The 144,179-nt window shown below is 39.7% G+C and overlaps 4 protein-coding genes and 1 long non-coding RNA gene across 11 annotated transcripts in view; 3 read left to right on the forward strand and 2 right to left on the reverse strand.

Moving 5' to 3' along the window:
• The window catches only part of LOC121386779 (POU domain, class 2, transcription factor 1-like), a 69,231-nt gene extending 68,009 nt beyond the window's left edge, over window positions 1–1,222 (reverse strand). The window contains exon 1 of one of the 2 annotated variants that reach the window (XM_041517793.1): window positions 1,015–1,222. Coding sequence is in view for 1 of the 2 variants with exons in the window: in XM_041517792.1 (XP_041373726.1) it covers window positions 820–856 (37 nt within the window). In the remaining variant the exon portion in view is untranslated. Of the gene's footprint in view, window positions 1–819 lie in introns of both variants that reach the window. The other variant, XM_041517792.1, reaches the window with a different exon arrangement.
• Window positions 1,223–22,688: 21,466 nt separating this feature from the next.
• LOC121385796 lies at window positions 22,689–27,875 on the forward strand. Its single transcript, XR_005959584.1, has 4 exons — window positions 22,689–22,863; window positions 23,290–23,462; window positions 24,702–24,905; window positions 27,180–27,875. It is a non-coding gene; the product is annotated as an uncharacterized LOC121385796 (long non-coding RNA).
• LOC121385795 lies at window positions 24,923–54,872 on the reverse strand. 3 transcript variants are annotated; one of them, XM_041516582.1, is made up of 7 exons: window positions 54,566–54,872; window positions 53,385–53,561; window positions 51,311–51,418; window positions 47,553–47,657; window positions 43,801–43,853; window positions 42,371–42,449; window positions 24,923–25,314 (listed from the first exon to the last, which is right to left on the reverse strand). In XM_041516582.1, exons 1-7 carry the CDS (start codon window positions 54,587–54,589, stop codon window positions 25,198–25,200), a joined length of 663 nt encoding a protein of 220 aa, XP_041372516.1. In that variant the 5' UTR covers window positions 54,590–54,872; the 3' UTR covers window positions 24,923–25,197. The 3 variants fall into 3 exon arrangements, with proteins under 3 accessions (XP_041372516.1, XP_041372518.1, XP_041372517.1); XM_041516583.1 differs by lacking the exon at window positions 24,923–25,314 and adding an exon at window positions 41,459–41,630; XM_041516584.1 differs by lacking the exon at window positions 53,385–53,561.
• LOC121385794 lies at window positions 45,550–72,985 on the forward strand. 2 transcript variants are annotated; one of them, XM_041516579.1, is made up of 5 exons: window positions 45,550–46,007; window positions 49,425–49,571; window positions 60,752–62,868; window positions 71,566–71,683; window positions 72,871–72,985. In XM_041516579.1, the coding sequence occupies exon 3, from the start codon at window positions 60,839–60,841 to the stop codon at window positions 62,528–62,530; it is 1,692 nt and encodes a 563-aa protein (XP_041372513.1). In that variant the 5' UTR covers window positions 45,550–46,007; window positions 49,425–49,571; window positions 60,752–60,838; the 3' UTR covers window positions 62,531–62,868; window positions 71,566–71,683; window positions 72,871–72,985. The 2 variants fall into 2 exon arrangements, with proteins under 2 accessions (XP_041372513.1, XP_041372514.1); XM_041516580.1 differs by lacking the exon at window positions 45,550–46,007 and having other exon boundaries at window positions 49,032–49,571.
• Window positions 72,986–102,345: 29,360 nt separating this feature from the next.
• Window positions 102,346–144,179, forward strand: part of LOC121386474 (monocarboxylate transporter 4-like) — a 57,603-nt gene continuing 15,769 nt past the window's right edge. The window contains exon 1 of one of the 3 annotated variants that reach the window (XM_041517390.1): window positions 102,346–102,488. The gene's annotated coding sequence lies outside the window, so the exon portion shown is untranslated. Of the gene's footprint in view, window positions 102,489–134,779; window positions 135,038–144,179 lie in introns of those variants that run through there. The other 2 variants (XM_041517389.1, XM_041517391.1) reach the window with 2 other exon arrangements.

Raw genomic sequence — 144,179 nt, forward strand, 5'->3', positions numbered from 1 at the left:
CAACAGGATGGCATGGACATGATGCAGATATAGCAAAAATTGCAACCCAAGAATATTTACCTTCATATTATATATATGTTACTATTGTTAGTGCATTTCTTTATTTCTTCCAAATAGTTAAGTACCGCGATATGGTGGTACCCCAGTATAGTTGTCAACAATTTGGTTCAGACTTTAGTACAAATATTAGAAGGATCAGAAACACATTTAATATTAAATATACAGCCACTAATATTTTATGCAGAAAAATATATTTGATATGTAATTACAATGGTTAAAAAAGTCTTTTAGTTGATAACATCTTAAAAATTGCAGCAAACTCAGGAATGTCCCTTTAATTGCAATGACTTGTGTTCCTCTTCCAAATTTAAATATTTCTTTTAAAACCGACATGGTAGCAACTGTCAATTATATAGGCCCAAATCGACGGGCAATGCGACGAATGCCGAACAGTTCATCGCAAACTGACAGGACTCACGAAAAAGAGACATACGGTAATATTTTTAATTAATACACAGCGAATGTGTACTTAACAACACGTGCTGTTGTATTTGGCTTCTATTATAGCTTGACCTGAATTTGCATGCATACATATCAGCGAGCACGAGCGCGCGTCGTTTGTTCGTAAATAACATCGGTTATCTTCAAAAGACGACGCACCTGCCAAAAGATCTCAATCATAAAGACAGAAAATTAACAACAGACAGTCTCTCTTAGCATAAAACACTAATTAATACAATTAGCGGAGCTGTTAATCAAAGAACAAGGAATATATTATGCTAACATGGAAATATGAATATGTAAAAACCTGATTATTACCTGCTTTTTCATTAGGAGCCGACGTTGAGTCCGCCATTTTGAATAATAAAATCTACCAAATTATTTTTCGGAACACGACGGAAACTAATTAGTCGACCATATGCAGTTTGAAGACTCTCGGCGTTTGGTCCGGAAGGCTCGGACACTCAACTAATTAATTTGAAAACAAGTAAAAACAAGCAAACTGCCTGCTACCTCAAATTCTGAATCATCACACACAGACGATAACCAGATGTGCCCGTTCCAGTAAAAGTTTCCGAAATGACCCGAAGTCTTGACCTTAAAACTGAAAGCTATTTTCCTAACCTTTATAATAGTTTATTCTCAATAGAAGATTTTCCCGCTGGAACGTAATGTATTTACTCCCGTTGAAAAAAAAAGAAAAAAAGCTCAAGACCGTTTACTAACGTCACGCTCCGTTAAAAGTTACCCCCCCCCCCCCCAAAAAAAAAAATCGTGACTGTGCAAGCCTGTAACCAGGATTAATTACGGTTAGGCCTAAATACGGAGTCTACAAAGCACAATGATTATATTATAGTAAAGAATCAACAAACGCACACATCTAAAACTAAACAGCAGGCCCGTAGCCGGGGGGGGGGGGGGGGGGCGGACGATCTCCACCCCCTCCCCCACCCCCGCAGGATTGAGACTTCCGCTCAAATGAAAAAAGAAAGAAAAAGAAGGATTTTACGTAACATATAAAAGTCCTTGTTCCCAAATGACCGGGATAACGTAGCCGGGTTTGCTACCCGTCGGACTCCTCATTCATCAAATCAGTTATGCGGTATGGTTAATAATGTATTATATACGATTCAAAAAGAGAAGGGCATAATTAGATTAAAAGTGCATTTTATTACAAGATAACAGATACATAAAGGTCTTCAGAAAGTCAGTCTAAACTGACAACATATGACGTAACAATATTAGTTAGTTTACAGATTAGAGTGGAAGCATAGATTAACTGCAGTTATTTGTTCTTCTTTTTTTGGTCAGAGAGGTGGGATTTAGCTAAGTCGGTTGAGCGTTCGCTTGAGGTGCTTGCGTCGCAGGATCGAACCACTTCAGTGAATTCGTTCAACTGATTGGGTTTTTTCTCGTTCCAACCAGTGCACCACAATTGAACAAAGGCCGTGGTATGTGTTTTCCTATCTGTGGGAAAGTGCATATAAAAGATCCCTTGCGGCATTAAGAAAATGTCGCAGGTTTCCTCTATTGACTTCGAGTCAGAATTACCAAATGTTTGACATCCAATAGCCGATGATTAATAGCCTAATCACTTTTATTTCATCAACATTTTAAGATATTTCACTAAATGTTATATAATAAAACGATGTTTCCAAATATCTTCATTCTTCTAAAGATCGCATGCACATCACCGGTTACTTCGTGAGAGTGTGAAGGAAGCTTTAGCACACTCCGGAGACTACACGCATACATACGTACGGCTGTGGGACTGGGGCGCCTTTCTAATTTGGCGCTCCTAACTGTTCATTATGACCAAGATATAGATGTGAACACGATTGCAACATTATTCGTCCAACAGCACCCGAGGAAAATGCAACTCGACTCTGTATTTATACAATGAAATGATATGATCTTATGCAAGTTAGGAAGCGGGACGTAACAAGAACGTTTATCTGAGGTTCCATTTGCTGAAGGTTCGATCCTCCTCAGTGGGCCCGTTTGATTATTTCCCGTCCCAACCAGTGATCCATAACTGGTCCATCAAAGGACGTGGTTGTGCTATCCTGTTTGTGGGATGTGGGAAGTGCACATAAAGATTCCTTGCTGCTATTTGGAAAGAAAGAAATGTTTTATTTAACGACGCACTCAACACATTTTACATGGGCTACTCTTTCCGATTAGCAGCAAGGGATCTTTTATTTGCGCTTCCCACAGGCAAAATAGCACAAACCATGGCCTTTGTTAAACCAGTTATGGATCACTGGTCGGTGCAAGTGGTTTACACCTACCTATTGAGCCTTGCGGAGCACTCACTCAAGGTTTGGAGTCGGTATCTTGATTAAAAATCCCATGCCTCGACTGGGATCCGAACCCAGTACCTACCAGCCTGTAGACCGATGGTCTAACCACGACGCCACCGAGGCCGGTCCTATTTGGAAAGAGTAGCCATGTGGCGACAGCAGATTCCATCTGTGACCATGCGTCGATATAACTGCGTTTGCCATCCAATAACTGCAGGGGCGGGACGTAGCCAAGTGGTAAAGCGCGCGGTCGGTGTGGGATCGATCCCCGTCGGTGGGCCCATTGGGCTATTTCTCGTTCCAACCAGTGCACCACATCTGAAGTAATAAAGTCCGTGGCATGTGGGGCGCCGTTTTTCACTTTCCAGTAATATGTATAGCATGGCTAAATGTATTATATATTTGAACCTAATATCGCTCAAATTAAATTCTATATCCGTGAAAAAAATATATAATTATTTTATATACACACACACTCACGCACGCACAGGCTGATTTTTGCCCGAATTAAACGAAAATGCCTTTTTGTTTTCATATTAAAGGGACAGTCCTGAGTTTGCTGTATTGTAAGATATTTCCGACTAATTAATGTTTTCAAAGTTTGCTTGTAGAAATATAGAAATATAGAAGTATAAAAGTACTAAACGAATTCAACAGTTGAAAACCTCACTTTATTTGCTGTCTATATACTACAGTCAATTCAACTTTCTGGGTGAGTACACATGGTCACAAAAGCTTAGTGGGTAAAAATTAACAAAATGATACAAAGGTTGTGAATTCAAAATGGATCAAACAGCACACCAGTCATATGTAACACTATATATCATGAAAAACATCAGCAATTATGGAGAATACAAGAAAACACAACAAGGATTTAACACTGAATGAATTCCACATGTTTTACATTTTATTTCACAACAGAAGCTATGTTTATGTTTGTATAGCTAAGATAGTCAAGTAAACAACATACAGGCAAAACTAACATCTTTGAACTGTCAACATTCCCATTGTTGAAAAAAAACAAAAAAACCTCAGTTTCCCCTCCTTTAAATTTGATACTGTAAGTTTAAGAAATTCGTGAAACAAAATGGTTAGGCAAGCTTAACTATATTTCTTTGGTTTTCTGAATAATACAGTTTAGCTTTAGCTCAGTACCACACGATTATCACCACATTGAACATGTTAAATGGTGGTATATCGTTACACTTCTGGCATATATCAAGTTAGATTTCTTATGCCCATTTGAACATTTTGTGGTTAAATTATGATATGATATGCCTTTATTCAGATAATAGTATGTAAATAGAACCAATGGAAAACTTGTAGTATCAATCTACAAGTAACAATACGGCTATAATTAGGTCGTTTGTGTAACATTTGCAGACATATAAATGGAAAATCCACTCCTAGCATTAAAAGCAATGTTTCATCAGTGCAGTTGTATTTAATTACATCCCAGATCTTCAAATCACGTACAATGTAACAACAATAGCATTCATTGTTCTCTGCCAGGCATGTTATAATATACAGAGAATAATACATGAGTGGCCGTTAGATATCATTTATCTCACAACGAGTTGTTTTAAACTATTTCTAACGAGCGAAAGCGAGTTTGATACCTTTTTAAACGAGTTGCGAGATAAATGTTATCTAACGGACACGAATGTATTATTCTATTTCTTACATATCCTCAAAAACCAGATTTTAAGCAAATTTTAACATCTTGTTCGACTAAAAGTTATTTATAGCCCTTGCACTTGTAGCCAACTTAAGCGTCACAGACAGAAACCCTGTCCAGCTGGATAGATATACAAAAAGTTCAAAACTCACAAAGTATTAATATCTGGAATAACAGCAAAATATGTATAGGTAACAAACCATTTATATACAAACATTATATCAATAATGGTATCACATTTATTAATGATTTATTAAACGAACAAGGTAATGTTTTAACATACGAACAATTTATAACAAAGTATCATATAAATACAAATTTCTCAGAATATGCGTCAATAACAAATGCTGTTAAATCATTTATAAACAAATTAGAAAACATAAACGATGACACTTTCACAAGTCTTAAAAATCTTGTAATCCCGCTTAAGATAAAACGTTTATTAAAAGACAAAAACGGTTGTAAACATGTGTATGATATGTTAAATTCACAAACTGTCATTCCAAAGAAATAGGAAAAGTATTATGTTATTCCTTTTCGATGTGTAAAAGATACAACATTATCATGATTTCAGTATAGAATAGTACACAGAATCTTAACTACTAATACATTTTTGTATATGGTACATTATGTGGATTCTAATGCTTGCGACGTCTGCAAAGCTTCATGTGAAACGATACAACATCTTTTCTTTGACTGTAACAAGGTTAACCATATTTGGGAATCAATACGAGAATGGATATTGACTGAAACAGGAATTGACATTATTTTTAGTCAAGATATTGTTATGACGAAAATAGTAACTTTGTAAATTGGTTGATTATCAACATTAGATATTATATCTATTGTATGAAAGTACAGACAAAATATTAAATATCAATGGAGTTAAAAATATTTTGCGAAACAAGTTTGAAATAAAAATATTAATTTTATACAAGAATTGCAATTACGAAATATTTAATGAACAATGGACACCATTGTTTAATCTGTTTGACTGCAACTATTTCCTAATAATAGCTTGTTTAAAATTCCAGGTCTTTTTTCGTTTCGCGCTAATATAAATAACCCCCCCCCCCCCCCCCCCCCATGTATTTATTAGTTTGTGTTTACTTATTAATTTATTATTATGTGTTTTAACCATTATATTTTCTTTCTTCTTCTATATTTCCCAGTCCTTTCCATTCTGTGCGTCATGACTGACTATATAACATTATTATACCACACATTAGATATATGTACTTGTATATAAATTATATCACTTTGATGTAAGGCCATGAATTCGAATATAGTGTACACAAAATTAAAACGGACAACGTGGGGAATTTTATTTTAATAGATATTACAATTGAAGGTGAAAGAATTACACTAGCAAATATATATGGACCAAATGATGACAACATAATTTTCTTTCAAAACATATTTGAGTATATTGTACAATTTGGAAACGATAAATTCATAGTATGTGGAGACTTTAATCTAGTATTAAATCAAGACTTGGACACAAAAAATAATTACATGTTAACCACCCAAAGGCTCAAAAAGTAGTTGTTGAAAATATGGAAATGTTTGATGTAAAGGATGCATTTAGAGAATTATTTCCAAATTTTAGACGATATACTTGGAGAAAAAAGACACCGCCAAAACAAGCCAGATTAGATTTTTTCCTTATAACAAATAATTTAATGCCAACTGCAGAGAAAATAATAGCTGAAAACAGCTATCGCTCAGACCACTCAGCAGTAGTTTTATTTATGCAGCTAAACCAATTTAAAACAGGTAGAGGTCTGTGGAAATTCAATAATTCATTGCTATTATGTAAAGATTATGTTAATCTAGTAAAGGATACAATCACAAAAATTAAATACCAATATGCAGTACCAGTATATAATTATGAAAAACTAGAATTGATTTCGGATGATGAAATCCATTTTTCTGTAAAGACCAACTTTTCTTAGAAACACTGCTCATGGAAATAAGAGGTAAAACAATATCTTATGCAGCTTTTAAAAAGAAACAAAATAATGAATTAGAAACTAAGTTGTGCGATGATATTAAACGTTTGGAGGAAGAAGAAAATATTGATTCAATTTTTTTTGAAAAAAACCACTTATGTATTAATGGAACTGCGAAGAGAAAAGCTTAAAGGTCATTATATTCGGTCACGCGCAAAGTGGATAGAAGAAGGAGAAAAACCAACAAAATATTTTTGTAACTTAGAATCAAGGAACTATTTTAGCAAACTCGTTTCAAGAATACGTTTAGAAAATGGAAAAGAAATCCGAGATCAAGAAGAAATTCTTAAAGAAATTAGAGCTTTCAATCGAAAACTTTACAGCGCACCAGAAGGACAAGATGACAACGATATAATAGAAAAAATGGGTGGATTAAACTTTAATAAATTAACTGATGAAGAATCAATTAGAAGGTGAATTAAAATACTCAGAAGTACTAGCATTTCTCAAAACTATGAAAAACGATAAAAGTCCTGGATCTGATGGATTTACTGCAGAGTTCTTTAAATTCTTCTGGACTGATCTCAGTCACTTTATAGTCAGGTCTATTAACCATAGTTACTCTAGTAAGGAAATGTCCAGTGTACAAAAATTAGGTATAATTACATGTGTCCCCAAAGCAAATAAACCTAAAGAATTTCTTAAAAACTGGAGGCCGTTAACTTACTGTACTTATAAAATGGCATCCGGCTGTATCGCAAACAGGATAAAACAGGTATTAGATAAAATAATAAATAATGATCAAACCGGCTTTATTAAAGGACGATATATTGGAGAAAACATTAGACTCATATACGACATTATGCAGTACACTGAAACACAGAACATTCCAGGTTTATTGCTACTTGTCGATTTCGAGAAGGCCTTTGATTCGGTATCGTGGTCATTCATAAATAAAGTACTTGATATTTTTAATTTTAAATCTTCGATTAAAAATTGGATCAAAACATTGTATAACAACTCCTTATCAAGAATATTGCAAAATGGTTTTCTGTCTGAACCGTTCATGCTAGAAAGGGGGTGTAGACAAGGGGACTCGTTGTCGCCATATATTTTTATTATTTGTGCTTAAATTTTAGCTATTATTGTTAAAAATAACGAAGCCATTAAAGGTATTGATATAGACGGCCAAGAATACCTTATATCGCAATACGCCGATGACACAAGCTTCATTCTTGACGGATCTCCCGAGTCCTTGTACGGTACATTTAAAGTTTTAGATTATTACGCACGTAAAAATAAATTATTCTAAATCAAAAGCCATATGGATTGGAAGTAAAAAGTTCTCTAACGAGGTTTTTCACCATGCACGATGGAAGTTGGAATGGGGGGCAACAGATTTTTGTATACTTGGTATTAATTTCTGTTACCTTGGAACATATCATGCATCTAAATTATAATATTAAAGTAATGGAAATTCAAAAATTAATAAAAATTATGGTCCATTAGAAAATTAACGGTTTTGGGGAGAATAACTGTTCTTAAAACCTTAATAATACCCAAGCTAATATATTTGCTAATATCATTGCCAGACCCAGGGAAAGGTTTTAACATTTAGTGATTTAAGGGACGATCGTTTCAAAAAAGTGAATAATCCAATTTTTCCTTTTAGGTTAAGACTTATTTTGAAAAGTAAACAGGGATGTACGGACATGTATTGCATACTCAACCATAAACACATAATCCCAAAAGCGCAGATAAAATATAGAAATCAAGGATTTAATTTTGACTCAAGTGATTGGGAACAATACTATGAATTACCTTTCCAAAGCATTAATGATACAACTTTATTATGGTTTCAGTATCGCATCCTACATCGGATTTTAGCAACAAACACTTTTCTATATATGATTCATTATGTAGATTCTAATATGTGTATATTCTGTAATAACTTCCCAGAAACTCTACAACATCTTTTCTATGAATGCACTCAGGTTAATACTTTATGGAAAGCTGTAGAAGACTGGGTTTTGTCCAAAACAGGAATTGTTGTCCACTTTGACAAACATATTGTTATGTTTGGTATTATTAACAAAAAGAACGTTAATATAATTAACTGGCTAATTATTAACATTAAATATTATATATACTGTACGAAAATGCAAGAAAAAAAATTAACTATCGCGTCCGTTCAAAACGTGTTGGAAAACAAATTTGAAATTGAGAAATATATTTATTTCAAAAAATGCAACTATGAAAAGTTTAATAAAGAATGGGCACAATGGCTCAACCTTTTTATATAGTGAAAGAAAGAGGAAAAAACCCATTACACTCAGATAACGATCTACTCAAAGGAAACACTTTTTGTAATTGCATGTTCATATAACATTCCAACACAGGCCCGACTGCTGTTCCTGTTGTTATTATCATCAGTTTAATTCTGCTTCGTTACTCATTATCAACTTTTGTTGTTTTTTCCTCTTCTTCTTCTTTTTTTTATTTTCTTCTTCTTGTTTTTCTTGTTTTCCTTGTTTTTCTTCTTCTTCTTCTCTCGTTGTTACCCTTTTTTTCTTTTTCTTTTTTAAAAGTCCTGGACCATAAGACGTGCATAAAAGGAAGTACTATTTTATTTTGATTTGTACCTGCATATATCAGAATAGAATGTAATGTGAGTGCGTACGTGCGTGCGTGTATGCGTATGTATGTGTGTATGTTTGTATATATGTATGTATGTTTACACATGTATGAATATTAATTTTAAGATAAATTGTAAGGCGGTGTATCAGAGCTCCCCAACCCTGGCACTGTCTAGTGGTCTGGGGACAATAATTTTTTTTTTTTTTAAAAATGAATTCAAGGCTCCCCAACCTTGACATGGTCAGAATGGACTGGGGAAAATAAATATTAAAAAAAAGAAGCAAAAAGAAGCGTCACAGACACATGATTGTCAGGTTAACTATACGTCACAGTGTAATATATTTCCACCGTGTTTTTCATTGGCTGCATGGCACTGATGACCTGGTCATCACCTAGGAGCAGCCATTCGTATGTCTTGAAATTATTAACAAACGTACGTGTGTTAACAACCCACGCAAATTTAGATGGGCTGGTTTAAAATTAATAGTAATTATTAAACAGTATTCATTAAGCCCATGGGAGGTTAAGAGGAAAGGCTATTGAGTTGGCACAAGTATACAAAAAAAATATTAAATTAATTTTGGAAAAGGGGCTGCCAGTCATATTCTAAACATTGGTGTGACCAGGTGAGGGTCGGGAGGGAGGGGAGTCCGGCCCTACACAAAACCTAAGGCCAAACGACTATGGCCCCAAAGAATACCCTAATTCCCGGCATCCCATCCACCCCACCCCCACCGTGTCCAACCGCAGTTCAGTCCAATCCTGGCAGCCTAGTGGTTGTTTAAGAAATTAGTAGAACTTCCTAAACCGGCGTCAGTTAAAAAAACCCCCCAAAAAACAATAAAAAATAAATTAAAAAATGCATGGCGTGTAAGAAAGAACATTACGTAGATTGCGTTACCGTTTTGGGGGCAATTTCACAAAACATCGTAAGTTTACGTCTACGACTAGCAGTTATACCGGTGGCTGGAAAAAAAGTCACAATTTAGTATAGGAAAAAAAATCACAGGAAAAAAAGTCACAATTTTTATATAACAAAATGTATGGGTTTGTAGAGTATTGAATGTGGCATCATATTGTGCATGGGTGGTGACTAATTGTTACACTTATTAATTAGGGTCAATTAGGCAGGATTAAAGAAAGAGTCTTCATATTGTGCAGGGGTGATGCTTGGGTCTAGCTTACTGATTAGGATAGATTTAAACTAAGGGCTTCCTATTGTAAATGATTTATAAAATGCCTAAGGTTAAATGTGTTTCACTATATATAGATATATTCTCCAGCGTGCTAGTATCAGAAGTATATTTAATATGGAAGTTATTCATAGCAATAAGGGTGGTCACAAAATGTATACCAAACATGCAACTCGCAAAACAACGTTGTGGTGGAAATGTGTCAAAAGATCTAGTGGTAATTGTCGAGGTTCTATGATAATAGACTTACAGAGAGAGCACCCAGAAGCAGTTAAACCCCACAACCATGCTGCAGATCAGACCCACGTCCGTCTCGCCAAAATACGCAACTCGATGAAAGATCACCAACATTAAAATCACAGAACATTTAACAAAAATCTCTTAATTGAAAATTGTGACTTTTTTCTGTGACTTTTTTTCCTAGATTCGTTATACCAGGTATATATTTACTCGTGTTTGGCACCTATTTCACGAAGAAATTTACATCATTAAACAAAATGGAGCATTTTAAAGACAAACGAAAATGAAATATGTGTGTTTCAAACTATATTAGTTGTAGTATAATAGCAATAAGAATTGTAGTTTAGTCGTAGATTTACGTTTACGTGCAAAACTAAGCTTACGATGTTTTGTGAAATTTGGCCCAGGGCCACGTTCCAAGAAGCGATCTTAGCGCTAATATCACCTTATGTACATACGGTAGCTATGCACTTAATCAGTTATTGTGATCTTAGCGCTAATATCACCTTATGTACATACGGTTGCTATGCACTTAATCAGTTAATGTGATCTTAGCGCTAATATCACCTTATGTACATACGGTAGCTATGCACTTAATCAGTTAATGTGATCTTAGCACTCAGATAGCTTCGTGGAACGGAGCCCAGGAAGTTCACCAACCAACTCGTATTCAAGCCACAGTACATGAAACTTTATCGAATACCAATCATCATGAATGTTACAGTGTCATTTAACATGAAAACTTGTATTACTTAAAGAGACAGACCCTAGTTTTTAAACACTACAGCATATTTGTTCACTATTAAGAGCCGTTTATGACCACTGAAATCAAACATTACTTATATTATATTCTTTAGCTTATCCATTTCCGTAGAACTGAAGTGTTTCTGGTCATCCTGGTGTTTGTAATAAAAAACAAAATGCATTTTTCATATTTTTAAAAACGCACGTGCGTCTGAGAAGTAGCGCTTATTGCTTTGAATTCAAGTCTATATATTTTTAAGGATATTTCCCGCTTTCAACGTCACAGACTCTTCTTTCACTCTATTGTAACTTTATCCAAATGAGTTACAGGTTTGTAAATTAACCAAACTTAGTGTCTTTTTCTACGGGTTAAAACTAGGGTCTGCACCTTTAAATATTTGTTCAATTTATTAACAAACTTGTAGCTTTACTGCAAAAACAAACAGAAAGATAAATAAAATATTTGTTCAGTTTATTAACAAACTTGTAGCTTTACTGCAAAACCCCCCAGAAAGATAAATAAAATATTGATGACCAAGTGAGCGTTCAACATGTTAACAAAGAAAGCATAATTTATATCTCTTCTAAGCTTACAGAATATTTCTCAGTAAGCTAACATGAACCCACTTGTTCACTACCGCTCCAGATATGATGTAAGTGTTACATATGCCTGGTGTGCTGTTTGATCCATTTTGAATTCACAACCTTTGTATCATTTTGTTAATTTTTACCCACTAAGCTTTTGTGACCATGTGTACTCACCCAGAAAGTTGAATTGACTGTTGTATATAGACCGCAAATAAAGTGAGTTTTTCAACTGTTGCATTCGTTTAGTACTTTTATACTTTCAAAGTTTGCTTGTAGAAATATTTTATTAGTCGGAAACATCTTACAATACAGCAAACTCAGGAATGTCCCTTTATGAAAACAAAAAGGTTTTCCAGATTAGGGCATTTTCGTTTAATTCGGGCAAAAACCAGCCTGTGCGTGCGTGCGTGAGTGCGTGCGCGAGTGTATATAAATGTTGGGTTTTTTTCTGGGGAAGTTTTCACGGATATAGGATTTAATTTGAGCGATATTAGGTTCAAATATATAGTGCATTTAGCTATGCTGTATTACTGAAAGGTTAAGGGTTTATAAACCAGTAAGCTAAATCAGAAAGTAGTAAATGGCGCCCCATATGCCACGGACTTTGTTACTTCAGATGTGGCGTACTGGCTGGAACGAGAAATAGCACAATGGGCCCACCACCGAGGGTCGACTCTAGACCGACTGTGCATCAAGCGCGAGTCGTACTACATGGGTTATCATTCTGCTGCCGGCACATAAGTTACTCTTACTATAAAGCAGCAAGGGGCTATTTATATGCACTTGCTCATAAGCAGGGCAGTACAGACCACGACATTTGATTAACTAGTTTTGGCCGGGCAACTGGCTTGGACGTCGTGGGGGGGGGGGGGGGGGGGGGGGGCGGGGCATGTTCTTGATAGCAGTTGATCCGACAACCAATCTGACTGCAGGCGAGCGTTCTTCAACAAAATATTAACTGCATTTGGTTTGGTGTTGTAACTAATTTCTACACTCACTTTCAGTACAACTCTTTGTACTAATGTTCACTGGGTCTCTTCGCCTGTGGGGCGGAATTTAAAAGAACAGGAAAAGCAACGTGTACTGCACCATGTACTAGCAAATACAAACTCTATTACAGCAAAATGAGGTGAGTTATTTAGGGTTCCAGGCGAACATACAGATAAGAAACGAGAAAACCAGATAGAAATTAAGTAAGTCCAATTTATAAGATATTAACTAGCCATGTAATCTTCATACCAGATAAGTGGGAAACCATAGTCAGGGGGATCTCAGGTGGGAGCGGGTAAATTCCATTAGTCACGATATGTATACAGTTGCTTACGTACATTTTTCTTACCATCAATAATCTACCTTATTTCATAATAGATATTTGTTTTTGCTGCTAATAAGATATGCTAAGCACTAGGCTTTTTAACCAATACTTACATCAGGGCCGTACCCTCCGGGGGGGCGGGGGGGGGGGCAGCTGCCCCCCCCCCCCCTGAGAATCTTGTCCTTTTTTTAATATATATATCTCCAGTAATAGCATAGAAATGTTTAATCTTTATAGTATGTTAAACATTATTTATAAAATTTAGTGCCCCCCCCATGGATTTTGGTCAGGGTACGGCCCTGTACACTACACGGGAATACCCTTCAAAATTGATAGTTAGGCTAGTATACCTCCCTCTCCTTGTATTTCATTATAATCCAAGGATGGGGGGGGGGGGGATGGGTGGCTTTGAACAGCCGTTGGATTACATTAGAACAGGGACCTAGGACATCAGGAACAACCTCAACACCAAACTAGGGTTTACAAACAGACAGCATGCACAACCGCAACAGTACATAGGGTGCAAAAGAAAACGGGCTCCGAGTACACAATTGTAGTGCACCTAGTGGGAGATGGACAAAAGAATACCGTCTTCCCCTACCCCAGTCCCAAATATTTGCTGCTGGTGGACTTTTTGGGCAGTTGGTGATACTGAAGAGGAGGACGCCTTCAAGACGACAGGATCAACACGAACCCCGGAAGAGCAAGAAAGGCGCCCTACTTACCGGCATATATACAATTCCACGAGTCTCCCCTGGGTTGTCATGCCACGACCAGAAGCGGTCAGACCCTTTTTAAGGGCCCTGCGGGCAACCTAGGGAGGCACTCCAGCATCAAATAGGTCTAATTAACGAGCTACTCTCGACTCACTAATTTCAAAATCTATAGGTAGCTCCTGATCTTTCTCTTTCGATCGACCGTGCAGAATTGCGCCAAACTTCCCTAATCCAAAATTGCGCACTTTTTCTCTTTGGTATTATTCTTTGCTCCTTCAAAATTCCATATCACCAGGGCAGCCGGTCCCTCCTCCTACCCACCCCCACCTTTCCTGTCCTGGACGGAAGAGCCGGCTCTTGTGCCCAGGACAGGCGTGCGTTACAACAGCTTGCTCTGAATGTGCACGTAAAGCCCAATGACCTGACCTGACCACAATAAGTATTTCACTGTTTTATACACCACAAGTCACATCCATGGAAGGTAATACAAGTCCAAAGACACAGTTCAAGAAGGGACATACACCTTCGACAAAAGGGTAAAGTCCAGAATCGGAGACTAGAAAGTTGCGATCTGTAGTCCGGATGTATATAGAGGAGTTTGCCTTGGTCACGAAGTCGAGTTCCACTTTAGCCACCATCTCCACTCCAGATTGCGAAGATGCGTCACAGCCAGTCCACCTGCTATTCCCATTAAGAGTACATGTACTGCATCTGAAATGAAAGAACAACAGTGCAAAGACAAAGAAAGAAAGAAAGAAAGAAAGAAATGTTTTATTTAACGACGCACTCAACACATTTTATTTACGGTTATATGGCGTCAAACATATGGTTAAGGACCACACAGATATTGACAGAGGAAACCCGCTGTCGCCACTTCATGGGCTACTCTTTTCGATTAGCAGCAAGGGATCTTTTATATGCACCATCCCAGACAGGGTAGTACATACCACGACCTTTGATATACCAGTCGTGGTGCACTGGCTGGAACGAGAAATAGCGCAATGGGCCTACTGACGGGGATCGATCCCAAACCGACCGCGCATCAAGCGAGCGCTGTACCACTGGGCTACGCCTCGCCCCCAAAGACAAAGAAGACATGGAAATAATAGACAATGACAGAATGGTAGATGCATGGAATGCAGCTTTTAGATACCACTTCACAGCTTCCCCTCAGTGCGACGAGCCTGATATGCAAAACTAATTTAGTAAAGCAGATTTTGTTTTCATTAATAGCATAGCATAGCGACGTACTCGCAGACATTTCTACTTTCTGTTTCACGATACTGCCACGTGATTTAAAGCCAAGGACATTGACCTTGGTAGAGTCGGATTTCTAGTACATGTGATTGGCTGACGGGCACCTGAAAGAAACATACACCGATTTAATTTCAACTCAGTAATTCGAATTTACCGAGCGTAAAGCATGTATATTTTAAAATTAAATAAGCACAAACAAACCAGTTTCAATTCTTTATTCATAAATAGTCAACCAGTTATCATGATTCAGAATTTTAGTGCAACATGATATGCATATAATACATAAGAAATCGATAAATGTTGTGTTCATGGTGTTTCTTTTTCTTGTGTAATACTACATTGGTCCATTCCTTCATCTTTGAGAACAACCATCATGTTAGTTAAATTAGGATATTTATTTTGAAAACACAAAACATTAACTCTTAAGATATTTAATTTAGAAATCATTACTCTTCCAACTTAATCATGTTCATTGGTGCAATTGCCTCTAATTCTGATTATTTTGAGGGGTGCGATTTTTCCCTCTGCATTTTGAGGAGTGTGATTTCCACCTCTCGTAGGCATTTTGAGGAATGCAATTTTTAGCACTCCTGGGCTTTTCAAAAACGAAAGTCTGCATTCGTGACAATCCGTTGTGGTCCGTACTAAACTGTACCGACCCTTAGCGGTCCGTAGCGACCCGTAGTGCTCCCCGTTGTCAACTAACCCCTATCCTTAATAATCCTTGCTTTATCCGTCGAAAACCATAGTTAAACTGTGGTGCATCTGTAGAGAACCGCGGATAGACAACTATCCGGGGTCATCCGTGAGGATTTTATCCGTCGTGGATCCGGCCAGACGATCCTTGACATTGTGAACGGGGCTTTAGTCGGTTCCACGGGGAATGCTTTTTTATATTATGAAATTTACTACATGTTATTTATTTCTCAGCCGATTGTTTTGTAAATTGGACACAAATAATATTTATTTATTTCCAAAACACCTTTACTTATCTTCTTACGTCAAACCAATCTGATTAAAATTAGCTCTACTGGGTCTACCCGTAGATCTAACAGCATTGCGTGTACTCCCATGTCCAGGTGACATTTCATCTATAAATAACAATTTAAATATCGACCAATTACACTTTGCCTTTTATAGCGTTATTCGGGAGCATACAAATTCTATAAATATCGGGCGAGACTATTTATGTATGCAATAGGCGAACTTGTTGGTCTCTTTCAACATTGAAAAAAACAGGGGGGAAAGGGCAGTAATAATTGTATATTGCAATTAGTTTCCGGCATACTTCGTAATTCACCCGAATCATTTCGTATACCCTCGGCATAATCCCGAATGTTTTCCAATTCTTTTCAAATCACTGGCATGATTTTGCAAGTAAGGTCGAATGAAAAGTCAACTGGACATGAGCTCCAACGGGCTGCTGTTAGATCCACATGTAATAGTGGAGCTAATTTTAGTAAGATTAACGTCAAACCACACTGAGTTTATTAACAAAAAAACACTTGTAGAAGGATGGGACGGACTATAGTAAACTTGATGGTTTTAGGGGTTTGTAAATGTTTTGTATTTAGATACTTGTCTGAACTTTATTGTTAATGGAAATCTTCACTAACTGAAAAAACCCCTCACAAATGAACGACAAGCAGACGACAACAAATCGGATGATAATTGCGCGAACCAAGCATAACGCAGTTAGGGACGTTGAAGATATACTCTTTACATTCCAACAACACATTTATTTTACCCAAAGTGCCATTATGAAAGCTGATTACCAGAGAGAAAAAAATGCTGGATGATATTATTAATAAGGTATCGTTAAAGACAACAAATTTAGTTTTGTATATATAAATAAAAAAGAAATTGTGCAGGGACATAAAAGTGACACTTTCTGTAGAATGACCCTTATACCGAAAATGAGCCATGAAAGGTACCATTTTCTGCAGTTAATACTTTGAGGAAGGGGTTGTATTACTGATATTTATAGGTCATAGTTTGGATAATATATTGCATATAGTGTTTTTAAACACAAACGTTAACATAGTCACCTATGGGATTTTATTTGGTATAGTCAAACCTATACTATAGTGGACCGTGATCAATGAACTCTCACTCTCAGACCGGCCTCGGTGGCGTCGTGGTTAGGCCATCGGTCTACAGGCTGGTAGGTACTGGGTTCGGATCCCAGTCGAGGCATGGGATTTTTAATCCAGATACAGACTCCAAACCCTGAGTGAGTGCTTCGCAAGGCTCAATGGGTAGGTGTAAACCACTTGCACCGACCAGTGATCCATAACTGGTTCAACAAAGGCCATGATTTGTACTATCCTGCCTGTGGGAAGTGCAAATAAAAGATCCCTTGCTGCCTGTCGTAAAAAGAGTAGCCTATGTGGCGACAGCGGGTTTCCTCTAAAAACTGTCAGAATGACCATATGTTTGACGTCCAATAGCCGATGATAAGATAAAAAAATCAATGTGCTCTAGTGGCGTCGTTAAATAAAACAAACTTTACTTTTTACTCACTCTCAGTTTATAGTTTAACTTACTTGAATAAAACAAGATCGGTAGGTATATTAATGTCATGAATGTGTCACAGATTACTGGTAGCCAAATATTATTTAGTGAAATGTTGCATGCGAAAACATACGAAAAGAAGAGAATTGTGGATCCGTTTCTTTTGTTTTCGTACGATTGCAAGTGTTCTGATATATATTCAGTTTGTTTACCCACCATGGCAAACGTGCATGCATCGCCATAGAACGGATGTCTGCACTGTAGTAATTACTATATGATATTTGAAATATCTTTAAAGGGACATTTCTGGGTTTTGCTGCAATTTTAAGATGTTATCGACTGTATAACAGAGACTTTTTAACGAATGTAATTACATATCAAATATATTTTTCTGCATAAAATATTAGTGGCTGTATATTAAACGTGTTTCTGAGCGTTCCAATATTTGTAATAGACAAAATCTAGTTTGGGCTTCTTACAGTTTCTGTATATTCAATGTTTCTGGTCGTTTTAATATTTGTAATTAATTACCCACAAGAAAACAACCAGAAAGAGTCATAATAATGTAAGAAAGAAGAAAACGTTATGTTATTATAATGTAATTACTTTATGAACGTATGAAAATCCGTCTCGATCCACAAGTTTCGGTTTGGTCTTCTGCGAACCGCATTCAACAACTGAGTAAAAAGGTAAGTATTCGGTGTCTGACTCCGACTCGATATCCCCTGCGCGTGCTGTAACCTCACCGTGGTGCAGGGGTGTAACATTCTCTTTGAGAACCCCATGCGCGTGCTGTAATCTCACCGTGGTGCAAGGGTGTAACATTCTCTTTGAGAATGGCCAATACAGCACACATGATACACTTGACATTTTGAGTAAAAGTCAGTGTCTATCTGTGGTGTTCGTATTTTTGCACAGTTCTTTACACTGTTTTTATTTAAATTTTGAATTTTTATATTAATGTTGATCATCACTTTATTTATTTGCATTACCATAGTTTGACACCCAATAGTCGTGCTGGGGTGTCATTAAACATTCATTCATTCTGACTCGACATGTTCGCTGGTTTCTTCCTTAATAGACCTAAGACAGAATTGAAAGTGTTGTTGTAAGTTTACATGTATATATATATATATATATATATATACGTAGTACGGAAACGTAGGCTATTAGTGTCATGTAACGCAATAAAATAATTCTATTTGCCTACATTTAATATTGGAAAAATCAACTTTAATTAAAGTTGATTTTTCCAAGTTTAAATGTAGGCAAATAGAATTATTTTATTGTGTGTGATGGCACTAATACGCTTCCGTACCGTTCATAGTGAACACACAGAGGTTTTTTTCAAAAGTGCATTTGAGCTTTTATTTCAAATTTGTACCAGAGACTGTAACTTTAAGATCATTAAAAAAATAATAATAATAACAAACTCGTACATACGGACAAGACATGGATATAAAAGTTGTTAATTTTTCTAATTTGGAATGGTACCAGGACTAATGGGTATGTTATATATATAAAAAAAAATATATTGAGAAAAAACACCAAAAATTTGCTTCTGGTCAAACTATAGGCCTATATACGATAACGTTGCGCTCACATCGACACGGTCTTCTATTTAGTGCTACGAGGTGAGGCATATACCTCGTGTAGCAAATATAATACAAATTTTGTTTCTCCGTCTGGCATGTGCATTGATATTGTTATTATTATTAATTGTTGTTGTGGTTATTGATGTATGTTTTTTTTTTTTATCTGTTTGCTGACACCGTCACCAGCTTGTTTGGTAATATCCAATAAATTGAATTGAATTGAATTGTAGCAATTACCGTTTATTTTTAGAACGACCATCAAAATTGCGCCAAAACTTCCTTCATCAAAATGCGCACTCATTTCCCTTTGGCTTAATCCTATGGGACATTCCAAATTACATAGCACCATACCAACCCCCGCCTGTTACCGACTACGGTTGGACTGCTGGTGCTCCCTTGCACCTGCCAGTGCAGGCGGTCCCTCCTTCACCCACCCCAACCCTTTCCTGTACTGGACGGAGGAACCGGCTGAGGCCGGTACTTTTGCCCAGGACAGGCGTGCGCTACAACAGCTTGCTCTGAATGTGCACGTTAAACCATTTTCCAATTCCAATTTTAGCAATACATACACAATTGCTAGCGAGTCTCCCCTGGGTTGTCATGCCATGAGCTGAACAGTTCATGCCCTTTTAAGGGCCCTATGGGCAACCTAGGGAGACATTTCAACGCCATCTAGGTCCCCTTAACGAGCTACTCTCGGCTTAATAAATTCTAAAACTGTATACGTAGCTCCCTTCTTTACTATACCGGCAGACCGTTCAAAAATGCGCCTAATTTCCTTCTCATAAATGCGCACCATTTCTCTTTGGACTCATACTTCGGGACTCAAAATTCCATAGCACCAAACCACCCCTCCGCCTGTTACCGATCACGGTCGGACTGCAGGTGCTCCCTAGCTTGCACCTGACAGTGCAGGTGGTCCCCCCTTCACCATCCTCACCACTTTCCTGTCCTGGACGGAGGAACCGGCTGAGGCCGACATCTGCGCCCAGGACAGGCGTGCACTACAACAGTGTTCTGAATGTGCACGTTAAACTCTCTGACCTGATTGTAGCAAACAAAAATTCCCCAATATTTTGCTTATACTCTCTTCATACATGACAAATTTATTGCCACTGAACGTGTATTGACATATAGGGCCTACCAAAAATTGCGATCCCTACTATATAAAAGAGTATGAGCAAAATATTGGGGAATTATATCAAATTTACCGATATACAACAAATTTTGAATTTTATTCATGTATACTAATCTGTGTCAAGTGCCTGTGGGAAATATTATTGTTGCATGACAAATTGTAATAATTTTTGGGGTAAGATCGGCAAATTTAACAAAAAAGTTACTTTGCACAAACTGCCAAAAGAAAAAGAATCTAGAAGGGCCTGGATTATAGCTATAAGCCGGAAATACTGGAAACCAACAGCGTATACGCGAGTGTGTTCTGACCATTTGGCATTTCAAAAATGGTGTCGGACCTAACTTTTTTGAGAAAAAGATACCCACTGAAAATTTAGCGCAGATAGCTGACCCACCTAAACGACCAACAGTCAGATCTCGAAGATTGGAGAGGAGCCCCACAACTGATTCTGATGGTGCCACAATTGGGCCAACCAAATGCCAAGTAGAGATAATGCATGGGTAAGCCATTTCTCGTTCCAGCCAGTGCAACACGTCTGGTATATTAAAGGCCGTGGTATGTACTACCCTGTCTGTGGGGTGGTGCATATAAAAAATCCCTTGCTGCTAATTGGAAAGAGCAGCCCATGAAGTGGCGACAGCGGGTTTCCTCTCTCAATATCTGTTTGGTCCTTAACCATATGTCTAATGTCATATAACCGTAAATAAAATGTGTTGAGTGTGTCATTAAATAAAACCTTTCTTTTTTTGTTACATGTTCATGTATTTATGTACTTTTAGAAAGAAAAAGGTTGGGATTGGTTGGGAAATATTTTGTTTTTGGGTGGGGGTGGGGGTGGGGGGGGGCTTAGCTAATTGGCGATTCTCATTATGCACGAGTTTATAATAATGAATAAACACTAGGTAGAAATGTTCACATAATCTTTATGTACATGTATACAGTTGTAGTATTTAAATCAACATCTATGGTACACTTCTAGTGAAGTAATATATTAAAAAATATGGTATGTTATCTGTACTATTTTATTTGTAATAGTACCGGTAATAAGTTTCTTGTATTTTCAGATATGCCAAACCAGCTGGTAATGAATCGAGTCTGGATGAAGATGGCATCCAGTCACAGGTGCCTTCTCAGTCTGTACAGTCATGTACAGTTGAAATACAGAACACTCCAGTAATGTGTGACGTCAGTGTTGGTACTAGCAGGCCAGACATTATTATTGAGGATATACAAGACTCAAATGTTGATATAAACAAAGCAGACGGCACATATCGAGTGCAGATATAGCTGATGCAGTAAAGTGCTATGTTTGTATTTACATGATGGTATGTACCCAAAACTTGGACAGTGATTCATTAACATTATTTTTCAATAAATTAATTGCAAGGAAGTTTTATACGCAACAGTTTTGTAGCGAACCTCTTGTCAATCTGCGATGTTTGTTAACGTCACAACTTCAGTATGCACGTGGAAAATCGCGTGTAAATGAGCTGTTCGAAAACATGATGCTCAAATTTATATGACAGTACGATACTATTAGACATCAATAAAAGGCATAGGCTATATGATGTAAAAAAAGAAGAGAAGAAATGTTTTATTTAACAATGCACTCAACACATTTTATTTACATTATATATGGCATCAAACATATGGTTAAGGACCACACAGATACAGTCATGTCACCTTAGTCTGCGCAGGTTAGTTGCGTTACATTACATCTTGAAAGAAGTGTTGGGGTATGTTTGTAAACAAACAAACAACGTTGATTTTATTCATAAAACAATGGTTAAAACAACACATCTTGATTGTGAATATATGTATAAAACTGATAGATAACAATTTTTAATGTACTAAAAGTATACTTTTGCCAGCCTCGATCAACGTGTTTTTGTTTCACCTGTCAACACTGTCTGTCAATGCTGTAATGATCAACCTTGTATATTAACTTAAACAAGTTTACATAGAAGCTTCAATACATTCCTTTTTGCAATTTATGAATCTATAAATGAAATAAATGTTTTATTTTATCTGTTAACGTAAACATCTAAGCATACTTTGAATTTCCCTCCAAGTGACACAGTACAAGATGGCTGCACATACTTTGAAGTTTGCACTTACAGCATGGCCTATTTTAGCTATAGTCTGTTTCAAAATTATCATTGTTTGTCCTATTGTGAACAACTACAGATTTTCAAATAAAAATACCTTAATTTCTATTATTATTTGTCATCCAAGTTGAACATCTACTATTTAATACTTAATACTGAACTATGGACTATTGCAGTGTGTATTGTTCATTTAATTTGTTACAGGTGTATTCAATTATCTTGGTCTAAGTACAGGCATGGTTGGCAGTAGATCATCTTTAGATCGTATCAGAAGAACATATGATACAACTGTCATGAAATGGAAGTCAACAGTCACAGACAGTCTGGTGTTTTTCGATGCATCATCACAGTCAACTATCCCATATGAAGAATGTCCAATTGGTGGTAATTTCCATTGATTTCTTTATAATTTAAAGCCATCCCATTGTTGCAGCCGTAGCTGTTCCTGATGAATGTAAAATTAGGGAAAATCACATCTTATGTCGTCACTTTATATTGGTAAACAGTCTTTTCTAGTTTTATGTCTGTGATATTATAGCAATGTTGACAGAATACTTTGACATGAACGGAGCAGCCAAATTGTGGAAAAATGCTTTGTGGGTCAAGGGGATATTATCCCATGTAGAAAATGTTTTGTAAATTCACTTGTTTTTTATATGCATTATGGAATACATAATAATGTTATACAATTGTCATGTGCACTTATTATTGACATATAAAAATAAGTAATGCTTTGCAGTGCATGTATTAAGTATTTTCTCTAACAAATAGTCATATACATGTAGGTACTCATTGTCCTTTTTATTCCAGTCTATTTTCCATTAACATGACAGTGGGAAATTGCCAAGAACACGAAAATGGCAATGATGAATTGATGGAATATTCATTACCAGCATCCCCATTGCAAGGTTCACCCCCTTGCATTGATTCTCCAGATGCTAGTGACGGAGGCAGTGACACACCGGTGAACAAGGATTATAAAGGTATTATAATGATCTGAGAATTAAAAACATTCCCAAATAATATGACATCAATGTTGACATTTGTAAATAAAGATGATGTACCTTTAAGATAGTTTTGGGAATAGTTGTTTCTTTACATACAACTTTTCGGAACTTCATGAAATACAATTCCTTGAATATTTGATCATATGTAGCAGTATATTCTTTGTTGAATAATACCAGTGTTTCTGCCAGAAAAAAAGTTATGGGTATGGTGCTATGGAATTGAATGCAACCACAGTCAACAGGGGGTTTTGGGGTCTCCCCGAGAAAAAAAATTGATTCAGTTTAGGGTTAGGGTTAAGAAAATCATACATTAATGATAAGAGTAATTAATTTTGTTAAAAGGTTAACTTTAAAAAAAAAAAAAAAAAGCAAACAAATCTGGGTATGACGCAATACCTGTTTTACCCTCTGGCAGAAACCCTGGATACATATATTACTTTAATAAATATATTACTAGTTGTTATAAGTTGAAAAACTCGGAGATTAATTGTTTGCTGCAGCAATGTATTAATTGTTGTCGTACAATTGTAATTTTTAGGCATACAATTTAGTAATTTGTGTTTGGTTTTTTCTTTCATTTCTTTTCAGTATCAAAATCAAATCATAATTATTACATGATGTGAAAATACCAACTTCCTTTAAAACGTTTATCTCAAAATGCTTTTCATTCAAAACATCAACATGCTTTATTTCTTATTATCATAAGATTATTATCATAAGATAAAATTGTGTGGAATATTATTCTGTGTTTTTTATGTATATAACATGATTTTCTCTAATACAATACATATCGAGTAATGACTGGCCTTTAATATGAATTGTCCTGGGATATATGGCTTGTAATGGCATCACTCGTATATATGTTTTACTTTTGTTGACATTCTCTTGGACTACAGGTGCAATTGCTTATTCCTTGTGTTTCGACAATGTAAATCAAAAAGTGACGACAAGACATCAAACGAGAGACAAGCACAACAAGATGTACACCATGGTACAAGGTTGTGCAGCTTTAGACAGAGTGCCCACGCTGCGTCTCTCATATGACAAGATCCCTTGCTGCTAATTGAAAAGAGTAGCCCATGAAGTGGCAACAGTGGGTTTCCTCTCTCAATCTGTGTGGTCCTTAACCATATGTCTTATGCCATATAACCGTAAATAAAATGTGTTGAGTGCATTGTTAAATAAAACATTTCTTTCTTTCTTTCATATGACAAGCCATTGCCACAAGACATTCTCAACATTCCACTGACTTCATACTTGCCCACCAATATGGAGGAAGTGGATTTGAGATCTGAAATGACAACAATGGTCATACGGGTTCTTTGTGAGAACATACGTATGTTTCATCATTTAAGCAAAGAAATAACAGCTCACATCAAGCACAGATATTCAAAAGAGAGTTCAAAGAAAAGCATTCTGGTGAGTAATTTAATGTTGTATAAACCAATTGTGGTAATCAAGTCATAAGTGATTAAAAGTTTGGTAAAATAGGAATATTCAAAAACTAATAAACTAGGAATATTCTAAATAATGTCAAAATAAAAATAGCCATTCCAAGAATATTGCAAATAGTGTCACATTATAGTAGCAAACACCACACATGACAAATAATGTCAAGTTAATAATAGCACTAATTTGTAAGTACCCTAAATTTATTACAAACAAAAACAATGCATATTCAACGATATATAATGCACATTATTGCTTAATGTCAACAATGAAAATATATCTGTATTCTTATTGGTCCAAAACCAGTCACATGACCTTCCGTAAATAATGATATTTCCCTGAGAGACGGTCCCACTGGTCCATCAAAAGTGATAATGCCCTGACAAATGAAAATAAAGATGAGACATAATTACATCCAATTAATGAGTAGGTTACATAATGCAAGGCAACTGCTAATTCTAATGTAAACAAAACCGGCGTCGTGGTAGGCCATCGGTCTACAGGCCGGTAGGTACTGGGTTCGGATCCCAGTCGAGGCATGGGATTTTTAATCCAGATACCGACTCCAAAACCTGAGTGAGTGCTCCGCAAGGCTCAATGGGTAGGTGTAAACCACTTGCACCGACCAGTGATCCATAACTAGTTCAACAAAGGCCATGGTTTGTGCTATCCTGCCTGTGGGAAGTGCAAATAAAAGATCCCTTGCTGCTAATCGGAAGAGTAGCCCATGTAGTGGCTACAGCAGGTTTCCTCTCAAAATCTGTGTGGTCCTTAACCATATGTCTGACGCCATATAACCGTAAATAAAATGTGTTGAGTGCGTCGTTAAATAAAACATTTCTTTCTTTCTTTCTAATGTAAACAAGCACAAACTTGTGACAAAACTCTTTGCTGTCCTTCAACAAAAAGATAACATCTTTAGTCAATACTGAGTTTAATTCCGCAAATACGACAGAAACATTTGATTCGAATTTGATTTTTGTCTTGGTAATGTTTCAACTGTTTATTTCCCTATTAATCTGCATGTCATACAACGTCATAGGATTATGTGATGTCACTAAATCCCATGTTTTAACACATTTCGGGAAATTATAAGCGTTAGCATATTTCGATTCTGATAAACAAAGCAGGAATGTACGAGTCTTATGGATGACATTATGTAATAAAACAATTATTGACCACATTTCGGGCAATATCGGGTGAGATATCTCGCCTGCAGTATCAGAAGGTTAAGTAGACTTTCCCATCTAAAATCAGAAAACTGACCAACGTAGTCCCAAAGAAAAGAAATTTCTCACTTAACTGAAACGTAGGCAAAAAGTTTCCGTTACAATACCATAACTAGTCAAACTATAATAATTATGCACCTGTGTGCCAGTCATATATCCATTTACAGGAAAAACCATTACCACGCTCCCAGGTCATTACTCAGACATTTTGAGTATTGACTTCCAAGCAGGTGTGAAGGGATCTGGAGCAAGGTTCATTTGCTGAATTGCTGGACGTAGCAGTGTGGTAAAGCGCTTGCTTGATGCGCAGTCGGTCTGGGATCGATCCTTGTCTGTGGGCCCATTAGGCTGTTTCTCGTTCCAGCCAGTGCAACACGACTGGTACATCAAAGTCCATGGTATGTACTACCCTGTCTGTGGGATGGTGCATATAAAATATCCCTTGCTGCTAATCGAAAATAGTCCTTGAAGTGGCGACAGCGGGTTTCCTCTCTCAATATCTGTGTGGTTCTTAACCATATGTCTGATGTCATATAACTGTAAATAAAATGTGTTGAGTGCGTCGTTAAATAAAAACATTTCCTTCCTTTCTTCGTTTGCTGAGTTAGGAGGTGTCGTGGGTTGCTGGATCGAACCCCAGTTCAGACAGTAAATTTTCTTTTATGATTTTTTCATGTCAACTGGTACATGATGGAATCAATTTTGTTTACTACACAACTGTTAAATACAACTGATGTTGTCTGTCTTGACTGAAGCTATGAAAACGTGTTCTTAAGCTGTTATTTCTGACAAAAAATATGGACTCATGGATTTTGAGAATGGACTCATGGAAATGAGCCAATTCAGGAGCAAATGAGTCCACTGGAAAAAAATGGTCTCCGGAGAAAAAAAATCCTTAATGCTACCCCTGCCACATTTGAATGTTTCCCCCTACTTTTATTATATAAGCTCAATTTGGGTCCATCTACCACTTTTGTTTGGTTTCTTACTCAACTTGATTTTGTTTTATATTTAGACATTAGCAACATAAACATCACTTCATAGTTGTTGAAATTGATGATTGTGAAAATGATAGCGCATCATTGTCACACGGTTAACAAGTGCAGCTCGTGTGAGTAAATATTTCTTATCAAGCATGTTTCCATCACTTAAATTAGAATTGTTATAAACTGGTTATTCCTCTTTGAAATACACAGCATATCATATCATTTTAAATCATTGTTATTTTATCTAGAACTAAGTCAACAAATGGTCATCTCATTAGAATCCTAGAAAACGTTTTTGAAAAATAGTTATTCTGTCCCGCGTGTGTATGGAGTGTCTAAAGTGTATGTGTGTATGTGTGTGTGTGTATGTGTGTGTGTATGTGTGTGTCTGTCTGTCTGTCTCTCTGTCTGTCTGTCTGTCTCTCTGTCTGTCTGTCTGCTTTCTTTAAAATTTGATAATATATTTTGCTATGTAGTTTTCTTTAAAATTTGCGTTAATCACAAGTGATTACTTGAAGCAACACTAAATTACTCTGTGTGTGTGTGTGTGGCTTTCCTCCTGTCTACTGCTAAGCTGACTAGTTTTCTGCAGGGTCTTTCTGTTTCAAGTAGATTTTTGTTGTGTTGAAACGAGACAACACTTTCTTGAGAAGCATTCTTAAAGCTAATGCATGGTGTGTTAAGCAAGTTTTAATTCCATCAAAAACACCCCTCAAAGTGCTTCCAGGATTCCATGTATTTTTGATACAGATGCCACATAAAAATGTATAAAAAAAAGAAAAAAACTTATTTTTGGGAAGGTTTTCTAAGATACAAACGATATGACCAAGCATATTTAACTGCAGTATCAGAATTAATTTTGGAATGTAAAGAAAACGTAATGTGATAAATTACCACTATATTCATAGTTTACAAAGTTACTGACCATAACTTCCGAGATAGCGTAGTAATGTATCATTTAATGGTAAGAAGTGTAATAACCAAACATATTTTACAGTGCCTAATAACTTGGGTTATCCAGTTATATCGAGCGCCAGTTAGTGCTTACGACAAGGTGAAATAACCTAAACAGACTGAGTCCCATATGTAATTAATAGGGTCTCCCTACACAAGACCACTTCCGGATGAGAGTTCTTTCATCATGGTCCACTATGGTTCCTAATTGTAACATATGTTGTGGTTCACGTATTCACTTCTAGGAATTGGGGAAGAATTAAAACTATATATCGCCAATTGTCGAAAACCGTATGAAATCGAAAACCGTATTATTTTACTTCCTGGTATTTTGTAATGTCTGGTTTCCGCAGGAGACTCCAAGTATTTGAACACATCACCTGTGGGAAAAACAATTCTCTACCTGCAGGCATGTGATTCTTCCGCTAATAGGCAGAATTCCGCTGTTTTCCTTTCATTCATTTTCCTTTCATTCTGCACTGGATTACGTGCCTTCGACACGCATGTATTATTTTCAGCTTTTTTAGAAATGTTTCAATCACATGCCTGTACCTGGAAATCCTTATTTTCTAAGCATAAAAACATTCAAGCTACCATGGCTGCATATTGACATTCAGTGTTGCCATAAATAAAACTATCCATTGGGGATCGATCCTAGACTGACCACACATCAGACAAACACTTTACCACTGGGCTACGTCCCGCCCCTCATTGCCTTCAAACAGTGGGAGCCAATGTATTATCTACAGAGTTGGGGAGGGAGGAGCAATGCTCCCCCCCCACCCTTAATTGCCTTCAAACAGTGGGAGCCAATGTATTATCTACAGAGTTGGGGAGGGAGGAGCAATGCTCCCCCCCCGCCCTTAATTGCCTTCAAACAGTGGGAGCCAATGTATTATCTACAGAGTTGGGGAGTGAGGAGCAATGCTCCCCCCCCCGCCCTTAATTGCCTTCAAACAGTGGGAGCCAATGTATTATCTACAGAGTTGGGGAGGGAGGAGCAATGCTCCCCCCAGCCCCTAATTGCCTTCAAACAGTGGGAGTCAATGTATTATCTACAGTTGGGGAGGGAGGAGCAATACCCCCGCCCCTAATTGCCTTCAAACAGTGGGAGTCAATGTATTATCTACAGAGTTGGGGAGGGAGGAGCAATGCTCCCCCCCCCAGCCCCTCATTGCCTTCAAACAGTGGGAGCCAATGTATTATTTACAGAGTTGGGGAGTGAGGAGCAATACTCCCCCCCCGCCCCTCATTGCCTTCAAACAGTGGGAGCCAATGTATTATCTACAGAGTTGGGGAGTGAGGAGCAATGCTCCCCCCGCCCCTCATTGCCTTCAAACAGTGGGAGGCAATGTATTATCTACAGAGTTGGGGAGTGAGGAGCAATGCTGCCCCCGCCCCTAATTGCCTCCAAACAGTGGGAGCCCCTCATTGCCTTCAAACAGTGGGAGTCAATGTATTATCTACAGAGTTGGGGAGGGAGGAGCAATGCTCCCCCCCTGCCCCTCATTGCCTTCAAACAGTGGGAGTCAATGTATTATTTACAGAGTTGGGGAGGGAGGAGCAATGCTCCCCCCCCCCCGCCCCTCATTGCCTTCAAACAGTGGGAGTCAATGTATTATCTACAGAGTTGGGGAGGTGAGGAGCAATGCTCCCCCCCGCCCCTCATTGCCTTCAAACAGTGGGAGTCAATGTATTATCTACAGAGTTGGGGAGGGAGGAGCAATGCTCCCCCTGCCCCTAATTGCCTTCAAACAGTGGGAGTCAATGTATTATCTACAGAGTTGGGGAGGGAGGAGCAATGCTCCCCCCTGCCCCTAATTGCCTTCAAACAGTGGGAGTCAATGTATTATCTACAGAGTTGGGGAGGAGCAATGCCCCCCCGCCCCTAATTGAGTTGGGGAGGGAGGAGCAATGCTCCCCCCTGCCCCCAATTGCCTTCCCATGTATTATCCAATGCATTGCCTTCCCGATGTATTATCTACAGAGCCCCTAATTGCCTTCAAACAGTGGGAGTCAATGTATTATCTACAGAGTTGGGGAGGGAGGAGCAATGCTCCCCCCCACCCCTAATTGCCTTCAAACAGTGGGAGTCAATGTATTATCTACAGAGTTGGGGAGGGAGGAGCAATGCCCCCCCCACCCCTAATTGCCTTCAAACAGTGGGAGTCAATGTATTATCTACAGAGTTGGGGAGGGAGGAGCAATGCTCCCCCCCCCACCCCTAATTGCCTTCAAACAGTGGGAGTCAATGTATTATCTACAGAGTTGGGGAGGGAGGAGCAATGCCCCCCCCCACCCCTAATTGCCTTCAAACAGTGGGAGTCAATGTATTATCTACAGAGTTGGGGAGGGAGGAGCAATGCTCCCCCCCCCACCCCTAATTGCCTTCAAACAGTGGGAGCCAATGTATTATCTACAGAGTTGGGGAGGGAGGAGCAATGCTCCCCCCACCCCTAATTGCCTTCAAACAGTGGGAGTCAATGTATTATCTACAGAGTTGGGGAGGGAGGAGCAATGCTCCCCCCCCCCCACCCCTAATTGCCTTCAAACAGTGGGAGTCAATGTATTATCTACAGAGTTGGGGAGGGAGGAGCAATGCTCCCCCCCCCGCCCCTCATTGCCTTCAAACAGTGGGAGTCAATGTATTATCTACAGAGTTGGGGAGGGAGGAGCAATGCTCCCCCCCCCCCTCATTGCCCCTCATTGCCTTCAAACAGTGGGAGAGCAATGTATTATTGCCTCCAAACAGTGGGAGTTAGTGTATTATCTACAGTTGGGGAGGGAGGAGCAATGCCCCCCCCCGCCCCTCATTGCCTTCAAACAGTGGGAGTTAATGTATTATCTACAGAGTTGGGGAGGGAGGAGCAATCCCCCCCCCCCTGCCCCTCATTGCCTTCAAACAGTGGGAGTTAATGTATTATCTACAGTTGGGGAGGGAGGAGCAATGCTCCCCCCCCCCCCCCGCCCCTCATTGCCTTCAAACAGTGGGAGTTAATGTATTATCTACAGAGTTGGGGAGGGAGGAGCAATACTCCCCCCCCCCCAGCCCCTCATTGCCTTCAGTGGGAGCCAATGTATTATGTACAGAGTTGGGGTGTGAGGAGCAATGCTCCCCCCCGCCCTAATTGCCTTCAAACAATGGGAGCCAGTGTATTATCTACAGAGTTGGGGAGGGAGGAGCAATGCTCCCTGTCCTCCTCCATTCTCAGATGCCCATAACACGTAACAACATAATTTCCACCCAGAATTAAGCCTCTTACAAATGAAGTAAATAAAACAAGTCCATTTCCACTGCATGCTTTAATACAATGTACAAAACATGTATGTTAACATGTGTAGAAAAACAACACATTTTAAATATGATAAAGAATCCAACATTTAAATAAATATATTGCTAAAAGAATATATTCTATATTTTACCAAATAAATATTTCTATGTAATTTGCTTTGCGTGTCATGATGATTTAATTATAATATGCATTAACATATACTCCAAGAGGTAAATGGCTTTAATCAGAAATTTGGGGGAAAAACTGTTGGCCCAAACACCTCATTAGTCTTTTTAGTTCTGGTTATCAATACACAACATTGTCAACAAATGGTGGTTATGATACCAGGGGATAAGGTAAAAGAGTTAAAAGCATTGTTGTTGCTGTGATTCGCGAAAAAGGTTACATTAAAAGAATTACAAGCCTTAAACTTTTTCAGTCGGGCAGTGCCAAATGCTAGGGCATGTAACAGGCGAATTTATACATACAGTTATGTTTGGTATGATAAATGGTGAGTTTAGCAATGTAGTTAACTGGATTCTAATCAATATAAAATATTACATTTATAGTATGAAAATTATAAAAAAACATATTGCAAAATAAATTTCAAATAGAAAGATACATTTATTTTAAAAACTGTGAACATGACAAATTTATTAAATACTGGGGAAAGTGGTTTAACCTTTTCAGTATTGACGAATAACATCAAAAACATCATCTTCTTTAACTATAGGTTAGGACCCTTTCCTTTGTTTTCTTTGCTTATTGCTTTTTATTTACAAAAATACCATAACTTGTTTGGAAATACAATTCTAGATTTATCTCTTTTATGAATCTTACATCCACCATATCTACTCGTAACTGCTTCTTCTCTATATGACATTAAGTGTGGATATTAACTGGTAGACACTATTTTGCTTCACTTATTAAATTTTATTATTTTATTGTTTTTGAATTAGCCTGAACCCCATAAACAAATTGTTTCTTTCTCCCCTCTGTCTTTTCTGTCTTTCTTTCTTTTCTTCCCTATTTCTCTTTTCTTTTCTTTTCTTTGACTCTCAGATCAAAATCATTTCAGATAATTATGTGTGTACATATACATTAATAGGGTATGACTATGTTTTGAAAGTATATATGAAGTATTGGTATATGTAATATGAGTACATATGTATGTATGTATGTATGTAGGTGTGCATGTATGTATATATGTATGTAGGTGTGCATGTATGTATGTATGTAGGTGTGCATGTATGTATGTATGTATGTATGTAGGTGTGCATGTATGTATGTACATGTATGTATGTATGTATGCACTACGTACAATGTATGTATAACTATATGTAAATATTATGAAATGTAAGACAATGATTCAAGGCACCCCAAGCTTGACATTGCCAGTGATCTGGGGACAATAAATCATTTTAAAAAAAGAAAAAAAAAGAAGAAAAAAAGAAGAAAAGAATTTATGACATGACATGTGGGGTTAGACAACCACACCACTTTATAAGGGTATCAGCTGAAATGCGAGAAGACATAGAAATGTGGCTAATTTTCCTGCAATCATTCAATGGGAAACATTACTGTCTATGTACCCACTGGTCACATAGCAATGTTATGCAGCTGCTTACAAATAGTGCAGGTAACAGCGAATTGGCTTGTGGGGCTTATTTTCAGGGGCACTGGGTGTTTTTTCCATGGCCTTCACATTGGAGTTTACTCTCCATCATGTAAGAGGTTACATTTTTGGTCACGGTCGAGAAATTAAAGAGGCTTCCATCTCGCCCAGCAAATCAACAACTCCAAGAGCGAACAAAAAACCATTTAAAACGAAGCAGCATAAACTGTCTTGCCAGACAGCTTGGACACACATACTGTGATAACCTACCAAGGACACCTGAAGAACGGGAACCCTTGATAGATGTAGAGGATTAGACAACATCATTAAAGACATACAAATGTGGCTAATTTTCCTGCAATCATTCAACGGGAAACATTACTGTCTATGTACCCACTGGTCACATAGCAACGTTATGCAGCTGTTTACAGATAGTGCAGGTAACAGCAAATTGGGTTGTGGGGCTTATTTTCAGGGGCACTGGGTGTTTTTTTCCGTGGCCTTCACATTGGAGTTTACACCCCATCATGTAAGAGGTTACATTTTTGGAGTTGGTACCTGTAGTCTTTGCCGTATAAATTTGGGGCAGTTTTTTCCTTAATAAAAAAAATATTGTGCATATTGATAATGAAGCATTGGTCACAGTAATTAACAAACAGTTGTCCAAATAAAAAAAATGTTATGGCACTCATTAGGAATGCTGTTACAAAATAATATTAGTTTTCTTGCACAACACTTGGCAGGGACGACGAATCAAATAGTGTACACAGGAGCTGTCAGACCTGTTATGGAATACAGATCATCAGCCTGGGCAACTGCTGCAAAGACAAACTCCAACAGACTGACAAAGATACAAGGAATGTGCCTTATAACAGGTGGCCTGAAAACCACTCTAATCAGTGCACTGGAACAAACAACAGGACTGCTGCCACTAGACACACAAAGAGAGGAGAAACTCTTAATCATGGTCGAGAAATTAAAGAGGCTTCCATCTCGCCCAGCACATCAACAACTCCAAGAGCGAACAAAAAACCCGTTTAAAACGAAGCAGCATAAATTATCTTGCCAGACAGCTTGGACACAAATACTCTGGTAACCTACCAAGGACACCTGAAGAACGGGAACACTTGATAAATATAGATGATTGGACAACATCATTAAAAGACATGACCATTGTAGAGGATGTTCCAGGAATCACCAGGAAGGGAGAACAGTCAGATGCCATCCTAAAGTCTCTCACACTGGAAATGCTTCAAGACCAGTACAACACCTCACAGTGGACCCATGTCTACACTGATGGCTCAGCTGAAGAGGCAGTAAAGAATGCTGGTAGTGGTGTCCACGTAAGATTTCCTGATGACAAGTAACTTACAGATCATACCCAGCAGGAAAACAGTCAACAAACTTCAGAGCAGAAACAAATGCCCTTCTTCAAGCCACCAGAATCATCAATTTGGAGAATCCACTTCCATCACATGTTGTGTTCCTGACAGATTGCAAATCCCTCACTCAGAGCATACAGTCACCTGAAGAAAACCTAGTAATAACAGTTCAACAGGGACTGGCTGACCTTTATCTACACATGAAAGTTGTAGTCCATTGGGTTCCAGCGCACTGTGGTATTGCAGGGAATGAACATGCTGACAGGCTGGCAAAGGAGGGAAGCACAATAGAACAGCCAAATCATCCAATCTCCTTCAGAGAAACAAAAACCATAATTAAGAGAAAGTTCCGATGCACCCACGCTACAACCAAGGATCCAATCCATCATCTGGAAAGATACCAAGAGATAACCATTTTCAGGCTAAGAACCAGCCATCTCAGATCCCATATGTACCGCCTGAAACTGGCAGACACTGATGAATGTCCATGTCAAACAGGACCACAGTCCCCAGAGCACATCCTGCAATTCTGCCCCCTCTACAATGAAGCCAGGATAAAGCACTGGCCGAACTGAGCAACACTGGCTGTCAAGCTTTGGGGTTCACCACAACCAGACCCCAAATCTAAAGCATGATCAACTATAGCTTGAACGCAGAAGACGAAGAAGAAGAAATAGATGATTCCATTTCTCGCAAACAGTGGTGAAGATTCAAGGATTTAGCTCCAGAGACAGACAAGCTCCCAGCGGAAGTACCCGCGCAATTTGCAGAACTACTAAACAACATGAACTTGACAGACTTTTGAGGGCATCAGTGGTGGACAGCACTCACACAACGTATGATAGAGGATATAACTTATTTATTGATTTTTGTGTAGAACTAAAAATAACTGATTACTGGCCACCAAGCCTAGAACAGATAGTACAGTTTGTGGCTTACATGTCAGTTAAGGGTTTGTCTTGTTCCACTGCAAAATCATATCTGGTATGGAAATTGCTAAAAGGTTTCTGGAGGACCAGACCAACCAAAGACACGCGATTGCCAATTTCACTTTGCCTTTTAAAAAATCACAGCAGGTATTGCACATACTGCCCATTGTTTGTAAGCATACGTCATTGTAAGACTGACCAATGTGCCAAGGGAACAATGGTGGTGATACGACAAAATAAAGGGGATATATCGGTATTGCAGTGCACAAAGGAATATTTAGCAGTGCAACCAGCAATTGAAAGTGATTTCTTTTGTCATTTTTGGGGGAAACCTCTCACCTGTTACCAATTTACGGCTGTACTAAGTAGGATCAATAAGACTGGTATTTTTGGAATCAGCACCACGTTTTACATAAAGTAGGCTTATCAAACCTTCCTTACCTGAAATTCTGACTATAGCCATTTACCTCTTAGTCTAATAATGCATAGAAAATACCAAATATTGTAATGATTTTTCTGGGCTATTTAAAAAAAACGGTAGTACGAATTTCATTATTTAACATCATTAATATTATTTATGTTCGGTATGACAAATGGTAAATTAAATCAGGTTAATAACTTGTTAATAATCAATATTTATACATTTATGGTATGAAAATACTTGTCAATAGTTTTTTAAAATACACATCGCAAAGCAAATTTCAAATAGAAAAACTGTTATCTAACGAACAACTCCTCCAAGCCTTTCACAGGATAACGTTGCCAACACCCTTGTTTCTCAGCTTGCTGTTCATCTGAAACAGATACAAACTGGCATTGTTATAAACATTCACCACAGTGGTGTGCTCGTTGGGGCTTTAAGATGCTGAACATTAGCTATTAGCTAGTGTATAATATTTTCGGCTATTACAGCCTTTTAGTTAACTTACAATGTTTTGCTTAATTATCATTTCTGGCAAATCCAGAATGTTTCTGGTCATACTGGTTTGTAGTAACCCAAAGTCAGTCCTTCATATCTGAAGTGTGCGATCGACCTTGATCCCTCAAATGCTCCTTAATTTAATTAAGAAGTGTACAGGGTTGGGTTTTTGGGTGTTTTTTTTTTATCATCTGCCTAAAAATATGATAACTGTGCACCTGTCATTGGTTACTGAATAGAAGCTGCTTTAAGCCCAGTTGGCTCTAGTATTTAAAATATATCATTATTTTATTATATACTCTGTCAAAAAAGAAACGCATAGGCGAAATATTCATGGAATTATCTCTTTAATACAAAGTGGCATAATTTCGTCATTTATGATCGTATCACAGTAAAATTTGACATGAGTATGTGACAACGTTCTTGCTATGGACTGATGGCAGTGGAGGCGTTTTCGGCACCAAACAGCGTCACATGAGGGCGCTGAAATCAGTACCTTGTGTGGCCACCAGCAGCAGCAATCATTGCGCGACATCTCCTTGGCATAGACTTAATGAGTCTGAATCCGGGCATGTGGAATCCTAGCCCATTCTTCCTGCAGTGAATGTGACTGTTGCGAAAGCGTCTGAGGCTCCGGGTTACGCTGGTGTACACGTCTGTCCAGTTCGTCCCATAGATATTCAATGGGGTTGAGATCTGGCGATCTTGATGCCATGGCAGCACATTAATGTTCACATTCTGTAGGAAATCCATTGTTACACATGCCGTATGCAGCCTGGCATTGTCCTGCTGAAAGAGTTCTCTCTGTCAATCCAAAATGGTAAGCATGTGACGTTGAAGAATTTCATCCCGGTAGCGTACAGCTGTCGGATTGCCTTGTACAAACACAAGTTCACTTCTGCCGGTGTATAAGATGGCTCCCCACATCATGACACTCCCTCCACTGAATCTGTCAACTTGGGTGACGCAGTTGTTGGCAAAACGTTCATTGCGGCGTCTGTAAACACGTTGTCGTTCCACACCTGTACATTCGTGCACCAGCGAACACGTAAATGTCGATGTTGACGTCACAGGACAGGGCCGACATATGGTCTCCTAGCCCGTAAACTAGCTTCTGAAAGTGGGTTCCGAATGGTTTGTGCAGACACCCTTCTCAAACCAGGTATGCGTCCAGCAGTATTCATTGCTGTGGCAATTCGGTGACGCAAGTGCAGAACCCGGATGTAGTGATCTTGTGCTGCAGTTGTTATGCAAGGTCTTCCACTTCTGGGCCAGTCTTTAGCTGAATGAAACTGCTGGAACCTGTCCCAGAGACGTGAAATGGTGCTCTGATGGACGTTCATGTGGCATGCGACTGCTGACTGCGATTCACGTAACTGGAGGCGGCCTATTGCAATGTTTCGATTCGGCAGGCTTAGCCTTGGCATCTTGTAACTTGTCTGCATCGAAATGGAAATGAGGCATCATTGCGAGCATTGCAGCTTTAAATACCCATCACTACCCCAATCTTTTCCCTGAGTTTCACGTGCATTTGCCAAAATTAGACCATTTCACGCCCGATTTCCTGCAAGTGTCGCACAACATGTGTTAAATTTGTTTTAGGGTGCATTTGGGCATGCTGTCCCATTCCAGGAACATTAACAAACATGGTCATTCAGCAACATTGTACAAAAAACCCGATATTTTGTAAAATCAAATACTTTTCTTCTTTCCCTATCACCTATGCGTTTCTTTTTTGACAGAGTATATTATTATCATTGATTTTTCAATGTGCACTATTCAGAACCTATTTTTGTCAATATGTCCAAGCTGTACTCTCAGGTTTTTTTATGGAATGCAAATCACTCGCCTGAAGCTTGTGAAGAACATCTACATTTTTATGTCACACAAAAAAGGTATGTACCTCGAACTAAAAACAAAGGAATTGGTAGTATTCATTAATACAATTATCTATCTTGCTTGCTACTAACTCATATTTCCCCACGTTTGCTACTAATTCATATTTCCCAATGTTTTGCACATTTGATCTGACCGAAAATAATAAAACAACAGAAAATAGCTTTAATCAAGACTGTCATTGAAACCGTGTTAAATTGCCCAACTTCAAACACCATACACCTTTGCGAACATACATTATGTAAGCATATCTAATTATTTTCACTCCCAAATTGTTTCTCAGTTTTTTGCTATATGCATCTGGCTGTAGTACCAGTCCGAAAAGGTGGTTCATTAACCAGTTCACTCCGGCTGTCTCTTCCGCTATACACCCATGTCCCAAAATGTCAATGCACAATATTATAAAATAACATGGTCAAAATTCAACCAGAAGGCTTACCATTAAAAATACAAACTGTTTTAATTCTTCCCCAATTACTAGAAGTGAATATGTGAACCGGAACATGTCACAGTTAGATACAATTAGCTATATAGTGGACGTGATAAATGATTTCATTTCAACTTCTTTATTTTTGTACTTCTATCCAATTAAGGTACAAGCACGCTATCCTGGACACACACCTCGGCTATCTGGGCTGTCTGTCCAGGACAGTGGTTTAGTTGTTAGTGAGAAAGAAGAAGATGTAGTGGTCTTACACCTATGCATTAAGTCGATAAAACTCGCTCTGGGTGGGAGCCGGTACCAGGCTAGAAATCCTGTATCTACCAGTCTTATGTCCGATGGCTTAAGCTCGACACCACCGAGGCCGGTGAATGAACTCTCACCCAGAGGTGAACTGTGGAGTGAGACCTTACCAGTGCTTGGGCTTCCTTTCCTTAAAGGAAACATGACACGAGACCATATTATAGCTCATTTTAAAAGAAAAATGATATAAAAATAATATACAAATAACTTTATAACAATAAAATACGTGTAGTTAACTTAAAATGAAGAAATTACGCTAATCAGTATCAAAGTACGGTTTATGCATATTTCTTCGTGAGCGTTCGGAAAAAAAGGGAAGTGACGTCAGAGCCGCTGTACTCTTCCATTGTTGTTAACTGTTTATATATGGAGTAAGGGGCTTACGATCCTTTCAGTCCAACAGTGCCGTAATGCGCGGCCTTTGGGTGTAAAAATAAACACTTTAAACGATCGGGATTGTCTTTTTATGGTTTTCCAAAGGATTGTATCCGAAGAAAGACGCGTGTATTTTATCGCAAAAGAAAAGATTGGACACCAACACCGCATAGTACTTTGGTGTCAGCCTATTTACAGCCCGGAGCCCGAACGTTACCCGGAGACAAATATAGTACTCGGTTGCGAATGCCGAGGTGTACATTGTACATATTTGGCACAAAGATACACCTCAGCATGATGTATTTATATATGTTAAAACAAAAATGTAGAATTTTTTATTTATTTATTTTTTTGCAAAAAAAAAGATTTTTCATGTTAGGGCTGTAGGCCTACATAACAAAATCTGTATTCACCGTCCGAAGAAGGAAACGTCAATAAGTAATTAAATATGGCATATACAAACATGGGATTTGGCATGAGGATACATCTCAGTACGATGTATTTAAATATGTTTTTAAAAAACGTGTAGAAAACAATAATAATTTTAAATAATGTTTTTAATCTTCGGGCGGAATACGTCACAAAAACGTTCCTCATCGCCCGAAGCCCCAAAGCAACACGAAGTTCAATACAAAATAAACCACTACTGTCGGTGTCGAAATAACTATTATGTTTCATCCACGGGCTGACTTGAGAATCGGAGTGTTGTTTTAGTTAATTGGTCCTTTCTTTCCGTGGCCTGCACATGTGATTCCTGAATTTTGGTCTTCGGTCTTTGACCTAACTACTAAATTCGTATTCCAAATTCCGCCCACCTCAAAATTACCCCTCCCCCCCTGGCCCGGACCATATAGATCGGACTTTAAACTTTTAGACCTTCGTTCAAAATGTTATGTCAAAAATATTATTAAATAGTCCGATCCTCTCTTCTTTCTCTTATTTATTTTTGGACTGTCCTTCTAAAATGCTCCAAATTATATAAATATTCGGCCGAGCAGTCAATTCCCACTATTTAATTTTTAGATGTAAATTTCAAAATTATCCCCTTAATTTTGTTCTGTCCCGGAGCAAGTCACTGGCTATCCAGAGACAGGCCCCGGGACGGACATGCTCGAAACTCTAGTGGTATGTGAGCATGTTAAAATTATTCGCACTCCTGAATGGCAGGTGTATATTGCAGGGTATCGACCAGGTAAGTGATTACCACGGTCTAGACATACGTACAAAATACGTGCCAGTTTTTTTAAGATCACAGGGTATTGTGGCGTAACCTGTCGCGACTATAGTACAATGTTAATGGACATTATCAGCCGCCCTGCTTCATTACTGTAAATAATGCTGTAAAACCCTTGATTAAGTAGACTTTCCCATCTAAAATTACAAAATTGACCATTTACGTAGTACCAAAGAAAAGAAAATTATCACTTGGGTATCATGAGTGGTCGTTTTTACTCTAACGCACCCAACCAATAGGCCTAATAATATGCTACTTTTTTTTATGAGAGAAAAATACTATAACCCCATTTCGTTCTATTGATGCAAATAGAAATATATTTAGTTTAAAAGTTGATTATACTCTCAAGTCATTTATGTTGTTTTACAAGCCAGGTTAATTAAAGTGAAGTGCCTTGTCGTAAATTACAGCGTTTGTTTACACTGTGCATACAGATTTCATTATGTACAGCCCGAACATAAAAAATGCGATATTTTCTAAAAAAAACCACCCAAAAATGTTTGTCCTACATTTATATTTTTTACATATTTAAATACATCATATCGAGGTGTATCTTTATGCTAAATATGAACAGTATACACCTCGGCATTAGCATCCGAGTTTTGGTTTTGTCTCCGGGTTACTTTCGGGCTCCGGGCTGTAAATTGGTCGACCGGTCTGGTCTGGCACCATCAGTTTCTCCACCCTTCGACTCGCTATCCGTTTTTTCTTCAGTATCACTGTTGTAAGTAAATGTGTGTCTTTCTTCATTTACTAACAGCTCATATTGATACGGCAAAACGTTTTGCGAACGAACACTCATTGTTTTGGTAAGCTGTGCAAGTCTTTGATTCTTTATGCGTGGTACGGACTAATGCTTTTAAGTGTAAGGCGTCAGATCAAGCGACGCGTCTCTGACGTCACGGACCTCGTGATTGCCCTGCTCATTAAAGATCGGCAATTTCCGCTAAGAGCTCGTATCTGGGGTTCTTTTATGGAGATATTTTAAGTAATTAATTTTTTATATTTTTTTTTTTTAGGTGATTCAATTTATAATTAATTGTACATGGTTGGTGCCAAATATGGTTTACGTGACATGTTTCCTTTAAGACTTTTTTTCCTTTTTAAGAAGTGTGGCTGATAAAAGACTGGCATACCACTCTTCAAATGTTTGTACATTCTACAAGAGAAACAGTACAGTACAATACAATAAAATGGAAAAAACGTGTATGCATTTTCACACTAACATATTTTCGTAAATCATGTCCATGCACAATGTTTGTGACCATTGAAAAAAATTCGAGCCTCCAGAGGACTTTAAGTTCTGCAGTTTCACAATATTCCTATGTTACTGCAATTTTGATGATAGTTGCCATTTTGTCAGTAGCCTATAATGTGATTGAACACTAATAGTGAGGAATATAATGCATCAAGTAAAAAATGTCACAGATGTTATACATGTACTTGTGATGTTGCACATGTTACCGCATTGTCCAATCTCATGTACACATTATTTTAATCGGTGAAGTTTACATGTACATTTATCTAATATAACTAAAAACTCTCATTCATAACTGCACCGTTATAAAAACTGCCTCTTCTAATTTGCAGGAAACAAATAGCGGGTTATATTCCACAAAATATGGTAGTCTTAATAAAAAAGGAAACTCGCTACATTTTTCCATTAGTAACAAAGGATCTTTTATATACACCATCCCATAGACAAGATAGCACATACCACAAACTTTGATATAATTGTCGGGGTGCACTAGCTGGAACGAGAAATAACCCAAAGGGCCCACAGACAGGGATCGATCCCAGACCAACCGAGCATCAAGTTAGTGCTTTAATTATGACTGGACTACGTTTGTTTCTTTAGTTTTTAAACAAAACATAAATTGCTCCTTTGAGTGTCCTCACCTTAATTTTGCAGATGGCCATCGATATTATGTAAATGTGGTACATGGGACGCAGCATTTCCTTGCAATCCAGAGGCAGACTATAAATGTTCAAAGACAAACACATGTAACAGTTAAAAGTCACAGATACTAGTTTCAACCTCATAAAGTGGACACAAAGTTTGGTTAATATAATCTACAAATCTGTAAAAACATTTGGATAAAGTTACAACAGAATGAAACAAGGGTCTGTGATGTTGAAATGGGGACATACCTTTAAATAATAAACTAGAGCTCGTCTCCATAACCTTTACTTCTCAGAGGCACGTGTTTAAAAAATGTCAAATAATACATTTCACAGGGCTCGAACTTAACCCACAGCAATTTATTTTTAAACAACCGTTGGTGAAACGGCCCATCGAAATGGCCCCCACCCCCACCCCCACCCCCCAATAACAAATAAACATGGCTGAAAGGTTATTTTTCAAATGTACAGAATTGTGTAGGGCTATCCATTTTAGTGTCTACATTTTTGCCATCATTGGGGAGCTTTACTGAGACGGGAGTAATTTTTATCACGCGGAACGAGAGTGCAGTCTGTGACACACCTGACCTACGTCAATTATATCACATTGACAGCAATTGCCATCGGTGCTGTGGTTAAATTCAAGCCCTGAGTTTGTCTTATTAAAAACATCAGGATGACCAGAAACACTTCTGATGTACGGACATGGATGACCTAAACAATAAAATATAATTAATGTCACTAAGGACTATAGATGGGTATAATATAATAGTACATGATTAACATTTGGTTGACAGTTACAGTTTAATTTTTGACAGGCTCAAAATGACTGATATACGTCATTTTGACAGGCACCTCTAAAACAATTATTTCCAGGCCCGCTCAATGTGAAAAAAAAAAATAACTTGATTAATTAACTGCTCCCTTAACTTGCAATATGGGGAGCCATTTAAGGTATTACCATATTGATACTATATAACTTCACATGCTAATGGGAGCTGAAAATCACTCTCCTTGGACTATAGTGGAGTGTTCAGGAACAAGTGATAGCTCACAATAAACAGCGACATCTGTAAATGTGTCATTTGGGATCATACACATAAGTCTTTTGGGATACAGTGTATATTTTGAGTTTGAGATAAACAAACAAAACTTTACATAAAGAAACATTTGGGACACACTTCTAAAACAAAAGAGTCAAAATAGGTGGATATATATCTCTCGGTAGATCATATAACATGTTTAACTAACTCATGATTAAGAACATATAATGAATGAAACTAAAGTTCTGAATACAGTGAAAAAACAATCGAAGATTATTAATTGATTAGCTGTTGTAGTTGTGCAATGATCAAAGCAAAGATTATCCCAGATATTTTAAGTCATATAAGTAATAATGAAAATTGTTTTTAAAACATGAAACTCACGCCTCCTCTACTGGTGCCTTGGGATGATCATAATATTGCTGCACGTTTAGTTTCTGTAAACGAATTAGTGTAAAGTAAATCTTATGTATTGTTCAATTTATACACTAACACCTACACGAGAGAGAGAGAAAGAGACAGAGAGAGAGACAGACTGAGAGAGACAGAGAGACATAGAGAGAGGGGGGACAGACTGACAGAGAGAGAAGAGAGAGAGTCGGAGGAAGAAAGAGACAGACAGACAGAGAGAGAGAGAGAGAGACAGAGACAGATACAGACATAGAGAGAGGGGGGAGATAGACAGACTGATAGAGAGAGAAAGAGACAGACATACAGAGAGAGGGGGATAGAAAGACAGATAGAGAGGGAAAGAGACAGACAGACCGAGACTGACACACACACAAACAGAGAGAGAGAGAGAGAGAGAGACTAACAGTTTCTGTAAACGAAGCAGTGTAAAGTAAATGTTACGTATTGTTCAATGTAAACATTAACACCTACGATAGAGAGACAGACAAGACTGACAGCGAGAGACGGAGAGCGGTAAGGTGAGGGTATGGGGTTAAATGACCTAACAACTGATACCATGGGCATCATCTACTGAAGGTACTTTTTCATTAATGTCGTACATTATGTTACATACTATTTGGCTAATGTCAGGGCTTTAGATTTGCACCAAAGCTGCACATGTACTATATATGCTGGGGGTAGTTTTTGCAAAAATAATAAAATTAAGATTTCAATTTTATCAGGGTAGATTTCTGTGGTGTACTTTATCCAAATACACCCCAATTCAATCCAACTTCCATTCTTTATTAATGGCGCTAATTAACTGAGCAGACAATCAACTGAACCAATCAGAATAAATGATACAATCTATCAAGGCAATTACTTGGGCCAGGTTACACAAGTTATGGATGGCACTAACTGAGCAGTCAATCAACTCGACCAATCAGAATAAATGATACAATCTATCAAGGCAATTACTTGGGCCGACTTCGGTCGAGTTACACAAGTTATGGATGGCACTAACTGAGCAGACAATCAACTCAACCAATCAGAATAAATGATACAATCTATCAAGGCAATTACTTGGGCCGACTTCGGTCGAGTTACACAAGTTATGGATGGCACTAACTGAGCAGACAATCAACTCAACCAATCAGAATAAATGATACAATCTATCAAGGCAATTACTTGGGCCGACTTCGGTCGAGTTACACAAGTTATTAATGGCACTAACTGAGCAGACAATCAACTCAACCAATCAGAATAAATGATACAATCTATCAAGGCAATTACTTGGGCCGACTTCGGTCGAGTTACACAAGTTATGGATGGCACTAACTGAGCAGACAATCAACTCAACCAATCAGAATAAATGATACAATCTATCACGGCAATTACTTGGGCCGACTTCGGTCGAGTTACACAAGTTATGGATGGCACTAACTGAGCAGACAATCAACTCAACCAATCAGAATAAATGATACAATCTATCAAGGCAATTACTTGGGCCGACATCGGTCGAGTTACACAAGTTACTCTCATAACTAAGAATTATTTATCTAACGATATAACAATTTTCCATTTTATATGTGATGTTAATTTCAGCTAAATAAATGCCTTCTTATGCAGACACTGAAAATTAAATAAATGTGATGGATTAATCCATTATCTAAATGATCAGGGTATATTTACAATTTGTTATTTGTAATTTTTATGGTATATCAAAGGCTGTGGTATGTACTATCCTGTCTGTGGGATGGTGCATACAAAAGATCCCTTGCTGCTAATCAAAAAGAGTAGCCCATGAAATGGTGACAGTGGGTTTCCTCTCTTTCCAAGGGTTTCCACCAAGGGTACAATGACCTCATCCACAGGGATATTTTTCCTTAATATGGTATATTAATTTACATTTGTTAGCAAATGTATATTTCATCTAAGTAAACACCTTGTTATGTAGACACTAACAATTAAATATGTATATGATCGATTAAACCATTATCTAAATTATCAGGGTAGTTTCCAAATTATATGTAACTTTTTTCAAATTAAATATGTGTGAATAATGTTACTGTATCTTTACTATCCATGATAGGAACAGTTCTAGGAAAATGACACTTAAGAATTTAAGAGGCTGGATTTAAGAGTACCTTAACCACTGACGGTAAAAGATCATCCACCGAGGGTACTTTTCCCCTGATATGGTATATTAATTTATGTATTTGTTAGCTATTGTATATTTCAGCTAAGTAAACACTTTCTTATGTAGACGCTAATAATTAAATAGATTTTCAGATTATAAGATTATTATTATTTTTAATTTTTATTATTATTATTTTTTAATATTTGTCAATGTGAATAACCTTACTTTATGTTTACTATCAATGCTAGGGATTGTTCTAGGAAAATGAGACTCTTAAGATCTCAATAGGGTGAATTTTACGGTACCTAACTATCGAGGGTACAAGATCATCCACTGAGGGTACTTTTCCTAAAATATAAAATATTAATTTACTTATTTGTTAGCTAATATATATTTCAGCTAGGTGAACCCCTTCTTATATAGGCACTAACAATTAAATGTGTATATGATGGAGGGTGTATACTTAGCTGAAATATACATTAGTTAACAAATATGTAAATTAATATAACATATTTTGGGAATGATAATGGTGGATGATAATGTACCCTCAGTAGTTAAGTACTGTAAACTCCACCCTATTGAGATCAAATGTTACGGAAATTACCGAAACAAATTCAGCTGGTTCTGTTTTTCAGGGGAATATTTTAAAATGGAAAATATACAGGTATATAATTTTTTTTTAATATTTTTTTTAATTTTCTAATCATATTAAATAATATGTTGATTGATATAGCCCAATACACCATACATCTGGAACAGCACTTTAAGTGTCTCATTTTCCTAGCACTATTGATTGTAGTTGTTATTTGCTGGTTTTATTACTTTTGCTATATTTAATAGTGAACAGAATATAAGACAGACTTTTACGTCCAGACAAACTCATCGAAACCAAACATTTTACAATGGGCTAATTTTGGCTCATACATGTAGGTGTAATATGTTTGGATGGGTTTCACTACATCATGAAAAGTAATTCTACGGGTATATGTAATAGCAGATGATGGTAACATTATTTCAACATTTCATTGACAGGCACCATTTCATTTTTGGACAAGCTCAAATTAAATGACATGGGTCATTTTGACAGGCACCACCACGGTTTGTGCTATCCTGCCTGTGGGAAGTGCAAATAAAAGATCCCTTGCTGCCTGTCGTAAAAGAGTAGCCTATGTGGGGACAGCGGGTTTCCTCTAAAAACAGTGTTAGAATGACCATATGTTTGATGTCCAACAGCCGATGATAAGATAAAAAATCAATGTGCTCTAGTGGCATCGTTAAATAAAACAAACTTTACTTTACTTTACCAAACAAATTATATCCAGGCATGTAGTGTAGGCTATCGGCCACTGTTAGTGACACAGTTCAGACCAGCTTTATTTGTGGCAGAGAAACAGGAAGCAAGGTTTGTGGAGAAATGTACAGCAACTGCACATGTGAAGGAAACTGAGACACTACCACTAGGTGATGTGTGTACAATGGGTGGGGCCAAACAAATTCAATCAATTGAGAAGTTGGCAAGTTTTTAAATATTAACAATGAAAAAGAATCAACAAAATCAAGGAGTGGTCTGGAATGTTATAATCTAATTCACCAACTATTTAGTTACCTGCGGCCTACAGCTGTTAGTAATCCCTCCCATGTTCCATGAATCAGGCACTCCGACATTACAATTATCACCTGCACTCTTTGTGAAACAATTCTCAACTTCAGGCTGCAATGCATAGATGCACTTTTTTCTGTCACATTATATAGTTTCAAGGAAAGTTACACATTGGTACATTTGTGAATACATGGAATAGAGCTAACAAAATAGTGAATATCTAACAGTCTACACTCTTGGATCATTTGTTACAATGAATGTATGACATAGTGTATGCTTGTGTGAAGGTATGTGAAATATATGGATGGAAATAAAACACAATTTTTATGTTGTAAATAAATCAGCATGTGACTGAAATATAACATATTGTTCATGTTTTAATTCAGTGGAATATATTATCCTCTGTCATTTATAGGTAAACTATCTTTAAGTCAAAAACATATTAAAAAAAAATAATTCAGTATTAATAAAGGAAGAAAAAATGGAAATCTTGGCTGCATATTTATTTACCTTTTTCTCATAGTAATACCCTTCTCCTTCCTTTCATTATAACCTTAAATTTAGTTTGCTGGCATTTAAACATAGATATTGCCATACATCTATAAATCCCCAGTCAACAAGAGTAAGCAATTATGTCTTTATTACAGTCAAATATGCCCTAGCTCCTGCCTGTATTAAGAGGCCATTTTTATTCTCGCAAATCATTTATTATCAAATATACTTACCTGTAACAAGCATTCTGCGAGTACTGCTAAAGCAATACATGTCCCCTACCAGGCCCAACAAACATTTTTATCACCTAAATTCAAGGGTCATAAGTTTATGAAATCTCCATGATAGTTAAACTTGATCTGTACAATGATAAAGCTATTTACAAAATTTCTGTTCAGTATCTTTAGGCAATGCATAAAAAAAAAGTCTGGAAAACATTCAAGGGCCATAACTCTGTCAAAATGGGTAAATTGTCATGATCTGTAACAGAACGTGATAAAGCTTTACACAACATTTTAGGCATCTTGAGGCATTGCAAATAAAAATTTTGGAAAACAAATATTCGTATCTCCTAAGTTCAACAGCCATAACTCTGTCGACAGTGGGTAAGTCATCATAAAAGTCAAACTTAATCTGTAACAGTACACGAAAAAAAAAACTATACACAAACTTTCAGCTTAATATCTCCAGCAATTGTAAAAAAAATAACCATCCGAAAAACTATATGTGGGACAGATGGACGGACAGACAGATACACAGGATATAGATGATACCTATAGTTCCGTCCGGCTGGATCATAAGCAGATAGTGTGAAAGAAAGAAATGTTTGATTTAACCATGGCCTTTGTTGAACCAGTTATGGATCACTGGTCGGTGCAAGTGGTTTACACCTACCCATTGAGCCTTGCGGAGCACTCACTCAGGGTTTGGAGTCGGTATCTGGGTTAAAAATCCCATGTCTCGACTGGGATCCAAACCCAGTAACTACCAGCCTGTAGACCGATGGCCTAACCACGACGCCACCGAGGCCGGTCAGATAGTGTGAAAGAAGTTGAGACAAGTAGTTGATGGTGTGTACAATTCAAGAGTTAAGAGGAAGAATAATAAGTTTGTTTTGTTTAACGACACCACTAACTCACATTGATTTATTTATTATCGGCTATTGGATGTCAAACATTTGTTAATTTTACATATAATCTTAGAGAAGAAACCCGCTAGTTTTCCATAAGTAACAAGAGATATGCACCATATGACAGACAGGATAGCACACACCACAGCCTTTGAAATAGCAGTTGTTATTCACTGGCTGGAACGAGAAATAGCCCAATAGGTGGGTCCAAAAAAATTCAATCAATGGACAAAGTTGGCAACTTTTTTATATTAAAGATGAACCCTCGAACTTCCATCTCTGCCCAAACATGAAGAAACACTTAGCTAAAACCGCTGTACAAGACCTTTTTGAGGAGCAAGAGGAAACCTTTTACAAAACAGAGATCCAGGAGCTGCAGCACCGCTACACTCTTGGATTATTTGGTACAATAAATGTTTGACATACAAATATAGTGTGCAGTGTGCATGGGTGTGTCTTTGTATGATAGTGTCTCTTAGTCTGTGTGATATAGTATACATGTGTGTGTCTGTGTCTCTCTCTGTGTGTGTGTGTGTGTGTGCTTGTGTGTGTGCGTGTCTGTGTTTGTTTGTGTGATAGCCAAGGTTATTTTTAGAAATGACAATTGGTTGTTGACTAGCAGTGTAAATGGTTTAGCTGTAATGAGGCTTGGTATTCATACACAGGGTTTTCCTTGTGATAAAAGTGGGGCGCGATCATTTTGGGTAATTTTCAAACAAGCTGATTTTGTGAAAAATTTAATGGCTAAACCTTTATTCAAATGAAGGTTTTTGTAAGGTTTGATGAACAAAGTTTCCATAAATATATGTGTGATATCCGCCAAGTTCCGCTTGGGTGTGAACATTGTCAAAATGCACCCAAATTCATGCAGTTTCAACACATTATGATGAAAGTAACACAAATATTTAACTAAAAATATTTTAAATAAGTCCTCTTTAGAATTATGACCCTTTTTGTAATTTCCTTAAAACTAAAAATACCTGTATCTTTCTTGATTGTTAAATCATAAATGGGCATTTAGGATGTCATGGGCTGGTAAAAGTAAAGTTTGTTTTATTTATCGACGCCGCTAGAGCACATTGATTTTTTATCTTATCATCGGCTATTGGACGTCAAACATATGGTCATTCTGACACTGTTTTTAGAGGAAACCCGCTGTCGCCACATAGGCTACTCTTTTTACGACAGGCAGCAAGGGATCTTTTATTTGCACTTCCCACAGGCAGGATAGTACAAACCATGGCCTTTGTTGAACCAGTTATGGATCACTGGTCGGTGCAAGTGGTTTACACCTACCCACTGAGCCTTGCGGAGCACTCACTCAGGGTTTGGAGTCGGTATTTCGATTAAAAATCCCATGCCTCGACTGGGATCCGAACCCAGTACCTACCAGCCTGTAGACCGATGGCCTGCCACGATGCCACCGAGGCCGGTTCATGGGCTGGTAATGCATATAAATGTCAGCTGAAGATTTACAAATTACTGTGGTCTGCTTCCCAATCAGCGGACTTCATACGCTGTTGGCAGTCTCAGTTAAACAAAGACTGGGACACAAGGTCCCAGTGTGTCGTAACCTGTCTCATAAATATAATTCAAAGCAAGTGTTTAATTGAGAATGTTTATTATTATTATTATTGAGTGGAATTAATGTATATATGCCTTAAATTTGTTTGGTTGGATCAGTAGGGACTAATATATAAGCAGATAGTGTGAAAGAAGTTGAGACAGTAGTTGATGGTGTGTGCAATTTAGAGTCAAGAGGAAGAAGAGAGTCCAAACAATAATAAGTTTATTTTGTTTAACAATACCACTAGCTCACATTGATTTATTCATTATCGGCTATTGGATGTCAAACATTTTCTAATTTTACATATAATCTTAGAGAAGAAACCCGCTAGTTTTCCATAAGTAACAAGGCATATGCACCATACAACAGACATGATAGCACACACCACGGCCTTTGATATAGCAGTTGTTATGCACTGGCTGGAACGAGAAATAGCCCAATGGGTGAGTCGAAACAAATTCAATCAACGGACAAAGTTGGCAACTTTTTTATATTAAAGATGAAAAAGAATCAACAAAATCAAGTAGTACACGTTGTCTAGGATATTAGAATCTAATTCACTAAACATTAACTTACCTTTGGGTTCCAGCTTTTTGTCACTTGTACCACTTTTGATGAAACTGGTACTTCATCTTTGAAATGATCATCTGCACACTTACTGGAAGACATCTTCTCAGCATTGGGCTGCAATGTAGATGCACTTATTTCTGTCACATTATATAGTTTCAAGGAAAGTTACACATTGGTACAATTGTGAATACATGGAATAGAGCCAACAAACTAGTGAGCAAGTTGAAGTATATTTTTCATATATATGACAGTGGGATGAAACATTTTGAGCCTACATATGGTGAAATTCACAGCATCTTTGGTGACTACAGCAGGACAGGTATCAACTTTTGGTGAAAATGAAGAAAACTGAGTACCGGGCGTCGTGAAGTATCTGAATTTGAAAGGATTAACTCCTACGCAAATCCATGACAATATGGTCGGTACATTAGGACATAGTGCTCCCTTATTTGCCACTGTGAAAAGGTGGACAGCGGAATTCAAATGGTGGGAGAAAAAGCGTTTAACCAAGGTCTAGCAGGCCTTCAACTGCCTGTATCTAGATATGTGTGTATATCTGTATATGTGTGTGTGTATATATGTGTGTGATGTGTGTGTATATATATATATGTGTGTGTGTTTGTCTGTCTGGATATGTTTGTGTGTGTGTGTGTGTGTGTGTGTGTGTGGTGTGTATGTGTGTGTGTGTGTGTCTGGATATATATATGTGTGTGTGGTGTGTATGTGTATGTGTTTGTCTGTCTGTCTGGATATATGTGTGTGTGTGTGTATGTGTTTGTGTGTCTGGATATATGTGTGTGTGTGTCTGTCTGTCTGGATATATGTGTGTGTGTGTCTGTCTGTCTGTCTGGATATATATGTGTGTGTGTGATGTTTGTCTATATGTGTGATGTGTGCGTCTGTATATATGTATATGTGTGTGTGTATGTGTCTGTCTGGATACATGTGTGTGTGTGTGTGTGTCTGTCTGTCTGTCTGGATATATGTATATGTGTGTGTGTGTATGTGTCTGTCTGTCTGTTTGTCTGGATATATGTATATGTGTGTGTGTATGTGTCTGTCTGTCTGTCTGGATATGTGTGTGTGTGTGTGTGCGCACATATACATGTAGTTCTGTTTTATCTTTTTTTAAATCTTGAATTCCAGAAAAATCCTTTATTAACTCTCGTGGTGAAGCAAGTTACAATTTGTAGGGTGAAGTCTCATCTCTTTCTAACTTTATGAGGCAGAAATATTTGACAGGTAGGAGACATGATTTGTCTATTAAAATTGTCTTTAAAAGCTATATGAAAAAACCTCTCACTGAAACCCCATTTTAATTTAGCATTTTACTATTTCTATATCTTTATTTGTTGTTTAAAGATTTTATTCATTATAGGAAAAAAAATTTAAAATTATCTCTGACAAATATCGTGAAATCCCTAATAACAAAACATGTCGCAAGTGGTGGTGAGGGGTGGGGTGGGAGTCGGGCAGGAGAGGGCATCTCTAACTCTTTAGATAATACAAATTAATCTTACCCGTTCCTGCATTTGCAGATATTTCCCAATGCCTTCAGGTCAACAGTTAAGTCTACTAGTATTTATATTTAAAAAATACATAAGCTTGTATTTTTGGTGAACTAATCAGATTACAAATAATTTGTACAAGGACTATAAAGTCTAGTTTAATAATGATTTCAACATTACTGTTGAAGAATACAGCTATTTGTAAAATGGATACCCTAAAGTGAAATAATGTTATGGGGTTGGGTTTTTGTTTACAGTTCCACCAAGCAGTGTAAATATATTAATAATTTAGAATCCATAACAAAATTGTAATAAACAGTACCACTGTTTACAATCAATTGACAATATTATTTTAGCACAATAAATTAAAAAGTGATTTATGAACAAGGTTTTATTAACCAAATTAAACAAGAGTTTTAAGTACTGTATTTGTTGTATTCGTTTGTCCGACATATGTAGAGGCACTGATTTTCTGTTTCAGATTTTTCCTTTACTTTTCAGTTGTTGTTTTTTAAAGGGGGGGGGGGGGGGGGCTTCCGGGAAAGGGAAATCTTGCCTGAATATTTATTTACCTTTTCCTTATGATAATATCCTTCTTTCAAGTGTGATATATCCAGATTATTTTTGCCAAGTCCATATTGGAAGCTCTTTTCTTTTACTTCATTTTTGACCTCCACATATTCAATGTCACTGGCAAAATCCACGCCATAAGTAGCAGATACCACTGGCAGATTCAGTTTCGCATATTTCTGCAAGGTAGATTAGTTATCTTTGTGAAACATATTTTTTACCCTAGCTGGTTACATGAATTGCTAAATTTTTGAATCTTTGTTAATTAATGTTTTTGGTAAAAAAAAAACCCATAAAAAACACCCTCATATCTTCATTACAACCTTTAAAATTAGGTCAATGGGATTTAAACATATACTGCCATACAATTTGAATCACCTATACATTCACATGCTATAATATTAAGCAATTACATGTTTATTACAGTCAAACCTGTAACACACAGCTTTCTCTTGCCTCCTATTGATTCCATCCAAATTATTTTACTGATCTAACTGCTCATGCTCATACCTCCACATCCCAGTCCTTGTCTCTAACCATGACATGTGCTTGTGTCTTGTCACCATCCATGTCAGACCCATCTAAACCATATTCCCATGTACCAGCCACTGTTGGTTCAGACCAGCTTTATTGGTGCCAGACAAAGAAGAAGCAAGGTGTGTGGAGGGATGTACAAAACCCTTTTATTTCACATAAATTGTTTGCTGTGAGCTTACTACGACTACCTTTAAGAAGTGCCTGTAACCATGTAAACCATATTCCCATGTATCAGCCATTGTTAGTTCAAACCAGCTTTATTGGTGCCAGAGAAAGAGGAAGCAAGGTGTATGGAGGGATGTACAGAAAGTGCATGGGTGAAGGAAATTACACATGACCAGTAGGTGATGTGTACAATTCAGAGGAGTCGGAGGAAACTGACCGAAGAGAGTCCGAACAAATTTAATCATTGGCGAAGTTGGCAAGCTTTTGTTATATTAAAGATGAAAAAGAATCGACAAAATCAAGTAGGCCTAGTGGTTGTCATATAGATGTTGGCATCCAATAGTGCTGCTATCTATTATAGTAATTATACAATTAATAACACTGACCTTCAAAAATAAATCATTATTGTTTGGGGCCATTACGTGTTTGGCTATCACAGTGGTCTAAAATATTATAATTTAATTCACTAATATTTATTTACCTGCGGTTTCCAGCTATAAGCCATTTTTTCTTTTATTGATGAATTTATTGAAATGATCACCTACGCTCTTGGCTCAAATACAACACACGAAATTACAATGGTATCTAATAGCAACTGATGACGGTCCAACAACGTCATTATCACGTGGTTTTTATCAATTTCCGAACACATCCGAACACAGCATTACCGGTAGTACACATCTAATGCTACTACACAATGTCAAAACATATATTTATTACTGCATATTTTTTTTATGTAACATTTCACGAATGGTGCAGATGTTCATATTCATAATAAAGACGTTATACTGTCGGTGCATTTGTTAACAAACCAAACATTTCTGAATGACGTCACTTTATATCCCTGGACTAATAACGACGTCGTTATGTACAGGTTGGGGGTGGGGTGGGGTGGGGTGGGGTGGGGTGGGGTGGGGTGGGGGGGGGGGGGGGGGGGGGGGGGGGGGTGGGGGGACTAACATTGGTATATGTGTTGGTGATGAGAAATAGCAGCTTTAAATATCTTGTATATTGTCTTTCTTCTATCAGTGCCAGGCCAATGAAAATTGCGAGAATGATAGTTTTGTTCTCACGTCGCTAGTCTTAATTTTGCATAACCAATCTTTTGTCCAAATTGTTAAATTTAAGACATCATTTACATGATCATGATGAGTTACAAAAAACCTACATTGGTTATATGAATTTGTTTTGCATAACCCTAAATGGTTTACGAAAATGTTCTATTATCAAAGGTCTAAATTCATATGGATAACTCTCTTGATACATGTATAACAAATGTAACGTAAATTACAGCAGTCAGTAGAGACAGCAATCTAATTAAAATTAACTCCACAGGTTAATTACTATTACCTGTGGATCTAACAGCAGCCCGTTGGAGCTCATGTCCAGTTGACCTTTCATTCGACCAATCAAAACCTTACTTGCAAAATCATGCCAGTGATTTGAAAAGAATTTTAAAAAATTCGGAATTATGCAGAGGGTATACGAAGTGATTCGGGTGAATTACGAAGTATGCCGGAAACTAATTTGAATATAAAATTTTAACATTGAACCAAAACGGGATGATATAGCCATAAAATCTATTTATACTAGTATACAATCCAGAGTTTATTACTGCACCCCATCCCCACCCCGTTTTTTAATGTTGAAATAAACCAAGTTCATCTATTGCATTAAATAGTCTGGCCCGATATTTCGTAAATGTATTTATTTTATTGACCAGTTATGTTATAGTTTTTTTCTTTTTCGCTGCACGTTTTTTGCTTCGCTCTCTTTGCTCAGGTCGTCCCATGATAATCGTAGTTTGTGAGTCGACAAAATAGCGCGCCACAATTACTTACTTGATAGACTGGTTCTCAATTGAATATACCCATAACGACGCCTTGTAATATCATTCGTGTAACACCTGTACCATTTTAGGCCAAAAAATATTTACGGAAATTTCCGAACGTTGAAAGTAATATTTGAGCTTCTACAGAGACGAGCCAAATAATATCAGAGGGCGGGCTTCCAATAATGGTTTCGAATAAACTAACATTTAATACAGCCATCTGTTAGGGTAAATGTCAAAATACTTATAATAGGAAATAAAAAGCATTATACATTTTTGGGCGTAACTCCATTTCTCGCGGTGGGGTGTGGGGTGGGTGCGTTATCACTCGTCGCAACGCCGCCCCCCCCCCCCCCCTCCCCCGGCTACGGGCCTGTTGTGTAACTACGGGCACATCAAAAATATTTATCAGTAGGACCTATTTTTTAATCTGGTCAGCAATTCAAGTACTGAGCCCCTTGTTTTTTAAACTCCACGCAAAAAAACTGGGTTTTTGTGTTTGTTTTATTACCAAAACACTTACTTTTCTTCTTGCCGTGAAACCAAACTAATATATATATATATTGTTTGTTTTGTTTTGTTTTTGTTTTGTTTTTTTTGTAGGATAGGACGGACGATAGTTCATATACATTTGACGCAGAAACTATGAACTGACTATTATCACTATGTATGTGATTCACCTTGGAAAATTCTTATTCTCCACTGTTTTGCATTTATGTTAATATGGTGGACAGTGTATTATGATTTACTGCCCAACAACCATTGGCGTAGACCTCGGTAAGGGGGATAAGTAGGTTCATGTAAAAGTCGTTTTGCGTTATCTCCCTGTATAGGTGAACATTGCAATGTACAAAATCAAATCGATAATTTTAACTAAATAATTCATAGGAGCGTATCGACACACAAGGCAGTATACTAATAAAACGCGTGGCACTTCACATTTAAGAAACTAGGGGGTCACATACCATTTAAACGATTTTATTAATGTTTTTATTAGTAAGTCAATCTGTAGAACAAAGCGGTCAAAATTGGAACCCAATTTTCTGTAGTAATATACTGACGGCTAAAAAATACTATACCAATACTCAGAAAGACTACAACCGTGTCCGGTGACTCGGCGCACTTGGTGTTTTGCTTAAGTATGCCAAGGAAGTTGTCATGTTGTCGGTGATTTTAACAAATTAAAGTTCAATTCCTTTTTCAATGTTTAATCAAGTAAATTATTGTTAATGGTACAATTTTACAAGTCTAAAAACACCTTTCCCGCATTTAACAAAATTGAACGGTATAAAAAAAAATGGGGGGGGGGGGGGTATTTTTATTTAAACTAAAAATGAAAACAAATGCAAGCAAAACAAAAGCTTTACACCTTAACTAACAGTAATTCCAGTTTACAATTTACAAAAAAAAATAATAATAAAAGCGAAATAAGATCCACGTGTGTGCATAATTTACCCGAGAGAAAAAAAAGCCATGTAGACCTCTTAGCCATGCATAACATCTGCAGTACCAAGAAAACGATTCCGAAAATGATCACGAGATGGGTCATGTGTGATCGTTCAATTTCATAGTAATATTTTTAACATGACAAAACAAAAAAGTTCTAAACTAATCCTGGGACAATAGTGTAGCGTTTATGGGCTACAAAGTGAGATCATGGGCGGTTTGTAAATAGCGGGGTCACCGATCCACATCTACTGCGCCGAGTCACCGGACATCCAAATCGTTTTGGATACAATGGTGTGTCAACATTTATGGACAATTTTAAAATGTTTATTTTCCACAGACATAAAATAATTTGTAGTGTATCTCAGGTATTTCACAGTTTTCACACAGAAAATGGTCTGTGAATGCTTAGGTACGCCAATACACCGGACAGCACTGTACTGAAGAGAAAACTTAATATGTTGCATGATTAAAACATATACTTGTATATTCATGAGTAGTATTATATTAGGTCCGCAGCATGGTGGACATTATTGGGGGGGGGGGGGGGGGGATTGAACGCGATTAAATGCGAGTTTATATTTGAAATTAAAAGAAAACCCAATAACATGCTATACGGCAATTTAGAGTGCTCAGGAGTGTGTATATGTGCGTGTTGTTATTTTTGGAGTAGATGTGTTTGCTACTCTTCTGTTTGGGATATTTGTAGGGATAACACCAATTACGAGTAAAGTTAGTTGTGGGTTAATATGCACAATATGCATCAATTCACCGACATACTTTAAAATTACTTACCAATTACTTGTTTGGTAGTTGCATCTCTCTGATCAGGCCAAGCCTCGAAGTGAAGTAATTCAAGTTCACATTGTGCAATTTAAAGCAACAGTTCCAAAATATTGTCTCAAGCACGATGTCTGTATGTCAAAAGCAGTAGTATATTCAATGTCGTAAGAGTAGTTATATTGAATAGACTAAACATGTGAGTAAAACATTCTGAACGAATTGCAATTTCATTAGCATTAGCAATAAAGTTGACAGAATACAATGAAACATTTAAAATATGCTCCAGACAAGGGTTTAATGTAATGTGCTGTAGACCATGAAAAGTAGGTCACAGAGACACCCCAAGTTGTACATGCAAGCAAGGTTTGATGTTCCTATATGAATTGGTAAAGAAGATATGCCCCTAACAAGGATTCAATGTAGTGTGCAGTATACCGTGAAAAGTAGGTCACAGTGACCTAGTTTTGGTATGCGACACACCGACATCCCAAGTTGTACATGCATGCACGGTTTGATGATCCTATATGAATTGGTAAGGAAGATATGCCCAGGACAAGAAAAGTTAACAGACAGATGGACGGATGGACAACGCCATACTATAATACGACCCATCAAAGACTGGCGTTTAAAACACAGAAGCTAGTCCCACAATTTGGTGACATTGAAAGAACTCATTTTTATTACATTTATTTTCAATGAAACAGCAAAATGACATGATTCATTAAAACAAGAAAATATACTTAAAACCCACACATTTTTTTTTAAAACGTTATTTTACTTTCTGGGCTCCTGCTGTAATATTTGACAATATTTTCAAAACTTAAAGGGACACACCCTAGTTACGGCTAGTTGTTAACCATTACGGCGTTGTTTTTCGCTATTAAACCCATTTTGTTTCACAAATAAAATTGCACTTAACTTACCGTTTATTATTTAGAATATACATTTCCAGTCACCTGAAGTGGTTTTTGGTAATCCTGGTAATCCTGGTTTTTGTAATACCACAAAATGCATTTTTCGTATTTCTTAAAAACGGACGCACGTTTGAGAAAAAATCGTTGAGCAGACAAAGTCTAATCTATTTTTAGACGGGATATTTCCATTTCAATGTCACGGACGTTGGTATACCACGTGACCGTTATCATTTTGGTTCGTTTTGTTTTCTCGTGCACGGTTCGCGCAATCAACATCCGATTTGTTGTTGTTCATTTGTGAGATTTTTCATCACAGTTTGTGAACATTTTCAGTAACAATAAAGTTCAGACAAGTAAGTGTCTCAATACAAAACGTTACAAACCCTTAAAACCAATAATTTTGCTAAGTCTTACGATATCTGGAGAGGGTATACAACCAGGACAGAACAGTTGGAACATGTCCAGGAGAGGTGAAAAGAACGCACCCCAAGTCTGTGCGCACTCTGTGAAATTTGTCGTGACGTAGGCATTGTTGTGCTTCGAGCGACATCTACCGGTGACATCAGAATACTAACTTTCAAAATTATTTCAAGCAATTGGGACATGGTTATTCCCATGGTATTTATCGATATAAAACCTACTTTTTCACTCCATTTGATAAAAACGTGATCTAAGTGTGTTACAGGTTTGTAGATTAACCAAATTATAATTTATTTTCTCTGGATGGAACTAGGGTGTGCGGCTTTAAATCGAATTTTGTGATCAGAAATGGACACTAGACAAGACTGTGTTAAAATGAGAAAGAAAACACTATTTTAAAATATTAATTAAAGGTTAAGTGTGTTGGAACCAATTTTTTTTTTAAAAATACTGATTTTTGAAATGTACAATTTTTGGATCGGTCAGGGTGGGTGTACGTTATGACCGACTGCGGTCACAGTTCACAATATATTTTAAATGTAATTGATATTTTGTGATCAAGAAAGGTTAGTTAAAGAGTTTTCATCAATAATTTAATGAAAAAATATTTATATCGTACCGTCATACAATTTCGATCGACATATGTTTTCGATCCTCCATTTGTAACTGCGAAGCTACCAATGGTAAGTTTTAATTATAATATGATATACATTGTGCATTTTATCACTTTTTATGAATGCAGTATTTTGGTATTAATAAAATGTGTCAGATAGCAGAGTTTAGTTAACAGATATTCATGCAAAGTTGTCGTCTGCTACGTTGACGTTTCAGCTGTCAAAGTCACGTGATGTACCACGTGGTCCTTATACTGAACCTTAAAATGTGTGGTATGCCAGATAGGTTATCTCTTATGTCATTTCACTGCAACATTTACTTTTAATCATTGTTCATAGGTGGTTTATACACATGTACATTTACATTAGTACAAATTGATGTAATTTTTGCAGGTGGACTTTTAAATAATAATAATAAAATAATATTAGTAAGTATGATAAAATGGTTATTAGTTATTTTATTTTGCACTGTTTTTAAATAAAAGGAAATTTAACCCTAACCATTTCATTGTAGTAAAATTTACATTTAAAAATTGAAAAACAAAATGTGAATATATATATATATATATATATATATATATATATATATATATATATACAGAAAACAGAAGAAAAGAAATATATATAATTATTTCTTTTCTTTTTTTGTTTTGTTTTAGGTTGTGATTAACCGACCAAAAGCCAATTACAAACAGTACTCTTATGAATCACTGGAAAATGCATATGAATCGGTGTGCAGTGAAGGAATGCCAATTAAAAAAGCAGCCGCAGTCTTTTCGGTGCCATATTCAACACTTCATGATCGTGTGAGTGGCAAGATTCAGCTTCAATGCACCAGGTCTGGACCAGAAGCATTGTTGTCACAGGAAGAGGAGCAGACTTTAGTCCAGCATATTGAATTCATGTCATCTGTCGGCTACGGCTATACTCGTACGGAGGTCACAGGTATTGCTACTGATTTTGCAGTTTACATCGGAAAGAAAGAGAAGGAAGGCAAAAACTTATCTTTACAGTGGTTTTACAGTTTTATGAAGAGATGGCCTGAACTGAAAGTACAAAAACCGAGATCTCTGGAAATAATGCGTGCAAAAGCGACATCAGAGGAAACCGTAAATATCTATTTCAATGAATTGGAAACCATTCTGAATAAATACAATCTGAAGAACAGTCCACAGTCAATATACAACATCGATGAAAAAGGCATTGTTGAAAATCACAAACCTCCATCTGTTGTTTCTTCACGTTTTGAAGTACCAGTTGCAGTAACATTAGGCAAATCAAACACGACAACTGTTATTGGGTGCGGCAATGCTCTTGGGGTGGCCATACCTCCATATTTTGTATTTAAGGGACAAAGAATGCACCAGGAGCTCCTTTCAGGCTGTACTGCAGGCACCGCAGGGACAGTCAGTGAAACAGGCTGGTCCAATTCTGAAATCTTTCAGATGTACCTGAGTGATCATTTTACAAAATATGCTCCACCGGCATCATCTGATCAACCTATCTTGATTTTGTATGATGGCCACAAGTCGCACATAAATATCTCCTTGATTCAGTGGGCACGGGAGAGGAACATCATAATATTTGTTTTGCCTGCTCACACTTCCCATGTTCTTCAGCCCATGGATGTTGGATGTTTTGGCCCATTTGAAACAATTTATAGTGGAATGAAGCATACCTATTTGCGGGAACATGCAACTTCAGGAATTGACAGGTATTCCCTGTGTGAGATTGCTTGTAAAGCATACTGTTCTGCCTTAACACCTGTCAATCTGCAAGCATCTTTCAGGAAGACCGGCATATACCCTTTTAATAGAAGTGTCCTGAAGCCATCAAATTTTCTCCCAGCAACAGTGTTCTCTTCAACTAAAATAGCAAGACAACAAGAATCTGGAACGGTCACCACTGATGTTAGCCCCAGCCAATGCAACAAATTCTTCAGAAGTGCTGAAGAGGCTATTACAAGAAATGCAAGGCCAACAAAGAAAAGAAAAGTGCTCAGTGCCGTTGTTGGTGGGAAGGCCATCACTGAAGATGACATTTTAGAAAACATTCAAAAACACCAAGAACAACAGCAAAAGAAAAAGCCCTTGCCTAAAAGAAAACCAACAAAACCAAGACCTACTAACAACACCACAGATTCACAAATGCCAAGCACATCGGGAGTTAGCAGTAGACCAAAAGCAAACCGACATGTTGCTAATGACTCTGACACATCCGATGAAGAACCTGAGGATTCCAATGACCTGTGCTGCAAATGCAAACGTATGCAGCCAGAGGAATTCAGACACTGTGTCTCACTCTGCTTTGTGTCCTGGGCTCAGTGCACCCACCCATCATGCAATCATTGGGTTCACCTTAAATTCTGTACCTCTGTTAGAGTAGTGAGGCGAAACTCCGAATTTTGGTGCCCTTGTCACATAGAACAAGAGGAGTAAACATTCATCTGTGAAATGAACATTATGTAAATACGTTGTCACTTAAAACTGTTTTTTGGTATGAAAAGTATTCATTATTTTCGGCAAGTTACAAATAGTTTACGATTTATAATACCGAAAGTACAATTTGCGGTAACTTATTGCACGGAGTATAGGCCCTACGCTACTATAATATGGACAAAAATAGACAGCCAATGAAAGTATCGAAAACATATGACACTTGTCAAAATATGGCGGGATCACCTGTACGACTTCCCGTCTTGTTTACCGGCGGACAACTTGGCATTCATAGGAGGTTATCACTGTTTTTCATCACTAACTAATGTGACTTGACAAAGGTAAAGTATTATTGTATTTACAATGTGGGTTTTTTTTGGGTTTTTTAGATTTTCGCTTATCGTATCGAAAACATATGACGCCAGGATACAATAGTGTTGGTCTGGTCAAATTATAAATGAATTAATTTGTATTATTTTTATTATTTTATTTTTTATTTTTAAGTGGTGATAAACTAGACCATCTGTTTGGGGTTTTACCTTGGGGCTGAAGAAAATGCAGCGAATATTGTTGATTGCTTCAATTTTTTCGGTTGCGGAAAACCATCTTCCGACATTTGTATGATGATTGACTGATTCCAGAGCCTTTCTTACGTTAGGGTCAGTTAGCAGCACAACGTCATCGGGATGGCCATGAACTACGTCATAGTTTAATAAGAACTTGTCGTAACCTTTACGGAAAAGGCCGAGGTTTACTATCACGCGATTAAGTCAGTTACTGTTTAGAAGTGGTTGGGGGGGGGGGGGGGGGGGGGGGGGTCCTATGATAATCAAGTCCCGTCCAGCTAAAACAATGTACTAATAATATGATGAATTATAAGCTATTCTTCAGAACTTTACAGAAAATTGGTCGGTGTAGAAATAAAAATATTCATTCAAATGCTATATTCATTCTATCGCTTTTAAACTTGGGGGGGGGGGGGGGGGCATATTGTCTCCCCCCCCCCAGTTTCAGAGCTGGGGGTGGGGGGGGGGGGGGGCAGACACATTCATACATTCATTTGTACATGTAATAAAATATAGTTTTTGTGACGTCCGGTGGTATAGCTTGGGGCGAAGTGACGTCAGCTCCGTCCATCTGCTCTATGCACAGTATAGGTTCTAATAGACCAAATCAATCCCTATTGCCGATAATGTTAACGTTTACTAATAAAACTGATATAAGCAGCGTTTCAACACACCCAAGAAATACAGCAATAGAAAGTGTGGCACCTCACATCTAATCTGCCTGCAAAAAAATGGGGGGTCACGTATCATTTAAGAGATTTAATTAATGTTTTTAATAGCAACCATCATTTTTGCTGAACATTGAAGTTCCATTTTTGGGGGTACCCCGCATTAGTTTCAACCTCTGGTATATACTACCTAACAACTGTATAACAAATAAAAGTGTATTTATTTATTGTCAGTGGATAATAGTATTTACACAAATAATCAATGTCACATATTACTACCAATCACATCCGTAAATATTTGATGGTGCATGTCGAACTTTGACACAGAACTCTCTTCTTTGGTACTACGCAACCTGTAAACAAACGCTCTAATTTACGACAAAGCGCTTCGCTTTCATCAACCTGACTTGTAAAGCGACATAAATGACTCGATAGTATAATAAATTATTTAACTAAATATATTTCAATTTGCATCAATAGAACGAAATGGAGTTATAGTATTTTTCTTTTTTTAAAAATCCAAAGAAAAAAATGCATATTATTAGGCCTATTGGTACGGTATGCTATGCTCGAACAAAAACGACCACTCACGATACCCAAGTGATAATTTTCTTTTCTTTGGGACTACGTAATTGGTAATTTTTGTGATTTTAGATGGGAAAGTCTACTTAAGCAAGGGTTTTACAGAATTACTTACAGTAATAATGCAGGGCGGCTGGTAATGTCCATTACGAATAGAGGGGTATTCGTGCAGTTATAACACAATACCCTGTGATCTTAATAAAAGAGGCACATCTTTTTAGTGTGTCTAGACACAGTGTCTGGGGACCATCTAAATATACACCTGCCAATCAGGAACCACAGGTACAGGCCACGGAAAGAAAAGACCAATTAACCAAGAAAACACTCCGATTATTATTTCAGTACATGGGTTAATTTATGTACAAAACATAACACAGTTATTTCAACACTTTGACAATAGTGGTTTATTTTGTATTTAAAAATAATATATAATTGTTATTGGCTTACTGGGATGGCTATTATTACAGAACATTGCGATGCATCCGCAAACATCAGGTACGTTTTGTTTCTTCAGTTCGAAGACTAATTCCTGATGTGACGCGTTAGTTATTACGTAACCACTAGCTCGCCAGAGGGCGTATTCACTAGGATGGTACAAAATGGCTGCGCCCGTTATATATAATAGCCGTCACATGTAACCGTTTTATTAATTAACTATAAGAATATACTTGTTGATATTAAGCAATAATGTGCATTATCTATCATTGAATATGCATACCAGGTCAAATGCCTTGATTGTCCCTTCCTTTAAATGACTTGTGACCATGACATGACGAAAACGGGGGGAGGGGAAAGGGGGGGGGGGGGCAGAATAAAAGGCTATTATTCAAATATCAGTATTTTTTGTTTTTAATATACGTAGGCCCTACATTCACAGCAATGTTGGGTTGTTGTTTTGTTTTGGGTTTGTTTGGGGTGGGGGGGGGGTTGGAATGGGGGAGGGAGGTATATGCAGTTCCCCACGGACAATATAGCACATATACATGTACCACACTATAATTATTTATACCCGTAACGAAGTACTGGCTGAAATGAGAAAATCCACAAAGAAGAATCGAGCTTACAACTTACAACTTATTGTATTATTGAAGAACGCTCTTTGAGTTCATAACGATCATTGTCTATAAATTATGCTAAATCTTTGCTATTTACAAGAGAAGTAAAATAGACTATGCCCCTTTTTTAACAGCAACTTAGGTGACGAATACCATTATTTATTTAAGTCCACGCGTTTTGCAAATATAAGTTCCTCAGACCCAGCTGTTTAATTTGAAATCAAAACAGAAATATTTTATTTAAAGACGCATTCAACACGTTTACCTAAGGTTATAGTAATACAGCATCACACGGCCTGCTTCGAGCGGCTACTGGCATGAATACAGCATCACACGACCTAACTCGAGAGGCTACTGGCATGAATACAGCATCACACGACCTGGCTCGAGAGACTACTAACATGAATACAGCATCACACGACCTGGCTCGAGAGGCTACTGTCATGAATACAGCAGCACGACCTGGCTCGAGAGACTACTGACATGAATACAGCATCACACGACCTGGTTCGAGAGACTACTGGCATGAATACAGCATCACACGACCTGGCTCAAGAGGCTACTGGCATGAATACAGCATCATACGACCTGGTTCGAGAGACTACTGGCATGAATACAGCAGCACGACCTGGCTCGAGAGTCTACTGTCATGAATACAGCATCACACGACCTGGTTCGAGAGACTACTGACATGAATACAGCATCACACGACCTGGCTCGAGAGACTACTGGCATGAATACAGCATCACACGACCTGGCTCGAGGGGCTACTGGCATGAATACAGCATCACACGGCCTGGCTCGAGGGGCTACTGGCATGAATACAGCATCACACGGCCTGGCTCGAGAGGCTACTGGCATGAATACAGCATCACACGGCCTGGCTCAAGAGGCTACTGGCATGAATACAGCATCACACGACCTGGTTCGAGAGACTACTGGCATGAATACAGCAGCACGACCTGGCTCGAGAGACTACTGACATGAATACAGCATCACACGACCTGGTTCGAGAGGCTACTGTCATGAATACAGCATCACACGACCTGGCTCGAGAGGCTACTGTCATGAATACAGCATCACACGACCTGGTTCGAGAGGCTACTGTCATGAATACAGCAGCACGACCTGGCTCGAGAGACTACTGACATGAATACAGCATCACACGACCTGGCTCGAGAGGCTACTGTCATGAATACAGCAGCACGACCTGGCTCGAGAGACTACTGACATGAATACAGCATCACACGACCTGGTTCGAGAGACTACTGGCATGAATACAGCAGCACGACCTGGCTCGAGAGGCTACTGTCATGAATACAGCATCACACGACCTGGTTCGAGAGACTACTGGCATGAATACAGCATCACACAACCTGGCTCGAGACTACTGGCATGAATACAGCATCACACGGCCTGGTTCGAGAGGCTACTGGCATGAATACAGCATCACACGGTCTGGCTCTAGAGGCTACTGGCATGAATACAGCATCACACGGCCTGGTTCGAGAGAATACTGGCATGAATACAGCATCACACAGCCTGGTTCGAGAGACTACTGGCATGAATACAGCATCACACGACCTGGTTCGAGAGACTACTGGCATGAATACTGCAGCACGACCTGGCTCGAGAGGCTACTGGCATGAATACAGCATCACACGACCTGGTTCGAGACTACTGGCATGAATACAGCATCACACGGCCTGGTTCGAGAGGCTACTGGCATGAATACAGCATCACACGGTCTGGCTCTAGAGGCTACTGGCATGAATACAGCATCACACGGCCTGGTTCGAGAGAATACTGGCATGAATACAGCATCACACGGCCTGGTTCGAGAGAATACTGGCATGAATACAGCATCACACGGCCTGGTTCGAGAGACTACTGGCATGAATACAGCATCACACGACCTGGTTCGAGAGACTACTGGCATGAATACTGCAGCACGACCTGGCTCGAGAGGCTACTGGCATGAATACAGCATCACACGACCTGGTTCGAGAGACTACTGGCATGAATACAGCATCACGCGACCTAGCTCGAGAGGCTACTGACATGAATACAGCATCACGCGACCTGGCTCCAGAGGCTACTGACATGAATACAGCATCACACGACCTGGCTCCAGGGGCTACTGGCATGAACAGGAAGTTGGAAGAACAGTTGCTCGATCTCCAGGCCTTGAGCATGCGCGACAATCTCATCTTCAGTAGCATCGAATTTACATATGGTGAAAATGTTCAGCAAGTTTTACAAGCATTTATAAAAGAAAGTTAAAGATAGAGGAGGATATTTCTATTGACAGATTTTACAGAATTGGTGCACGTCGTCATGGAAAACACAGATCCATTGTAGCAAAGTTCACCTTTTACAAACAACGTGAAACCATTCGGTTTGCTGCACCTGTCAATCTTTGGGACACACAATTTGGTGTTAACGGACAATATCCACCCAAAATTGCCCGTCGACGTAGAGCTCTATATCGAAAGATTAAATAAGCAAAACGTGAAGAAAAACACGCCAAGCTAGTGTTTGATAAATTATATGTAGATGACCACCGGATTCTATCTGACGAGCCTATGGAGGCTCCAGGTAATTAGGGATATCACAGGGGGTAATGGCCACCGGATCCTACCTGACGAGTCCATGGAGGCTCCAGGTAATTAGAGATATCACAGGGGGTAATGGCCACCGGATCCTACCTGACGAGTCCATGGAGGTCCAAGGTAATTAGGGAGATCACAGGGGGTAATGGCCACCGAATCCTACCTGACGAGTCCATGGAGGTCCAAGGTAATTAGGGATATCACAGGGGGTAATGGCCACCGAATACTACCTGACGAGTCCATGGAGGTCCAAGGTAATTAGGGATATCACAGGGGGTAATGGCCACCGGATCCTACCTGACGAGCCCATGGAGGTCCAAGGTAATTAGGGATATCAAAGGCGGTAATGGCCACCGAATCCTACCTGACGAGCCCATGGAGGTTCAAGGTAATTAGGGATATCACGGGGTAATGGCCACCGAATCCACCTGACGAGTCCATGGAGGTCCAAGATAATTAGAGATAACACAGGGGGTAATGGCCACCGAATCCACCTGACGAGCCCATGGAGCCCCCAGGTAATTAGGGATATCACAGGGGGTAATGGCCACCGAATCCTACCTGACGAGCCCATAAGGGTCCAAGGTAATTAGGGATATCACAGGGGGTAATTGCCACCGAATCCACCTGACGAGTCCATGGAGGTCCAAGGTAATTAGAGATATCACAGAGAGTAATTGCCACCGAATCCTACCTGACGAGCCCATGGAGGTCCAAGATAATTAGGGATGTCACAGGTGTCAATAATCTCTCTCTCTCTCTCTCTCTCTCTCTCTCTCTCTCTCTCTCTCTCTCTCTCTCTCTCTCTCTCTCTCTCTCTCTCTCTCTCAGAATATATAAGGCATTAATGTCTGATTATGCTAATGGAACATATGCATGTACATATAAATGGTTTAAATTTATTGAAAAATTCTTTTTTATGAAACTGGATTTACTTTTATATGGTTATCCCAAAATTATGTTAACTACGGTAATTTGAGTAACGTTATTTTAGAGAGACTGAAGAACCAGCATTTGCAAACATGAACAGATACTGTTTATCATTCAAGCAAAGGTACTAATTACATAATTTTTAAAGACAGCATTAACTTGGAACCTTATTTATTACTACTAAATAATAGAAAAGATCTACTTTTGTTAAGTATCGTACTACCAATCGAAGTTGGAAGGTGAGAGAATATTCCTAGAGATAAACGTAAATGTTGTTTGTGTGATGAATATGTTGGCGGTGAATATCACTATTTGTTTCAATGCATTTCGTTCTCAATAAAGCAAGATACCAAAGTATTTCTTTACTAGACCAAATATTGTCACACTAAGACAACGTATCGAACTTCTATAAACAGCAAGGCAACCAAAAACACGCCCGGTGTACAAATATAAATATTCTTATCAAGAAGGTAGGTAGGTAGGTAGGAAGGTAGGTAGGTAGGTAGTATGCTTACATACAATTAAAGTTCAAACTCGCTCGTTGTGGGTACAAACTAATCAAGAAAATAACATTCACAAAGAAGTACGGTGCAAATATTTTTACAGGACTGTGTATATTTAACACGATCCTCGCTGTTTTTTCTATGTTAGTCCATCCGATCTTTACACGTTTTAATGGTTTCCTGTCACCTATAATTAAGACATGTTCTATCCTGTCATCTGTTTTTAACGTGATTAAATCGTTTTCTGATTGCCTAAAACAGTACGACATCTACATTTAAAAACTCAGATCACCTAGTGATTATTACATGTACACGAAATTGTGTGAAAACGAAAACCAGCCCCCTCGATATAACGCTAACAAGACCGTAACTCACAGGTTCCCACAGTGTTTCTCTGTCAGTTTCAGTAATGATCAAGGGCGACAATTCATTCGGGTTTACTGTCACTAGTAGCAATATTCATTCAATGATCGCTAGGTGTCATATCGTTGACCTTTTACCTCTGCCCTCGAACTTTCATGTTTTTATGGTTCACTTTGAACTTTTAATTTTATGAACTCAAGTTACAACACGCAGAGAAAGTGACAATTTCGTTTTGTGATTTTCGAATAGACGTGATGCAGGCAATGGTAAGCAGAATATCGTTTTGATTTTATAAATGAATACGAGATCTAAACTGAAACTTGATTGCCTGTCAAATGTTTATTTACAAGCAGTATGTGCACATAATAGTGATAGTTATGATCTCACAACATTCAACAAATCCGGATGTTGTCAGTGGTAGAGGTACTTACGTATGAAGAGGTGTGTTATCAACCCTCTTTGTGGATCAAACACAGTTATGTTTGTATTAATCATTTAATAATTTGTGAATTAGTTTGTATTAGTTTTTGTAAATAGTTTGCATTAAAGAAATGTTGTGGTTGAAGATACATGTTGTACTTGTCTTAAACCACAACTGATATATCAACACCGTGGTATGTGTTATCCTGTCTGTGGGATTGTGCATATAAAAGACCCCTTGCTAATGGAAAATGCAGTCGATTTCCTAAGACTACATGTATATAATATTATGTCAAAATTACCAAATGTTAACTTTTCAATGCCAACATGATCTATTACAATGCGTTTATTTATTACCGACGAAACGAACACAAAACATCAACACAAACACACACACACAAACAATTTTCCCTTCCGAACATGCCTCATCTATAATCGCAATATTCGGAAACAAAAACCGGAAAGTTCCGATTGTGTTTGCAGTAAATATTATGGATTTATCGAGACCAAACGAAATTGCGATACTTTTTGACTTTGATGAAATTTAATACATCTACAATTTGTATATTTAACAGGTTTCATTGGCAAAATAGTTTGACTGTCTGCATCATGAATCTTGGTCACAACTGCTCAGTATTACTCGCCCGGGGGACTAGCGCCATTTAAATTGTACTCGCCCCCAGAGATTTCTACTCGCCTGCTGCCAGGGGGCGAGCGTTAGCTTCTATCCCTGTAAATGACGTCATTTTGTAGACTTTAATTTCCAGTTGAGTTTTTTTTATTTTTTTATTTATTTGGGTTGGCAGGAGGAAAAAAAACGGCATCAGGAAATTCATTCTCAGAAAGGTGATAAAAGGTATTATTACCCCTGATATTATGGTTCAAAATATCTTGGTACCTATCAAAGTGTTACGCCCCACTATTTGACGTCACAAATGATCACCGTCTGCATTTTTGTACAACGATTTCTCAGTTTAAAACATAATTATTTGGGTAATAAATAGGATATTTGACTTGAAATAATTCTTATTTGTCACGCGCTAAGGCAAATAAAAATAATTTCACTCGTGACATAAACTTGATAAGAAATGAACACTCGTTTAATATCCTATAATAAAATGTACACAGACATGAAATAGCTATTTCTTATTAGAAATGTTTTAGTATATATTAAGTTTACAATTATTAATTTTGCTAATAATTTAAGTTAAATCCATGAATTTAATAATGTTCAACTTCTAATTTCTTCAAGCTATAATTGGGTTAACTTGTGACATAATTCTACATCTAAAAAGTTGAAAACATGTATTTAATATTTGCCATTTCTTATTTTCTGAAGATGTTGCCAAAAACTGCAACATAAAAGAGGCAGAAGCGGAAGTGTATCTTAGAAATTGATAAAGATATACATCGGATCGAAGTGGAGTCCGCAAAAGGACGCACGATAAGAAAAGGAAGTGAGTTTTTGCCATCATATTTGACTATTTCCAGTTTATAATTTTATTAGGGCTATTCCTTTTAAAAGTGAGTGGGATGGGGTGGGCCTGGCCATTTTTGAAACTCCTACCTATACATCTTCAGTATTTTTCAATAATGGTAAACCGCAAAATCTGTATAAAGACGTCCCACCCCACATTTAGAAAAGTCTTCAGGCCTACCCCACCCATTTTAAAAAAAGAAATAGCCCTTATATCTTTAAAAACAAAACACTGAATAAGATTAAAAAAAAAAAAAAATCAAGAACTAAGACACAAGTAATCTCCATCAATATGGAAGAAAATAAGAGAAAGCCTAGTGGTATATCACATCTGTGTGTAGCAAGACATGTAATATCTAGGTTTAGTTTTGGAATTATGGTGTGGGGGGGGGGGGGGGGGGGGGGATGTGGGGACGTTGCCCAGTGGTAAAGCGCTCGCTTGATGCTCGGTCGGTTTGGGATCGATCCCCGTCGGTTAGCCAATTGGGCTATTTCTCGTTCCAGCCAGTGCACCACGACTGGTATATCAAAGGCCGTGGTATGTGCTATCCTGCCTATTAAATGGTGCAAATAAAAGATCCATTGCTACTAATGGCAAAATATAGCGGATTTTCTTTCTATGACAATATGTCAAAATGACCAAATGTTTGACATCCAATAGCCGAAGATTAATCATCAGTGTGCTCTATAAATAAACTTGAAGTACATTCTAAATGAATGTTATATGTTATTTTGTGATAACTAATTTTCAGGTTCATATTTAAGACTAAACTGTTGAAATCATTTTAGTGTGACATTTTTATCTTCTGCATTTGTCATTGCAGGGGGCGAGACGTAGGCCAATGGTACAGCGCTCGCTCGATGCGCGGTGGGTGTGGGATCGATCTCCGTCAGTGGGCCCATATGGCTATTTCTCGTTCCAGCCAGTGCACCACGACTGGTATATCAAAGGCCGTGGTATGTACTACCCTGTCTGTGGGATGGTGCATATAAAAGATCCCTTGCTGCTAATCGAAAAGAGTAGCACATGAAGTGGCGACAGCGGGTTTTCTCTGTCAATATCTGTGTGGTCCTTAACCATATGTCTGACGCCATATAACCGTAAATACAATGTGTTCAGTGCGTCGTTAAATAAAACATTTCTTTTCTGTTTTTTTGTCATTGCAGCACTTGAGGAGGAGAGGCAACGTGCGAGGCCAACAGCCATGGAGACGTCGTCGGAATCCGAAAAAGATGATAAACAAAATTGATATGTAGTTCGATAATAAATGTTACAAGTGTACTTTTGTGATTCTTAATTACATTGGCCCAATGGTGGCACAATGTTGGGCCAACTATATAACGTTGTATGGAAATGTTGGCACAACGTTGGTACACCGTTCGTGCAACGTGGAATTGGCAACAGTCAACGTTGGCCCAACGGACAAAATGACCATGTGCCAACGTCGGCAGTCTATGTTGGGCCATCGGTACGGTTTATGTTGGGCCATGGTGTGCTATCTGGGAGGTATACTCCTTAAAATGTAATGGACCCTCCTAAATTACACCAGCTGGTTACATGGGCCTGACAGTCTTGTTTTTATTTGTTCATATCCATTCAGCGGTTTTTTCTCGTTCCAACCAGCACCACAACTGGACAAAGGCCGTGGTATGTGTTTTCCTGTCTGGGAGATCCCTTGATGCATTAGAAAAAAATGCAGAGGGTTTCCGCTGATGACTACGAGTCGGAATTATCAAATGTTTGACATCCAACAGCCGATGATTAATTAATCAATGTGCTCCAGTGGTGTTAAACAGAACAATTTTTTTTTTTTAAGGCGGAGCGTGTGTGTGTGGGGGGGGGGGGGGGGGAGGGTAACTAACTCCTTCCTCTGTTTAGTTAGTGTTGTATGTACAGCCCTGCATTCCCCATCTCGAGCTATAGGTTAGCTTTTTTTTCTTTTTTTTTAAAATGAAGTTTCCTCCTTTTTTTATTAACAATTCTTGAAACGACCCCTCAGTGCCTCGGTACGATCAATAATTAACGTGGCCGACTTAACCTGGATTTCCCCTTGAAGCGCGCGCTCTCTTACAATCAGCTGATGGCGAACTGCGTCTAAAAATAGAACTATCAGCTTGGTTACAGCTTGGGTCAGGTTAATATGCTGCGATGGCATAAAATAATAAACTCACTCGGTTGACGCTTATCGAGATAGCGAGCCGTTTACTGACTGTGAATAGCCACTTGTAACTTTAATTTATACACTGTGGTAATTCTGTTTGAAAACACAAAGTACTTTGTGAACATGTGTGGCGTAAACAAGTCAAGGTCCCATCCGCAAGAACAAATGACATCAGCTGTGAATCATTTGCCGAAGGTCAACGAATTGACCTCGCGGAGGCCCGATTTAGGTTCTGCTGATATCGGCCCTGATTGTCCAGATTCACGGAAATGCGGAAATGTTTGGATTTCGAAAAGAATACCTGAGCAATAAATGTTTTGTTGTGAACAGCAATAGATGGATGATTGATAATGACAACAAACAAAAAAGGATGCACAATCATTGATTACTTTTAATTCATCTACGTATGAAAGACACGTGGAGTCACAATGAAAAGTGAATAGCGCGTATGACCACCATCTGCAGCAACACAACGCATGCAACGTCTTCTCATCACTATTACTTGTTTGTTGTTATTGTTTGTAGAACGTATATCATTTAATACCATCCACAAATTAAAATAAATTATTATTTTTTAAAAATCTATAAATGAAGAAATGAAGAATGAAAGAAAAGAACAAACAAGTAAATAAATAATTAAATTGATATCTGCATACATATACATATGCACAAGTTGCTCATTGCATTTAATTGTTGACATTCTCAAAACGACGATTATTAATGAATCGATTTGCAGTCATGCTTGCTTTCTACCATATTATAAGGACCCAATTGTATCGGTGAAAATTACAAGTATCTTGGTGTGTTTATTTTAGTATCATTAGAAGCGCCGCGTTTCGTAGAACATCTATTGAAATCAGCTTTCGGGATTTTTTATCAGACGTATTAATATTTTAAGCTATTTTAAAGGAAAATAAACCAAGGTTTATCCTGATAGACTACTTTCAACTGGGTGTTTGCTTAATTAGTTACGTTATTTGTGGTCAGGTCAGGTCAGGTCAGGTCATAGGGCTTTACGTGCACATTCAGAACAAGCTGCTGTAGCGCACGCCATTTGTGGTTGTGTCTGCGACAGGGTGAGGATGACTGCCCGGTTATGGCCCGCGAAGTCGACAACTTGTATAAATGATCTTAAAATTGTATCTACTTAGCGGGACAAGCTTAAATGTACCAGTGATGATCTGTCGATTTCCCGGTACTCATTAATTGCCGTTTTACCTGGTTGACGGTGTACGCAGTCAAAAGGTAACAACGAGATGATACTGTACCGCACTACAATTCAATTTCAGTTCAGTTTATTTATTTGCCAAAGTCAGCATGACTATAAACACAAAACAGACAAGAATACAGTTATAAAACAGAAACAGTTGTGTAATAGGTTACAGTATACAAATACAGGGAAAAAAAAATTAAACGTAAGAATTAGGATAATAAAAATATAAACATGTAGTTGTTATATATATGTAGTTACAAATTAAAAAGTGCGGTATTTGCGTTTTCGTGCCGGAGCTCGCCAGTGACCATCCAATTGGTGCAATTTTACTTCCATTACAGACTGCTCACGTTTTAGAGGCCCTACCACCTCAAAAGTGTTCGGATGACTCTTCTGGACAATTTTGTTTATTTTATGATGCCATCCTTCCAAGTGGTTATTGGTACGGTGACTATCATTGCCAAAATGGTTCCACATTTCTGGTGACCATGGTCCTGCTGTCCACGTGTTCGTAACATAGTCCATCAGTTGTGTCACCTGTCGGCAATTGTGTCAGCCCAAACGTCCTCAATTTTATCCAATGGAACCATCGGAAGGGCTGAAGCACGTCTTACTATTTTTTCTATTTCATCGTTCTAAGAATATTCTGTTGCCAGGCCTACCTTTTGTGTACGGCGCCAAATACACTGAGTAGCGTTATGGGCCGATCTTTCGAAATCCATCTGAAAGGTCCTCGGATTTAAATGGAAACCCAGATCATGGCAAGCCTCTTGAAGGTATTGAAATGTCCGTACATATGTGTCTTCTGTGCGGTTTGGGAGCAGTGAATACACAAGAGAAAACATATGACCTTGGGACTCGGCATGTATGGTGTACAACTGATCGAAACAGTTTGGGTGCTGAAGAAAATGTTCCATCTGATAATACAACATTATTTGTACTGGTTGTAATACAAATGTCGTCCGCCTCTTAACGTGTCAATAAAAGTCACTCTAACTTGTGCAGCTGCCATAATGTTAAATGTGAAATAGTTTTACATTTTGATATAAAACTTTATATAGATTAAACCGGGAAAAGACCAATGCACAAGCGCCTGCTCAGTATAAGAGAAAGATAAATTTACTACCCAAAACAGTAATCCTTTAAATTGGTAGAGCATAATACGAGCAAATAAACAAAAAACAAAAACGCACAGGTACCTACTCCAATTAATGGAAGCGTAATTACAAATCTACCCAGGACAGTAATCACATAACATTCTATACCGTTGAAACAAACACGGTTCATACCACAAAGCTGAACATGCAAACCAATTAGATCCGTCTACTTCAGGGTTCTCATCTCGTTGTTAACAAAAAAGTCGGCTCGTAACTGCAGCGCAGAACTTACAAACCAATTGGATATGTCTACGTCCCGGGACTTTTATTATTCTACGTCCCGGTACTAAACAAAATAGATTTGTCGACTTCCCGGGCCGACACCGACTGCCCATGGGATCAAGCTTGATACGTCTGGTTGGCTGCCCGTCTGCAGTCGTAACCACTAACAAAAGAAAAGATAGTTTGCCACGGTACCATTGGTGGAGTTTCACACCTGTGACAAAAACGAGATATTGTCAAGCGTTTCTTAGTTGAATTCAGACCCGTGATAACGCTGTATATGCATTCAGAGGAACGCAAGTGTTTTATTATAAAAACTAATATATATATATATATATTCATTTTTTTTACGGCAATGAATTAGGACACAAAACTGGGGCATGGTGCAGCGCCCTTTTATATATATTGCTAGCTAGAACACTGTATTCATTCAAGTGGTTTTATAGTAAACGTAAACACGATAGATACTATTATGTGAATGTGTGTCTTCATCCCCTGGGTAACATTCATTTGATAATCCAGACGTTATGATCCCTCGTTTCTCAAGGCAAATAATAGTTCTACTATGAGAGTAGTAGACAATGGGAGATCAGTTCTACTGACTGACCAGTACTGCTTCTAACTATAGGCACTGTTACTGGAGTTGATGCTAAACACATCTAAGTTTAGTAAATAATTATGAGTAATCATGAAAGTAATCGCGGATTACGATTACATTAGCAATGTAATCGATTACGATTGCGATTACATGACATTCTCAAACAATGTGATCGATTACAATCGATTACGATTACTCCATCTCTGATATATATCACTGTGTACAAATGGAAGTGTACATTAACTTGACTAAATGACTAGCTGCGATTTTCTGTACAGCTAGCTGCATTATTAACTACGACCTATCCAGTAGTTAATAATGAAACTAACGATACAGAAATTCACTTCCTCGCCTAACGATAAGGTTTTTACTGTCTGACTCGCAAACAAATCGGAACAGCGAGTCCAGTGTCATTGTCAGACAGACATAGTGTAACGGACACAATTTCATGTGTAATTTAATAGTTACGATCGACTATCTACTTGTAGTTATTAATATTATGCAAAACCATTAAGCATTCCATGGTATATATATTCCCTGTGGGACGGACTATAGTTGGTTGTTAAAATCCAGGTCCTTATGAATATATTATTTTAATTTAATTCTGCCTATAAAGTAGTAACTACATTATGTGTGTATAAATTGGGTATATAATTATTGTCCCCCCCCCCCCCCCCCCCCCCCCCCCCCCCCACACACACACGGAAGCTCGTTTAATATGGCTGCTATAATTAAGTAAAACAAAAACAATAACAGACATAACTTATAATTAAATTTGAACCATACTTGCTAATAATAACACTAGCATTAGTTTGGTCCATAAATAACAATGCTCAATAAGACAACTTGCCCATATAAAAATGACGTCCCTAATTTCTACGTTCATCGAGAAATGAACAAACTCCGGTTGCTACGTCTGGACCAATGGGATAACGTTATGTTGTAAAGGGCGAGACGTAGCCCAGTGGTAAAGCGCTCGCTCGATGCGCGGTCGGTCTGGGATCGATCACCGTCGATGGGCCCATTAGGCTATTTCTCGTTCCAGCCAGTGCACCACGACTGGCATATCAAAGGCCGTGGTATGTACTGTCTGTGGGATGGTGCATATAAAATCAAAAAGAGTAGCCCATGAAGTGGCTACAGCGGGTTTCCCTCTTAATATCTGTGTGGTCCTTAACCATATGTCCAACGTTATATAACCGTAAATAAAATGTGTTGAGTGCGTCGTTAAATAAACCATTTCCTTCCTTATGTTGTACCGGCCTCGGTGTCATCGTGGCAGGCCATCGGTCTACAGGCTGGTAGGTACTGGGTTCGGATCCCAGTCGAGGCATGGGGTTTTTAATCCAGATACCGACTCCAAATCCTGAGTGAGTGCTCCGCAAGGCTCAATGGGTAGGTGTAAACCACTTGCACCGACCAGTGATCCATAACTGGTTCAACAAAGGCCATGGTTTGTGCTATCCTGCCTGTGGGAAGCGCAAATAAAAGATCCCTTGCTGCCTGTCGTAAAAGAGTAGCCAATGTGGCGACAGCGGGTTTCCTTTCAAAATCTGTGTGGTCCGTAACCATATGTCTGACGCCATATAACCGTAAATAAAATGTGTTGAGTGCGTCGTTAAATAAAACATTTCTTCTTCCTTATGTTGTAATGAATGTAATGGAAACTTAATTATTAATATTTATATTAAAATTATAAGTATGATTGAAATAGAAACTATTATTCTGGCACTCGTCCTTTTATGTATGGTTTTTCTGACACTCGTCTCAAGAAAATCAATCCATGGAGCTCGCTAAAGCTCTTCCCAAGGATTGATTTTCTTAATACTCGTATCAGAAAAACTGTCTACAAGAAGACTCGTGCCAGAAACTATTACTCTAGCTAACAAACAGGGTCGAATCTAGTTGGTCCCCCACCCATTTATTCTATACCAGTCGTAGAGCATGGCTGGGGCTGGACCCTCACCAACAGCGGTCCTGGTGGTGTAGTGGTTAAACCATCAGGTAGGTACTGTATTCGCATCTTGGTGCTGGCTCCCACGCACAGTTTTAACGCCGACTTCTCTCTCACTAACAACTAATCACTTACCCACTGTTCTCGATCGGCAGTGCAGATAACTGACACCACTAGAACTCACTGATGTATTAGTCATCGGCTATTGGATGTGAAACATTTCCTAATTCTGACATATAGTATTAGAGAGGCACACCGTTACGTAGATAACTGAAGTGTGTGCCCAGGACAGCATCACACCATTAGAGGATTTATTGAAATAAATATTTAACAACTAATGTTTCAGGGCAGGAGTGTATTTAAAAGTTGTGTGTGTGTGTGGGGGGGGGGGGGGGGGGGGGGGGGGTAGTGCGATGGCTCAAAGAATGAAAATAAGGCATTTTCAGCTTTCTGGACACAGTAACAAGAAACAAAAGTGCTGAGGCCATAGCATCCTCCCCCGCATTCCGCGACACATGCAATTGAAACCTTCTACTGGATAGACAAGCCGGTTAAATGAGGTGTGTGTTCAGGACAGAAAGTTAATTTGGTTTAATGCGTTTATTTGTTTTGTTTAACGACACCACTTGAGCACATTGATTTACTAATCACTGGCTACTGGATGTCAAACATTTTCGAAATCTGACATTTAGTCTTAGAGAGGAAACCCGCTACATTTTTCTATTGATATTTTATATGCACCATCCCACACAGGACAGCACTTACCGCGAACTTTGATATATTAGTCGTGGTGCACTGGTAGGAACGAAAAATAGCTCAATATGCCACCGACGGGGATCGATCCTAGACCGACTGCGCATCAAGCGAACGCTTTACTACTGGGCTACATCCCGCCCCGAGTGATTATGACACAAAGAAATGAAAAAAAAATGTCGAATCACCACCACCCGTTAGATACGACCCTGCGCGGAGATAAAAATGTCTATCGAATGATTCAGCATCACATATTATATCTGCTACAGATACATACAGCTACAGATATGTATTACTTCGATAAAATATAAAATGGGATAGGCGATAAAAGCTCACATTGACGTACGCATTAACACACTGAAGCTGGCCGCACACAGCCCTTGCAGGCTACGGTTTTTGACCGGCGTCATTTACAAACAACGCCGGCAAATATCAAATTGTTTTGATTTCTGCGATCATTGCTGCGCCATGAAATCACTGCGACATGGCTACGGCGTTATCTGCACACCAAGGCATGTGGCTCTGCGATTCGTGGCGCCGATCAAAAACCGTAGCCCGCATTGCGCGAGGGCAGTGTGCGGGCCAGCTTGACACACACACTTCGGTCACCTTTGACCTCAAGACTATTCTCGGAACCGGCGTGACGTCACACGGCCTAGTTACCGATCATCCGTGTCTTTGGGGGTGAAGCAAAGCCTTATGATTACTGTTTTACATAGAATAAAGTTATCATATTAACTTTTTGTATGCCTTGCATATTGTCATTTATTTTCTGTAGCTAGCACATAGTTGCAGCATGTCTTATGAGTATTATAGCAGCTTGGGTTGTCATATAAGAGAAACGAACAACGGGAATATGAGTTAGTAGTCTATATAAATTATATTACCGACCTATTTCCGTATAGCTTATAATTTTTTTTATTGTCGAGGGGACCTGACTAGAGGCAGGTTGGGCAGAACAATTTTTGTTGATGCAATTTTCAAGTAATATTAATTATAAATTTTAACAACTTTGAAATGATAAGATAATTATTCATATAATAATTATGATGAGGGCTACAAAATGTATAATTTGTATGTAATAATAATAAAATTTATATGCATGATTCAAGATAATTATTTTTATGATTTAACATAATTATTTTATTTCCAAATAGAATGTAATAATTAAACAATTGCAAAGTTGTTACTTTACAACTTTAAATTACAGTATTATTATTGTCATTCTTATTGTATTGGAAACAGTGAAAATGTTCTACTGAATACATTCTTTTATTCTTTAAAAAAACAAAAACCCAGTTTCTTGAAATAATGAAATGATTTTGTTTTTACAGATTGTCTCATGTTGGCCTTCCTTACCGGTTGAATGCAGGCGAAAAGAAAATAGCAATAATAAAATATAGCCAACCTCAGACCTTGTTATCTAAGGGGAGTTAGCCTATATATCTCTCTAGCTACTCATCACTCCCCTGAGATTAGTTCAAGGAGAATAATATATAGCTCCCTTTGGCATGTGAATATTAATATTTTAAATTGCCCCCCACAATCTAAGTTAGGGTAGCAATTAATAACTCCCATATTATTTTCATGTCGGGGTCTACAACCTACTAAAACATAGTGTTACCTCATCGAATAAACATACAACTGTTTTAATAATAGGGTTTAACATGGTATATTTATTAATAAAACACAAAAACTTTCCTGAGTAAATAATGGTTAACACACACACACACAGATATATATATATATTGTCACGGGGATCCTATAATACCCGTAACTGAATGAAACACGATTATCCCAATATCTCTCCTAACTGTATATCTATTAGATCTCTCTGTAACGGGCAGTTATACCCGCGTGTGGCTTGTCTAGGTATGATCAGAAATAAGATCTATATAAAGTATATATTATTATAGCACGTTTAGTTCACTAGAAAACACAACAAAAACACAATACACTTTAGAATCTGTATTAACCTACGCAGACCAATGTACTGCCGCAGTAGTTAATTAACAACAACAAATAATAACAACCCAGAACTGATCACTTAATTAGTTAATCTCTAGGTGTCTAGTTTACACAATATGCTAATCACTTCACCGTGACACAACACCCACACGTGTGATAATTGAGAAACGCTTCCAGGGGAACTTAATTAATAAAGGAATTACAACTCTATTCCTAACTGGTTAATTTTTAATTAACCCTTAACTACTCATTCAATAACCGTGTAATACAGACTTAATACTGGTACCTATCACAATAAAGACCATAACCTACAGTTTACCTAGGTCCTCTAGGATGACTGGCTAAGCTTTAATAATTATTAAGACAGTGAGCCTACAGTTTACTGCGTCAGATGACCGGCAGTATTAAAATATTTAAAGTCACATCAATCACATCAAGGTTATACACAGAGCAGAAAATATATAATTACCAGTCCGGACGGACAGCGATCCGTGGAAGCCTTCCTATGTTTCTCCCCGATATCTCTAAAACCCTAGCTATTTATCAAAAACCCGAATATCGCCTGGGGGCACAACGCGGTCCTCCCCCTATCAAGTGATATTTCCACAGCGACCAAGCCGGCATATTTTTCTTAGAAGCCTAGACTTGCTGACGCCTAGTCCGCCAGCAATACCCCGAACGTACCGAACTAGCGGAGGTATTACGTAACTACCGGCCACATGGCCTGCGCACCTGGTCCGGGTGTGTATTGGAAAGTACAACTAATTTTTCATAAGATACAGCTGGAGAAAGGAGATGGGGCAATTATAATGACTGTTAGTAAACTGATCTGTATCAATATGCCTTCTGCTAGACTACACATATTTAACCTAAGTTGCTTTTAACCAGGGTTAAATTACCTCTTGTATAGATGCACTTATGTAGCATATTCAAGGAAAATGTATGAATGAGATGGTTAAATGCCATATTATTCTCCATGTGAAACTGTTTTTAGAAAGGAAAACAAATATTAAATATGGCTATGACCATTCATTTTATTGCAGATAATTGCTGAAGCACAAGTGCACACACACACACACACACACACACACACACACATAATCTGAAGAACTGCAGAATACCATAAAACGACATGTAGAAACAAAAAGGTAAGTCCTTTAACTTGAACAGAAGCAAAATCCACAAATGTGCCACAACCACCAAATTACATTGATTCATAACAGAGTAAATAAAAAAACAACCCCAGAAACATATACATGTGTGTGTGTATGTGTGTGTGTATGTGTGTGTGTGTGTGTATATGTGTATATATATATATATATATATATATATATATATATTATACACATGTAAGCATATGTATGTATGTATCCGAGATACAAGTATACCTTTATTGTTTAATACATTATACATTTGGGCTATTACACGTCCGCAGGTACAATATCTGGAGTGGGGTAGGGGCAAAATCTTGAGTAGTAGGGACAATCTTGGTAGGGGTAGAAGCCATATTTATATATAAAGTAGTAGAAAACCTATATTTTCGTACTGCAGGCCTGCTACAGACACATTTGTACACACACCAAAAAAAAACAAAGTTTAAAAAAGAACTTGTATAATAAATTATTATTATTATGTGTGTGTGTGTGTGTGCACGTAATTTAACTGCATATACTTTTATTTTTAAAAAAAAGTTTAAAAAAGAACTTGTATAATAAATTATTATTATTATTATGTGTGTGTGTGTGTGCACGTAATTTAACTGCATATACTTTTATTTTAAAAATAAAAATAAATAAATAAATTGATGTAGTAGGCGAAGATGGCAAAATAAATACAAGTATAGAGAATGTCTTGATTGAAATCTAAAATTAGATTAAATAAAAAATGAAGACCACACAAATTTGATGATAAAAAGAGTATACTCTTTATTCAAGAACTGGATGCATCCGGGGTTTTTTTTTCTTCATGAAAGTAGATGGAATTATGCATTTTATTTACAGTATAATGTGGAAATGTTATCAATGCACATGCTTTAACCATTTTAGTTGCTATTAACGTCGGTTATTGTCGACAAGCAACAACATTAAACTCCACGTAGTCATATTCTATTTGGGAAGCCATGGCGTTGCATCAGTTTTATCACGTTTTAGTGCCTCTACCCAGAAGCGGCGTCTGGTCTCTTCTTTTCGAAATTTGTAAAACGATATTTTTTTTAACATCAAGTTATGGTTTATGCAGCCAACTGCACAACATGTTTTAGGCATCTTGGCCGTTAACTGTTGTAAATGATCGACTGAAATTGACTAAATTCACTATCAAACCATACGTAACCAAGGAGAAGCTTCACCGCGTCACGTGATAAACAACGGCGGATAGGGCCGAAGTACCCGTATGTTCGGTTCCGAGAATATTGATATACACATGTATACGGCGTATTGAAGCTCAGTTGCTTGAGATGCGTAGGTCGTAGGATCGAATCCTATTCAATAACCGATCATTAATAAATCAATGTGCTCTAGTGGTGTCGTTACATGAAACTTTGTTGTTGTTGGGTTTTTTTGGGTTTTTTTACTAAAAAGACTGTTAGAATTATCAAATGTTTGACATCCAATAGCCAATGATTTATTAATGATTCTAGGACATTCCTCCCCCCGCTCCCGCCCCCCCCCGACATCCCCCAGGATATTCCACCTGGTATACACCCCCCCCCCCCCAATTTTGATATATGACATTTTAAAATGTTTTTGTATTGTTTGCTTGTGTTTTGTTTCTCCTGTAAATGTATTATACTTGTAATCTTGTCTGAAGTTGCAATTTGTTAATTGTTAATCCTCTTAATTTGATTAGCAAGTAAGGACTACAGTAAAGAAACAATCAAGGATACTAAATGGTTTTATCAACCTAAGCAATTAGTGTGAAGTCTGAAGCTGTACAATAACCTGGATACTGACATTAGAAATATTGTGTTCTAGATACACACACCATGGAGAGTGTTAACTCCACCAGGGGTAAAGCTAAACTAATTCATGAGGGTTATATTTATGTAAAACAGAACTATCTTGTAGGCGGTGTTATTTCTTATAGAATACAACGAACACAATACAGCGAATACAATACAACGAACACAATACAGCGAATACAATACAACGAATACAATACAGCGGATACAACAACCAGCTGGACTACTTACGAGGCATTGCACACAACCTGCAAATGTAGACTGTTGAATGTGTTCATGTGTTTGTTTTCAATGTTTCACATAAAATATTATTTATTTATACCACTAATCACTGGAGGGAAATGACATGGGGGTGGGGGGATACCAGAAGAGAAAAGACCGGGGGAAAATGACCGGGGGAAATGACTGAGGGGGGGGGGGGTGTGGGAGGGGGGGTGGGTGGGTGGGGGGGGGGGGGGGGGTGGGGGGGAATTTCCTGCTACCTTATTAATTAATGTGTTCTAATGGTGTCGGTAAACGAAACAGTTATTGAAGACAGCGTGTGACAATTATAAACTCTACTAGATGTAACCCGTGATACGCACGGGCAAGTTAAGGCAGTGTGTCATGGCCGTACACTTGGCTTTCACTCAAAAATATGTCCAGTTGTATTAATGGAATTCATCTTTGTACGAATGCAGTGCAGTGCTAAAAGACTTGCCAAGAGGATGCTTTGTTGTCTAGCAGAGCCTAAGAGACCTTTGTGAATAAGGCCCGGCAAAAAGAATCCTTATGAAGGAAGGAAAGAAATGTTTTATTTAACGACTCACTCAACACATTTCATTTACGGTTATATGGCGTCAGACCACACAGGCTTAAGGACCACACAGATATTGAGAGAGGAAACCCGCTGACGCCACTTCATGAGCTTATCTTTTCGATTTACAGCAAGGGATCTTTTATATACACCATCTCACAGACAGGGTAGTACTTACCACGGCCTTTGATATGCACTGGCTGGAACGAGAAAAAGCCCAATGACGGGGATTGATCCCAGACCAACCGCGCACCGAGCGAGCGATTTATCACTGGGCTACGACCCGCACGAATCCTTGTGAAATGCAGCATTGGGTAAGTACAAAGCCGTCGACAGTACGTATCAAAAGATGAAAAACGGTCAGAACGATTGGAAAGTATGAAAACGGTCTTGCGTATTATAACATGTATGACATCCAGTATCCAATGCATTATTGACCAAAGTGTTCTAGGGGTACCTCACTCCCCCATCCCCTTTCCATACACGCGCCTGAGTTTTTATTTACACGAGTTGGGGTGGACAATGCGTTCTGTACGTTCAGGCGGGGATCCAGGATATTTTGTTCGAGGGGAGGGTGTCTACATGCAACTACTTCAATCAGTTAATCCAAAGTTGTATTTTAGTGATGGGTGCATCTTTTTCGTCGTGATCAGACTGGGCCGTACCCATTCGACCCCCCACCCCCATCCCCCGCCTAGATCGGCGCCTAACGCTCGTGTGATTCGTGTGAATGTTGATAAATGCAAACGGGTCCGTACTATTGTCGCCATGCATATGGTAGCACTAAACCAAAAAACATCCGGTTGGGTCAAAGTTCGAAGTAAATGTGACAGTCAAACAAACATTTAAAAACAAAATTGTGGCAATAAGCAATTTTATTTCATCTGGTACCATTGTGTCGAGTAGTCGTGTTCTTGAAATGTATGGGGTACCTGTAAAACTATATATTTTTTTGCGAAACTTGGGGTGTTGCAAAAACATCCGATCATATCAAAAATAAGCCATGAGAGGTTCACTTTCAACAGTTAATATTTTGGGGGAAAGTTACAGAAGTCGTATTTATGGTTCGTAGTTTGGTGGATATATTACATATAGTCTAGACTATATATTATAGTGTTTTTAATCACATACGTTGACACTGTTGCCTTTGAGATTTTATTTGGTGGTGTACACCACTAGAACCCAATGATTTATTAACCATCGGCAATTGGATGTCAGATATCTGGTAATTCTAACATAGTCTTAGAGAGGAAACCCGCTACATTTGTTTTCCATTAATAGCAAGGGATCTTTTATATGCATCATCCCACAGACAGGATTTCACATACTACGATCATTGATATACCAGCCGTAGTGCACTGGCTGGAACGAGAAATATCCCAAATGGTCCACCGACGGGGATCGATCCAAGAGCGACCGCGAAGGCTTTATCACTGTGCTATAGCTACGTACTGCCCTGGGTCGTGTGATTCGTGTGAATATTTGTAACTGTGAACGGCTCCGTCTGTGAGATTTGATTTGGTGGTATACACCATATTATAGGGACGCTTTGAGCTGCACAGTATTCACTACACTGCATCTAACTTGGTGTACAGTATTAAAGGGACATTCCTGACTTTGCTGCATTGTAAGACGTTTCCCGACTAATAAAATATTTCTACGATTAAACTTGCATATTAAATATATTTTCTGGTTTAGAATATCAGTGGTTGTTTTAATATTTGTCAGAAGCTCAAACTGGATTTTGTCTTTAAATAATTTCGTACATGCGAAAAAACCATGTTAGCAAATAAAATTTAATTTAACAATACAAATATTAGAACGATCAGAAACACGTTTAATATATAGCCACTAATATTTTATGCAGAATAATATATTTGATATGTAATTACAATCGTTAAAAAGTTTCTGTTAGTCGATAACATCTTAAAATGTGCAGCAAACTCAGGAATGTCCCTTTAAGCATAATTGTTGACCGAGAAGACAACGCAGAAAAAGGAATTGTACTGTCACGGACAGTTGACCTCGTTTTGTGTGAATACGTTTTGCCCTTTAGTGATATTAGATAACCCAAATATGAAGAATCAGATAATTGTCTTGACTAACTACAGCGTGCTATTACCAGTAACAGTCAAATAGATAAAGGCGCGTCAACACGATAAAATATATAGTAACGATTTGTTTAGCAAGTGCCACTTTATTTCTAGAGCTGTACTTATTAGCCTAAAGTAACTTTATTTCTAGAGCTGTACTTATTAGCCCAAAGTACCTTTATTTCTAGGGCTGTACTTATTAGCCCAAAGTACCTTTATTTCTAGGGCTGTACTTATTAGCCCAAAGTACCTTTATTTCTAGAGCTGTACTTATTAGCCCAAAGTACCTTTATTTCTAGGGCTGTACTTATTAGCCCAAAGTACCTTTATTTCTAGGGCTGTACTTATTAGCCCAAAGTACCTTTATTTCTAGAGCTGTACTTATTAGCCCAAAGTACCTTTATTTCTAGAGCTGTACTTATTAGCCTAAAGTACCTTTATTTCTAGGGCTGTACTTATTAGCCTAAAGTACCTTTATTTCTAGGGCTGTACTTATTAGCCTAAAGTAACGGTGGCGGTAAAAAAATAAGTCATGTTCGACAAAAATTACACTTTTAAGCTTTAAAAAAATAAAACAAAACAAACTTTAACCGTCTTGCCGTGTTGCCCGATTGCATGTATGTGTATGAAAACAATGCACGCTAAATTCCTTGTCAACACAATTTCCTGCTGATCTAGAGATTGGACTGACAGAAAGTGCCGCCCACTGACACTTCACGAAGTCAACCGGATACTAAACATGTCTGGCTGCCCACTCCGGATGTATAAACTTGTGCATCTGCGAAGTTGAAATCTATTTAAAGTTATTTTGAAGTGCTTTTTTCAAGGGTTTTCTTTTTCTTTATTCTTCTTTAACTTTAATTCCCTTACGTATATTTTCTACTCCTTAAAAAAGTTGTGGAATTGATTTTATGATAATTTTCGTCAAACTACAATCTATAGCCATTGAAGAGGCGCGGTTTCTAGAGGGGTTTGGCTCATGCTCCTCGGGAAAGTATCTAAAAAGGAACATTCATTTTTTTTTTTGGGGGGGGGGGCGGTTTTTTTTTTTAAACATACCCCCCCCCCCCCACACACACACACACACACCTTCAGCAGCTGCGCATGTTGAAACAGAATCATAGTGTTGATTTATTATTAATTTCAGAAGTTATGGGCTCTAGAAAGTGGCTGTTTTTGTATATTTTTGAACACTGTATCACGAACAAGGTGGGGTGGGGTGGAGTGGGGTGGGGTGGGGGCTCAGTCGGTAGAAAGGTCGCCTGACGAGCTTTCATTGCAGTGTGGAATGAATCTCCCACAGTGGAAACAATGTCTGTGTTCCCCCTCCCAACAAGTGCCCCACAAATGGAATATCCATAGATGTACTGGCTCCCATTTTTGTAGGGGGGTGGGGGGGGGGGGGGGGGGGGGGGGGGGGGGGTTACAGGCTGGCCTTTACCCGAATTAAACAACAATGCACAAATCAACGACAATGTCCAAATCTGCATAGCATATAACATTACTACCAACCAGCTATAAGGTTAGAGACGAATAACTACCAATTTTTACATGGATTACAACTAGTTCTGAGGATTGAATTATGGAAATACCTGGTTAAAAAGTCTCAGGTTAGCACATTTTGCCCGAATATCTGTATCATTTGTGCCCGAATTTGAGGTTTTGCCGTCCTGTCTCGTACGCCTATAAATGGGAATATCAAATGCTGTAGTATGTGTATACAATGTATGTCAAGGATTCATTGTAACATATAGCGGGTTTTCTCTAATGACTACGTATCAGAATTACCAAATGTTTGACATCTAATAGCCGATGATTAATAAATCAATGTGTTCTAGTGGTTTCGTTAAACAAAGCAGACATTAACATAAACTGAACAAGGTGGGGTATCTAGCTCAGTGAGTAGAGCGCTCGCCTAGGATGATTCACTGAACAAGGTGGGGTATCTAGCTCAGTGAGTAGAGCGCTCGCCTAAGATGATTTCACTGAACAAGGTGGGGTATCTAGCTCAGTGAGTAGAGCGCTCGCCTAGGATGATTTCACTGAACAAGGTGGGGTATCTAGCTCAGTGAGTAGAGCGCTCGCCTAGGATGATTCACTGAACAAGGTGGGGTATCTAGCTCAGTGAGTAACCGAGTTTTGTTTGTGGGTGACAATATGGCTAGAGGGATCTCTGTGTAACAGATTGTCAATGTTCCACCAACAACCGGTCACCAAGTACAGAGTTTATCACACACGCGTCTTCCTACACGAGACAGTGAACACCATTTGTCCACAACCCGTATGGGTTTATGTAATCGTAATGCGTAATGCGTAATCCGCATTCATACAAGGATTCATTGTAACATATAGCGGGTTTTCTCTAATGACTACGTATCAGAATTACCAAATGTTTGACATCTAATAGCCGATGATTTCACTGAACAAGGTGGGGTATCTAGCTCAGTGAGTAGAGCGCTCGCATAAGATGATTTCACTGAACAAGGTGGGGTATCTAGCTCAGTGAGTAGAGCGCTCGCCTAAGATGATTTCACTGAACAAGGTGGGGTATCTAGCTCAGTGAGTAGAGCGCTCGCCTAGGATGATTCACTGAACAAGGTGGGGTATCTAGCTCAGTGAGTAGAGCGCTCGCCTAGGATGATTTCACTGAACAAGGTGGGGTATCTAGCTCAGTGAGTAGAGCGCTCGCATAAGATGATTTCACTGAACAAGGTGGGGTATCTAGCTCAGTCAGTAGAGCGCTCGCCTAGGATGATTTCACTGAACAAGGTGGGGTATCTAGCTCAGTGAGTAGAGCGCTCGCCTAGGATGATTTCACTGAACAAGGTGGGGTATCTAGCTCAGTGAGTAGAGCGCTCGCCTAGGATGATTTCACTGAACAAGGTGGGGTATCTAGCTCAGTGAGTAGAGCGCTCGCCTAGGATGATTTCACTGAACAAGGTGGGGTATCTAGCTCAGTGAGTAGAGCGCTCGCCTAAGATGATTTCAGTGAACGGTCGAAAACACTCCGTGGGTCCGTTCTCTAATTGATTTTCCCATCTTAACCAGTTCCCCATGACTGGTATATCAAAGGTTGTGGTATGTGTTGTCCTGTCTGTGAGAAAGTGCATAATATAAAAGATCCCTTACTGCCGATGGAAGAAAATGTAGTGACATCCAATATCCAATGATTAATAAATCAATGTGCTCTAGTGGTATCGTTAAATAAAATATGCTTTAACATTTAACCCAGAACAATTGCAATTAAATAGTTGAAGACTAGTGTCCTCTATAACCGAGTTTTGTTTGTGGGTGACAATATGGCTAGAGGGATCTCTGTGTAACAGATTGTCAATGTTCCACCAACAACCGGTCACCAAGTACAGAGTTTATCACACACGCGTCTTCCTACACCAGACAGTGAACACCATTTGTCCACAACCCGTATGGGTTTATGTAATCGTAATGCGTAATGCGTAATCCGCATCAACCACTTTCTACGCAAATGGACTGAGTGGAATCCATTTACTCGTCCCCACTACGCACGTATCCACGTTTTTATGCATTGTGGATTACTTATACGTATATCCATACGGATCACGAACAACGGCAATTCACGCCTTAGTTTGATCTTTTCCAAGTATAATTCTAACACTAAACTTGCATTCTAGTCACTAACAAAATAGTACAATCACTTCATAAAAAAAACCCCAACAACACCCCTATCCGAAACCAGTTGGCTATGTGTTTCGAGAAGGGGTGTCGGGTATCTTTTCCCCGCCTCTGTACAATTAAACCCGTCTAAAGTGGACACCCAAGGCACCTAGTAAAACGTCCGGTTTTAAGGGGCATCCAATTTGGAGAGGTTATTCTTTTAGACTTGAAATTTAACAAGTGATCATGAAACGTCCGGTTTCGAGGGATTTCCGGTTCACACACGGTCCGGTTTCGAGAGATTTCCGGTTCACGGAGGGTCCGGTTTCGAGGGGTTTCATTAGTGAACGTTATTAGTGAACATAACCAATCTAAAGGTCTGCCACATTAACTCCCCTATTTAGTTGGTTTCCGACGTGGGGCGGGGCGTAGCTCAGTGGTACAGCGCTCGTCTGATGCGCGAATCGATCTACGATCGATTCCCATCGGTGGGCCCATTGGTATATTTCTCGTTCCAGCCAGTGCTCCAAAACTGATGTAACAAAGGCTGTGCTATGTGCTATCCTGTCTGTGGGATGGTGCATATAAAAGATCCCTCGCTGCTAATCGAAAAGAGTAGCCCATGAAGTGGCAACAGCGGGTTTCCTATATCAATATCTGTGTGGTCCTTAACCATATGTCCGACACCATATAACCGTAAATATAATGTGTTGAATGCGTCGTTAAATAAAACATTTCCTTCCTTCCTTTGGTTTTGGACCGGCCTCGGTGGCGTAGTGGTTAGGCCATCGGTCTACAGGCTGGTAGGTACTGGGTTCGGATCCCAGTCGAGGCATGGGATTTTTAATCCAGATACCGACTCCAAACCCTGAGTGAGTGCCCCGCAAGGCTCAATGGGTAGGTGTAAACCACTTACACCGACCAGTGATCCATAACTGGTTCAACAAAGGCCATGGTTTGTGCTATCCTGCCTGTGGGAAGCGCAAATAAAAGATCCCTTGCTGCCTGTCGTAAAAGAGTAGCCTATGTGGCGACAGCGGGTTTCCTCTAAAAATCTGTGTGGTCCTTAACCATATGTCCGACGCCATATAACTGTAAATAAAATGTGTTGAGTGCGTCGTTAAATAAAACACTTCTTTCTTTCTTTTTCCTTTGGTTTTCGACGTAGCCATTCGGTTTACCGCGATGCGTATAAACCAGTCTAGCGGACGCTTTTCTGCTCGGTCTGGCTGAAATCAGCCCTGATTTAAGAAACTATGAGCATTTTAAACAGTGCTTAATGATCCTCTTTTCGTAATTTTTTTCTAAATTGCCAGTTATGAAGACAAAGCTCTAGCCTTATTGTCCCATATACACAGAGTAGCGCTACATGAGTATCGAGCTACGCATTCAAGTGTGGGGGCAGGGTGTGGGGGTGGGGCAAGGGGGTGAAACCAGTGGAAGATCCCAGAAGGTATTTTTATATTATTTCATTGAGGGAGGGAATATTCAGAAGTTAATTTAAGGGACCCCCACCCTACCCCACCCCACCCCCACCCCACATCCGTCACTGGAAGCCGTAAGGCATACTCTCACCATACCCTGGAAACCATTATCGCTTAGGCTGTGCCCAGCAGGACGTGGGGACAAGACGGGGCAAGACAGAAAAATACAAAACAAAATGTTCTTTTTTGATTAAAAAGCTCTTCTTTTTTCTGTGAAGACAGTTTGTTTTGTTAAACGACACCACTAGAGCACTGATTTATTAATCATCGGCTATTGGATGTTAAACATTTGGTAATTTTGATATATAGTCTTAGAAAGGAAACCCACTACATTTTTCCATTAGTAGCAAAGGATCTTTTATATGTGCCATCCCATAGACAGGATAGCACACACCACGACCTTTGATATACCAGTCGTGGTGCACTGGCTGGAATGAGAAATTTTCTGTGAAGAAGACCCCAAATTGCTGTTTCCCTATAATGTGTGTACTGCCACCCCACTTATTTTAAGTTAGGTTCTGCCCTTTTCTCAAGGACGGATCCAAAGTGGGGGACCAGGATGGCCGGCGCCCACCACCACCAGCACCACCCCCAAGAAAAGAAAAAAAAGAAAAAATCTTAAAGTGCCTCTTTTTTTAACAATTTGTTTACATTTTTTTAATCGAAATGCCCTTTTCAGGGTGTCGGTCCATGAATATTTTGCTCTTGTTTCTTGGTTTCCTCCCTGAAATATTTCCTGGATCCTCCACTGATTCGCTGACTCCACTTACGTTCCACATTGTGAGAGGCTATAAAAGAGGAAACCGTGTACGTGCTGTGAAGTTTGTAGGGAATCATTTCTGTCAGATCGGTGTCACCAGCGAGCCGCCCAACTCGCCCACTTTTCTAGAACGTCGACACGAAAAGTAGTTCTCAGCAATTAGCAATATTTATTGCGCAATGTGAATCGGTATAAAAGCCAGGCGGTAGTGCACTAGTTTTGACCGATTTGATCGGGCTGCTGGTGCTCCCTTGCACCTGCCAGTGCAGGCGGTCCCTCCTCTCCCCTCCCCCCACCTTTCCTGTCGTGGACGGAGGAGCCGGCCAAGGCCGGCTCTTGTGCCCACGACAGGCGTGCGCTACAACAGCTTGTTCTGAATGTGCACGTAAAACCCTATGACATGACATGACATGCACTAGTTTTGGCGGTAAAATCGAACCCCTTAGTAGGCCCATTCTCTCGTTAAAGGCTCGTATAGAATGGATGCGGCGCGTGCCATTGAGGAAAAACCACGGCCAATGAGAAGAAACCACGGCCATTGAGGAGAAACCACGGCCATTGAGAAGAAACCACGGCCATTGAGGAAAAACCACGGCCAATGAGAAGAAACCACGGCCAATGAGGAGAAACCACGGCCAATGAGAAGAAACCACGGCCATTTGAGAAGAAACCACGGCCAATGAGAAGAAACCACGGCCAATGAGGAGAAACCACGGCCAATGAGGAGAAACCACGGAACCACGGCCAATGAGAAGAAACCACGGCCATTGAGGGAAAACCACGGCCAATGAGGAGAAACCACGGCCAATGATGGGAAACCACGGCCAATGAGGGGAAACCACGGCCAATGAGAAGAAACCACGGCCAATGAAGGAAAACCATGGCCAATGAGGAGAAACTACGGCCATTGAGGAGAAACTACGGCCATTGAGGAGAAACCATGGCCAATGAGGGGAAACCACGGCCAATGAGGAGAAACCACGGCCAATGATGGGAAACCACGGCCAATGAGAAGAAACCACGGCCAATGATGGGAAACCACGCCCAATAATGGGAACCACGGCCAATGAGAAGAAACCACGGCCAATGATGGGAAACCACGGCCAATGAGAAGAAACCACGGCCAATGGTGGGAAACCACGGCCAATAAGAAGAAACCACGGCCAATGAGGGGAAACCACGGCCAATGAGAAGAAACCACGGCCAATGATGGGAAACCACGGCCAATGAGAAGAAACCACGGCCATTGAGGAAAAACCACGGCCAATGAGAAGAAACCACGGCCAATGAGGAGAAACCACGGCCAATGAGAAGAAACCACGGCCATTTGAGAAGAAACCACGGCCAATGAGAAGAAACCACGGCCAATGAGGAGAAACCACGGCCAATGAGGAGAAACCACGGAACCACGGCCAATGAGAAGAAACCACGGCCATTGAGGGAAAACCACGGCCAATGAGGAGAAACCACGGCCAATGATGGGAAACCACGGCCAATGAGGGGAAACCACGGCCAATGAGAAGAAACCACGGCCAATGAAGGAAAACCATGGCCAATGAGGAGAAACTACGGCCATTGAGGAGAAACTACGGCCATTGAGGAGAAACCATGGCCAATGAGGGGAAACCACGGCCAATGAGGAGAAACCACGGCCAATGATGGGAAACCACGGCCAATGAGAAGAAACCACGGCCAATGATGGGAAACCACGCCCAATAATGGGAACCACGGCCAATGAGAAGAAACCACGGCCAATGATGGGAAACCACGGCCAATGAGAAGAAACCACGGCCAATGGTGGGAAACCACGGCCAATAAGAAGAAACCACGGCCAATGAGGGGAAACCACGGCCAATGAGAAGAAACCATACGGCCAATAATGGGAAACCACGACCAATGAGAAGAAACCACGGCCAATGAGGGGAAACCACGGCCAATAAGAAGAAACCACGGCCAATGAGGGGAAACCACGGAACCACGTCCAATGAGAAGAAACCACGGCCAATGATGGGAAACCACGGCCAGTAAGAAGAAACCACGTCCAATGAGGAGAAACCACGGCCAATGATGGGAAACCACGGCCAATAAGAAGAAACCACGTCCAATGAGGAGAAACCACGGCCATTGAGAACAAACCACGGCCAATGATGGGAAACCACGGCCAATGAGAAGAAACCACGGCCACTGAGGAGAAACCACGGCCAATGAGAAGAAACCACGGACATTGAGGGGAAACCACGGCCAATGAGAAGAAACCACGGACATTGAGAAGAAACCACGGCCAATGACCAGAGACCGCCTATACATAGGCCTCAGATTACAGTTATCTTCCCATTTGGTTGTCCAAAATCCGGAAGTTTCACCGCGCAAGTAGTCTGCTGTTTGACTGTGATTATTTCATGGCAGACAGCTATGAAGTGGCAACTGTTTGACTGAAGTGACAGGGGATAGCATGTAGTTTGTAAACATGTGTAACTTGTTGACATTGAAGACTTGTTTGTGGTAATTCCGGCCCATGCAAAAGTAGTGCTTTTTGTGTAAAATGGGTGTACTCCGGCCTGGTTTAGAGGGTGTGTCTGTTTAAACCAATATGCTGGGAGAAAGAGCTGGACAACAGGGGTTGTCCTTTTCAGGGTATGTGTCCCCCATGCAGGCAAAGGTACATACAAAACTTCACGGGGCTGATATTAATAAAAATGTTATAGCCACTAAGGCTATATAGAAACATATAGCGAAATTAATTGTGGTCTGAGGCCTGATATAGTTCACACATTACACCGGTTAAATGCTTGATTCTGATGAAAGTATTATAACCAGAGAGGTGAAATTACACAGACTGATTGTGCCTACCACAAGGAATATGAAAACTAATTTATTTATTTTCTAAATATTTTATTAAATTAAAAAACATTTTTTTTGAATTTATTAAAAATTAAAATTAAAATTTTCAACTTTTAAATTTCAGTATCCTCCAAAATAGCATAACATGACCTCTGATGTTACTACAGGTTGTTGCAATATTTTTAAACAGTTTTGAGCTAATAATTTGGTAAAAAATAGCAAAAGTTGGATTTTGTTAGTCAATATTGAGATTTTAAATTTTTTTACATATTGAATTTTAATGAGTTTCTCAATTATTGCAATTGGACAGAAGATCTAAATATAATGAATATATCACTACTAAATGTAATTAAACACTTTAAATAAATAGTATACAGTTTTTAACAAGATTAAGTACTCTAATAATACATTTCACCTACATTTATGTAAATTACACACTTCAGTCATTTTTCAAAAATGGTCTTTTATCCTTAGAAAATCTAATAGGCTAATATTCTATGCTGTCTGAATGTATTTATTGTGTTCAGTAATCAGATGCTGGTATACTTGTCAAGTTTATTGCAGAAAATGTGCCAAAAAGGTTAACATTTGGCTTGTAATACATATGGCAGAATAATCCATAATGCATATTCAGTGGTCATTACTACAAACATCCTTCCAATCAAGAAATACTACACTGAGGTATCCCAGACACTGGCACATGACTACACTTGTTAACAGTTATCACTGGAAACTGAAAAATATGGTGCAAGTAACTCTTGGTAGGATTTATATCAGCATTTTGTGACAAAATCTTCATTTTCAAAGTTGTCGTCAACAAAAAAGATATTATGGTGTATACCTAAGTAATATCTGTAGGGCATATTCATATTAATATGCATTTATATAGACTGTTTTGCCTTTTACAAAGTGGCTACATGTCTAATACAAGTAAATGAAGTAGATTAAGTAAATACAGCAGGTCAAAATTGAATATGAGGCCTATCATGTCTAATTTTCCCTGAAATTAGTGTGTAAACATTTGTTGCAAATGGCCCCAATTTTGTGACTTTCACCATCCCTCTGACACATTTCTAATAATGTATCATGAATTCAGTCACCATGTCTTTACTAAGCCTCCACTTATCATATCTAAAATGCAAAATTTTACAGTTTTAGATTTTTTTGTTTCTCAAAAATTTAAATTTAAGTTTAATATTTAATTAAAAATGAAGTAAAATCTAATGATTGATTTTTTTCCTTTAAATATTTCAAAATCTTTCCAAGACAACACTGTGCAGATAGAACATATGTAGAAGAAAAAAATAGCTGCTCATTGTATGAAGAAATTCCAAAATTTGATAAAGTTATTACATTTTGAAGTTGGTGTCCCTCAAGTTTCCATTGCTAAAATTGGCCATGGCAAGGCACTGTGGTAGGTGTTTTAACACAGCCTCTGTATACTCTCAGTTTAAAGGTGACATACCGATACTTACCGAGCATTGCTTTAATATGTATATCATTGGAATGCATTAGTGTGGGCCAGTTTTTAGGGGAAAAAATGGACTGATAGGCCTCAGATTACAGTTATCTTCCCATTTGGTTGTCCAAAATCCGGAAGTTTCACCGCGCAAGTAGTCTGCTGTTTGACTGTGATTATTTCATGGCAGACAGCTATGAAGTGGCAACTGTTTGACTGAAGTGACAGGGGATAGCATGTAGTTTGTAAACATGTGTAACTTGTTGACATTGAAGACTTGTTTGTGGTAATTCCGGCCCATGCAAAAGTAGTGCTTTTTGTGTAAAATGGGTGTACTCCGGCCTGGTTTAGAGGGTGTGTCTGTTTAAACCAATATGCTGGGAGAAAGAGCTGGACAACAGGGGTTGTCCTTTTCAGGGTATGTGTCCCCCATGCAGGCAAAGGTACATACAAAACTTCACGGGCCTGCTGATATTAATAAAAATGTTATAGCCACTAAGGCTATATAGAAACATATAGCGAAATTAATTGTGGTCTGAGGCCATACGGATTGCCCAAAATAACCGATAGCACAGAATTATTTGTTCAAAGTATGAGCACTGACATTTTTATATTTCACACCGGTATATTTATCACCTTCAGTAAAATATTTAGACCCATAGGTCAAGTATTGTTAAAATAGCAACATATTCCAAATTGTGAGTAAAAAATGCGACGCCAAAAGCTAAAAAAGAAAGAAAGAAATGTTTTATTTAACGACGCACTCAACACATTTTATTTACGTTATATGGTGTCAGACATATGGTTAAGGACCACACAGATTTTGAGACGAAACCCGCTGTCGCCACTGCATGGGCTACTCTTTCCGATTAGCAGCAAGGGATCTTTTATTTGCGCTTCCCACAGGCAGGATAGCACAAACCATGGCCTTTTTTGAACCAGTTATGGATCACTGGTTGGTGCAAGTGGTTTACACCTACCCATTGAGCCTTGTGGAGCACTCACTCAGAGTTTAGAGTCGGTATCTGGATTAAAAATCCCATGCCTCGACTGGGATCCGAACCCAGTACCTACCAGCCTGTTGACCGATGGCCTAACCACGACGCCACTCCAAAAGCTAAAATGTCTGATATATATATATACTACTCAAAAGAATTTAAGGGTCAGACGATATTTTCGACATTATTTTCTGAATGTCAATTATATTAGCTAGAAAATAATGTCACGCATGGTATTGTTCCATTTTGACGAAAGTGGGTCTAAGCAACCCATAAATGAATTAAAATCCACTGTCATTGACACTGTCGACTAGTTCTAATGGCGAAAACATGCTTACATTTGCACGTAAATTAGGGCGAAAGCGAAAGGTCTGCTAAGTGCCCATAACTTGCTTTTTCACAAAGCGCTTCATTTGCACGCTTTGCATGTGTATTCCATGTTCCCAATGCTGAATTTCCGTATAATTGGAGCTTGCGTTCGTGTACGGTGCACACTCCAAATTCGACGATGGTACGACATCAACTGACTATCGAAGATCGAATATCGAGGAAGGGCTATTGCTTGGCTTCAGGATGGCAATACGCAAAGAAATGTTGCTCTGAGACTAGGTGTCAGTCAGAGTGTCGTTGGCCGACTGTGGCAACGGTACCAAGCAACGAATTCTGTTCGAAATCGTCCACGTTTGGGAAGACCCCGAAGCACTACAAATAGAGAGGACCGCTACATCACCAATATGGCTCTACGTCAACGCACAACCACTGCACGCCGATTACGTGACAATCTGCGGACTGCGACTGGAACTCGAGTGTCTGATCAAACCATACACAATCGTCTGAGAGCCAATAATCTACGCTGCCGTCGCCAGGCTGTTCGACCACCACTCCTACCACGTCACAGAACGGCCAGATGTCACTGGTGCACACTTCATCTGCGGTGGCAACGTGTTCAGTGGGGTCGAGTGATGTTCACTGATGAGTCCAGGTTTAGTCTCCAGTTCAACGACGGTCGGGTTCGTGTCTACAGACGTCCTGGGGAGCGCTTCGCTGACGTTAACGTTAGACAACGTCCCCGTTTCTGTGGTGGGGCGGCATCTCTATCCACCACAGGACCCCCCTCTATGTGGTGGATGGCAATCTGAATGGAATCCGCTATCTGAATGAGATTATCCGGCCGTTGGTTCTCCCAGGCCTTCAGCAGATTGGCGGCGGGGCAGTTCTGCAGGATGACAATGCCAGACCCCACCGCGCCAGGGTGGTAACGGACTTTCTCAGACAACAAGGTATCGCCAGGATAGATTGGTCAGCATATTCGCCTGACTTGGCCCCAATAGAGCACGCCTGGGACGAATTAGGCAGGAGAGTTCGGGATAACCATGCCCCTCCGGCCAACCTTCATGATCTGGGTCAACTTCTTATGGCAGAGTGGCAGGCCATTCCCCAAGAGTTCTTCAGACGTCTGATCAACAGCATGAGGCAACGATGTGTCGAGTGTATTCGCGCCAGGGGTGGATTCACACACTATTAAACGAATGTTCTAATGTGTAAAATCCATGTTTGACAACCTTCAACTTTGACAGCATGTCATGTGACTTTCTTGTATACAGTGACGTTTATTTCTGGTTTTTTGTAAATATGGAACAATAAATAAAAAATTTGGTGTAGTTTACATCATCAATCTAATACACTCTGAAACTTATTTGGTTATAAATTTTTGACCCTTAAATTCATTTGAGTAGTATATATATATATATAATATCTGTTGTTCTTGGTGGGTGTTTTTGTTGTTGCTGATGTTTTTTGTAGTTGTGTGATTAGATGGAAAATCCGTTGTCGTTGCTCCCATTTGACCCCCCCCCCCCCCCCCCCCCCCCCCCCCCCCCCAATAAGCCAGTGGCCTTTAACTGTGATTACACTGAGTAACCCTCGTGTCTGTTAGATTGTGCTATGTTCACGTTACGCCGCGGCTGAGTGCAGGCGGTGTTGGTACATGTATTCAGATATGTTTTCCATATGTCGAAGGAGTTCACTCGGTACAGTACCAGTTGACAACATTGTACGTCATGACTCGTTATTTTGTAAACACGTTCACACAAAGGTAATAGCACGGTCATACAAAAAAAAACCCACCCAAAAAAACCCACACAATAAAAATCAACAAAAAACCCAAACAACCCTACACGAAAACCCTGAAATAACAAACCTGTTGGAAGTGGAAATGGGGCACAATCTCTTATGGAGTGTGTGTGTGTTTGGGGGGGGGGGGGGGGGGGGGGAGAGACACGGTCTCATAGGGGATTTTATTTTCATCTTCAAGGGTTTGTGGGAGGGAGCGTTAAAAATAACAAATAAATAAAAGAACTAGGGTAGAGTAATATACACGCGCGTCGGCTGAGTGCTCGCTTGAGGTGCTTGCGTCGCAGGATCGAACCACCACCTCAGCGGATGTCTTCAACTGATTAGTGTTTTCTCGTTCCAATCAGTGCACCGTAACTGGTCAAAAGCCGTAGTATGCGTTTTTGTTTTAACCAAAAATAATAATTCAAAATAAAATATGAACTTTTAATTTTATTATTAGTAAGTATGTTTCAAATTTAATTATAAGTATTGTCTGTTATTTTTTTTACGTTCATCTGTGTGAAAACACCCCCCCCCCCCCCCAAAAAACAAACAACAACAACAACAAAAACCGCAAACTTATGTGAGAACGGCTTCGCCGGTTCACACAGTTTGCGGATTATTTTTTGTTGTTCACACACCGATGAACGTAAAAGAAATAACAGACAATCCTTAAAACTATTGTCGATGTCTGTATTGTTATGTTAGAAATGTTCAATACACTAAGGTCTACCAGTTTATATTTAGGCCTACTTAGGTTTACAAACTAAGTAGGCCTAAATATAAACTGGTAGACGCTACGTAGAGATGTTAATACCAAAACAAAATATTTGCCATTTTCCACTCGCAACACCACCCCATCCCCGCACCACCACCCCGCCCACTTGAAGATCCACTAAACAGGCATGCGTGTGTGATAAGGAACTAAATATAAACCACTAACATTGTTATAATAATCCATTCTCTTGCAGCAAAAAGAAGAAGAAAGAAAGAAAAAAAAAACCTCATCCCATCCACCCTCAAGTGAAGTTGCAGAGGATAAAAAAAATACTACAACTAAAAATAATTCTTGGCTCGCTCCCCGATCCATTAAGGAAGAATCAGCTGATCGGAACTACCGTTGCCATGCTCGCGGCGCGCACAGAGGTATCGGCACGACTTGGGCGCGTGCTTGCAGGACACCACATAGCCGAGCCACGCATACGATACGACAACGGCACACCTACTGAACATGCGCTACGCTTTTCTTAGTAATAAAGTATGGAAATAATAAAATGCATCCAAAAATAACTTCGCAAAATCACATCTTTTTTCTTCTTTCTCTTGGTTTCCTTTATTTTTCTCCCGTTTGATTCCCGAATCGCTTGCATCGCATGCAGTTCGTATCTAGGGCAATGTTCATTGCATACCGTAACGTCACGGGCCGTCGACCAATGAAAATGCTCCTATCTTGCTCACTCCCTCCTAAAGCATTTAGGTTGCCGGTACGATCAGCTGATTGTGGAAAGGCAAAAGTGGATTTGGATATTACGTTTTTGTATGAAAAGTAAGGGATGTCCCTTTGAAAAGGAGGTTGTTTTGAGGGGATAGGATCTATACTGGACTCTATGAGTAAACGAGGTAAGTTTTAAATGGATATTTCTTTTCGAAATGTCAGTGTTGCTGACATCACCCTTTTTTTTTATCGGTAACCTTACAGTGGTATTGCAGGCTAGGATATCTACCGTTATAAGACGGTAAAACGGCCACAAGTCACAAAACCAACGGTGGTAATTGATAGCTTTATATTTGAACAAAATGCCTGTTAAGTTTGGTGGATATTCATTAAGTAGAAAAAAAGATATTGCGTTATTTGTAACAATTTTCTGACAAAGAGCGCGATCGAGGTCAAATGACGACATTTTACCCACAATTCTCTATAGTGAATAATTCATGAGGTTAGAAGCTACAAGAAATCTTACGAATATAAATACTTGTTTAAACTATCTGTTTTATTTTATTTTTGAAACTCACTAAATATGCATAATTAGAAATACCGCTTCTTGATAATGTTTATTTATTTTCTTATGAAAAAAAAGATAGAAAAAGAAAAGCCTGCCTGTTACCCTGTATAAATGATTACATACCATTACATCAGTGAACTATATTTATTATTCAAATTGCACAAGATTGACACGATCAGCTGATTTGTAAAACGAGCAAAAAGACACGTGCACTATTACTAATATTACATAGGCGTTAAACAGTGTCAGTAACGGGAGGGGTGGGAATGTCAATGCCGTACCCTCCGGGGGGCAGGGGGGAATCTCACTTTTTTTTCTTCTTTTTTTTTTACTCCAGAAAATAGCATACACATCTCAGGTTTTAATTTGTATAGTGTTTCCTTTGTTTATAAAAAGTAGTGCCCCTTCACCTTGGATTTTGATCAGGGTACGGCCCTGAATGTTATTAATACGTCTTTTAACTGGCGGAAGGGGAGAAGGCAGTTTATATTCTGGCCTCCTCGGCTTGACTTGGTTGTCACTGACCCGTCCCCCCTCCCCTCCCACAACCGCTTCTCATGTATATTTAATTATAGTGTAAAAAGAACAGGTGTTGAAATGTGTTTTTAAATACAAAAACACTGATGTAAATGTTTTAAAATATAAATATAGCGTTGTTTGGGCTTTGGATGTCGAGTGGGCGTCGAATATAAATCAAGCGCAAGTTGTGAGGAAAAAATAAAATAAAAATAAAAATAAATTTGTCTGAGCAAGAGGGTGTGTCGTTGGAAATCCCCAGCCTACTCCTCTGGAGAGGGGCAGTTTAATTTGCCTTTTAACTGAGAAGGTAACACGTAAGGCCACCCCAGTAAATACTCACCAATACCTCAGAATGCTGGCGTTTTACGGCATGAGTGTATCGTTATACGTTTCAACACTGGTTGAGGGCAGTGTCTTCACCCCCCCCCCCCCCAAACCCCGTTCCTGACAATAGGAAGATAATAGCATCTGGGGTGAGTTAATATTGCTATGTTTATCAACTGGGGGCCAGTGCACCTCCTCCTAGGTCCACCCTCGTCTCCACGTCTGTGGTTAATACAGAAATAACCGGAGTAGAAACATTAAATGGTCCATTTACTTTTTTAAGCATTGTGATTTTAAAACACAATTTTAAATGTCCTTAGTTAACTTAAAATTTTAAAGATTGTTGGTCAAATTTACGAAGCCTTTTCCTTAAACTTCGGTGTTTTTAAAGCTCAGTGGTAAAACGCTCGCTTGATGTGCGGTCGGTTTGAGATCGATCCCCGTCGGTGGGCCCATTGGGCTATTTCTCGTTCCAGCCAGTGCACCACGGCTGGTATATCAACGGCCGTGGTATGTTGTATTCTGTCTGTGGGATGGTGCATATCAAAGATCCCTTACTACTAATGAACAAATATAGCGGGTTTCCTCTCTATGACTGTGTCAAAATGATCATATGTTTGACATCCAATAGCCGATGATTAATAAATCAATGTGCTCTAATGGTGTCGTTAAACAAAACAAACTTCATTTTAAAGATCATTATGTATGTATGTATGTATAATGTATGTAGTTAAGTTACAGGCTTTGAAAATTCGGCCTATTAATTTGTGATATTTACTCATTTTGTTTCCACACATCTGTACACTGTATTTTTAACAAATTTACATATACTTTTTTTAATATTCCAATGCAAATACTCATACAGATATACTTAACTTTGACACCCGACAGGCTTTTGAAAACTGCGAGAACGATCGTTTCGTTCGCGCGTCGTTCACGCAAATCTAAGTAATCGTAACCTATTTTCCGTTCGCGCATTAAATTTAGGACATTACTGACATGGACCTAACGAGTTACGCAAAAAGAAAATGGGTTACCTGCAATCATTTTTGCGTAACTGATAAATGGTTTACACAAATATTCAAATTTTAGATGCCTGCACCCATTAGACAATCCAGCCAGTGCACAACGACTGGGTATATCAAAGGCTGTGGTGTGGTGTGGTGTGTACTATCCTGTCTGGGATGGTGCCTATAAAAGAACCCTTGCTGCCAATCAAAAATAGTAGCCCATGAAATGGCGACAGCGGGTTTCCTGTCTCAATATCTATGTGGTCCTTAACCATATGTCTGACACCATATGACCGTAAATAAAAGGTGTTGAGTGCGTCGTTAAATAAAACATTTCTTTCTTTTTTCATTAGACGAAGGTTTGTTTGTTTTGTATTTTATTTGGAGTGGGGAGAGAAGGAGGTGGGTCTTTAAACAACCATTCCTCTTTTATGCAGATATTACGATTTGTAGAGAGAATTTATACCTAAACAATACATAATATTACCTTGAACTAATCTGTTTAAATAAAACGGAATAATGAATTCCGTAAATACGCTAGGGTTGGGTTTGAAATAGTCCGAATTTGATGTGTAGGAAAGCGTCAATTACTAGCATGATGTCAGATCATTTCGTTTCATTTAATTTATTTTTGTGCTTATGTCCAATTAAGGTTCAAGCACGCTGTCCTGGGCATATACCTCAGCTATCTTGGCTGTCTGTTCAGACAGTGGGTTAGTTGTTAGTGGTGAGAGAGAAGAGGGTGTAGTGGTCTTACACACCTACCCATCGAGTCGTTAAAACTCGCTCTGGGTGGGAGCCGGTACTGGACTGCGAACTCTGTATCTACCAGCCTTATGTTGGATGGCTTAATCACGACGCCACCGAGGCCGGTGATGTCAGATCTATTATTGCGATGTTTGCGCGAAACTCAGAAACCAGCTGATCGCTTTATTTGTCGTGACGTCATGGTTCGCGAAGTAATATACATTGCGAATATTTTGCCAAGTTACTCCAGCTCAGGAAGTTGTACAAGGAGTTCTAGTCTATGGCAGAAGTTGTTAGGTAGGATCACTGTCATGCTTCCACAGAATATAACTTGAAGAAAAACAAAATTCTTGGAGGGGGATGGGGGGGGGGGGGTGTGTGTGTGTGTGTGTGTGGGGGGGGGGGGGGGGGTCGACCGTCTCAGGCACGTAGCCAGCATTTTGAGTGGGAGGGTTCGACTGTATTTGCTGAGGCCTTTTGAATATGAAGTTGCCTGAGTTCCCTTAATAATGAACATATTTATGAAAAAACGAACCACATTACGTTCTTAAAATAATTGTATCATAACCAATCACCACCAACACGTGCATCCCTTGTTAAGAGTACAGGTGTAGTCATCAAACGTTTTTAGCAAGCGGTATTGCATAAGGTATTGCATCCCATTTCATTTTTGTCACTGATGCGTCATGTCATCAAAATGGCATCGACATGTTGGCTATAAAACATTTTGAAATACCTTCAAGAAAGTAAGCAACATTTTTGAATTGGCCATAATCCTATGGGACCTTTTCAAATTCAAGACCACCAAAACCAACCCTCTCTCCCACCCTCTCTCCCACCCTCTCTCCCACCCACCCCAAACCATTTCCTGTCGTGGACGGAGGAGCCGGCGAATGTTGACACCTGCGCCCATGACAGGCGTGTGCTACAACAGCTTGTTCTGAATGTGCACTTTAACGACGCACTCAACACATTTTATTTACGGTTATATGGCGTCAGACATATGGTTAAGGACCACACAGAGTTTGAGAGGAAACTCGCTGTCGCCACTACATGGGCTACTCTTTCCGATTAGCAGCAAAGGGTCTTTTATTTGCACTTCCCACAGGCAGGATAGCACAAACCATGGCCTTTGTTGAAGCAGTTATGGATCACTGGTCGGTGCAAGTGGTTTACACCTACCCACTGAGCCTTGCGGAGCACTCACTCAGGGTTTGGAGTCGGTATCTGGATTAAAAATCCCATGTCTCGACTGGGATCCGAACCCAGTGCCTACCAGCCTGTAGACCGATGGCCTAACCACGACGCCACCGAGGCCGGTCAATGAAAGGTGAACTGCTGTCATTGTCATGTAATTATCGAATGCTACAAGGTCATCAATATAGCAGAAAGTACAATTGAGCAGTTTTGCTACATGTACGTTCATTTATTTATTTTTGCCAGATTAGTTAGAAATTCTGAATCATGTACACAGCATCTTCGGTAAGGGGATTGGTAAATGAGGAAGACAAGAAGATTTTGTTTTATTGGAGGGTTGCAAAAGTTACAGCCAACTATTTATGCAATATTAAAAACAGAAGAAAAAAGTGGACCTTAGCTTTTGCGAGAGGGTTCGGACGAACCCTCCGAACCCTCCCTAAATACGGGTCTGCGTCTGACCCAATCATATTTATATTCTCACATATAAATATCATATATTAACATGACAGGGCCAGACGACACAAGAAGCTAGGGTTAGGGTAGGTGCAAGGAACTTGATAATTTGTTCTTTTTATTGGTAAAGGTGCATTAAAAACTTCCTGCGGGTGGGTTAGGGAGGGGGGGGGGTATTTATACATGTAGTAATATTGAAAGAGCACAGGGCCACTCGCACCCTCTCCCTGATAGTCTCACCCCCCCCCCCCCACCCCCCCTTCACTCTACACTGGTCATTTGGTTCTGTCTCACGGACACCTGACTGGTGTCACTTTCACTCTTAATAATAATTTATTATTATTATTACTTTCTACTTTCTTTCTATCTTGCTACAATCTCTACTCGCCACTTTACCCAAACTTTGCATTTACTGTCCTAAACAGAGGGATCTCCAGGGGGCCATCCATGCCTTTTGGACCTAAACAGAGGGGTCTCCAGGGGGCCATCCATGCCTTTTGGTCCTAAACAGAGGGGTCTCCAGGCGGCCATCCATGCCTTTTGGTCCTAAACAGAGGGGTCTCCAGGGGGCCATCCATGCCTTTTGGCAAGAAAGGAACAGTATCTAATTAACATCAAGCACTTAGATAAGGATGGTAGGTACAGGTTTCGCATCCTGATACCAGCTCCCATCCAGTTTTAAAGGCTCAATGGGTAGGTGGAAGACCACTACACCTTCTCTCTCACTAACCACTGACAACTAACCCACTGTTCTGGACAGACAACCCAGATAGCTGAGGTGTGTGTGTGTACCCAGGGCAGCGTGCTTGAACCTTAATTGGATATAGACACGAAACTAATTTAAAAGAAAGAAAGATTAGCTTCCCACACTTATTTGAGCTATAATAATAATGTTAAAGATTTTTTGTTGTTGTTCATACTCAATAGTATTCTGTGTTTAAGCCATATTCTCTACTGGTAAAACATCATTTGGACTTCGTGTTATACTGGTTGCCCGAAACCTTAGTGGTATAGGGGTATGCTAAAAAGTCTCTCTCTCTCTCTCTCTCTCTCTCTCTCTCTCTCTCTCTCTCTCTTATACTGGCATGCTAATCATTTTTAATCTTCTCATTTACGTCTTTCGATCCCCGTCAGCGATACCATTGGGCTATTTCTCGTTCCAGCCAGTGCTCCATAACTGGTGTAATAAAAGACGTGGTATGTGCTATCCTGTCTGTGGGATGGTGCATATGAAAGACCCCTTACTGCTAATCGGAAAGAGTAGCCCGTGAAGTTGCGACAGCGGGTTTCCTCTCTCAATATATGTGTGGTCCTTAACCATATGTCCGACGCCATATAACCGTAAATAAAATGTGTTGAGTGCGTCGTTAAATAAACCATGTTCTTCCTTCCTTCATAATTTTACGTCTTGCTCTACTTGGTACCGCGGTAAACATTTTAAGTGTTTCCAGTGAAGCGTAGCATCGTTACTGTTAGGTTTTCTTTCTTTTTATCCTTCTGTTTTTTTTCGCTAACCGTTCGGAAATCTTCGGACTATTAAGTGGAAATTTACTGGTCTCAATAACATGTTATTTTAGGAATATTTCCGATTATTTCTTTGCCACTCGAGATTATTTTACTCCGTGCTGTTCTTTTGAAAACTGTTTTTACAGTCCATTAACTGCTGTTCATATCTATGTTATAACTGAAGTACTACTGAACTTTTGAATGATTGATCTGTTATCATTTATTCCTGGGATATTTAAGAAACGCATTGTTGCAGGACCTGCGGTTGTAATTGAAGGTTGGGGTTAGATGTTTGAGAAATTCGGTCAAACCAGTAGCGTAGGCAGGGGGAAGCACGGGGGCCATGCCCCCCCCCCCCCCCACCAAATCAAACCTTTTTTTTAAAACTATTAAATTTGATAAAATCATAGTGTGGGTTGCTCTCCCCCCCCCCCCCCCCCCCCCCCCCAATATAAAATCCTGGCTACGTCAGTGAGTCATACTCACCCGAGAAAACTTGATTTCCACGTGTTCCAATATGACATTGTCAGCCATCACTCTTGATGTCGCGAGTTGCAGTATGGCGATAGATACTGCATACAAGGGTTCAAAGCTCATATAGATTGGATGCTGCGCGTGCGTGCGGTCCCGACTTTTCGTCTGGTATGTCTGCGCCATATACGATGATCATAATATCACTGCGGCTGGTCGCATGCGTTCTGCAGACACACGCATCGCATCGCATTGCACGCATAATGTATTTTTTTTTTTTTTTTTTTATCTGGACCGCACGCACACGTCGCATCCGGTCTGTATGAGCCTTAAGGGATGGATATTATAAGAAATGTTGTATCATTACTATAATACGAGTGCTATAATACTTGTTCGGCGATAATAGTTTGGAGTTCGCCGTGTTCCATGTTGAGAAATACATTTAAAATTTGGTTAGCCGAGTTGCTGTGCTGATCGCGTTCTTAGAATGGTAGGTAATTTGAATATTATGTTTTGAATGGACAGCCGAGATAAATTTATTATAGAGCTTTTTGACGCAGATGGACTATAATGGAGGTGTTGGGGCGGGGGGGGGGGGGGGGGGGGGGGGGGAACATAGCCCAATGGTAAAACGTTCGCTTAATACGTGGACGTTCCAGCCAGTGCATCACAACTGGTCTATCAGAGGATATGGTATGTGCTATCATGTCAGTGGGATGATCCATATAAACAAACCCTTGCTACTAACTGTAGTTTCCTATCTAAAACTGGTCTATCAAAGGATATGGTATGTGCTATCATGTCAGTGGGATGATCCATATAAACAAACCCTTGCTACTAACTGTAGTTTCCTCTCTAAAACTAGTCTATCAAAGGATATGGTATGTGCTATCATGTCAGTGGGATGATCCATATAAACAAACCCTTGCTACTAATTGTAGTTTCCTCTCTAAAACTGTCAGAATTACCAAATGTTGGGTTGGTAGCCCAGTGGCAAAGCGCTTGCTTGATACGCAGTCGGTCTAGGATCGATCCCTGTCGGTGAGCCTACTGGGCTTTTTCTTGCTCTTGACAGTGCGCCATGACTGGTTTATCAAGGGCCGTGATATGTGATATCCTGTATATGGGATGGTGCAGATAAAAGTTTAAAAAAATAAAATGTAGCGGGTTTCATTTCTTAGACTGTGTCAAAATTACCAAATGTTTGACATCCAATAGCTGATGATTAATAAATTAATATGTTCTAGTGGTGTCGTTAAAAAACAAACAATACCTCCAAAAAATTCCCACCACCATCCCCAAAAAGAAGACGACGAAGAATAACAACAAAAAAACCCTGACTATAATAAATGCAGGCGCTTCTGCAGGAATGTTATACGGGTGGGTCTAGACAGCGGTGAGCTAAGTTTGAAGGGTTCTCTAAAGTCGTTCTACCCCGGAAACTATATTGAAAACAACAACAACATTTGCTTGAGCGGGAAGGGTTTTTATTCATCGCCCCTCCAGCACACGCACCTGGAATGACCAGATACACGCAAAACGACGACGATGTGAAGGAAAAACATCAAATTGTTTTAAATGAACTTACAAGAACGAATTTCAAAACATGATTATATATAAATGCAGTTGTTAGGGGGGTGATATTTACACGTTTTTAGTACAGCCGTAGCCAGGATTTTATATTGTGGGGTGGGGGTGGGGCAACCCACATTGGGGAGCCAACCCACTATGTATGTATGGATGGATGATTTTATAAATTTTAATAGTTTTTGTAAAGTTTGACTGGGAGTACACTGGTGTTTAGTACTACACAACATAGCCCGAGTACTCTGACGGTAAGAGAGCTAGACGGACATTTGGACAGTTATCACGCTCTGCAACCCGAGTACTCTGACGGTAAAAGAGCTAGACGGACATTTGGACAGTTATCACGCGTGGTGGATACCCACATTTCCAAGCGAATTTTCTTCTCTTTTTTTCACTATTTTCTGGAGAAGCATGACCCGACCTCCTCTTCCCACTAAAAAAAAAAAAAAAAAATCCGACCTAAAAACAAACACACGCACACCCCAACCCCCCCCCCCCCCAACACAACAACAACAACAAAATCCCCCACTTTGCTCGTTATTGTCTAGATCCACTCCCCACCTTTCCTGCACACGTGCCTGATTTCAGCTGGCATACTTAATTAATACATCGTGCATATACTGACACCCGGTGATGCCCTGGACACGTCCCTTCGTTGTAATGAACTGTGAGGTGTTATTGTGGTTGTCGTGAAAACAAAATCATACAGTGCGTCATCGCAACAGGTGGTAATCACTTGGACTGGTGGGCAGGTCAGGGACCTCTCCCAAATATGATGTTGATGCTGTCTCGGAGAGCATCCAGGAGTGGGGTGGGAGCAGTGCGCCGAGGAGCGCCCCCCCCCCCCCCCATCTGCCGATGTTAAAACAAAATAAAATAAATAAGAACTTGTTGAAACACCTCTTACCATGCCTGACTGTCTGCTTCCTTTCACACACCCCTGGATGCGCCTGCTGTCTCTTTAAACGCGGTCAGCGAACTTTGTCTGCACTGCACTCGAGCTATCCGTCATCTGGGATCGAATCCTGCCGGTGGACTTATTCTCCGATTTGACCCCCCCCCCCCCCCCCAACCCGGCCTGAACCAGTACCCCACGACTGGTATATGAATGGCCGTGATATGTGCTGCCCTGTCTGTGGGGAATGTGCATATTAAAGGTCCCTTGCTGCCAATGGAAAAATACAACGGGTTTTCTCTGAAGACCACGTGCCGCAATTATGTTTGACATCCCATAGCTGATGATTCCTTAATTTGAGGTGTCGTTAAACAAAGCAGTTTCGTAGATAGCCACGGCGAGAAGATGACGGACTATGCGTGGTAACACACACTGTTAAAAACACACATATAAGTGAGTCTGGAAGGTCTGTCCAGAGTAGCACCTCGATTAACCGTTAGTGCTTGATGAGGCAAAGGGCGAGATGTGACTCAGTGGTAATGTGCTCGCTTGATCCAATAGCCGATGATTAATAAATCAGTCTGCTCCAGTGGTGTCGTTAAACAAAACAAATTTTAATGAGGCAAACGTCGTTATAGTGATTCGTTAAACTCGCTCTAGGTTGGGGCCGGTACCGGGATGTGAACGCAGTACCTGCCAGCCTTAAGTCTTATGGTTTAACCACTACACCACCGAAGCCGACAAAGCTACATCTAGCTGCGGGTTCTATAACTAGACAAGGTTTATCTTCGAGTTACTAATTAATGTGATAAGTGTCTGGTTGCGTAGATAATATTGTCTTGCGTTGCATGTCGGGAAATGTCACGGCGCGACGTCTGCTGTTTATCATATTAATCACTCGCCCCTCTTTATTTTTTATCAACTGCTCTTTCGCCCAGAGTTGAGTCTTTTGGTGTGTGTTTTTTTGTGTTGTTTTTTTCCCCATCCTAGAAAATTCAGCTGTTTAGTACGTGCCATGAGTAGCGTATTTAAACCGTCGATACATAAATAAATTAAGAGCACGTATCGCAACAGGGGCTGATCCAGGATTTTACTTGGGGGGGGGGGGGGGGGGGAGGGGCACACACTTTAAAAAAAGGGCAAGATGAGTTTGTCAAAGGTAAATGAGCCGAACTCCCAGAGGGACGGAGATCTATAGGGGGTACGGGTGGGAGCATACTCTCCGGGAAATTTAGAAATCAATATATCGAGACACGCGTTTTCTCGGCACTTTAGTGTTGATGAATTTATAAAACAACAAAATCATTAAAAAGAGCACCCATTGAACTATTTCTCGTTCCAGCCAGTGCACCACGACTGGTATGTCAAAGGTTGTGGTATGCGCTATCCTATCTTTGGGGTGGTGCATATAAAAGATCCCTTGCTACTAATGGAAAAATGTAGCGGGTTTCCTCTCTAAGACTATACATAAATCAATGTGCTCCAGTGACGTCGTTAAACAAAACAAACTTTAAAAAGAGAACTTCAAACGGGAGGGAGTGTCACAATAACAAATTACTTTCTGATCTACGGACCATATAATGGAAGCTTCGTGTCTTACGAAACCAGCCGAGTAGGCCTAGACCTTTCGTAAGTGCAGCACATAACTTGGTTAACTAACGAATCCCAGATTAAAACACAAAGCCATTATTAACCTCATTTAGGGCTTCTTCTTCTTTTCCCTCGGTTTTATCTTTTTTAATCCCTTCTTTCTGATCGCTGTCCAAAGTGTATTCTTGACGCTCGTACGTTGCCGTCTAGCGATGGCTTCTTGCAGTGCAGAAAGGAGATATAAAAGAACTATAACCAATGTGCATGTGGATTACTTCGCCTTCACGCGCAATCAGATAGGATGTCACCCTCGTGCGCATGGGAACTAGTCCTCTTTCACATTCCCATTGCGCATGTGCGCGAAGGGTAACGTCCCTTGCCAAATTAGACTGTATCCAGGCTATTGATAACTTGGGGGGGGGGGGGGGGCATGGTCGACAGTTGACATGAATACCTTCGTAGGAGCTGTGAATCTCTAGCGACTAACGTACATATTTCTTATCAGATGGTAAAATGGCTGCGAAAAACGGTCTACTAAAGTTTACTTGGAATGGTTTAAGACCAAAAGCAGTGAAACATTAATTTAGACGAACTCTCTGGAGCTGCCTGTCAAGGGTTTTAACAACGCAGAATTAAAAGATTCATACAATAAAAATAACTTAAGTGGAATGTGCTACTTTTAACAGTTAGAATTATAGTTAAATATTCACGCGGTTTTTCAGTGATGTTTAATTCTCCACATGTATGTATCAGTATTTAAATTTTAATAAAATATGCCTCCCCTCCCACGCCCTAAAAAAAAAAAAAAACCCAACCTCACATAGATCTCGCGTGAGTTCACGGTTAGCGTCCACGAGTTGCTCCGCGACACGGATATGCGCAGTGGAATGTGAAGGAGGCGCATCGTGAACGTTTAACACTGGAGAGGCGTAGACCAGAGGCGTGTTCAGGAGGCTGAGCGCATCGTGAATTATTTGACTGGAATACCGTCGTCTTCTATCATATCACATTCATATAAGCTTGGGCGCTAAAACTAGTCTAGTGAGCGACGGCGAGCGCTTGCCCTCCTGAATACAGACCTCGGGAGTAAATTCAGCGAGGCAGGTCCAAGTTTACGCAGCACACACACACACACACACACACAGAGAGAGAGAGAGAGAGAGACGGAGAGAGAGAGAGAGAGAGAGAGAGAGAGAGAGAGAGAGAGAGAGAGAGAGAGGCACGCACACACATACACAAACGTACATAGTCACACACACACGCTCACATACATACATACATACATACACACATACACATACAGACAGACATAATCACACATACAGACACACTAGCGCCTAGCGGGAGTGTGGGATCATTAATTCATTTCAACTTATTTGCGTGCATTTAGCCAATTAAGGTTCAAGCACGCTGTGCAGGGTACACACCTCGGCTATCTGCCCAGGACAGTAGATTAGTGGTTAGTTAGAGAGAAGTTGGTGTAGTGGTCTACCCATTCAGTCGTTAAAACTCTGGGTGGAAGCCGGTACCGGGCCGACGCCATATAACCGTAAATAAAATGTGTTGAGTGCGTCGTTAAATAAACCATTTCCTTCCTTCCGGTACCGGGTTGTGAACACAGTACTTACCAGCCTTCAGTTCGATGGCTTAACGACGACAGCACCGAGACGAGTCCACTAACGCTGCTATCGGTTATATTCAGCACAGTACTTACCAGCCTTCAGTTCGATGGCTTAACGACGACAGCACCGAGACGAGTCCACTAACGCTGCTATCGGTTATATTCAACACAGTACTTACCAGCCTTCAGTTCGATGGCTTAACGACGCCAGCACCGAGACGAGTCCACTAACGCTGCTATCGGTTATATTCAGCACAGTACTTACCAGCCTTCAGTTCGATGGCTTAACGACGACAGCACCGAGACGAGTCCACTAACGCTGCTATCGGTTATATTCAACACAGTACTTACCAGCCTTCAGTTCGATGGCTTAACGACGACAGCACAGAGACGAGTCCACTAACGCTGCTATCGGTTATATTCAACACAGTACTTACCAGCCTTCAGTTCGATGGCTTAACGACGACAGCACCGAGACGAGTCCACTAACGCTGCTATCGGTTATATTCAGCACAGTACACAAGGACTCGCTGACATCGATATCTTTGTTACCGACAATATCACTTAATGAGAAAAATAAATCGGTCAAATTGAAAGATATATTGGCAGTACATGGATGTCTGTGTCGTGTTTCCATCTAATCGCGCTAACTAAAACTCGGTGAAAAGTAATAAGTATTCATAATATTATAATGGCACTATGTTACAGGGTAGCTTAGGTAGACATGAAAAACGTTACGTCGTTTGAACGGAGGTGTATGTGTGTGTGTGTGTGTGTGTGTGTGTGTGTGTGTGTGTACCCCGTGTGAGTGTGTGTGTCTCTCTCTCTCTCTCTCTCTCTCTCTCTCTCTCTCTCTCTCTCTCTCTCTCTCTCTCTCTCTCTCTCTCTCTCTCTGCTCGCTTGCGTGTGGGTGGGTGGTTGGACCGGTGCATCTGCTTGGTCTTACAATACATACAAAATTTGAATGTTGTATTTGAATGTGTGTCAGTATTTATGCCAGGTTCAGACTACCAACTGTCACAACGAAGTTGGCTATCTCGATGGTTGCCTTGTAATTTTCCAAACTCCCGATGGATGCGCTCAGATTAACAACTAATGGGTTATACGACGATAATCCAGTTTTAAGAGCGCTCAGACTAGCAACTGGACAGTCGTAAAGTCGTGAGATCCGAAAGTTGGACAACTTCGTACTGGTAGTTGGTAGTCTGAAACAAGATTACGTAAATATTTTAAAATCTGTGATCAAAACTTGGAAACATAATATTATAATACTATCACAAAGTGACCAAACCTTGGTAACACAATATTATAGTACTATCACAAAGTGACCAAACCTTGGAAACACAATATTATAATACTATCACAAAGTGACCAAACCTTGGAAACACAATATTATAGTACTATCACAAAGTGACCAAACCTTGGTAACACAATATTATAATACTATCACAAAGTGACCAAACCTTGGAAACACAATATAATACTATCACAAAGTGACCAAACCTTGGTAACACAATATTATAATACTACCACAAAGTGACCAAAACGTGGTAACACAATATTATAGTACTATCACAAAGTGACCAAACCTTGGAAACATAATATTATAATACTATCACAAAGTGACCAAAACTTGGTAACACAATATTATTATACTTGCAAAAACTGACCAAACCTTGGTAACATAATATTGTAATACTATCACACAGTGACCAAACCTTTGTAACATAATATTATAATACTAGCAAAAATTTACCAAAAACTGGCGCATAATTAGTTTTGTTGAGTATATTTCCTTTAGAATAAAATAAATAATCAATAAGTATATTCCGAACTCAAGTATTTTCACTGTAAATGGATATGGTAAACTCTCTTAAAGGGACATTGTCATACAATATGAGCCAGTGTTCGAGTTATTGTTAGGGTTAGGAAATGTACATATCTGGAGCACCAACACATACCACGCCGCTATATTTTATTTTGCCACTTTGGTGTATCAAACCACCAACAAAATTATATCTGATCTTGTGCATCTAAAGAAAGATTGCACAGATGCAGTTATTTATAAACAACATTTAATGGAAATCCAAGAAAGGTACTGTGATTACCTTCTATTTACTGCTTAAACCTGGGCAATCATTAAAACCCTGGAACAGATTAAGGATTCATGTACATCCAAATATATTATTTTTACAGACTCACTTTCGTGTCTCCAAGCTTTACCTTACCTGAAAATGGAACATCCCTTAGTTGGAATGGTGATACGAAAGTGTGTCTTTAAGTCAATTGCCAATAAACATGTTATATTTTGTTGGGTACCCAGCCATGTTAGCATTAAGGGTAACGAAAAGGCAGATGTTGCTGCCAAGTCTGCTTTGAACTTGCCCCATGTCAATGTTGGTGTCCCCTACAGTGATTTTAAATTCCATATTAATCAATATATCTTTTCGACTTGACAAGATGATTGGGACGGTGCGGTTGCGAACAAGTCAAGCCAGTCCTGGGAGAGTGGCAGTGATCCTACAGGCGATGCAGAAAGGATGACGTAGTCTTGTGCTGTGTCCGTATCGGCCATACATATTTGACGCATTCATTTATTTTAAAGAAGGACCCTCCTCAGTGTGAACGTTGTCAGTGTACACTGACTGTGCGCCACATTTTAGTGGAGTACCTCAAGCCGACTAGAAATGATATATATGATAAAATATACTTACCTTGATTGACGTAATGTATTATACCCCCCCCCCCCCTCTCCCCACCCAATAGCTCCTTACACTGTGGTTTTACATAATTATATATAAATAATATTTTCATATACTTACCATTTGTGACACCCAGTAGCTGATGTGTATTTTTGTGCTGGGGTGTCGTTAAACATTCATTCATTCATTCATTCATTCAACACGTACTAACAACAGGTTAACAAATTAAAAGCATACACATTTAGAATTAAGAAAAGAATCGTTGTAACTGGAGCCAACCGTCTTGTAGTTTTCTCACTTGCTCCTCCTACTCAAGTTTGGCCGGAAGTAGCATATTTAGTGATACAGATTTAAATAAATAAATATATATATATATATAAATAAGTAAATAAACAAATATTTAACAAAAAAAACCCCTCAATTCGAGGCTATTTTGGCCTAGCCATGTTCAGCAGCTATGAAAAATAAGTCTGGAAAGTACCTGGTCGAGATAGAGTACCTTTAACTCGGGTGTTTATCTTTCTTTACATTATCGATGTTGTGGATGTGCGTCTACTCAGATGTTCACTGTAAAACAAACAAAAAAACACCTGTGTCAGCGCTTTCCGCGAGATGTCGTCTGCTTACTAACGAAAGCACGCGCGGGGTCACTGACCGTTTTTGTTTCAAACGGCAAAATACTGTTTCCATATTTTGTTTCCTCATGTTCAACGAAACAAAAGTTTGTTTTGTTTAACGACACCATTAGAGCACATTGATTTATTAATCATCGGCTATTGGATGTCAAACATTTTAGTAATTCTGGCATAGTTTTAGAGAGGAAAACCGCTACATTTTTCCATAAGTAGCAAGGATAGTACATACAACGACCAGGATCGATCCCTGTCAGTGGGCCCATTGGGCTATTTCTCGTTCTAGCCAGTGCACCACGACTGGTATAACAAATGCCGTGGGATGGTGCATATAAAAGATCCCTTGCTGCTAATCGAAAAAGAGTAGCCCATGAAGTGGCGACAGCGGCTTTCCTATCTCTATATCTGTGTAGGGGCCTAGTCCTTAACCATATATGTCTGACGCCATATAACCGTAAATAAAATGTATTGAGTGCGTCGTTAAATAAAACATTTCCTTCCTTCTTTCCATTATGAAACGAAACTCAATGGTGTAGTCGTTGGAAGGCGCGTGTGCGGGTGCAGGGGGTTGACATTTTCTTCCTATTTTTAAAAAATATTTTCCGGGGGAGCATGACTCGACCCTCATATAAACTTGACTCAACACAATCTAGATCCCCTCCTGCTAAAGTTCCTAATAATAATAAATTATTACTTTAGTAACACATAACAGTGGTAACGAGTTTTGATTTCAATTGAAAGAGACGAATCATTTCTGCTGCTAGGATCGATCCCCGTCAGTGGGCCCATTGAGCTATTTCTCACTCTAGCCAGTGCACCACGACTGGTACATCAAAGGCCGTGGTATGTGCTATCCTGTCTGTGGGATGGTGCATATAAAAGATACCTTGCTACTAATGGAAAAATGTAGCGGGTTTCATCTCTATGACTGTCAAAATGACCATATGTTTAACATCCAATGGCCGATGATTACTAAATCAATGTGCTCTAGTGGTGGCGTTAAACAAAAACTGTTTTCATTTCTGCTGACCTGGCAAATAAAAACTGACCACGAATTGAGTGCTGACGTCATCGGTCAATGTACCGTCGCTTGTTGACGTGGCCTAGATAATTTTCGACCAATGGCAATTCGTCGACCAACTTCCGTATAGGTCTGCCGTTATTATTATACCTATTGAGTGTCCACTCCGGTAATTACGAACATGGAATGGTGCCGATTAGCGCAGGATCAACGAGGCTTTATCCAGCTGGCAAAAGCAGAATTATGTTCGCCTCAAACGTTACATAATTAGGTCAGTTGAGAATGGAATGGTCGACAGTCGGCTAAGTTCTTTATTATCGTGAACTTGACAACTTACATATATAGAATAATAATATTGCCAACGCCAGGATGGCCATAAACAGTCGGGTGTACGGAAATGAATATTCGTAACAATAAAATATAACTATTATCTAAAACGGCTTTACTAGAGAAAAATATGTCGTAATGCTTAAAAAACTAGGGTCTATCACTTTAACTGTATTCAAAGATTCAATAAAAAAGGGCTTCATATTATATAAATAATGTTTTAGTGAACTGTTCTAGAGATCGATATATTTCATGTTTTAAGTAATAACTTAACTAATTCAGGATTTTTAAAAAGTTTGTTGCATGTTTTCCATAAAATGGGTTAACAATGTTTCAAATACTCGCTACACAGGGGACAATATTTTGAAATCCGAGGTAACCAGAAGTCGATTCACGTGGTTTTTACCTAGGTAACCGATTGTTCCTGTTACGTGAATTATATTTGCATAACCCGTGGGTTACCTGATCGGTTGTTACCTCAAAGTTGCGTTGAAATTATATTTTAAATACATAGTTTTTAGGTCAAACAAAAAGTTAAAACAAAATACAAAAGAAAACATTACAAAACCATTTCTTTAATGTTTGCTTAAGTTAACAATATTGTAAAAGGAATGAATATCAGCCCGAGTACTGAAACAAAATAGAGACATAATTATTTGAACGGATTCCTTTTTTCACCTTATCGATGGTACTTCTATACTACAGTGACGTTCCAAATGTTTGTTTTTTAAAGCTCATTATGCGATGTTAGTATTTTTCAATTTTTGTGATACTTGGATTCCTGTTTACGTTAAAAATGTTTTCAACATATGTCAAATTATAGGCAATCCAATATTATGTCTACATATATATTCCTTTAGAGAAAAAAAAAGAAAAAAGCAGCAGATAATTCAGCTGTTCACTGCAGTGTGTGCACATTTCTTTAAAACTTTTGGCTCGACTCTGTACTGAGCATTTAGTTTAGACTGGTCGCAAGTTACAACTGTTGCAATGTAACGTTGTTTACTGGTTTGTTGCGCATCAAGTATCTAAAAATCAGTCTAAAACATTTGTCGTAATGCTAGTAGTATATCTGCGTGAAGTAATCGTGAAGTTTGCAAGTTTTAATTTCTGAACGTCTACAGGTCATGACGTAACCGATTTGCGGTTCGCGTAAATTTAATTTTGCGTAACCAACGCGCGAACAGAACGGCGGTTCGCATGAAATGTACACAGTTATACAAAGGTACCAAAATACCCACCCGAACTGTAATATACAGTTAAAGAACGTTTAGTGATAAAGACTTTATTACATATTAACATTCCACATAGGAACTGGAAGCGCGCGCGCGCGCGTGTGTGTGTATACAAACATCATACTGTACTTTTTTTTATGGCGTCCAGTGTCTATTTTCAGTGTGTTGCCACTGAGACGTAATTTAGTAAGTAAATAATATAAAGTAAACATTTCCTGACCACACCAAAAAGATGGGGCAAAACATACTGTAGAAAAACAATTCATAATATTTGCTGATGATGAACAGTAAACTGGGAATTACGTGTCACCGCAGCACTTCACGATAATCAGTCCGACCTTGGCCTAGATTACGGTGACAAGACTGACACCGCGATTTATTACGTTTTTCTAGTGGTCACGTGATTTGTTTTAAACAGATTAGTTACACAGACATGACAAAGGTTAAGAAGACTGCGGGCACGTTCTAGGGTCACGTGGGTCGGGTGGCGGCGCACATTGGGTTCCCAGTCGACAACTCGGCTCTTTATCTGATGCGGTTTCGTAAAGTGCGAACAGCATTGTTGTATGTCTTCTTGTTGATAAATCTACCTCACGTGACATACTGAGACCAGACGACCTATCTGTTCTACCTTGGGACTCTTTCTTTCTCTCCGAGGTGGGACGTAGCCCAGTGTAAACCGCTGGCTTGATGCGCGGTCGGTCTAGGATCGATCCTCATCGGTGGGCCTATTGGGTTATTTCTCGTTCCAGTTAGTGCACCCCCCCCCCCATTTCTCTCTCTCTCTCTCTCTCTCTCTCTCTCTCTCTCTCTCTCTCTCTCTCTCTCTCTCTCTCTCTCTCTCTCTCTCTCTCACACTCACACACACACACACACACACACAAACACAACACAACACGCATATACACCTGGATAGTGACCACATTCATACCAATCTGTATCTCAACGAATTATTTCAAAAAGTGAATACGTGTTTAAACGATGAGTTAAATAGTAGTCTATCGGACACAGTGTAGATTTGGAGGCTTTCCTCGGTAACCTCCAAATCCACGTTTAAAATAAATTAAAACCTGTTCACGGTCTTTGCGTTTCATTTCATTTCAACTTATTTTCGTGCTTATATCCAAGTAAGGTTCAAGCAGGCTGTCCTGGGCACACACTTCAGCCACCTAGGCTGTCTGTCCAGGACAGCGGGTTAGTTGTTAGTGGTTAGTGCTTAATGCTTCAAGTTAAATTGTGCATCACGGATTAATCAGTTTCAAATAAACATACCAATTTTGATCGTGCCTTTTTTCATTGGATGGTATGGTTGTTGCAAACGGGTCATCATCTGGGAGCACCCGCAAGGCTCAATGGGTAGGTGTAAACCACATGCACCGACCAGTGATCCATAACTGGTTCAACAAAGGCCATGGTTTGTGCTATCCTGCCTGTGGGAAGCGCACATAAAAAATCCCTTGCTGCCTGTCGTAAAAGAGTAGCCTATGTGGCGACAGCGGGTTTCCTCTAAAAAAAAAAACAGTGTCAGAATGACCATATGTTTGACGTCCAATAGCCGATGATAAGATAAAAACAAATCAGTGTGCTCTAGTGGCGTCGTTAAAAAAAAAAAAAAAACAGCCAATCGTATGTCATTGAATCGATATCGCATATACCATAAATAACGAACGATGCTTTCATTAACTAGTTTATAAAAAACTTCTTAAACATGAACATGAACTGTAATACAAATAAAGTTTATATATATACATATATATATATATATATATATATATATATATATATATATATATATATATATATATATATATATATATATATAATCATTGGATCATCACTTAGCCTAACGCCTCCCTATTGATCTGATAGATTAAAAACCAGTCTATATAGGAGCCAGTACCGAGAGTTCAGTATGTTACACTAACCAGTGCATGACGACTGGTATATCAAATGCTGTGTTATGTACTATCCTGTCTGTGGGAAAGTTCATATAATAAGACCCCTTGCTGCTTATGGAAAAATATAGCGGGTTAGATTACCAAATATGTTTGACATACAATAACCGATAATTATTTAGTAGATCAACGTGCTCTAGTGGTGTCGCTAAAGAAACGAACTTTAATATTTTAACTTTGGTCACGATTGAGTGAGCCGGTTGTCATAGTATAGCGAGACGTTGTCAAACAATGCGAGGACGTCACGAGTAATGACACAAAAACAACGACGCACTATCGGGGTATAAATATGTTTTCAACCATCAAGATGGTTTCGCTTATACAAAAACAGACATGTTATCACATCAAGGGCGATTGCCATATAAGATAATAAAATATAAATATATAGGTTCATATATAGGTTCAGGTGAGGGTATGTTTCAAGGGTTCATTGGATATAATGTTTCAGTCATTGACATAACATTGTATCTACTAAAGAAGGTCATATAGCTTTTTAATAGATTATGTATAGTACAGTAGCAACAGTTATTACATGACTTGAATCATGGAACTTTATTAGAATACATTCAGGTTGTCAAACAACAGCATGGGAGGAGTTGTCGTATAATCGATATTTAGTATATTTACAAAGTTAAGGATTGTTTTATTTAACAACACCACTGTAGCAAATTGATATATACTCTGTCAAAAAAGAAACGCATACGCGAACTATTCAAGGAAATATCTCTTTAATACAAAGTGGCATAATTTCATTATTTATGGTCGTATCACAGTAAAATTTGACATGAGCATGTGACAATGTTCTTGCTATGGACTGACTGCAGTGTATGCGTCAAACAGCGTCGCACGAGGGCGCTGAAATCAGTACCTTGTGTGGCCACCAGCAGCAGCAATCACTGCGCGACATCTCCTTGGCATAGACTGAACGAGTCTCTGAATCCGGGCACGTGGAATCCTAGCCCATTCTCCCTGCAGTGCATGTGACAGTTGCGGAAGCGTCCGAGGCTCCGGGTCACGCTGGCGTACACGTCTGTCCAGTTCGTCTCATATATGTTCAATGGGGTTGAGATCTGGCGATCTTGATGGCCATGGCAGCACATTAATGTTCTCATTCTGTAGGAAATTCATTGTTACACGTGCCGTAAGCGGCCTGGCATTGTCATGCTGAAATAGTTCTCTGTCGATCCAAAATGGGAAACATGTGACGGCGAAGAATTGCATCCCGGTAGCGTACAGCTGTCAGGTTGCCTTGTACGAACACAAGTTAACTTCTGCCGGTGTATGAGATGGCTCCCCACATCATGACACTCCCTCCACCGAATCTGTCAACTTGGGCGACGCAGTTGTTGGCAAAACGTCCATTACGGCGTCTGTAAACACGTTGTCGTCAATCACCTCGCTGTAGAAGGAAACGTGATTGTGCCACAACGTGCGTTAAATTTGTTTTAGGGTGTATTTGGGCATGCTGCCCCATTCCAGGAACATTAAAAAACATGGTCATTCAGCAACAGTGTACAAAAAAACTATACTTTGTAAAATCAAACACTTTTCTTCTTTCCCTATCACCTATGCGTTTATTAATTACTGGCTATTGGATGTCAGCCATTTGGTAATTTTGACATATAGTCTCAGAGAGGAGACAAGCTACATGTTTTCATTAGCAAGGGATCTGTTATATGCACCATCGTACAGACCAGACCTTTGATATACTAGTCGTGGTGCACTGGCTGGAACGAGAAATAGCCCAATGGGCCTATCGACGGGGATCGACCCCAAACCGACCGCCCATCAATCGGGCGCTTTACCACTGGGCTACGTCCCGCACTCGATATTTACAACGGCAAAATGACAACAATAGGTACACACATAATTCAAAATAGCTGTACACGTGATTAGCTATTCAAAATAGCTGTACACCCGACTAGCTATTCAAACGAGCTGTACACCCGATTAACTATTCAAACTAGCTGTACACCCGATTAGCTATTCAAACTAGCTGTACACCCGATTAGCTATTCATACGAGCTGTACATCTGACTAGCTATTCAAACGAGCTGTAAACCCGATTACCTATTCAAACTAGCTGTACACCCGATTAGCTATTCAAACGAGCTGTAAACCCGATTAGCTATTCAAACTAGCTGTACACCCGATTAGCTATTCAAACTAGCTGTACACCCGATTAGCTATTCAAACGAGCTGTACACGCGATTAGCTATTCAAACGAGCTGTACACCCGATTAGCTATTCAAACTAGCTGTACACCCGATTAGCTATTCAAACTAGCTGTACACCCGACTAGCTATTCAAACTAGCTGTACACCCGATTAGCTATTCATTTGTACGTAATCGTCTCTCTTCAGACAAAACCCGCTACATTTTTCACTAACAGCAAGGGCGGGGACGTGTGCAGGGTTTGAGGGGTCGAAACTCTACCCTGCTTAAGCAAATTATTCTTCAATACATTTTCCGGGAGAGCATATTAACTACATCCCTCCTTGCATAAATTCAAGCACACGCGCCCAAAGGGATCTCTTATATGCATTTTCCGCACAGACAGGACATCACATAACACGGTTTTTGATATACCAGTTTTGGTCCATCGAGGTGTTCTTTTGTACGGCCCAAGTACCCGAGACGAACGCTCTATGAGTTGTACGGCCCAAGTACCCGAGACGAACGCTCTATGAGTTGTACGGCCCAAGTACCCGAGACGAACGCTCTATGAGTTGTACGGCCTAAGTACCCGAGACGAACGCTCTATGAGTTGTACGGCCCAAGTACCCGAGACGAACGCTCTATGAGTTGAGCTAGAAGCCCGCCCCTTATTGCATGTGCTTGTTTTTAACCTTGACTCACATCTCTGAGTACTGTAGATTTCCCATTTAAACGTTGCACCCCCTCCCTAGAAAAATATTGCATCCGCTCTTGAAATTACTTGGATACCACGGCCGTTGATATACCAGTCGTGGTGCATTGGCTGTGACGAGAAATAGCAAAATGAGCCAAAGAAAAGGGAACACACCAACACTAACATGAAAGAGTGTACTTACTTACTGCAAATTGGATCTAAGCGGTCATATATAAAATGCTAACGCAGTTAAAAGTTAGAAATTAGTGTTGCCAGTTCATGCCTGTATTTATATACTCTAGTTCTTTGGGCGTTACGTATTTATACTGAGTGAAAGAAAAAAGGGGACACTTGATATTGTAGACTAATTTTCATTGACTATTAGTATCGTATTGTTTGTATAAAGTACAAAGATATCATATCGGATTGAATGTCAGTAACGTGAGATTGAATGTCGGCAACACGGCTAACGTCCTGACACTGTGGATGGAGGTTTAAAGATATAATATGGGACTGAATGTCAGCAACAAGACACTGTGGATGAGGGTTTAAAGATATAATATGGGACTGAATGTCAGCAACAAGACACTGTGGATGAGGGTTTAAAGATATAATATGGGACTGAATGTCAGAAGCACGGCTAACGTCCTGACACTATGGATGAGGATTTATATATATAACATGAGACTGAATGTCAGCAACACGGCAAACGTCCTGACACTGTGGATGAGGGGTTTTGTTACAGTCACTCTTTCATGTTAGTGTTGGTGTGATCCCTTTTCTTTGGCTAATTTTACTATTTTTCGTCACAGCCAATGCACCACAACTGGTATATCAACGGCCGTGGTATGTGCTATCATGTCTCTGGGATGGTGCATATAAAAGATCCCTTGCTACTAATGGAAAAATGTAGCAGGTTTCCTCTCTATGACTGTGTCAAAATGACCAATGTTTGACATCCAATAGGCTATGATTAATAAATCAATGTGCTCTAGTGGTGTCGTTAAACAAAAATAAATTCAGTCAATATAGGATATCGATACCCGTCGGTGGGCCTATGGGACTATTTTTCATTCCAGCCAGTGCACCATGACTGATATATCAGGGGCCGTGGTATGTGTTATCCTGTCTTTGAGATGCTGCATATAATAGATCCCTTCCTATTAATGAAACAATGTAGTCGGTTTCCTCTCTGAGACTATATGTCATAATTACAAAACGTTTGACATCTAATAGCCGATGATTAATAAATCAATGTACTCTATATAAACAAAACACACTTGAACTTTAAAAGGAGGGATCATGGGACGCCTAAATCTACGCTTGAATACTGCGTGTACTTTTGTAGTTGTATACCACTAGATTTAGACTTCACCGAGTAGTTGACTCGACCAGTCCTTCTCCTGTTCAAACCTAATCCTCATTTTATAGTCAATTCTGTATGATTTTAACACAGTTTAACACCGTTCACATTCAATTTTATAGTCAATTCTGTATGATTTTAACACAGTTTAACACCGTTCACATTAAATTTTATAGTCAATTCAGTATGATTTTAACACAGTTTAACACCGTTCACATTAAATTTTATAGTTAACAGTTTAACACCGTTCATATTCAATTTTATAGTCAATTCTGTATGATTTTAACACAGTTTAACACCGTTCATATTCAATTTTATAGTCAATTCTGTATGATTTTAACACAGTTTAACACCGTTCACATTCAATTTTATAGTCAATTCAGTATGATTTTAACAGAGTTTAACACCGTTCATATTAAATTTTAGTGCGCGTTCGTTCAATTTACCTAATAAAAAAATATTAAATTTCCGTTGTGCATGAGGTCGACAATCAAAATATGAATTGACCTTTAAGGTGATCTTAGCGTTAATATCGCTTCGTAAACCGCGGCCCTTTGTGCGTACTGTTAGCCTCCAATGTACTTAATGTAGATCACCCAGATAGTACTGTTTGTGTTCCGTTCTGCGCAGACACAAATCGTTTGGAAGGTGTATTTTTTCACGGCTTTTTCTCTATCAACCTAGATTCCACTTTTACGCGGAGGATACCAGTACGCATTCTATCCGCTAGTGGGATCGTCGGGGACTTTCTCAAGTTTATTACTGGCTTGTATGTCTCATAGACGCGGGTCCAGGGCAATTAGAATCCAAACGTGTCCCAAAAAGCCTGTGTAAACATAACAAACATCATGCAGCCCCTGTCTCGTGGTTTTGCTGTTTTCTTTATAAGGACGGTTCCAAAGGTGGGGATCAGGGGGACGGACATGCCTTCTCTTAAGTAATTTACTTCTCCAGTTTGTGGGACAATTTGAACAGACTATTATTGTGCCTAGACTAGGAACTTTTTGTAGGACAATTTGAAAATACTATTACTGTGCCTAGATTAGGAGCTTTCTGTGGAACAATTTGAGCAGACTATTACCGTGCCTAGATTAGGAGCGTTTTGTAGGACAGTTTGAAAAGACTATTACTGTGCCTAGATTAGGAGCGTTTTGTGGGACAATTTGAGCAGACTATTACCGTGCCTAGATTAGGAGCGTTTTGTGGGACAATTTGAGCAGACTATTACCGTGCCTAGATTAGGAGCGTTTTGTGGGACAATTTGAGCAGACCATTACGTACCTAGATTAGGAGCGTTTTGTGCTGCCACCCACTTAGATAGCGCCCTATCGGCTGTGTATAGTTGGTGGAATAAAGTACTTGGATAGCGCCCTATCGGCTGTGTATAGTTGGTGGAATAAAGTACTTGGATAGCGCCCTATCGGCTGTGTATAGTTGGTGGAATAAAGTACTTGGATAGCGCCCTATCGGCTGTGTATAGTTGGTGGAATAAAGTACTTGGATAGCGCCCTATCGGCTGTGTATAGTTGGTGGAATAAAGTACTTGGATAGCGCCCTATCGGCTGTGTATAGTTGGTGGAATAAAGTACTTAGATAGCGCCCTATCGGCTGTGTATAGTTGGTGGAATAAAGTACTTGGATCTCGCCGTTTAATGGGAGCTATCATTCTCTCTCCACATTACTCCCTCCACATTACTCCCCTTAGCATATGAATTTATATTTATGGTATCAATATGGTAATACCTTAAATGGCTCCCCTCAATTTGTTTTCACGACGACGTCTGCTTAAAGGGACAATTAAATGATAAAATGTAGATAATTGTGTACTTAGTATACCACACACCTGGACATTAATTAAATGATAAACTGTAGATAATTGTGTACTTAGTATACCACACACCTGGACATTAATTAAATGATAAACTGTAGATAATTGTGTACTTAGTATACCACACACCTGGACATTAATTAAATGATAAACTGTAGATAATTGTGTACTTAGTATACCACACACCTGGACATTTAATTAAATGATAAACGGTAGATAATTGTGTACTTAGTATACCACACACCTGGACATTTAATTAAATGATAAACTGTAGATAATTGTTACGTAGTATGCTACACACCTGGACATTTAATTAAATGATAAACTGTAGATAATTGTGTACTTAGTATGCCACACACCTGGACATTAATTAAATGATAAACTGTAGATAATTGTGTACTTAGTATACCACACACCTGGACATTTAATTAAATGATAAACTGTAGATAATTGTGTACTTAGTATACCACACACCTGGACATTAATTAAATGATAAACTGTAGATAATTGTATACTTAGTATACCACACACCTGGGCATTAATTAATTGATAAACTGTAGCTAATTGTGTACTTAGTATACTACACACCTGGACATTAATTAAATGATAAAATGTAAATAATTCTGTACTTATTATACTACACACCTGGACATTAATTAAATGATAAATTGTAGCTAATTGTGTACTTAGTATACTACACACCTGGACATTAATTAATTGATAAACTGTAGATAATTGTTACGTAGTATACTATACACCTGGACATTAATTAAATGATAAACTGTAGATAATTGCATACTTAGTATACTACACACCTGGACATTAATTAAATGATAAAATGTAAATAATTCTGTACTTATTATACTACACACCTGGACATTAATTAAATGATAAAATGTAGATAATTGTTACGTAGTATACTACACACCTGGACATTAATTAAATGATAAACTGTAGATAATTGTTACGTAGTATACTATACACCTGGATAATTGTGTACTTAGTATACTACACACCTGGACATTAATTAAATCATAAACTGTAGATAATTGTGTACTTAGTATACTATACACCTGGACATTAATTAAACCATGAGATGTAGATAATTGTGTACGTGGTATACTATACACCTGGACATTAATGTAGTTAATTGTGTACGTGGTATACTACACACCTGGACATTAATGTAGTTCATTGTGTATGTGGTATACTATACACCTGGACATTAATGTAGTTAATTGTGTACGTGGTATACTACACACCTGTACATTAACGTAGATAATTGTGTATGTGGTATACTACACACCTGGACATTAATGTAGTTAATTGTGTATGTGGTATACTATACACCTGGACTTTAATGTAGTTAATTGTGGACATTAATGTAGTTAATTGTGTACGTGGTATACTATACACCTGGACATTAATGTAGTTAATTGTGTATGTGGTATACTATACACCTGGACATTAATGTAGTTAATTGTGTACGTGGTATACTATACACCTGGACATTAATTAAGCACCGCCTGAACTGTTTTGCAGCCAAAATGTCGCCACGAAATAGTTGTCCGTGTCAACGAGTTTTAAACCTGATACTGAGAAACAGTTTCTCTGTCTACTGAGTATTTACCGATATTGCAGGAATAAATTACTTATGACACTCAGAAGCACATCAAAGTGATTCATGTTCGTGCATATTTACGGTTTCTGTCTTTTTTCCCTTGAATACATGAACTATTTGTGTAATGAAAGTCTTACTTGCTATCAATCTTTTTCAAAATTCCCTGTGTATATAGAAAACATTAATTTCAGTGTTTGGTGTTCACGATTCGAATTGGTCATTATTACTTGCGGAGTACAAGTCACATGGTGAAAACAACTGGCGTTCAGTTAATGTCCAAGTGTATATTATTTTGTTTATCCGTCCATGATAATGTTATTACACCTTTTTCATGATAGCTTTTGGTCTGAAAACAGCGCTGTTTGGCTGTGCCAATCCCCGCGTCGTGCTCTGTAGAGGGGTATTGACTAAATATTGGTGGCGACATGTCACGTCAGAAATAGTTCAGCTGGACGTCAAACAATGACAATATTAACACAGTCACAGTCCCCAACAGGAAGTTGGCATTTACCAGCTGCGGAATGAGTGTAGGCGGTGTTGATGATTATAACAGTATATTGACACCCCCCCCCCCCCCCCCCCACACACACACACACGCGCACACTTCCACGAATCAAAGAGATTTGTTCCAAATGAGGTCAAGGAGCAGTCCATCCCCTTAAAATGTGAACAAAAATTATCTCTCTGGTTTAACACAATCTATTATTTTAGGGGGATAATATTCTATAATTCCACTCGTTGTGTTCTGTTATGTGCGGCCTTGATCTTTTGGGATAAAAATACCAGTAACAGTAGTCACTGCCAGCTGTTTCCAAACTCTTGAGCGTGCCTGAACTAAACCAAATTCTCACTGATAACAATTATAACGCATATTTGTACCAATGATATAGCCAGTATATGGTTTGTTTAAAGAGACAGAAAACGTATATGGAAACAGTTTCAAGCAAATGCCATGTTTCACTGCCTTTCATATTGAAGACTATTTACATCAAAACTCGTTTTGTAGGCGTCGCAGTGAAGCATGGCACACCCTACCTCGCGAAATCATGCAACCGGCCCTTTCATTCAGTCAGTCAGTTTCGTGCTTATATCCAATTAAGTTTCAAGCACGCTGCCCTGGACACATACATCAGCTATCTGGACGGTGTGTCGAGGACAGTGGGCCGGTGAGACAGGATTCGACCACGCTGCCCTGGGCACATACATCAGCTATCTGGACGGTGTGTCGAGGACAGTGGGCTGGTGAGACAGGATTCGACCACGCTGCCCTGGGCACATACATCAGCTATCTGGACGGTGTGTCGAGGACAGTGGGCTGGTGAGACAGGATTCGACCACGCTGCCCTGGGCACATACATCAGCTATCTGGACGGTGTGTCGAGGACAGTGGGCTGGTGAGACAGGATTCGACGCAGTGGTCTTACATCAGCTATCTGGACGGTGTGTCGAGGACAGTGGGCCGGTGAGACAGGATTCGACCACGCTGCCCTGTGCACATACATCAGCTATCTGGACGGTGTGTCGAGGACAGTGGGCCGGTGAGACAGGATTCGACGCAGTGGTCTTACATCAGCTATCTGGACGGTGTGTCGAGGACAGTGGGCCGGTGAGACAGGATTCGACCACGCTGCCCTTGGCACCCACATCAGCTATCTGGACGGTGTGTTGAGGACAGTGGGCCGGTGAGACAGGATTCGACGCAGTGGTCTTACGTCAGCTATCTGGACGGTGTTTTGAGGACAGTGGGCCGGTGAGACAGGATTCGACGCAGTGGTCTTACGTCAGCTATCTGGACGGTGTGTCGAGGACAGTGGGCCGGTGAGACAGGATTCGACGCAGTGGTCTTACGTCAGCTATCTGGACGGTGTGTAGAGGACAGTGGGCCGGTGAGACAGGATTCGACGCAGTGGTCTTACGTCAGCTATCTGGACGGTGTGTTGAGGACAGTGGGCCGGTGAGACAGGATTCGACACAGTGGTCTTACGTCAGCTATCTGGACGGTGTGTTGAGGACAGTGGGCCGGTGAGACAGGATTCGACGCAGTGGTCTTACTTCAGCTATCTGGACGGTGTGTTGAGGACAGTGGGCCGGTGAGACAGGATTCGACGCAGTGGTCTTACATCAGCTATCTGGACGGTGTGTTGAGGACAGTGGGCCGGTGAGACAGGATTCGACGCAGTGGTCTTAAATCAGCTATCTGGGCGGTGTGTTGAGGACAGTGGGCCGGTGAGACAGGATTCGACGCAGTGGTCTTACACCAACCTACAGTTAAAGGTTTCCTTTTAAGATACCACTTGAGCATATCGATTTATTAATCATCGGCTGTTGGTTTGTTTTGTTTATCGACACCACTAGAGCACAATGATTTATTAATCACTGGCTATTGGATATCAAACATTTGGTAATTCTGACACATAGTCTCAGTACCTTGCAGCCTTAAGTCCAATGGCTTAACCACTACACTACCATGCTGGTCCCTGTTTGACCTGCGTTCTCAGCTGTTTGACCTAGCTACGACCTTGGCTGAGTTGCCATTGATCACACACTGTTGACTCTTTCTTTCTTCTGCTATTTATTAGCCGTTGATTTTATAAACAAGAAAAAGTCTTGTGCAAAAAAAAGTTTGTTTTGTTCAACGACACCACTGGAGCACATTGATTAATTAATCATTGGCTATTAGATGTCAAACATTCGGTAATTCTGATGCGTAGTCATCAGAAAGAAATGTTTTATTTAACGACGCACTCAACACATTTTATTTACGGTTATATGGCGTCAGACATATGGTTAAGGACCACACAGATTTTGAGAGGAAACCCTCTGTCGCCATTACTCTTCCGATTAGCAGCAAGGGATCTTTTATTTGCGCTTCCCACAGGCAGGATAGCACATCCATGGCCTTTGTTGAACCAGTTATGGATCACTGGTCGGTGCAAGTGGTTTACACCTACCCATTGAGCCTTGCGGCGTAGTCATCAGAGGAAACCCGCTACATTTTTTTTCTAATGCATCAAGGGATCTTTTATATGCATTTTCCCAGACAGGAAAGCACATACCACGGCTTTGTCCAGTTGTGGTGCACTGGTTGGAACGAGAAAAAACCCCATTCAGCTGAATGGATCCACCAAGGTGGTTCGATCCTGCGACGCAAACACCTCAATCGAGCACTCAACCGACTGAGCTAAATCCCCGCCCAAGTCTTGTGCAAACACGTATTGGGTTATAAAAAGGACTATCCTGACTTTTATGCCGCTGTGAAACGATTGTCGTGTCGTTACTTATAGAAGCTTAATACAGTCCAGTTTAGGAAAGTTTTCTTTCCTTCTAGTTTTAAAGTAGGCGCGTGTGCAAAAATTTGGCAGTGGTGTGTGTGTGTGTGTGTGTGTGTGTGTGTGTGTGTGTGTGTGTTGTGTGTGTGTTTGTGGGTGTGGGTGTTTATGCTCCACCGGAAAATGTATTGAACAAAAAAAATTGCCCGAGAGGTGGTTGGGGTGGGTGTTCGACCACCAGAATCCTCCCCTTGCACACGCGCCTGGATATCAATACCTTTCCAAATGTTTCTCTGATGATTACAAGAAATATTGTTTCTTTGATGATTACCTCTGTAGTATAAATTTAAGTAACTCATTGGATTTGAAGTTATTTGTTATTTTTAGTACTAGATGATCTTTAAAACTCACTCTGGGTTGGGATTCGGTACAAGGATGCGAACCCAGTACCTACCAGCCTCACGTCCGATGGCCGGTAAAGTCGATTTCCCCCATTACAGTTATTTGAGAAAACACGTCTTAAAGTACCATTAATTAATTAATCCATATCTTTTTTCTTTCTTTCACCCCTCTCCCCCCCCCCCCAATTGTTTAGTTGTTCAACACCGACGTAGCACACGGGGGGGGGGGGGGGGGGGAATATTGTTCTTGGTCCATTAACCAATCCAATCCAATAGGGTTTATCGTGCACATTCAAAGCAGGCTGTTTTAGCACACGTCTGTCCTGGGCACAGGTATCGGCCTTGGCCGGCTTCTCCGTCCAGGACAGAATTGATCCAGTAGCAGCACCGATGGTTTATATACTTGTGTGTGCCCCCACCCCCCACCCCACACACACACACTTTTTGGCACCTTCCTACGCCCCTGCTTAATATTTAAAGTAAAAACAAGAAAGAAAAACTGTGAAGAAACAGACTATGAATAGGTTATAAAAATACTGTATACTGATGAAGCTCGCCAAGAAAAAAAAATCTGCGCTAGCGTTTACTTCGAATGATTTTGAAGAACAATATCCATGTCACGTGACTCGACCGATATGTGAATCGCGACCTACAAAACGATCACAACAGAGGCCTAGCGATCCATTCCGCGCGCACTGGAAAAACTGACCTTCGAGCCAACCCCTTCTATTAACCGCTTTTCAGGCAAAGGTCAAGGTCGACCTGTTTACAGTGCAATGCGGTTTTGCTGTTCGCTTTTAATATAGGCTAGTACACAGAGGCTGAAGTAGTTGGTGGCTGGGGAAATGGTTCATTTTGTTTAGTTGTTTTTGGTTTCTTTTTCGGTTTCTTGTGGAGAATATTACACCGACAAACTTTAACACTGCTTCCACTGTTTTTAATATGACCTGGATACAACGTGTTTTCTTTCAAGTGTTTCGTTTTGGAGTTGAGATACAATGAGGTGAACTTGTTAAAAGTTTGAGGAGTAATACCTATGTAAGTGTGTATACATGTATATTTAACACGACACTACGGATATCCTAGAGTAATACCTATGTAAGTGTGTATACATGTATATTTAACACGACACTGCGGATATCCTATAGTAATACCTATGTAAGTGTGTATACATGTATATTTAACACGACACTACGGATATCGTATATATCTTCTATAGGAATCGGTAAGTACCCCCCCCCCCCCCCCCCACACACACACCTACCTCCACAGAGTATCAAGCAAGAAAAGTTTGTTTTATTAACACATTCAATAATTTTCTTTCTTATTTCCTGTCAGTGGGAAAATGCATATAAAACATCCCTTGCTGCATTAGGACAAATGTTGCGGGTTTCCTCCGATGATTACGTGTCAGAATGATCAATGTTTGACATTCAGTAGCCCGAGTACTCTGACTGTAAGAGAGCTAGACGGACATTTGGACATAAACACGCTCTCATTACAAGAGCGTGTTTATGTCCAAATGTCCGTCTAGCTCTCTTACAGTCAGAGTACTCGGGCTAGACATTCAGTAGCCGACGATTAATTAATCAATATGCTCTAGTGATGTTGTTAAACAAAACAAACTCTTTTTCTTTTCTTTTTTTTAACTTTGTAAAACGAAATAAATTTATAAATTTTATTTTTACTTTTGTACCATAGATGTTTAGGTGTATATTATTAGTCGTGATGTGGGTGTGTGGCTTCAAAATGGGTTGCTGTAGGCACGATATCTGAAGTAGGGGCACAATCTCTAGTCTGTGACACTGGCCAGATTTTTATCTTTTTTTATATGGAGTGGAATAAAACGAAACCTACAGTTTTGTGGTGAAGTGCGGTGCACCCCCCCCCCCCCCCCCCCCCCCCCCCCGCCCCCCCCCCCCCGTTGCTTTGATGAAAACACAATAACAAAACAACAACAGCACCGTCACAGTTGATAGCGTTAAATATAATTTCCCAAAAAACCTGTGAACTCCCCACGGTATTGAAACCGGAACAGTACACTTGTGTGATAACAGCGATATCCAACGAGAACGTGTTTAATAGTGTGTATAGAAAACGGTTGACCTATATTGTTACGCGTCATGTCGTATGATGACTAACGTACGTAACATTACTTTTGTGAACTAACAGTATTTAGTCAATTTTATTTGCAAGTACACGCGGGGGTGGGTGGGGGTGGGGTTGCGGTCGACAGTTTCGGTGGGGGAGGGGGCAGGGGTGGGGGGGGTATACCGTAAGATTTACTACCAATAATATATTTGAAGAAAATAGAAAATGTTTTATTTAACATGTGTTATTTACGGTTACATATATGACGTCAGACATATGGTTAAGGACCACATAGATATTGAGGTAGGAAACCTGCTGTCGCCACTTCGTGGGCTTCTCTTTTCGATTAGCAGCAAGGGATCTTTTATATACACCATCCCACAGACAGGAGCACTGGCTGGAACGAGAAATAGCCCAATGGGTCTACCGACGGGGATCGATCCTAGACCGACCGCGTATCAAACGAACGCTTTACCACTGGGCTACGTCCCGCCCCTAATAATATATTTGATTCAGAATTACTGGAAGGGGGGCGGGGAGATAGACGGAATGGGAGAGGAAAAGAGGGAGAAACTGACTGTTGTACTTAAAAAAATCCACGAAGTATTAACTTATTTAAATATCTGGATTATATTTCCGTACGCGGAGCATATGGTGGGGTGGGGAGCATGGGGTGGGGTGGGAGATGATGTCACGTCTTCTCTAAACGTGCGTCTATTTTTCTACCTTTAAAATAATATTGGGTTGGGGGGTTCTTCACGAGTTGGTCCATGTGCCCTTTATCGATTAGAAAAAATAAAAATATGAATACGAATACGAATATGTGTATTAGGATTGCCGATCGTTTCGTAGCATGTTTCACACACACATACATTACAATGTGTATACATAAATACACATCTAGTTAATTAAAAAGAAAGACATTTTGAGAGGAGGAGACAGGGATGTAAACCATATTGAAAGCACATTCGTCCTCCCCTCACCATCAAGTAAATTTTATTTTGTATTAATCAGAATTGTGTTGTAATAAATCATGTATTGTACTATTGAAATAGCGAGATATTGGCTATTATCTACATTAATATTGAATATTCAGGGAGGGGTAAAGAAATAAATAGGTGGGGTGAGGTGGTATAGAAGAGTAAATAGTATTAACAGGCTCGGGCGTGTTTGCAGAATTTTAGCAGGGTGGTCTAGACTGGAGCAAACTTTATAGGGTGGGGGTGGGGGTGGAGTTATTCTCCTCCGCTTTATATATTGAAAAACAACTTCAGCAGGGAAACACCCCCCCCCCCCCCCCCCCCCCTGTACTCTGCCTGTGGCTTGTGCTAATCTTTTGTACACCTAATATAAGTACGTTATTGAAACGCAGCGTTGGTTCTCTCATTCTAAGATCAACGTGTGATATGTTTGGCATTCAAGTACGGCAGAAAGAATGATATAATATGAATAAATAAGTGCGCGTACACCGTACGACACGGTATGGAGAGTGTGTTCTGTATGGAGAGTGTACTTCTGTATGGAGAGTGTACTTCTGTGTGGAGAGTGTGTTCTGTATGAGAGTGTGGAGAGTGTGTTCTGTATGGAGAGTGTACTTATGTGTGGAGAGAGTGTTCTGTATGAGAGTGTTCTGTGTGGAGAGTGTATTCTGTATGGAGAGTGTGTTCTGTATGAGAGTGTATTCTGTGTGGATAGTGTGTTCTGTATGGAGAGTGTGTTCTGTATGGACAGTGTGTTCTGTATGGAGAGTGTTCTGTGTATTCTGTATGGAGAGTGTGTTCTGTGTGGAGTGTATTCTGTGTGGAGTGTGGATAGTGTGTTCTGTATGGAGAGTGTATTCTGTATGAGAGTGTATTCTGTGTGGAGAGTGTGTTCTGTATGGAGTGTATTCTGTGTGGAGAGAGTGTTCTGTGTGGAGTGTGTATTCTGTGTGGAGAGTGTGTTCTGTATGGAGTGTGTTTTTTATGAGAGTGTATTCTGCGTGGAGAGTGTGTTCTGTGTGGATAGTGTGTTCTGTATGAAAGTGTATTCTGTGTGGAGAGTGTATTCTGTGTGGAGAGTGTTCTGTATGAGAGTGTTCTGTGTGGAGAGTGTATTCTGTGTGGAGAGTGTGTTCTGCATGGAGTGTGTTCTGTATAGAGAGTGTATTCTGTGTGGATAGTGTGTTCTGTATGGAGTGTATTCTGTGTGGAGAGAGTGTTCTGTGTGGAGAGTGTGTTCTGTATGGAGTGTATTCTGTGTGGAGAGTGTGTTCTGTATGAGAGTGTGTTCTGTATGGAGTGTGTAATCTGTATGAGAGTGTAGTCTGTGTGGAGAGTGTATTCTGTATGAGAGTGTAGTCTGTATGGAGAGTGTATTCTGTATGAGAGTGTATGGAGAGTGTATTCTGTATGGAGTGTGTATTCTGTGTGGAGAGTGTATTCTGTATGGAGAGTGTATTCTGTATGAGAGTGTATTCTGTGTGGAGAGTGTATGTTCTGTGTGGAGAGTGTGTGTTCTGTATGGAGAGTGTTCTGTATGGAGGTGTGTTCTGGAGAGTGTATTCTGTATGGAGAGTGTGTTCTGTATGGAGAGTGTGTTCTGTATGAGAGTGTATTCTGTGTGGAGAGTGTGTTCTGTGTGGAGTGTGGAGAGTGTATTCTGTATGGAGAGTGTGTTCTGTATGGAGAGAGTGTTCTGAATGGAGAGTGTGTTCTGTATGAGTGTGTGTTCTGTATGGAGAGTGTGTTCTGTATCAGAGTGTGTTCTGTATGGAGAGTGTATTCTGTATGAGAGTGTGTTCTGTGTGGAGAGTGTATTCTGTGGAGAGTGTGTTCTGTGTGGAGAGTACAAAAGTAGGCCCATGCAAAAGTAGTGCTTTTTGTGTAAAATGGGTGTACTCCGACCAGGTTTAGTGGGTGAGTTTGTTTAAACCAATATCCTGGGAGAAAGTGCTGGACAACAGGGGTTGTCCTTTTCAGGGTATGTGTCCTCCAGGCAGGCAAAGGTACATATAAAATTCCATGGGCCTGCTGATATTAATAAAAATGTTATAGCCACTAAGGCTATATAGAAACATATAGTGTAAATAATTGTGGCCTGTAGCCGTCTACCGTGTGGTAGTCGGCCATTCCGCGTTTTCGCTATAGAGTGATCTCTGACGGCAGAGGGCGATCATACCGTCCAAATATCCGTCTAGCTCTCGAATGGCAGAGTACACAGGCTAAGGAACTTAGGGCTGTAGTAACCAGGGGTTGGGTGGCGAAGATCCTCTCCCTTCCCGTCCCCACCTCTTTCCCTCTCCCCTATTTCTTTTTTTCTGTAACGAACAAGGAACGCTATTTCCCCAACCCTAATACATACATACATATATACTACTCAAAAGAATTTAAGGGTCAGACGATATTTTCGACATTATTTTCTGAATGTCAATTATATTAGCTAGACCATAATGTCACGCATGGTATTGTTCCATTTTGACGAAAGTGGGTCTAAGCAACCCATAAATGAATTAAAATCCACTGTCATTGACACTGTCGACTAGTTCTAATGGCGAAAACATGCTTACATTTGCACGTAAATTAGGGCGAAAGCGAAAGGTCTGCTAAGTGCCCATAACTTGCTTTTTCACAAAGCGCTTCATTTGCACGCTTTGCATGTGTATTCCATGTTCCCAATGCTGAATTTCCGTATAATTGGAGCTTGCGTTCATGTACGGTGCACACTCCAAATTCGACAATGGTACGACGTCAACTGACTATCGAAGATCGAGGAAGGGCTATTGCTTGGCTTCAGGATGGCAATACGCAAAGAAATGTTGCTCTGAGACTTGGTGTCAGTCAGAGTGTCGTTGGCCGACTGTGGCAACGGTACCAAGCAACGAATTCTGTTCGAAATCGTCCACGTTCGGGAAGACCCCGAAGCACTACAAATAGAGAGGACCGCTACATCACCAATATGGCTCTACGTCAATGCACAACCACTGCACGCCGATTACGTGACAATCTGCGGACTGCGACTGGAACTCGAGTGTCTGATCAAACCATACGCAATCGTCTGAGAGCCAATAATCTACGCTGCCGTCGCCAGGCTGTTCGACCACCACTCCTACCACGTCACAGAACGGCCAGACGTCACTGGTGCACGCGTCATCTGCGGTGGCAACGTGATCAGTGGGGTCGAGTGATGTTCACTGATGAGTCCAGGTTTAGTCTCCAGTTCAACGACGGTCGGGTTCGTGTCTACAGACGTCCTGGGGAGCGCTTCGCTGACGTAAACGTTAGACAACGTCACCGGTTCGGTGGTGGCAGCGTCATGGTGTGGGGCGGCATCTCTATCCACCACAGGACCCCCCTCTAAGTGGTGGATGGCATTCTGAATGGAATCCGCTATCTGAATGAGATTATCCGGCCGTTGGTTCTCCCAGGCCTTCAGCAGATTGGCGGCGGGGCAGTTCTGCAGGATGACAATGCCAGACCCCACCGCGCCAGGGTGATAACGGACTTTCTCAGACAACAAGATATCGCCAGGACGGATTGGCCAGCATATTCGCCTGACTTGGCCCCAATAGAGAACGCCTGGGACGAATTAGGCAGGAGAGTTCGGGATAACCATGCCCCTCCGGCCAACCTTCATGATCTGGGTCAACTTCTTATGGCAGAGTGGCAGGCCATTCTCCAAGAGTTCTTCAGACGTCTGATAAACAGCATGAGGCAACGATGTGTCGAGTGTATTCGCGCCAGGGTGGATTTACACACTATTAAACGAATGTCTAATGTGTAAAATCCATGTTTGACAACCTTCAACTTTGACAGCATGTCATGTGACTTTCTTGTATACAGTGACGTTTATTTGTGGGTTTTTTGTAAATATGGAACAATAAATTAAATTTTTGATGTAGTTTACATCATCAATCTAATACACTCTGAAACTTATTTGGTTATAAATTTTTGACCCTTAAATTCTTTTGAGTAGCATATATACATACATACATACATACATACCTCCCCCTCCCCTCTGTCTGTCTCTGTCTGTCTCTCTCTCTCTCTCTCTCTCTCTCTCTCTCTCTCTCTCTCTCTCTCTCTCTCTCTCTGTCAGCCTTTTGTGATATAATTTAATACTATTGTATATACACCAATATTTCGGGCCCCTCCCCTGAATTCTATATGTATACACGTCCGCTGTGTGTGACACTAACGCCTAGCCGCGAATTAGTGTGAGTTCACTGACCCAGTGGAACGTGTTTCGTAAGGATTGTATCTGTTTCTTGTTCCGTGTATTACTATATAGTAACATGGGAGCTGCACAAATGACTAATATACCAGTGACGTCATCAATATATAGGCATAGCGATAGTGCATATGAGGGAACATGACTTGTTGTGATGACGGATCCGTACAATCTGATCGCTGGCGGGTGGTGCGGGTGTACGGGTTACCGTAATTGCTGTTTTATGCCAAACGTTTACTGAAGGGCTCCTTTCAGGGAGTTCGTCCATGTGCCCTTTTGCTCGTGGTCCCCTTCCTAAAATACATCCTCCTATATGTTTTCCATTAGCAGCATGGGATCTTTTATATGCACTTTTCCACGACAGGACAGCATAAACCACGGTCCTTGGTATACCCGTTGTTGGGTGCTGGCTGGGACGGTGTGGGGGGGGGGGGGGGGGGGGGGGGATGGCTAGGACGTGGGGAAATGGATACCAAAGAACAGTAATGGTCCGACTGGTTTGAATGAAATACTCTTATTCAGAGGGTAAAGGGTAGGAGTGGGTGGGCAAAGCTATTTTAAAAGTTCACAAAGGGTGTGACGTCTGCTACTCCTCAGTAACGGATCCAAGGGGGGAATTTGGGGGCTGATATTGCACCATGACATTTTTTTAATACATAAATCGGGGTTAGGGACTCAACATGAACATTATATATGTCCTGTCCTAGTGGCCACCTGTAAATAGCTGTCACCTGCCTTAAGCGGAAACTTTTTAACCTCCCAAACGATTTTTAATGTAAATGCACCTGTAATAATCGGTCACCTGTCTAACGCGGCCACCTAAATCGGATCCCAAATCACTAAAACACCTGTATTAAGCGGCCAGAGTAGTTTACTATTATATAAAAGAGATATTTTACCAACAGTGACCAGGTGCAGGAAATAACCGATTTTCATACCTTAAGGAATACAAGTACCCATTATGTCCCGACATCTCTACTGTGTATCATTTAAGAAAGTGTGAGTCTGAAGGCATCTAATTGTCTCTGGGTGGGCTGAGCTTGACGTTTGTAGGTTCACTTGCTATGATACTGCATGAAGTAGGAATTAAATAATTAAATGGAAAAATTAAACAAACTTATTGAGAATGGTTAAGTTAGTACATTCCAATTATTTTATTTATGAAGGAGGCGTAATGTGAAAAGTTGATTTATAGTTAACTGTGGGGCACACACAACCATTAATTAGCGATTTAAAGACTCCGTGTGGTAACCTGTAATCATCCGGCCGTGGAGTCGTGAGCTGGCTATGTCAGTACATGAATCCACGGCTGGCGTGCCTGAACCGCAAGGATATGGGCACGTTAAAATAGTTCCTTCCTTCCTTCCTTCCTTCCTGTAATCAGCGGCAATCAGCAATTGTATTTATATATGAAAATACGATTTTCAAATTATCATTAGTTTAAATTATATAACGAAAAGCCAGTCTGTATCATACAGATTGGAATTTCGTTACGTATTTTGAACTAATGACAGTATGTGGTAGTTCGAAGTAAATATAAATATTGAATGTGCTACGATATGGATAGGGAATCTGTCTAGCCTAGGCACGAATTGATTCAGTAGATAGTTTCTTCTAAGTCTCTTAACGGAGACGTAGACTGGCCCACCACACCGCTGAAACTAAAACAATATTTTACAGTTCAGTGTTAAGTTATCCATGTATTATAGGTGTCCAAGCAGAATTCGACCAAAGGGTCCGCTAGGTTCATATTCGAACCCACCCTCCTGCTTTGCAGTCCCCCCCCCCCCCCCCCCCCCCCCGTATTTTCTGGACGCGGCCCTGGTTGTTTTCTTCTACTGCTTTTCGTGTATTGGTCAGGTCCCTGACTAGACTGAACACCGCTCGGTCGTTGACTCGCGGCGCGTGGCGTCGTCATTGCCGTCTTTCTTCGTCCGTTAGTTTATCCCTTATAATCGGACGCAACGAGTTCACATGCAGAATGTCCAGCTGTGACGTCATGGCGGGCCAGTGTATTTATGACGCGTTCGCGACGGGTATTCGAGGAAAAGCACCTTTCAGTTGATCGTTCAAGTGGGTCTAATCAGCTTGTCTGGGAGTCTGTTAATAAACACTACCGGCCTCGGTCACGATGGTGTCGAGATTAAGCTATCGGACATAAGGCTGCTAGGTACTGGGTTCGCAGCCCGGTAGGTTATCGACTCCCACCCAGAGCGAGTTTTAACTACTCCGTGGGTAGGCGTAAGACTACTACACACTCTTCTCTCTCACTAGTCACTAACGATTAATAACTAACCCACGTGCTTGAACCTTAATTGGATATAAGCGCGAAAATAAGTGGAAATAATAAATAAACACTTTTAAGGGTCGGATCACTCTACAATGAATTCTGGTGTTGGTTGAGCGGAGGACAAGTTGACAGCGATCAAGTATTTAGTCAGGGCCTAAAGGCTGGATAGACTAGATGCGTCGGATGCGGGTGCGTTTTAGACACATGGTGTACGAGTGTTTCCGTACGGCTGGCCGCATGCGTTTTGCAGGCGTATCCAGTCTAGGCGTTTGATTGGTTGATTGATTGAAACTAATGTATTTCGCATCCAGTCCATATGAGCCTTAAAGTCTATTCATTTAATACTCAATATTAGGGGCCTATAATTATATTGAGATATATTCTCATTCAACAACTTCTAGATAAATACATATTCAACAGGATGGTCTCGCTTAATCTGCGCTGCCCCACCTTTGACGGTCCTGTGCATTATTATGATGTTCGTTTTGTGGTTGTTAACCGCACTCGCCAGTAAGGCAATGAACGTTTACAGCGCTAATCCGAAACACGACTGGAGTTGTTGTCATATTACGCTTCACTGAAGTTGACTTG

The sequence above is a fragment of the Gigantopelta aegis genome, chromosome 12 (genome assembly GCF_016097555.1).
Source record: "Gigantopelta aegis isolate Gae_Host chromosome 12, Gae_host_genome, whole genome shotgun sequence".
Taxonomy (NCBI): domain Eukaryota; kingdom Metazoa; phylum Mollusca; class Gastropoda; order Neomphalida; family Peltospiridae; genus Gigantopelta; species Gigantopelta aegis.

What these genes read in the sequence shown, in the direction of transcription:
- LOC121385795 (XM_041516582.1), bottom strand. Translation starts at nt 54,589, where the DNA reads ATGGCTTATAGCTGGAAACCGCAG. An exon ending in CTTATAGCTGGAAACCGCAG is followed by an intron (nt 53,562 to 54,565) that starts GTAAATAAATAT and finishes TCTACCTTGCAG; the next exon opens with AAATATGCGAAACTGAATCT. An exon ending in TGGCCATCTGCAAAATTAAG is followed by an intron (nt 25,315 to 42,370) that starts GTGAGGACACTC and finishes TTCATTTGTCAG; the next exon opens with GGCATTATCACTTTTGATGG.
- LOC121385794 (XM_041516579.1), top strand. Translation starts at nt 60,839, where the DNA reads ATGCCAATTAAAAAAGCAGCCGCAGTCTTTTCGGTGCCATATTCAACA.